The sequence below is a fragment of the Panicum hallii genome, chromosome 8 (assembly GCF_002211085.1).
Source record: "Panicum hallii strain FIL2 chromosome 8, PHallii_v3.1, whole genome shotgun sequence".
NCBI lineage: Eukaryota > Viridiplantae > Streptophyta > Magnoliopsida > Poales > Poaceae > Panicum > Panicum hallii.
In genome coordinates, this window is record NC_038049.1 from 6,994,965 (window position 1) to 7,138,652 (window position 143,688).

A 143,688-nucleotide genomic window follows, 5' to 3' on the forward strand; every position below is an offset into this window, starting at 1 on the left:
CCACATCGACCACCATCCCTCAAAGTCGACGGCCGAAGAAGTAAAGGAAAGATTGGTGGGAACAGACAAGGGAAGGTCTGTGAACAGACTGTAGCACCTCTGGGTGGTTAAGGCGTCAGGAAGGTCCACCCTGCTTGATGTCAACAAGTGAAGAAGGAAGTGGGGAGGCACCTGCGCAAGACCGAACTGCCGGGCTGCTACGACCGGCTGGTAAAACTCATAACCAGGCTTGAGGATCCGGTTGGAGGTGCTCATGCCAACTGGGAGGAGACAGGGCCGAACCATGATAGAGTAAAGGCGCCTGGTGTCGGCATCATAGGCAATGTCGGCCAGTCGGAAGGTAGCCGGGTTCTCAAAGAGCTCGGAATCGGCATAAGGAAGGAAGTTTGGGTTGTCAAGGCCTTTGTAGAAAATCCGGAACCATCGGGAAGCATCTAGAGGGTTCAGTTTCCCGCCAGGGAGACTATACAAGGCCTGCCCGAAACTAGTACACCTAATCTGTCTCCCACTCAGATCAGGGAAGGAATTGCCGACTAAGGAAGGAAAATCAGGGTCAGAACTTTGGAAATAAAGACGAGCCCACAACTGGATAAACCACCATGGGCCACCGGTCCTGATTTTCTTCTGAGAAAGAAGGCTAGAAGTCATCAAATGGAGATATCTGTAAAGTTCCCCGAGAAATAGCCTACCAAGGCCAACAGATTGACCCCTGGCCAGCTCATAAGCCAAGGAGAGGTAGTTCTTGGTTGGAGCAAGAGAAGGGCCACAGAAGAGGAAATGTTCGAGCCATAGGTTCAGAAAGGCTGTGTGCTCCTTCTCAGATACAGGGCCCTTGCTTTTCTGGTGTTGGCTCAAGTATGTGCTCCAGTTAGTGCACTCGGTTTTGGATGACAGTTTATAAGGGACCACAGGGAGGCTGTAAGCAGAGGGGCAAGTTGATGATATGTCCAAGCCGGTAATCATCATAACATCTAGCAATGTTGGTGCTAATGGGCTATGCCCGAAGAGAAAACAATTCAAGGCGTCAGACCAGAAATAGCCGATGGTCTTCAGAAGGTTCTCGTCTTTTTCAAGGGGAGAGAGAGACAGAGACAGAGCATCGGCTATCCCGATGGATTCCCATAAGGGCTGGTAAGCGCTCGCTACTCTGTTGTACCAAACTATCCAGTTTTCAGGTGGATTTGGCCAAGCGCGGAGGCTATCCGACCAAGATTCTAGGTCTATTTCCTGACTCACAAAGGGGATCCGATTGGCTTCACAAGAGATCAAGTCTATGGGTTTCTCATAGGAACGGGGTCCAAGGCAGAAAGAATTGGGGGAAGAAGGGTGCGGCAAGAAGATATCGGAAGCCTGAAAAAACCCCAAGAAAAACAAAGATTGCCGAAGGAGGAATTAATTAACCGCGCAGTAAAACTTGCAGATGTTGTGTTAAAATTAATGGGGGGTCGGAGTTCACCTTCAGACCAAAGACATCGGCGGCGGTACGCGAAGACTCCGCCATCGGGGATTTTGAATCGGGATCTTGGAGGGCGGATCTAGGTTTGGCGGCGCAAGATCGGATATGTGTCTCAAGGACCGGGGAGGACCTTGCGGCTAGGGTTTGTGAGAAAAGGGGATCGGAGTTGATCTGGATCCCAGAATCCTTGGAGATTTGTGTCAGGTAAAAGGCCAGCGGAAGGGTGAAGTAAATTGAAGGGCTATTTCAAATCCGGATCGGTTACTCTGAAGCCAATGCGTTGCCATCGGCTCTCGAAATAGACAATTACGCACAAAAAGAATTGCTGGTACAAAAGTAGACTTTATTCACAGCGGGATAGCAAATACAAAAGAGGAGTTAACTGCTCCTAAAGATGGCCTAATGGGGACACTACAGTCTACCACCAGTACACACCGGAAGTCTTGCGGCGCTTGGGCGACGGAGCAATGCTTGGGCCACTATCGTCGGTGTCGCTGCTGCTGTCGTCGTCGTCCCCGCCATCGTTGCTGGTGAAGCTATCGTCGCCTTCGGCTCCTGCGCTGCTGTCGGAAGAATCGTCCGATGACCTGCCAAGAAGGAAGGTACCTGCCATCGGATCTTCTTCGGAGGAGAAGGAATCGGCTCTTTCCTCCGAGGAAGAAAGGTCCTCCCCCCAAGACGTGTCGTCTTCATCTTCCTCCATCTCGGCTCCGAGGAGGAGTGCGAGATCCTCGCCATCAGTCAGAGATTCATCATCCTCTGACTGGTAACGGAAGTCCCACTCCTCTGTGTCCCAATGCAGGGGAGCACGGACCTCATAAGCAGCGATTGGGTCGTATTCCGGGGTTGGCTCTCGAGAGGACTCGGATTCATAAGAAATGGTGGAAGAGGCAGAGGAAGAAGAAGCCATGGTGGAAGAAGAGGGGCAGTATAATTGGTATGGCTGTAAGAAAAGATGACCGGGGAAGTCACGGTGGGTAAGTTTATAAAGGTAAAATAGGGAGAAAGGTGAATCGGCGTTGTGACAGTTCCCGAGGAGATTGGTACAGGGCAGTCATATCGGTTGGAAGTCGGAAAGGCATATACGGATCGGAAGCCGAAGGGTCGAGATAGTTTTAAAATAAATGATTTCGGAATTACCATTGCCGAAACCAGGGGGCATGTGTTATCGCCATATTCTGGACGGGCCAAAAGTGGGCCAAGGAGCAAAACGGGCCTAGGGAAAGGTGATGGTAGGATTACAGATCGGGTCCCGTACGGGTGTTTGGGGCCAGTAAAGCCGTGTAAACTCAGGCTTAGGCAGTTAGGATTCGTGTCGTTTTTGGTTAGGGTTAGTTAAGGAGAACAAGTCTACGGACTATAAATATGTACCATGAATAAACAAGAAGGGAGATTCATTCATCAACAACTCACGGCGCATCGCCTCCCCTGTTCCAGGGTTCTTCATCGGGTAAGTGCCATGTTGCCCCCTGATCACGCTTCGCGTGATCGGGGGCGCATTGCTCTTGCTTGCTGCTTTATGTGTTGCTCGTTCTGAAGCCTTGTAGATGGCGAGTAGCATTAGTTATCATAGCGCGCATAGAGTAATGTTTTTCTTATATCATGATCTTGCTCTGTTCGTTGTTCTTGCGTGCTTCGCGATCATTGCACCCGTTCATGGATGCAATGATCGCGTCTTGCTTTGTTTTTATTGATAGATCCAATCTGTTATGGCTAGTTCCTACTTGTTAGGGATTAGCTCGATATGTGCATGATTAGGCCTTGCAAACGAGTTGAAAGTTCCGGCGGTACGTTAGTATCGGATCTTAGTCTGCATAGAGGGTTCCTTAAGGGATCGGCTCCTTAGCTGTTCTTAGGGTCTCTGTTTGGGTGTTTGTTCTGATGCTTTGCGTATTCGTTAGGCTCAATTACGTGTAGGACGTTCCGATTGTGTAGTGAGGGCTTAGCTGTCGTAGATTGGATTAGATTAATATCTTTAAAGCAAGTTTTATCCCATTATTATATACATATGCTGTCTGACCCAAAGATCTGATCCGGTAATGATGCAATCGGCTCCTTATGGCCGATACCGGGGAGGAGTAATGAGCCGATCACGGCTCGGACTGATTTTTACAAGTGTCTGTGCTTATAGGAATTTCATGAATCACACCTTCCTGATCAGGTACAGGATCAGGTGGCACGCCTAGCAACTCCAAGCCAGGGTGTGCGCCAGATCGCTGGGCCGTTGACCGAGGGACCGGGGCCCACCAGCCGTCCCGGAAGCCTCCCGGCTCCTCGTGTTGCCTGTCGCTGCTCGCCGGTGGGTTTCGATCGACAACAGATTATCAGTTGGTCTATCTTGTAGGTAGGGTTGGCAATGGGTACGTGAAACCCGAAATCCGATGGGTTTTGCTCTATTAGGGCACGAGTTTGGGTCATTTTCTCGACTCGTGGGTTTGTTAATGGGCAAAAAGTTAGACCCATCGAGTTTGCGGGCATGGGTCTAGGAATGCAAAACCCGAATCCGTAAACCCCTAGATTTATTGTACCTGGACCAATAGTCAAATTGGCCCATACCTCACCCAAACTAACCCAGCCGGCCTAACACAATTAAAACTAGTATAAAGCCCGACAGCCAGCCCCCAAACCATAACCTAATCCATTCACAACAGCCACCGGTTGCCCCCAGCGGCTGCGCATCTAGGCGCTGCGCACCTGCCGCTCCGACTCCCGACTCCCGAGTTGCACCCACCTCCGTAGTGGTAGCTTTTGTGCTTGATTATGTATGCCACTAATGATCTACCGTGCGTATTGAACTGTTGAGCTGTTGTGCAATGCAGCAATGTCTGCTGTTAGCGGGCACAGGTGATCCATGGGTGCCCGTTAATCCGACAGACACGGGTTTGGGCAAGATATTGAACGGGTTTTTTAACGGGTGGGTTTTATATTTGCGAGCATGGGTTTGGGCAGTCAAAATCTAATAGGTTTGTTCTCATTGCCAACCCTAGTTGTAGGGTCAAACTAACTGGCACGCCTCAAACCAGCACTGGAATTAAGCAAATCTTCCAAGCTAGTATGGTGCGTGCGAGGGATCATCGCTGGTTGATTTTTTACGGCAACACCTGCCCAGCACACGGCTGTAGTCGATGCAGGAGGAGGAGGATTGCTGCCTCGGGCTGTCATCGATGCAGCCGAGGTTTGACCGGATCCATCCGAATCCGCGAGCCACAGCAGCGGAATTGCGTTGTGTCGAGCACCCACTGTGGTCGACAGCAACGCCAATGCTAAGCAGCCATCGGAGCTTGTTCAGACATTGCGTCGAACACCTTATGGGCGGGACTGTTATGAAGCCTCCTCGCCTCCTTAGCGGCAAAATTTGCGCGCATTTTACTTTGCGAAACTACGAGCTGTAAATAGCAGGGAATGAATGGGCTTGCTATCAGATAGAATTCGAACCAAACCTCTGCGGCTCTACCTGTTGGATCTGGTGACTGATTAAGCAATTCAGAAAAGCAAGAGGGCAAGAATCCGATGAACCATTACATAATAGAGTACGCAAATGAGTACCAGGTATCCGGCGGCAGAGCTTGGACGGGGCGCCGGCAGCAGGGCGTGGAAGGGGCGCCGGCCGCAGGGCGTGGAAGGGGCGCCGGCGGCAACCCGAGCCCCGAGCCCCGAGCCCGTATCTTCGATGGAGGCGGGAGGGCGTCGAGTGGAGGGGGCAGCCGCGCGTGAGGGTGCCGGAGTCCGGAGTCGGAGGCGCCGGCGGCAGGACGGGGCGGCGCTTGGACGGGGCGTCGACGAGAGGGCGTCAAGGGGCCGGCGGCGCCAACCCTAGCCACCCATGGAGGAGAGCCCGATACCCACACCCTGGCTCTTTGAAGGAGGCGTGAGGGTGCGCCGTGCGTGAGGGCGTCGGATGCCGGAGCTGGAGGTGCCGGCAGCAGGTCGTCGAGGGGGCGGCGGCAGCAACCCTAGCCGGCGTGGAGGAGAGCTATCGAGTGCGGGCTCTGTTCGTCGGGTGGGGAAAAGAGCAGAAGAAACGAAGCGTTACAACATAACGGATGGTATGGCGGGTAATTTACCGGCTCGAATCTGCGAAATCTGCCCTTCCTATTGCTGCGTCGTTGAACTGCACGAATCGGCCGATTCCGTGGAATCGCGTCGCGCCAGCGCGCCCTTTGGTTCCGTTAGCTGATTCCTGGAAGCGAATCTGGGTGCAAAATCGAAACAAAAAGGACCCTAAAGCAACCCACCCGAGGCTCGAGACTGACCTCCTCTCTCTCTCTCTCTCTCTCTCTCTCTCATCCCCAAAGTCGCAGGCCTTCCTTTCCTTCCTGTGCTCGCCACTGCGTTCATTTCCGCAGGTGGACTCATCCACCCCTGCCCCAACCTAAACGACAAAGCACCAGAACCTTCCGCTACCCCCTTCTCTCTCGTGTTGATGCGAGCAGGAGCAGCTTAGGTTTCCTTCCACCGTGCACCCGTGGGGTGCTTGGTGCGCCTGGAATTCGCATGATTGTTACCAGATCCCTGGGGGATTTTTTGTTGAGGGTTTGATTTAAGTGCCTAGGGTTCAAGAAATTGGCTTAGTGGAGTACAATTGGGTTGCTCGCCATTAGTGGTGTTCGGCTGCCAATTCAACATAGTAATTTGATCGTTTCTGTCGCTAGCTTGCTCAAATACAGTGACGATACAATATAGAGAGATAATGTTTCGATTAGTTTCCATTTATTATTTATCTATTAGGATACTACCAAGCTTGGATTTGGTTGGATGCTTACTTCTAGGTTGGTGCCACGCCTTAGTTGACTTGGAGATCGGGTGACCTGTCCTGTGTGATTGTGTCCACTGTAGGAAATGCAGGTGCTTATCTACCAATCAGGTTCTGAAATTCATTGTATCATAGGTTTAGAGTACATATAACAAGCCATCACAGGATTGAGTGCTTTTGCATCTCTAGCTGAATGCTCCACAAAAGAAACTGTGGAAGCACCAAAGATTTAGTGGTATGGTTCAAGATTTATAGACAATAATTGAGAGCAATAGACATTTTGCTTATGCTTGCCTCCAGTATGCGCCAATTGGAACTATTTGTGAATTGTGATGTATGTGTGGAAACTTAAGAATGTGAGCTTCTAGTAGCGTTCATGAGAGAACAGCATTGAGCTTCATCGATCTAGATATGTGTTGCTTGAATGCGGTTACCTGAACTGCCTGTTTTTTCTTTCTTGGAACAGAAATTTTCTTTATAATTCTAGGTATTGTGATGTTCATCCCTGGGTTCTACTACACACGAATCGCCTTCTATGCATTCAAAGGGTACAAGGCCTTCTCATTTTCAAACATCCTGCCAATCTGAAGCAGTGTCGCTGGCCTGGAGTTCAGATCAAAACTCGTCCAATGGCCCTGCTGATTGTGTAGTGGATCCACCCTTTTGTTTCATGTTTGTGTCAATTTTTTCTCAACCTTGTAGTGGAATGGACTGGTGGACTTGTACAGATAAATAGAGCTGCAAATTATGGTGTGGCCAGCCAGTGGAACGTTGAGTGATCATGTCAAAGTACTTCACTGATACTTTGCCATTGAACAAATTTTCGAAAGAGCTTCAGAGTGGCACCGCTGCTCCCACGCTGTTCCCGTTTTCATTTCAACAGTATTTTTTTCCAGATTACAGCATATTTAAGCTATCTCCGACATGGTTCATTTCACGGTACTTTGTTTTTTCGACATGGTTGTACGCTGCCTGGCATCACACGTGTTAAAACCATTAGAATAGTAATTTGCTATCCTTGCGTAGTGAGTGGTAACTGATTGACTTGCATTACTGTGGAGTGAGCGTGTGGTAATGCGCGTTGAAAAAATAATTGACCCCACATTTCACCCATGCTGTTCTATCTATTTAGCATTCCGTCAATCTTCACGGCTGAGTTTTATCAGCTAACCAATCCAGTCTACATAGGAAGAACATAGAAGAATGAATTCACCTCAAATAAAAAAAAATATTAGGGCTAAATCAAGAGCACAACAAACAAAGATCATAACCGGGTTGCCAACAAAGAGAGGGAAATCATAACAGCGCTGGCAACAAAAAAGAGGACAATGCACATGAAACTATAGCCAAATTCAATTTGGACGAGGCAATCGAAATTGCGACCCCATCCAATCGTGTATCGGCGTCTATCTGGGCACCTTGCAAAGGGCATTTCGTCCATGGAGAAAGAAGACGGCACCCGTTCGTCTAATAGTGCCATCCCCGTAACAAACCCGGCAGCCCAGCAAAATACCAGATCCAAATCTGGATAAGCGCAAGAAAACAAGTGGTTCTTGGAGAATAAAATCATAGATGATTTGGGCGAGCTTTTGTGTCGCGGTGTGGCCAGGTATTGTGGCTTGGAACTAAAAGAAGATGGATCTCCAAACAATCTTCTCCTGGCGGCGTCAATCTGGGCTCCATGCGGCAGTCAGGACGCCATCAAACGGCGCCTGCTGTTGACTCATAATATAGAGCCCGATCTCTCGTGTTCAAATCGTGGCGGAAAAGATCAGGAAGTTATGCATCTTCTTACCAAGAAACACATGCAAATTTCATAATCAACAAATCGAACGAGCCCTAATGCAATATAAAAAGAAACTAGATCCGAAAGACAGAGCAAGAGAAGGAGAATGATGAGAAATTCGCCTAGAGCAAGGCATAGCGGCAGCGGCGGCGGAGAAAGTAAGAACAGTGGGTCTAGGGTTCGTGGAGCCCTCTCTCTATCATATAGGCGGAAGACAGCGAAAACAACCTATCATTAAGCGACACGTGTCACGGGTCATGGATGGTGCCGACTCGATATGGTCCGCTCGTCACGAGCAGTTGGGCTCAAGTGAGGCCCAATAGCATAGCTCGGGCAGTGTCCTTCGGGCTGCAGCTATGTTTCCTAACATACAGACACAAGTGAGAAGTCTCTGACCTTCTGCGCTTAGGGTTCCGAGCGGCCCAAAATCAAAATCTACATGTGCACAAGGTCGGCTAATTTTGTGTTAGCCCTTGACGCACAGGAAAGAAAAAGGCAGTGGAATCTTATGGTTCAAGATTTATAGACAGTAATTGAGAGCAATAGACATTTTACTTATGCTTGCCTCCAGTATGCGCAAATATACAGTATGCGCCAATATAGATCTTGGGTTCATCCTAGAATCTGATGCACCACACTTCTGTAATCGGATCTTTTTGTGAATTGTGATGTATGCGTGGAAACTTGAGAATTTGTTGTTAAAGTACTGATCCGTTGCGAGTTTCCAGTAGCTTCCATGAGAGAACATTTTTAAGCTTCATCGATCTAGATATATTTTGCTTGAATGTGGTTACCTGAACTGCCTGTTTTTTCTTTCTTGGAACAGAAATTTCTTTATGATTCTAGATATTGTGATGTTCATCCCTAGAATCGCCTTCTATGCATACAAAGGTTCTCATTTTTCAAACATCCGTCAATCTCAAGCAGTGTCGCTGGCCTGGAGTTCAGATCAAAACTCGTCCAATGGCCCTGCTGATAGTGTAGTGTATCCACCCTTTTGTTGCATGTTTGTGTCAATTTCATCTCAACGTTGTTCTGGAATGAACTGGTGGACGTGTACAGGTAAATAGAGCTGCATATTATGGTGTGACCAGCCAGTGCAACGTTGAGTGATCATGTCAAATTACTTCACTAAATTACTTCACTGGTACTGTGCCATTGAACAAATTTTCAAAAGAGCTTCTGAGTGGAAAGAGCTTCAGAGTGGCACCGCTGCTCCCACGCTGTTCCCATTTTCATTTCAATAGTTTTTTTTTCAAATTAGAGTATATTTAAGCTATCTCAAACACGTTCATTTCACAGTACTTTGTTTTTTTCCGACATGGTTGTAAGCTGCCTAGCATCATATATGTTAAAACCATTAGAATAGTAATTTGCTATCCTTGCGTGGTGAGTGGTAACTGACTGACTTGCATTATCATGGAGTGAGCGTGTGGTAATACGCGGTGAAAAAAAGTAATACACCCCACATTTCGCCCATGCTTCACAGCTGTGTTCTATCTGTTTAGCATTCCGTCAGTCTTCACGGGTGAGTTTTATCTGCTAACCAATACAATACAGTCTACACATGAAGAACACAGAAGAATGAACACCTCAAATAAAAAAATACTGGGGCTAATCAAGAGCACAACAAAGGGGTTGCCAACAAAGAGAGGGAAATCATAACTGCGCCCTACCAACAAAAAAAAAGGACAATGCACATGAAACTATAGCCAAATTCAATTTGGACGAGGCAATCGAAATTGTGACCCCATCCAAAAATGTATCCGCGTCTATGTGGGCACCTTGCAAAGGGCGTTTCGTCCATGGAGAAAGAAGATGGCACCCGTTCGTCTAATAATGTCGTTCCCATAACAAACCCTGCAGCCCAGCAAAATACCAGATCCAAATCTGGATACTCTCACAAGCGCAAGAAAAGTAGTGGTTTTTGAAGAATAAAATCATAGATGATCTGGGCGAGTTTTTGTGTCGCGGTGTGGCCAGGTATTGTGGCTTGGAACTAAAAGAAGATGGATCTCCAAACAATCTTCTCCTGGCGTCAATCTGGGCTCCATGCGGCAGTCAGGATGCCATCAAACGGCGCCTGCTGTTGACTCATAATATAGAGCCCAATCTCTCGTGTTCAAATCGTGGCAGAAAAAATCAGGAAGTTATGAATCTTCCTACCAAGAAACACATGCAAATTTCATAACGAACAAATTGAACAAGCCCTAGAGCAATACAAACAAAACTAGATCCGAAAGAGAGAGCAACAGAAGGAGAATGAAGAGAAACTCGCCTGGGACGAGGCATCGCGGCGGCGGCGGTGGAAAAAATAAGAACGGTGGGTCTAGACTTTGTGGAGCCCTCTCTTTCTTATAGGCGACTGCCAGCAAAAATAGCGTATCATAAAGCGACACATGTCACGGGCCGTGGATGGTGCCGACTCAAACATGGTCCCCTTGTCACGAGCAGTTGGGCTCAAGTGAGGCCCAATAGCATGGCGTGAGCTATGTCCTTCGGGGTTTAACTAAAATGATCCCCTTGTTCATTGCGTAGCAAAATAATAATCTTTCGTTGCACTGTTGAATCTGAATATAGTTCGTTAATCTTTCTATTTTTAAAGGTTTGCTTGCCACTATGTTTATGACGTGGGTTGACTTATGCAAATGAGGCCTTAATGACCTTGCAGCCTAAGTGCATATGCCTACCTTAACAACTTCTTTTCTGCTTCTGACAATATGTATTAGTGGCTATGTTGATAGATAAACATTTTCCAGTTTACCCTTGCCACAATGAGCCTCATAATTAATCATAGTACATATTTAAGATTAGTTAAAATTAAAATTACCCCCTTGCATATTGGTTTCAAAAACAATATTCTCTTTGTTGCGCTTTTAAACATGAACACGGTTCCTCTTTTTTTAAGGTCAGATATCCACTGTAAGTTTATGACATGGGTTCTAGAATTTCATTGTCTATTAAGTAATCCACGTGAAGGCCTTGTTGTCTGGATGACCTTGCTGTAGCATTTGTATATGTCTACCTGATTAACTTCTTCCCATCATGGATATTAGCTAAATAGTTACCCAATGTTTTCACAATATATGAATGTTCTCCAAACATATATTTACTAATTACTGTTGCAGTAAATGACAACCTAAGGATTGCAAATTATAGTTACAGAGAACAGAAACAAAATAAAGCAAGAGGTTTGGCATGGACATATATTTTTGCCATCTAAAATTATACCCTTTGTTCTTATATAACTCCACATGGACTAATATGAGTTCCTCTAACAAATTCTGATGTTGGTTTAAATTATCAAATTCTGATGTTGGTTTAAATTATCAGGTTAAACATATTCTCCCCAACTATGGCAGCCTAACAAGGGGGTACTAAATGTGCTATAGATTTGTTTTTGTCTCTATGAGATATATGTTGGTACATAATATCAAATGGCTGCTGCTCAAGTATTTTGCCTGTATCAGGATGGCATATTTCACTTTCATTATAATAGGTGACTATCTTTCAGCCATAGACTTGAAGTGCTTATTCCTTCTGCTCACTGCTAAGTATAAACCAAATTTTTTCTATGGGCAAGCTTATTCTTCTGTGCCAGCCTAGTGGTTGTATTTTCTTATCATATCTTAATTTCCCTTGCTAAATTTGGTTGCTTGAACCAGAACTGAATGTACTATGTTATAGAGTTTTAGCTTTAAAGAAGTGTGGTATTGCAACCATATTGTAATAATATCTAGGTTTCCCGGTTTCTCTAAACTTAACTGATAAAAGGAAGAGCAAAGAAAAGTTCAGTCTTTTATATTTCTATACACACTCAATAATAAAATTCTTCTTTCAATCCAGTCCAACGACATCTTTGCTAATACATTTTTCAGACATACTTCTCTTATTTGATTACATCTAACAAAACATCGTACAAACATTTGTCATCTTTCTACAGTGAAGCAACTGACACCACAACGACAAGTACTCTTATGCCAACACTTACCTCCATGCCGTGAACACTACTGTTCTAATTAATGATGTTATGATCTACCTCTCCCTGTAAATTATGTATCCATACCAGGACTTAACTACCATCAAACTTAAAAAATCTTGTAAATTATATGCACATGTTCCTACTCAACTGCCATCGAACTTAGCAAGAGAAGTTATCTCGAACAACATCAATTCTCCAAATGTTATGTCATATATGACACATCAACAACTGTGTAGCAACAAGCGCATGGGCACGTGCCAACCACTAGTTGTTGATATAGATACTGGCCTCCAAATTTCTCGATCATATAGCATGTATATGACTTATGATGAGCTACTCTCAGCCTGGACGGTGAATTGGATAATAAAAATTATAGATATGAATTGCTTTTACCTTTAGCTGCTTAGCAACATCCTTTGCTGATGAACCAGAAACTTCAATCCATGTCTTTGAGAACAGTGCACAAGCTGACAGCATGAAGACCACATAAAACAGTGCATGGAATGGATTTGCAAGGCCATCAGCCAAACTGCATTATTCCAAAATCCATGGTTAGTCAGAAGAACAGCCAATCATGTGAAGAGTTGCAGAAACTGTAACCACAGACAAGGACAGATTTTCACCTTGATGGGGCAAGACCACCAACAGGAACAAAATGGCCAGAGTACCCAGACTCCTTCCATTTCCCAAGAAGGTTAACAAGGAAATTTCCACTGTACTTCCTGTAGAGAAGTTGTGGTAGCAATAAAATACATTAGCACTTGCACAAACGTGAAAGATTTAACTTACTACAGCACTGGAAATGAGGCGTCTACCTGGGATATGAAATAGAGGTTGGTAATCAGTGCAGAGTGCAGAATAATGGGCATATTTGAAGTGTAGAACAGCTTAATTGGATACGAGCCTTGCTGCCCATGAGCATTCTTTGATCTCACTGGAAGCACAACACAGAAGCCTTGGAAATAGATAACTATGAGGAAGACCAAGACGGTAGCAAGCAAATTGGTCACATTTGGAAGATTCTGGCAGTACAAAGCTTCACGAAGAGCACGGACTTTATCAGTACTTGTAATCAACAGATGGAACAATGCAATGACAGCCCCTTCAAATTCAGCGCCATGGCCACTGTTGATGGTTGTGGGGCTAAACGCCTTCCAGATGATATTCTCACTACATGACAGCAATCTTATTATAAGCCAAAGTGTAACAGAATAGCACATCAACAAAAGAAATGAATCCAACATGCTTACCAGATATTGGTAGCAATGAACAGAGAAATGCCAGATCCCAGACCATAACCTTTCTGAAGAAGTTCGTCCAGACATCGACAATGATGCCAGCAAAGAAAAGCTGAAGTATAATGAGAATAGCATTCCCTGTTCCAAGTTGGCTTACACTGCCATACATTCCAGACAGAACATATGCCACGGCTTCCCCAATAGTGATCAGGATACCAAGCAACTTTTGTGCACCATTCCTGAGTAAAGAAGTCACAATACAATTGATGGATATAAGAAGTATGAATAAGCAGGCTCCACAATTTCATATGGTAGTTCACTGGATAGAGGAAGGCTATATATGGAATGTGAACAAAACATCCACTAACATTTAGAACAATAAATTGAAGATTATGCTATTTTAGTAATAAGACGTAATACTTAGTACTTACAGCAGAGCACGATCCACCCTCACACTGTTGTCAACTTCAATGATCTTTGATCCCACAAGAAGTTGCATTACCATTCCAGATGTCACAATTGGAGTAATACCCAACTCTATGATGGTACCACTGTTTGATGCAAGGATAACACGCATCCAGTAGAAAGGATCAGCTGCAGTAGTCGAATGGAATGCCATAGAGTGGGAGCTGGCTGCACACCAGGAAAATGAAGAGAGAAATAACAGTGTAGATCACTTTTTCTCTGAAAGGTATTTTCCTATCAGCACTCTGCACCTCTGGCAAGAAAGCCAGAAAGGGCCTGATCAGATGCAGTACTCTAAAGCCGCCAGCCATCTTCCTGAGTTCAGAAACGAAAATCAGTTAACCTTTTGTATAATGCACACGAAAACCTCTGTGTGATAAAATGATGTAACACTATACAGTCTATTCTGATTAACAAGTTAGCAATCTTTAATACACAGATGCAGTAGGCACAAAATTCATAATAAAACAATGAACCACCACACATTTCATCATTGAAGGATATGCAGACAGGATCCTGTGTTCGATTAAATTGATTTCCAGTTCAACAACATAATGCTCAGTTTACATCAGAATTAAAAGAGCAACTCAAAATTCTCCTTCTACATCAATATTTAAGTTAACTGAAAGGGAGCAAGTGCTGGCTAGACCCAAGCCACAGGAACTCAAGTAGAATGGACATGATCTGCAAATATCTAATGTCATTTTCCTGCGATCTAACAACATGCAGAAGCGGATCAACATGCAGAACTGATTGCCTAGTTGGTTCTCATGTGTGGCATGACAAATACTCTCATCGTTAACCAATTAGCTCGGATCCCAAACAATTTAGCTGACTCTACTCTTTCCACATAGCATGAGCAACCACCGCACCTGTTCCATCCGTTTTGATCGATCCCCGAACCAAACCCCAGAAAAGGAATTTCCATCCCTAAAAAAAGCACAAATCTAGCACCAGAGTATCGACTCCATCACTCGCATCCATCAGAAACCGCGCGAATCGTAGCAATCTACGAACCACCCTTCCCTGAATCTGAAACTTCTCGAGAGCCGAGATCCACGCTGGAGGAGGGTCAGGAGCAGGCGCTGCAGGCTTTATTACCTGGCCGACGACGAACCGACGCCGGGGAGGGCTGTAGCTTCCGGCTTCGCCGCCGCAGCCGCTGACGACGGCGTGAACCCTAGGCGACAAGGTAAGGAGGGAAGAGAAGAGAGACAGAGAGAGAGAGAGGAGGAGGAGCTGGGAACGGAGGACGGGGACAAGGTCGCCTCTCGCTGCAGGTGGGGCCGCGTGGCCTCGGACGGCATCGCGGGCCGTACGATCTGGAGCGGGTGGCCGCGATGCGCTCCCGTGACGTGGAGCGGGTGCCGGGAAGCATGTGGTCGCGTCGACCACGAGGCACGGCTCACGAGCGTCGCCCACTCAAGACACGCTTCGCGGCCCGGGGATAAAAAGGGTTCGGTTTGCAGCTGCGGATGAGTCCGTAATGAATATTTTGGTGGTTTTCCAAGGTGATTAGACATTTATGTTCTTATTACTCTACTACTAGTCCACTTGGATGTTTCGGAGTTTTTCCGGATGGTTTTGTAGCGCAGTGTGGTTCGTATTGTTCTATATTAAGCTCAAATAAATCTGGCATGATATGGTTAAATGCTGCATCATGTCAGAAGCCGGAACTCTCTGACTCATCAATCTCTTTCGGAGAGAGAAAAACCGCAAACTGTGAAGGTCTGGCCGGGAGCTGCGGATATTTTTTTTCTTTCAAGCGTCGGAGTAAGGGAATGTTTATTTTAAGCTTCGTCATATCGGATATTTAATATTAATTAGAAGTACTAAATATAGATTAATGATAAAATAAATTCCATAACCTCTAGACTTTTTCGCGAGACAAATCTATTAAACCTAATTAGTCCATAATTAGCCCTATTAAACCTAATTAGTTCATGATTAGCCCATGTGATGCAACCGTAAATGTATGCTAATTATGGATTAATTATGCTTAATGAATTAATTATGCAGGTAGTTTTATAATTAACTTATATTTAGTCTTTTTCTAATTGGTATTGAAACATTTTCGAGACGATAGGCCTTAAAATAAACACAAGGAAACCGCTAAGTTGTCTTGGAACGGAAAAATTGAAAGATCCTGTTGTCCAACGCTGAGTAGCTCGTAAGATTTGACTCGTCGGAAATCAAAAGATTGTTGTAATTTTCATTCTTATGATTCATGGTTGTCATGAGAACATGAAAAAGCAGGGAGGTTAACATAGACACAATAGAGAGGAAGCGTATCAAAGTTGCTTCAGTCAGGTACTCGTGCTCATAAGGGCGAGGAGTCATGTCTCTCTATGTCGTCAGGGCTGTTGATCCAAGCCCATCGTTAATTCTGCTAGCACGTGCCCTGAAAAGGAAGGAAACGATCACCATGCGAATGAAGATAGGAAAGAAAACTGAGCCATATATCAATATTGCAGACTCAGGAAGTAGTAGATAGTGATGTCCATTTCAGTGCTAAGAGGCCTAAACGGTGACTACAGCTATGAGCAGAACATCAAAAGATGCAGAGGCCTAAAAAGATTCAGACTTTCAGAGGCATAACAACAACACGTAACAGATCATGGGATATATCTCCATAGGCTAAGGATCCAACACAACAGTGGAGACAACACAGTACCGTGATCGAACTTGTAAATGTAGAGCATGGTGTGCAGTTGCTCAGCTTTACATGACATGCACCAGCCATCTGGTTGAGCATCGATCAGCAGGGGAATGGAACTCTGATGAGTAGAACCAAGATCATGGGATACCTCATTTTTTGAATGGAAGGGCGGTAGCTCTGCACCATTCAAGTAAAAAATGAAAACGAGTGTATATCCGGACATTTAGACATTCAGACAACAGAGAACTAACATTCAGACAATGGAGAACATTATCATGCATAATTTCAGAAACACTCTGCATCTATGTGCATGTAGAATGGATTTGTGATTTCTAGGAAATGGAAATCCAAAATTGGCAAGCAAGCCCAAACAATGAGGTTTGGATCCATACAAGATATGCAGGCTAAGGCACACATACTGATCCATATAAGAAGACGACACAGGAAAACAGGGTAGATCTATCAGGCCATTTGTTTCTTTAGAATCAATGCAGCCCTCCTCTAACGAAGCATTTCAGCATTGATTTAATTTTGTGTCTTCCTTTCCTTCCCTTTTCCTAGACTGGCACTGAACACTGCTTTAACGTAAGTATGTAACACAACGATACACTTTTTTCCACCACAGATCTTTACCACCAAGTAGCAATGCAGTGAAGAATTAACATGAAGGAATTTATTTTGGAAAAAACTGGAAGAAAAATATATGCAGGAATTTGTTTTCTTACCAGCAAAAGATTGGACTCAATCCAAGCCCGTTCTTGATGGAGGGTGACTGATCTATGGAAGCTAAAAGAATAAAATAGAACTGTTCAAACTAAAAAAATAACAATACTCATATGGAACAACAGGTTAATTTCTGAAAAGGATTATAATTTTTAACATCTCTCTTGTTATGCTACTGATTTCAAGAGACATGGCTGAAGTTGCTGCCCAATGCTAAAAAGTCTGAAACCCTGTCCTGCTACAATCCCAATTTAATTAAGCAGCAGGCAAAGCCACCAAGGCACTATCATGATCTAACTTTGTTTCAGAAACATTTACAACATCTCTAGTCTGAATACGAAGCTATCATATTACTATATTTGCGGCCATGACACAGCATAAGTGATAATCAAAATCAGATGGAAATTTCAGAAATCGTCATAACCAACTTTGGATACAGTTCAGGCGATGTTTCATGGAGACATTCACTATCTGTACAGTTGAACAAGCACTAAGCATTCAAAAAAATCAATCATGATCAACACACATTGAACTGTCAACACGAGGTCTCCGGGAAAAGCACGTGCACCCAGATTCATCATTCAATATTCAGAGTTGAAATTTTAAAAATTTCCAAGACGACACTGACAGCCTCACATGTTTGCATCTGTAGATGGAAAGTCACAATTCTCTGAAACTTGACATTTGGTCTACTCAATCAGCAAACAAAAGCCTAGAAGCTGCACTCCAAAGGTTTAATTGAACCATGGTCACTGCCACCATGGTGTCTCGAAGTTCATTATGCTTCAGAGAGGTGTGAAGGACAGAAGAATGTCAGTAAGCATAGGCTGTAAAAACAGAGGCAAATCTCCTACCCAGTGGGGATTGGTGGAAGATTCAGCGGCGGAATCAGGTTGCCTCTGAATTGTGCAAGCGCAGCTGAGGCACGAGGAGAGGAGGCAATGTCACACGGAAGAGGTAACAGTTATACCATGTTCCTGAATCTGAACTAAGCAAAATAGGAAATCATTTGCCATGTTCCTAAGTAGTTATGCAAATTATATCACACGGAAGAGGTAAAATTATACCATCCAAAAATATCTACGGTGTCAGTCATTCTTTTCAAATAAAAAAAGCCAACAAATCAACATCGGAGTGACTTGCAAGGTCAGGAATCACTACAAATAGCTAAAGAAAAACCTCTCATTAATGTCACATACAGCTAATGGAATATTTTTTTCAACTAATTATCAGAGAGCAGTGGGACTAATCTGTACTGCTAACAAAAAGGAGACAGGGAAGAATGAATATCAACCATTCTCTCAAACTTTCACACATTGTGTTCCAAAAGGTAGGCACAAAGACATACTTTCTCAATCTGAATCACACATAGCTCAAATTTGATTTATTCCTAAGTATAGTCACAGTCCTTAGCAGTTAAGCACTTGCACTAATTTTGATTTGGTGCGCCTAGATGGAATTTTTTATTGTGCAATTGTTTTCGATGAATTAAACTCATGTGCCTATTCTTAGTACACAATGGCATAAGCAATCATTTTTTGAAGTCCTTTTTGGCGAACTTGATGGCTAGCAACTTTGGCATCTTCTTCTCCGCGCAAGTGCCGCTGCAGATCCAGTCTGACACCGGCCACTCAATCGTCTTCGGCGACTTCGCCGAGATAATGACTCCCATAGCTCATGAGTGGAAGACCCGGCTCCACTCATGTGCCCGGATAATAAACTCATGTGGTTGATTAAGTGAGATAAAGGATTAGTGGAAGATTCGGCTCTTTGTGAGCTCCTCAACGGAGACGTAGCTTCCTTAGTGGGAGTGAACTTCAGGAATAAATCTCTTGTGTTTTGTGCTTATTGAATTCATTTAGTTCTTGATAACCTAGAGTTTGTTTTGTACCGATCTACGTACTCGAGTTGTTGTGCTTGCAAAGATCACCTGCAAAAGTATCCTAGTATCATCGCGCAACTTTTGATTCAGCCAGGTTCTGCAGTTTCAAGTTTAATTTTGAATTTCGTATAAGAACTTTCCTTTTGTTAAAAATTCCGGTCTAGTGTCAGAAGTTCCGACAGATTTAATTGCTCCGAAGAATTTTTCAGGTTTTACAGTTACGCCTATTCATACCCCCTCTAGACATCATCAAGATCCTTTCAATTGGTATCAGAGCCGAATCTCTTGATTAAGTCTTAACCGCTAAGGGATATCAAGATGTCTATAGTTGGGTATGGTGCCGACGCCGCCGCAACCATTGCTGCTCAAGTCGATGCCAGTATCGGGTTAGATGGTGCAGGAAATCCCTTTGGGCAAAAAAGCCGTTCACCCTCCATTCATGACGCCGACTCAAGTTCAAGTGATGAAAGCGAGGGTGGGATATTGGAAGCAAGAAGAAGGAGAAAAGAGAAGATGAAGGCCAAAATTGAGAAGAAGGCTGAGAATTTGATGACGAAGCGAATCAAGGAAGAAAGAGAGAACCATCCTTTCTTCGGTTTAGATCAAGTTCCTCCTAACTATGCTTCATCTTAATATCCTACTTCTCAATTTCAATCGGTCCACTTGGGAAAATCTCTTTTTTTGATGGAACGGATTATTCTAAATGGTCTTATGACATGAAATGCATCTCTACGGGCTTCACCCCTCTATTTGAGAGGTTGTGGTTGTAGGTGTGACTCCTCCTACGAATGGTGTACCCACGGCCGAACAAGCTCAAGACTACTTCCGCAATGCAAAAGCTGTGAGGGTCATCACAAGTTCCCTTTGTGCTCAAGAATTCAACAAAGTCCGCAATGTTGAAGTAGCCAAGAAATTTTGGAACATACTGAGAGAAGCTCATGAGGGGACCAATGAAGTTAGAGAGGGCAAGATGAATTTGTTGTAAGGAGAGTGATGAGGACATCACACCTTCAGATACGACCATTGATTATAAGGTGAGCTCGTTCCCACTTTTGCATAGTGATTTTTGGTACAATTCACTTGTTTCCACATGTACATGTCATTATTTGCTTGTAGGTACAAATGTTTCTCAAAGTGCAAGTCCATCAAAGTTGAACTGTCAGTTCGTCGGCAGGCCAACATTGCTTCATTGGGAAGGTCATAACTCATCCACCTGGAGTGCGATTGAGGTCAATGAGCACTTGATGGAAAGCTTGCTTGATAAGCTTTCAAATAGATCTTGTCCCACTTCAATATCATGCCGGAAAGGTCTCCAAGTCATCAAGACTAGCTGTCGTTGTTTCTGCCAGGAGCTACGTCATCGCCATGGGCTTGTTATTCATCCTTGAGACCCTGGCCCAAGTTGGAGCATGCACCAAGGAGATGGGAAACACATCAAGGAATCCCTTGGACGTCCTTCCCCTTGGCCACCACCTTAGGAGGCCAGCAAGGGCGTCCAAGTCAAGTTGGAGGCCCAATTCATGTTAAGTTCTAGTCCATCTCGGACTCCAGAAGCAGTCTGTGGTAAAACCAAAGCTCAGGTCTCATACGGAGTCCAAATTTGACGTTCTACATATTATCGAAAGGTAAGGAGATAAGCTTTCCAAATCCACCGGTTCTACATCATTATCAGATCCGAGTCAACGGGAATAGTTAAAACAAGTGGACGTTCAGAATGTGTTAGGGTGCTGCACCACCATCTTTTGGGCCGTTGGCTTGTGTATCGTATTGGAGCCCATTAGAGGTGCGTCCAGGAGTCTTGCACACACCTAAACACTTTATATTCAGTACAGTCTCCCAAGTTAGGGTTTTGGTTTTGCTTATAATTATCTATCAAGAATAGTTTCGCCGTCATCATTTTGTGAAACCTCACATTCGAGTGCTTAATTCAAGGATTTCTGCAATTGAGTTGTGTTCTTTCTTGCTCTTGCTTGTGTTCTCCGATTCCCATGTAGGAGATAGCCTTTTTGGCGAGGTCAACCGGGCAGCGCACGGTTGATAACCAAGAGATGACGTAGTGCATCGATTGCGGGCTCAGGTCTTGTTGATCGGAAGCCGGATAGCTTGTGTCGGGTTGTCGACAAATCGATAGTTATCCTCCTGACGGAAGATCGGGTACCCTCACATTCCCATTAGGTGGTGGGGTGGGTGTGGGCATCGGGGAAGGGGAGGGGAGGAGGCGGGGGAGGTGGGAGGATTGTCATCTGAAAACCTTAACAAACAAGAGATTTTTGTCAAAAAAAATTGACAGATATGGACAACCAATATCTATCGACACATGACTAGATAGTCTTTTTGATGTGCTCTGTTTTTATGTGACTGCAATTCAATGTGATTTAGGTTTTGCCTTTCTTAATCTGTTGCAGCTTAGACCTGGATATAGCTACAACATTGGAGCAGCTGATCAAGCTGTGAAGCATATCAAGCCGCTCGTATTATTCTCCAGTGCCGAACTGATTCCTTGCCCCGACGAGATGAGACGAAAAAAGGCAGTGTAGCTGTTGAATTTCAGCTCAGGGAGCTAGAACCAAGGTCAGCAGGAGTAAATACACATTGGAGCATGGTGCATGGGGATCAAAGCGCGGCCAACTCTTGTAATGTACCACCGATTCACATCCTCTTGTTCTCTGCAGGATCTGTACTTAGAATGCAAACCAACCTTGCTGACATGGTCTCTTGGCAACTTTTTTTTTCTTAGGCATCCATTAAACCTGGAGGAACCGTGTCATTTGGGCACCACAACATCTCTGGTTTAAACATGTCCCTGGTTGGTTCTATTACATCCAGCAACCTACTCAGCCCTAAGGTGAGTTGCTAGTGAGCTCTGTTTTTAACTCCATTCTGAGATGGTTCTCTAGTTTAGTTTGGGCAGTTACAACACCTGTGATATATCCTCATAATCTTTCTAAATGTGCTTGCACTTACCCATGTCCTTTTTGGGGGGCATATAAGGATGATCTCTCCTTCAATTTTGAGTATGAGCATCTTATCTGGATGGCATGGAGAACCGCAGTAGAAACCGCACCTTCAAAACTAGTTTCTTCAACACCAGGAAATTCAGTCCTGCCTTTGTTGCTGATCCCAGCACGGAACCAGTTCCCGCCGCTATGGATTGACAGAGTTGGATTTAAAGCAAATATAACAGAGGTTTGCCCTGATTAAATTTTACAAATTTTGATTGTCATTAACAGCGGTTTCAAGATAGATTTGTGACATGTTGACACTGCATCTTTTATTTTTTTTTCAGAAATTCACAAAGCAGAGCAAATTCACATATGGCCTAGTGCTCGAAGAGATCACGGCACACGATAAAAATAACAATATACGTACACATGGTTCGTGAGTATTGCCTAGTGGCAGGCTGAGCATGGACGGGCCTCCCACAACATTCAGTGGTACTGGCGTAGATCTAGTGGCATTTCTACAAGCTAACATGACTCGAGACAACACAGAGTTTGCAAATGGTGCAACAATTGGCAACAGATGTATATTCCAGGTATACTACTTTTAAACCAAATAGGATTTAAGTACCTCTTTGTGTGAAGTGACTATGGCTTATATAATTGATTCCTTTTGTTTTAGAACTGTTCTTCATTTGAAGTTTGTGCGCAATGCATAAACCAAAAGAATGGGCACATTTTAGCGATTTTTGTGATTTTATATAATTTTGTATCAAAGTTTAGACACTTGTTTATGAAAGAGAGGAAAATGTGCTTTGATCATTTCTCTTGTATCTGTATTTGCTGATGTGCTTGCAATATTTGGACTGGTTTATTGACATCATGGGTTCAATAAACTTCTCCATGGCATGCTCTGAATGAAGTTACTGGTTTATTGACGCCATGGGTTCAATAAACTTCTCCATGGTATGCTCTGAATAAAGTTTTCTTATGTACTGCAGGTTGACCAAGGTCTGGGCATTGGCAGCAAAAACCCGTTCTTCAACCGTCATCAGTTCTCAGTGAAAAAGTTCATCAAATTGAATAACCAGAAGAAAGGTGCCGGCAAGTCACCTCCAGCTGTTTTGGCCCTTCATGGCCGTTACGCAGGTTGTGTAGGAGATCTGCCAAGCTATGATGCATTTGCGCTCGGAGGTCCATATTCGGTTAGGGGCTATGAGATGGGGGAACTGGGCGCAGCTAGGAATCTTCTTGAGGTGAGGAGTATTGATCCATTGGTCTATTTGAAGGGGTTTTTTTTCATAATTATGATGCATCAGTTTCATCAGCACATACTGTTTTTTCTTTTATTCTTACTTGTTTTGTTTTGGTTCTTCTTTATGCAGGTTGCCACCAAGCTACGCATTCCTGTCACTGTTATGAACAAACACGCACAGGTTTATGCATTTGCTGAGCATGGCAATTGGCACTAACCTTGGTAGCTCCAACGATGTAGAAGGGAACCCAACAGAGTTCTTCCAACGTGCCTGATGAGGACATCACCATGCTGGATACACTCGAGATTTGGTACTATTCACCATCAGTCCCTAGGCACCAACTCCGTCCGTCGACATCGTCGCCCGTACCCCTTCATCACCGGCGTACGACTACTTCCTACTACTTCAACAACTCGTACGACTACTTCTTGTGTGACCACAACAAGGTGCTGCATTACCAATGTTAGGCCAAGTCGGCCTTGTATCGTGTCGGGCCCTAAGCTCAAGTTGAGGACGCCCCCACCCGGTCGCCCTCAACCCTAGGACGTTCCCCCCTTCAGTATAAACTCAGTAGCAGCCGCCACAAGATCCGTGCTGAGAGCGGCGACCAGCTCCTGTGTAGTGTCCATGAGCAGACTTCCTTCCCCAGGGGGTGGAGCAGGAATCTGCGCACAAGTAGCTCCCCTCTTGCGCTGTGGAAACTGCTGAAACTCAGTGCCCTGGAGCTCTTCCTTGTAAGCGTAGCAAAGAAAGTAGAGTGCCCTCCTGGCAGCTTCACTAGTCCCTGCCTCCAAAGTCCTCCTGGGCACCTCGTCAATGTGCTTAGAGTATTCCACCCAACATCCAGGTCTCTCATCCGGAACGCAAATCAACACGGACACCAACCATTCTTCTTCCTACTGTGCATTCCTGAACAAGTGAGCCTCAAAATATGGCTTCCGCGGAAAGCCAATCCTCTGCATGGCCCTCCAGAGAAGCGCGGGGAATGGACCCTCGGCAGATTCCAAGTGAAGTATCTGCTTCTCGTAGCGAGGCTCAGGTGGTGGCGGGTTTGTGGCGACAGCTGGCTCCGGACCATCATCTGCATCGTCATCGTCATCTCCTGGCGCATCGGAGTCCGCAGCATCACCCTTATCCTTGTCTCCATCTGCGGCACCTGAATCACCTCCATCCCCTCCTGCAGGGTCCTCATTGCTGCCACTTGAGACCTCTAGATGGTCGTCTGGCAACTCCATGGGCTCCTCCTCAGTGTCGGTGTCCACCCATCCTCCATTGGAATGGTCGTAATGATGGTCATTCAGTGGGTCGGACACTTCCTGCGAGTGATGAATTGGATGCGGTGGTCCTCGGGTGCTCTTACGGGCAGTCTGCCTGATTCTGACCATCTGCAACAGAAGAGGACAACGCAAGATAGTGGACATTTTAAAAGAGTGCTATGAGTGACCTTAAAGCAAGATGGCATTTTTGTAAACATCAACATATTTGAGAGACAAGCATGAGTTTCGAGGAGAAAAAGATAGAAATAGTGATATAACCAAGAATTAAGCAGTTTTCAAAAACAGGCAGGCAGAAGCTTGGCTACTAAGCAAGATAAGACTTAAAATTTGACCATTACTAGCTAGGCTAACGTCCTACAGTCAACACGGCTTTGATACCACTTCTGTCACACCCGGTTTAGAAAAGGTAACCGAATGCATCCCGTATGTGCGCCAGGATCAAGTTCCGCACATACAGTAGACGTCACAAGCGATTATCCGAGCAATGCATTAATGAATAAGAGTATAGTATTACTTTATTACATGACCGACAGTCTTAAGCTTAAGCGAATTAACAAACATCGATAAAATAGCAGCGGACTTCAACTTCACAGGCAGTTGACTGGGAGACACTCGCCTAGAATTCTCCAATATCTTCGGAAAACTCCGGAAAGTGATCTTGTTCTGAGCAGCATTGGTTTTAATAAAGCAAGCGTGAGTACACTTATGGTTGGTACTCAGCAAGTGGAGTAAATTATATGACATGCAAGGCCAAATCAAGGATAAGCTGACATGGTTTGACTGCGATAAGCATTTTAGTTGGTCAAGTTTTATTTAGCAAGCATTAACTAAGTTTAAGTTTATACCAACCCTTATATAAAAACTGATTAAAATAAACATCATCAACCATAAAGAACAACAGCTTAAATCATCTTCAAGTTCAATTATCATGTGAGGGTCCAAGCCGCTCTTAACCGTGAGCACGGCTGATATATCAGTTTTCACTCTGCAGAGGTTGTACACTTTACCCACAACTCATGTTTCCCTTGATGCCCGGGTTTGCAAGGCCCTTAAACACTTCCGAGGTGAGTGGCAGGGATTTACTACGAGGCCTTTACAAAGATTCCCTAACTTATGACAATCCGCTAAGGTTTCAAGCTAAAGCGGTCATAACCCTCCCTATTGAGGAAAATACCTTAGCCAAGGTTCATATAGCTATGTGCCTCAAAAGGACCGAGCTATACCCCGTCAATGCAACCCCTCTTGCCCTTTCGGTAAGATCATCACAAGCTAAGGTTTCTAATTAATTAGCCAAGACCAGAGCCATGTAGTAATTGTGGTTGCACTTTTTTCCTGGGTGGTTCTCCATGTTCCAATTCATTCAATACTCTCATTTATTGCCATAACAATATTCCAAAAGGACATGAAAGATATAGGAGGTAACATGATTTCCAAACATCCAAGAACTATTAATAAGCAACTAGCGTAGCTATAACATAAATAAACAACCCAGGTTTAAACAAGGAAGTTAAATAGAATCTAGTCATATCCTTAATTGGGTTCCATCATATTCGAGACACATGCATGCATAAAAAGTAAAGGTGTAATTGTGATATTAATAGGATGGAAACATGATCAAGGACCACTTGCCTTCGTTAGCAAACTGCTGCTGCTCAGGAAATTCTTCAAAATCTTGACCCTGCGGATCCTCAAACTGCGCACCATCTAACGTCGCACACGAGCACATATAAACAAACAAACAAAATAAAATAAGAGCAGTACACCAATCAATGAAAACAGAACAAGTTAATATTTTAAAAACATTGTACAAGTCGTAAGGATCGCGTGAGCGCAAGAATCGATGAAATCGGAGTTAAAACGGAGAAGTTAGGGCTAAAACAGGGTTTCAGGGGCTTATCTGCGAAGATTTGGATCTAAAAGGACCTAAAACAGAGAAACCAGGGGCTAGATCGCAAATAAACCCTAGACGGAGGGGTTAGAACGCAAAACCGAGGGTTAAAGGACGGCGGGTTCTATTTTGGAAAACTACAGGGGCCTAAGTAGAAGAAAAAGGACTATTGTGCAAATACTTTTGAACTGAGACGGAGTGCGGGTTGATTTCGGAAAACTGAAAGGGCTAAACTGCAAAAGGGGGTACGGGTTGACCGGTATAGATCTGTTTGACCCACGGGTGGATTGGATCTGGGCCGTTGGATCTAGATCCAACGGCCAGGCGGCTCGGGTGGCGGCTGAGCCGCGGCGGAACGCCGGCGGCGAGGTGGAGGCGGCGGCGGCTCGCCGGGGAAATGCGAAATCGCGTCCCCGGCCTCGGTTTCGAGCGCGGCTTGGGCGGGGAAGTAGAGGGTGACGCGGGGAACCGATCTAGGGGGTAGAGAGGGAGAGGCGGCGGCCGGCGGCGAGGGGCGGCTCGGGGACTCCGGCGAGCTCGCGCGGGCACGGGAGCACGGGAGAGAAGAAGAGAGACGGCCCGGAAGCTTCCTCACCGCCTCGTGATGCTCCGGGGACGATCGGTCGACGGCGGGCGGCAGCGGAACGGCGGCGCGGCGGCGGGCCGGAGCTCGAGCGGCAATGGCGGCTCGGGTGCTAGGGTTTGAACGGGGCGGCGGCTGCGGCGTGGGGGAACGAGGCGTGGGGGTGCGGCGCTTAAATAGGAGCGGCCGCGGGCGCCTGGGCGTGCGGGCCCGAGGCGGAGGCGGCGCGGAGGAGCGGGTCGAGCTCGGACTCGAGCTCGAGTCCGACTCGGGCGCGGGGGAGGAGAAGGGCCTGACAGGCGGGCCCCGCCTGTCAGCGTGATAGGGAGAGAAGAGAGAGAGCGGAGGCGGGGGTGTGCGCGCGGGGCTAGGCCGGCGGGCGAGCTGCGGCCCAGAAAAAGAGAAAGAGCGCACGGGGAAAGGAAGAAAGGGGAGAAACGCGGGCCTTGGGCCGCGCGGGGTGGACCGGACCGAGCGGAGAGAAAAGAGAAGAGAGAAAAGGCCGGGCTGGGCTGCAAGAAGAGAAAAAGGAGAGGGGAGAGGGGCCGGCTGGGCTGGGCCCAAAGGGGAGAAAAGAGAGGGAGGGAAAAAGAAAAAGAAAGAGTAAATAGTTGCCGCAGGCGCCTTCGTGGATCTCCCGCAGTATGTCGTAACCATCTTCCTTTGTGACGCACTTCATGAGAACTCCTGACCGAGCGCCACGCCGATAGAGCTTGCCCTCGACTAGGATGAAGCCCTTGCTTCTTTGAAAGACGCGTGCTGCTTCTGCGCTCTTGGCGTCGATTCCCGCTGGTACCCGTTGATCTCGAATGAAGTCGATAAAAACCTCTCGCCAGTTCTCTCCCAGCACCATAACCTCTCGATCGGGTTGTTGGGGATTCACGTCGATGGTTACCTGCGGAGAGGACTTGATGGATGGCTGCTTGAGCTCCTGGACGAAGACTCCCGACGGGACCTGGGCACGCGTGGACCCCAGTTTGGACAGGATATCCGCGCCAACATTGTGCTCCCGCAATACATGATGAACCTCCAGGCCGGAGAAATTGCTTTCCAATTTGCGCACTTCCTGTACATAAGCATCCATTGTCTCCTTGTTGCAGTCCCATTCCTTGTTGACCTACTGAACAACGAGAAGAGAGTCGCCATATACAAGTAGTCGCTTGATCCCTAGTGATATCGCCAAACGAAGCCTGTGAAGCAAAGCTTCATACTCGGCTTCATTGTTTGATACCGTCCACAGGATCTGAAGGACATATTTCAACTGTTCACCTCGTGGAGAAATAAGCAGAACACCAGCGCCGCCGCCGTCGAGCTTGAGGGACCCATCAAAATACATGGTCCAGTGCTCTGGCTTGTCCACTGGGGTTGGGACTTGATTCTCCCTCCATTCATCCATGAAGTCGACTAGAGCCTGTGACTTGATTGCAGTGCGTGGCTTGAAGTCGATTGACAAAGCACCCAGCTCCACTGCCCACTTGGATATGCGCCCCGTGGCATCTTGATTGTGAAGAATATCCGCCAGCGGGAAGTCCGTGATCACAGTGATCTTGTACTCGTCGAAGTAATGGCGTAGCTTTCTTGATGTGATTAAGATTGTATACAAGAGCTTTTGAACAGCTGGATACCGTACCTTGGATTCGGAAAGGACCTCGCTGACGAAGTAGACAGGCCTCTGCACTCCAAACGCATGGCCTTCCTCGCCCCGCTCGACTACAATAGCACTGCTGACAACATGGGTTGTTGCCGCAATGTAAAGTAGTAGATCCTCCCCGGGCAACGGTGCCGAGAGGATCGGAGGTGACTGAAGATGATGTTTCAGATCCTGCAAGGCCCACTCGGCTTCCTCCGTCCAGTGGAATTTATCCTGACGTTTCAGGAGCTTGAAGAAGGGTAGTCCTCTCTCCCCGAGTCGGGAGATGAACCTGTTTAAGGCCGCCATACAACCTGTTAATTTCTGCACATCCTTGATTGTGGCCGGAGCCCCCATATCAGTGATGGCCATGATCTTTACAGGGTTGGCTTCGATGCCCCGGTTGCTGACAATGAACCCGAGCAAATTCCCCGAAGGTACTCCAAAAACGCACTTGGTAGGATTGAGTTTCCACCGAAATCTGCGTAGACTGTTAAATGTTTCCTCTAGATCTGCAATCAAGTCGCTGGACTCCCTGGTCTTGATGACCACGTCGTCCACATAAGCTTCAACGTTCCGGTGCAACTGATCTGCGAAGCACATCTGGATCGCACGCTGATAGGTCGCTCCTGCATTTTTTAACCCGAAAGACATGGTTTTGTAGGCATATGTCCCGTACGGGGTGATGAATGAAGTCTTGATTTGATCCTCCTCCTTTAGCGCGATCTGATGATAACCTGAGTAACAATCAAGAAAACAAAGAAGGATGCAACCGGCCGTCGAATCGACAACTTGGTCAATGCGCGGTAGCCCAAAATAATCCTTTGGGCAGTGCTTGTTAAGATCAGTGTAGTCGACACACATTCTCCATTCATTGTTCTTTTTTCTTACAAGAACGGGATTCGCTACCCACTCTGGATGGATTACTTCTTTAATGAATCCAGCCGCGAGAAGTTTAGCGATCTCCCGTTTGATGGCCTCACGCTTATCATGGGCAAACCTTCGCAGGCACTGCTTTTTAGGCATAGCCTTCGGGTCTACATTCAAAGCATGCTCGATCAACTCCCTGGGCACCCCTGGCATATCCGCAGGTTTTCACGCGAATATATCTCGGTTAGCCCGAAGGAAGCTGACAAACACGAGTTCCTATTTGTCACCTAAGCCCGCGCCGATCACAGCGGTCTTAGATGAATCTCCCTCCTGGAGCTAGATCGTCTTGAGGGCCACGTCATCAGTCAACTGGATGCTCGACTTGCTGGCCTTCTTGGAGGGAATCTCCAGCCCGGACTGGGAAAACTGCTGCACGGCCGCGAGTACTTCTCCCGAAGCATCTGGCACGCGTGTGGTCGAAGCATATTGGATCGCCTCCTGGTTACAGTCGTACGACTTCTTCAAGTCGCTGCGAAGGGTGAGTACTCCGCTGAGTCCTGGCATCTTAAGACGCAGATAAACATAATGCGGCACTGCCATGAACTTGACAAGAGCTGGACGACCCAATATAGCATGGTAAGAAGATTCGAAGGCAGCCACTTCGAACTTGATGAACTCAGTACGATAATTCTCCCGCGTGCCGAAGGTGACCGGGAGGACCACCGTACCAAGCGGGTGTGCCGCGTTACCTGGGACAATGCCATAAAAGGGGGACTTGCTGGGAACCAGCATGTCCTTAAAATCCAGACCCATTTTCTTCAAAGTGCCAACGAAGATGAGATTGAACCCACTCCCGCCGTCGATGAGGACCTTGGTGAGCTTGACCTCCGCCACCACAGGATCCAGGACTAGGGGGAACTTACCGGGCTCCGAAAAGCTTGTCCACTGGTCGTCGCGAGAAAACGAGATGGGGACCTCCGACCAACGAAGTGGTCATGGTACCGCCGACTCGACGGATAGGATCTCCCGAAGAAGCAGCTTCTGATCCCTCCTGGAACCAAAATCCTCATCGCCCCCGAAGATGACGTTGATGACCTTCGAAGCGTCTTGAAATTTCGGGTTGCGCCCGTGGTCCTCTTGATCATCATCCTCGGGTTCTTTATCCGCAGGCTTTTTATTCTTCTTTCCACCACCAGAGTTGCTGAACATCCTCCGAAGGTGGTAGCAGTCGATGGCGGCATGATTGGCACCTGGGTGCCACGGGCACCTCTTCTGCAGGAGCTTTTCAAACTCCTCCTGCATCGTCGATTTCTTGCCCCGCGAAGGACGATCGATAGCCGCGATGACATCATCTGGCTTTTATTTCCGGGGTGGACCCGAAAAATCCCGCTGGCCTTTGTCGTTGCGGTTGTCGTTTGGACGCCTCAGATTGCTATCTTGACGCCGCAGAAACCGCTCCCGCATCTTCTCCTCCTGTTCGGACCAATCGTGCATCATATCACGAAGGCCCGCAACAGTCTTTGGCCTGTTCCGCCCGAAATCCCTGTAGATGCCCGGGTCGGTGATGCCGTTGTAGAAACAATTGATGATGTCGTCCTCTGAGATGTTCGCGATGGTGGCGCGGACGTCGAAGAAGCGACGCGTGTAGGATCACAGAAGCTCGTTATGTTCCTATTTGCACTGGGCAAGATCATGTCGACTACCTGCACGGGCAATCGCTCCTTGGAAATTGTCGATAAAGACCTTCTTAAGTCGTTCTCAGGAGTCGATGGAGTTGCTGCCGAGGCCTTCCAGCCAAGTGAGCGACGCGGGATCCAAAGCCATCGGGAAGTAGACAACTTTGGTAATGTTTGAACCCCCTGCTACCTCGATGGCCGTGGAGTAACAACGGAGCTATTGTTGAGGAGCCTGCTTACCGACGTACTTGGTGATGCTGATGGGTTTGAAACCCTCTGGGTACTTGTAGCTGCTGAAACGTGCAGAGAAAGCAGGAAACCGATCGCTACAGTCAGTACCTTCATTTTCGACTTCTTCGCGGGTCTTGCGCCTGGAAGAGATCACGGTCCGCACGTCGCGGCCTTCATTGATGTGCTGGCGCAGATCCTCTGGAGGAAGTCGATGACTGGCTTGTTGCGGATGACCTCCTTGCGGTGGCTGCTGCCTCCCACCAGGGGCCTGGCTCCCGCGGGCGTTGTCGTTGCTGAGATGGTGTCGAGGGCGGCCGCCAGCCGTTCAGCTGTGAGCCTGACTTCGACTCTCACCCACACGCTCCTCTCTGATGGTGGACGCCGGGTTGTGTTGATCCAGCTGGATCCAAGCTCTCTGCGCGTAGAGAAGTGCTTGACGCACCTCCGGATCGTGGCTGCGCTCGAGAATGGCCGTCACCCTAGCGATGTTGGCCACCGGAGTCCTGAAACCCCGTTCGCTTATGGCAGTGAACTCAGGGTCAAGCTCGCGATGCATAGATCGCCTACGCTTGTTGGCTCTCCTCCGCCGGATTGCGCGGGCCCTGTTCCTGGCCCTCCGTGCCTCACGATCGGCGTTGTTCTCGTCGCCGGCATTGGCCGTGATCTCATCTTCGGAGATCGCTTCAAAGTTGTTGATGGGAAGGTCCCCATCGCCCTCGCCTTCTTCAGCCATCAGCACCTGGCGGGAGGAAAGCTCATGAGAACTTTCGTCGACTAGTTCAGTCGACCCCTCCGCCATGGTGGCCAATGGCCTGCCCTCTTGAAAAGGCAAGGGCTCAAGGTGGGCCACAAGTCGACAATCTGCTTCGAGTAGATCGGAGAGCCTCATGCCCCTCCAATGCACAACACGCCCCTCCGGCAAAGAGGTGATCACCAGATCACCTGGACGAGAACAACCCGAAGCCCCCCGACATACGGTGGCTTCAGGCTTTCCGTCCTGGAGCAACAAGTCCAGGTCCTTCTCTAGCGTGGAGCGGGACCCAGAGACGCCGACCTCCAGAAGATTAGTAGCCGGTTTGCATGAGCCGAGTTGCGATTGGCCATGCGGATCCCTAGATTGGAACACGTCCAAACCCGGGGAAGTTGTCGCAACACCAGAAGAAGTCGAGCCTGGAGCAGACTCCATCTCGATCTGTGCTGCGGAGGTATGGAGCGGCAAGTTGTCGAGCTCATCGACGAACTTGTCGAGGCCGCTGCGAGGATCCGTAGCGACGGTTTTCGGCCTCATGTCGACGAGGAATCGCTGAAAGTTGCCCACACCATCTGCGATGCAAACCCACGAGCCAAAAACGAATGTCGTGCCCTGAGAGGGAACTGACCTGATGAAATTGAAAGATGCCATCGAGCTCGCCGGTGGATCTTCGACGCACTCCCCTACTTGGCGCGCCAGCTGTCGGTGTTTAACCGGCTGCCCACCGAGGGATATACCCAAGGTGGTAAGTTTTGGGTGAGGAGACGCCGAGATCAGGAACTCGAAGGTGCAAGGAACATAAAGCTTAGACAGGTTCGGGCCGCAAGATGCGTAACACCCTACGTCCTGTATGGTGGTTTGTTTTTAGAGGGGTCCCTGATCTCCCTTATATATCCGAGAGGCCAGGGTTACAAAGATACCAACCAACACTAGCTAAGGAAACGTACCAGAACATATCTCGAGTAGATTCCTCCTGTATCGGTTAGCCTTATCTCCTATTTAAACGGAATAAATAAGAGATAAACAGAATGAATAAGAGATAAGACGAACTTAATCTCTTAGACCTCTTTAAACTACGTCATGTACCCAGTCCCGTGGCCCCGGGTCTGACAGATCAGTCAAGTCATGACTGTGTGTTGCTGTTTAGCACTTTGATTCTATTGCTTGAGTTGGTCTTCGTGCTAATTTGTTAACGAAAAGTGTTCCTATCTATTTCTGGTTGTACTAGTTTCTTTTGAATCAAGGAAGAAGAAATCATCATCTACGTGGAAAGATAGAGAGAAAAGACAAAGAAAAAGGCAAAGGTGCAGGAAAAAAGGAGAGGAAAAAAGCTGCACCAGTAAATGAAAGAAAGAAAAAAAGAATAAAAAATTCAGAAGTACTTGCTTCCTTTTGAGGTCTGATGGTGAGTTGTATTGTTGCTTGCTTGAATTAGGTCCAGAACGAGTTTAGGCTGGCGACATAGACTAGCTTGGGACTACTTTTCAGCGTTGCAATTCTAAATTGAATTTTTGATATTCCTTGCTACCATATTGTGCCTACCCAAAGCTCCACATATTACTTCTGATCAGTACAGGTTCACCTTGCAACTGTTACACTCAAGCTTACAACGGATTGTGCTGTCCTGTTTGGCTTTGGTTAGAACACTTGCAAGATAGTGGTAAGCCGCTTGAGATATTGCAGTCTACTATTCCACCTCCCAGTCTCAGTAGTTGCTAGTTGATAGGGATAATACTTTTATGCTATCATTTGCTATCTTCTAATAATGACAGGTTGTTCATATCCACCAACTTATGATGGCATAGGTGTTGGTGAGTACATTGAGTGGGAAATAGCCATAGATAAAATATTTGCTAATCGTTTTATGTGTGCATGGAGAAAAGTTAAGAATGCAACTAACATCTTGCGAGATTCTGCTTTAACTTGGTGGGAGACCTTAAGTCCATCAGATAAACCTCAAACTTGGGATGATATAAAATTTCTTATAAGAGAAACTTTTTATGGTATTCAGGTACTTAGGATGAAAACACACTAGATTCTAGTATGAGTTTGTGCATTTGATCTTTTGGTATGTGTGTTAAAAACTTTAATGTAAAGGGAAAAGGGTCTTTTTGTAATTCTGGAAAAATTTAGGTCCTTTGGTGCAAAATGTGTGAGAATGGTAGGTAAAATAAAAATATGTAAAGGGTTCTTTTGCAAGAAGCAAGTACTTACTTTTAAACCACAGATAGAAGTGAAACTACCCTAAGGATTCGATTGGAGTGTAGATTTTAAATAGGATTTCTCCGAAGTTTAAACTTTTGCCAAGTTTTAAAATATATTCAAATTCTTAACTCTTTTGAAACTAAACCTTAAAACAAAGTTGTAGATCTTGTTAAGCTCTACACTTTTTCTTTTGGGCACATTTTCACTTGAGCTATGGTTCGAAAGTTATTTTGTCTTTATAGTGAAGTCCCTGCATTTTTGGAAAATTCCAAACCAGTCCTCCTTCGTCTACCTCCAGCCCCCCCCTGCTCTGCTCGCGCCCGTGATCCTGCCGCCTTCACCGGCCGTTTCCTGAGCCCCAGCTGCCCCCGCGCCGCTCCTCTCCGCGCCACGTGCCCTCCAGCGCCCGCGCCCGCCGCTCATCACCCCGCGCTGGCCCTCTCCCCACCCCTCCACGTCGCGCCGCCGCCGCCCGAGCCGCCACGCACGCCCGTCGGCTTGCCAGCAGCTGCTTCACGCGCACAGTGCTTCTTCTGGTCTTAAAGCTTGCCCAAGAGTCCCTCTCGACTTCTTTTACCCATTCCCCACACCGCATTGCTTCTCCTTCCTTCCTCCGCTCGACTACCTTCGCCGGAGCTCCGCCGCTGCCTCGGCTTGTCGTCATTAGCCGCCTCCGCCACCCCACACCCGTGATCCAGTGCTCCAGTAGCACCGCTGCAACCCACTGAAGCTCACTGAGCAGTCCAATTTCACTTTCCCGTACTCGAGCAGCCCGGACCACAGCGCCGGTGAGCTCAAGCTCCGCCGCCGCTCGGTCTCGCCATCGTCCCGATGCTCCACCCCCTCTCAGCCCCTGCCAAGCACACCACCAGCACCACATCACCCGAGGAAGCTTTCTAGCCACTTCCCCACCATCCTCCGGCACTCCGGCCACCAGAACGTCGTCGCCGCCCCTCGAAGCCCCGCCGCCCGCCTCTGTTCACCATCGACTCGGCGCTTCAGCCCCTCTCTTCCTCAACACCGGCCACCCCCGTGACCGTCGTGAGCTCTTGAACCTTTTCCCCCACTTTCCCCTTGCCACCGGTGAGCCCCCTCACTGGAATTCGATCACCATCGATCGGCTTCTCTGTTTAACCTAGCCAAGAACCCAATTGCAAGGATTCAAATCTTTCCAGGGGCCTTTCTATGAAGAATCAGTACCCCCTCCCATTTTCAAATCAGCCAAATTTGAAAATTCATAGGAATTTGTAGAAAAATCCAAAAATTATCAAACTAGTTTTTTTGTACTCCAGAAGTCTGTCTCTACAACTTTTGTTACTGGAGTTCAGTTTGAAACAAAATGTTTTTAGAGTTATTTTAAAGTTTAGCAAAAGGGTATCTTGAGTATAACTTTTGCATACTAGCTCTATTGCTTGTGATTTTTAGTATGAAGCCTGGTTAAGTTAAAAGTAAGCTTGTGTAAACATTTCACCTACAGTACTGAACCCTAACTTAAACTAATTTAAACTTATGCAAATCAAGCTTGAAATGGTTTAAATTTATTCAAGCATGTTACTAAGGTTTTCATGCTTAGATCTTTTCACCATGTGATATTCTATAATTGAGTAATCCATAGTAAATCTTTCAAGAATTTATGGCACTATTTTGCCTAAGGTTTGAATTTAAACTTAAAATTTGAACTTAATTCAAATGCTTTAGTTTCTGTTTTCAGAAATTTATGAAAAATTCATAGTAAGCCCATCTGTTAGAAGTAAGCTTACCCATAAAAATTCAAGGCCATAGCCTTTGTGTATTTTAAAATAAAAATCAAACCTTTTAACTTAATTCAATTAGTCCCATTAATTATGATAATTAATTAAGATACAAATAGTAGGTTTGAATTCAAATCTCTTGTTTTATGAAGTTGTGTTTATCAATTTGTTAAATTGCAACTTTATTGTGAAGTAAATTCTTAACTTAAAAACCACCTAATACAAATCATTGCATCTTATGTAGAGTCAGCAACACTCGACGATGGAGTCTACGAGTTAATTCAAGAGCCCGAGCAAGGGTTTTCTGAAGACCAAGTGTACGTCACCGAGGATTTAATTGAAGCCCCGAACCAAGGTTCGGAAGCCTTTGACATCCCTGACCCCAGCCCCGCTCAAGAAGGCAAGCCCCGGTGCATAACCCAGTATTTCAAATTATTGCACTTATAAAGTTATATATATATAAATTGTGCAATAAAGTCTAGGAGTTGTAATAAAACTCTAGATGCATAAATCCTAGGAACCTATGTATTGTGCCTGAGTCCTTATCAAATAGATGCTCTGCTAATAGAACCGGCAGAAGTCGAGTGATTTCCTATCACTCGCGCGATATAGGAATTGATTGTTTACTATTCTGCAATCACTATAAGGACGATGGACGGGGTCGTGTGCAGTATCATGACTTGAAAGGTTACCCCGTCTGTGTTGATAAAAATGGATAAGGTCGCAGTGTGTGGTAGCTATGGTCAAGTGTTTGAAAGTACTAGCCAGATGCTGTAAATATGGTATGCGGTAAGCCTAATACCTGATTGGCCTGGCAAATGGACTTGTCTCCACCACTCGATTGATTGGTTTTTATTGCACACACGCACCGACGTGTGGGAATACGTCCCGTACAGCGGACAGGAGTACGGTCATACAGTCACGCTGTAGAGGTACGTCCCGCACATGATGTGCGTATGGTCCTTCAGTCGCTTGTGGTGGCCCTGATCCATAACCCGGAAGATGAAGGGAATCGGAAAGTTAAGTTTCCGAGCGTGTAAGTTAGGATCCCTTGCAAGTTTATGAAATTCGATTCAGAATCGTCCGTTTCTCGTGGAGATTGAGATTGTTTGCTCCTTCTGCCACATAGAGTAATAACTGCAACTGTTGTTGGAATAATCTTGAGAGATGATAATCTCTACCTTGTTTGACTAGTATAGGTGCTTACCTAGAATGGTTAAAGAAATTAGAATCTGGAAGCTAAAATATAAAAGTAGATCATACTCTTTGTTGCTTTTCAGCAAAAGAAAACCAGAGCCACTCAATCTTTCATGGTCTAGTTATTGGTTAAGTATACCCAATTTTTGGTTAAGCCTTGCTGAGTATTAGCATACTCAGTCTTGCTAGTCTGTCTTTCAGGTATGGCCTATGAGAACCAAACGGATAGTCCAGCCTGACCATTCTCTGTTCCGTTTGGCTGGTCCATGGAGTGGGATCCGTCCCCGGATGGCAATGACCCTCCGGAATGACGCCATGTTTCAGGCTGAGCGTGGTGTCAACTTTCGCGACGTGTGTAGTCGCATGTTAATTTCTTCCGCTGTGACTCTGAACAAGTTTGCATAGCTTGTAGTTTTAAACAATATTTGTATAAGTTTACTTTAAGGTTGAAATAGATTGTAATAATGTTTAATACTTCTGTGAATTAAAAGTTGGTGAGCTATGGTGTGATTGTAAACTCGCCTTCGTGCGAGGTAAACCTACCTCGATCCTGTGTAACCGTAGTTGAATCGGGCGGTGACCCGATAGATCAATGGGTTGTTCCGTTTGAAGTGAGTTGAGTTAGTATCACCCGTATAGTGATGACTAACGCACTTGAGCCAGAATAATTCAAGCGGATTGGTTCTGCCACACTTTTGCTAATCCATCTCATATAATTAATTCATATGATGAGGTGCATCAGTTAGAGGATCAGTCTATTGTTGTATCTCTTGCTATGCCTAACGTTTTGTAGGATTATGAACAAACACAAGAGGACAAGGATGATGCGAAAGAAAATAAGGAGCTCACAACCCCATGTGCAAATTCAGAACCATTGCTTCACAATGCACCTATCACTCCTGGCGAAACTGAGAACATAGGTAATGCCCATGGTGCTACACTCACGGAAGGTGAGAATTATCTTAATGTGTTGAATTTTTCAACAAATCATGCTATCACAGAGCAATTGTCAGTGGAATCTTCTCTTCGTTCATGTTTATCACAACATGACTCGCTTTCTATTCCTTATGATAAAGATAAATTTCGTGACAATGCTTATGCTGTACCAATAAATAATCTGTTTTGGAACCCAACACTTGTGCTGAAAGTAGACATGTTATTCATATTGCTAGTGATAAAGATGAGCTGCAGTTATTATCTTCTTTAAATATTTTGGGTTGATATATTGTGTAATCTAAGTTGTTTGGAGGAGAGACTTTTTGTATATGTTGATTTGTCATGGTTTTCTAGACACACATATTATGTTGTTGCCAAATATAATAACAACGGACAATACATGATACAACGCGTTTACATTAGTAGCAATATGGATTCTTCTTTTGTTGTGCAAGCTTGTAATCAACTAAATGGATCCAGTGTCGCTGCTAATATTCATATGCCATCTACTCCTATGTATAGCAAATTGCGAGCTGCTGTCACTAACCTTTTGCAGGAGTTTGATGGTGGGATGGAGTCGAGGACGACTCTAATTCAAGAAGGGGAGGATGATGAGGACATCATTATGCTGGATACTCCTGAGATTTGGTACTATTCACCATCAGTCCCTAAGCACCAACTCCGTCCGTTGACATAGTCGCCTGTACCTCTTCGTCTCGTCCGCGTACGACTACTTCCTACTACTTCAACAACTCGTCCAACTATTTCAACAACTCGTCCAACTACTTGTTGTGTGACCACGACAAGGTGCTGCGTCACCTATTTTAGGCCAAGTCGGCCTTGTATCGTGTCGGACATTAATCCTAGATTGAGTATGCCCCCACCTTGTCGCCCTCAACCCTAGGACGTTCCCCCCTTCGGTACAAACTCAGTAGCAGCCACCACATTAGGGTTTGGGTTTTGTTTAGTTCTAGTTCTCCATCAAGAAACAAATCTCTTTCATTGTAACTGTGACGTCGAGTCCTTTTGCTGTGAATCAGGGCCCCCGTTCTTGTTCTACACCACTGTGGCGATTAGTCCTTTTGTGATCAGAGCTTAAACCCCATCTTGTTCTTTGCTTCATATACATCTGCAATTTTAGATTACGAGTTTACCCTTTCTTGCTTGTATTTTTTGATTCACTTGCAGGGAAAGCCTTCTTGGCGGGGTCAATCAAGTTGTATTTGGTTGATAACCAACGGAGCAGTGGTGTAACGGTTGCAGAGGTTCGAATCGTGACTGATTAGAAACCCGGATCGCCAACATCGTGACTCCACCAATCGAATTTTTTATACCTATCGGAAGATCGGGCCAATGCTACATCAGCACCGGCCGTGGGTCCTCCTATAGCCTTGGCATCAAGTTTAGTGCCATAAGGGCGGAGTTCACCGTGGATCACAATATTGGTACTGGATCCTTCTCCTTGAGACTTGGCGAGAGATTTTGAATGATGAGTCTGGAAGTCCTTAAATTTTGAAGGCACAGTGATGATAAACTTAAATTTTGAAGGCATAATGGTGATAAATCTTGTAGCAAACAACGCCTTGCATGTTTGGTTAGTTGGGTAAAAGTAGAGAGTTGGAATTATCGCCATGTTTTTTTATTAGTATGCTTAGCCTCACAATAAAACGAGTTTCTCACTCGCTATCATCCTGGTTCTTGTGTATGTTAAACCTGTGCGAATGTGGTTTCTAAATGGTCTGGTTTTCTCTAAACCAAAATGAGTACATGAAACCTAATTTGAGTTGTTGGGCAGGGCTTGACTTTGCGTTGTTAACTATGAGCACAAGTATGCAGAGTCATGTGTGAAAACACATCTGGTAACGCCGCAGCATAGGAAGAGTGGTAGCATGTTTGGATAGGGGCCGACAGGTCCCTGCAGGTGCATCCCATGGCGACATACTACCCCGACTGGACAAAAAACAAGGAACAAGGTGTCAAGTCAACAGTCAGGCCAAATATCCTAGGTTAAATCACAAGTATGCATGCCTGCTGATCTACGTGGAGCCGACATGCCCGGTTAGTACAAAAAAGAGTACCAACTGTATCTAACCAGTACTGACAAAAAAGATTGTGACTCGTGAGGGATAGATAACGATAACAACGGCGGACAGGGACAAGGAGCAAGTCAAGTCAACTGTCAACCCAAGTACCCAAGCGCGCCTCCCTCCATGGCAGCTGTGTGGACCCTGCCTCGGCGACGGTGACGACCAAACGGCGTTGCACGCATGACGCACGTCGAACCACTGAAGCGGCCGAGAATGAGACGCCCGCCAGACTCGGCCGGTGGTGCCGGTCGTCGCCGTCTCGTCGTTGCGTCCTACTAGCTTACTCCGCTTACTATAATCCCGGCTGGTGCGAACTGCCGCCTGCCAGCCTGGGGCCGCCGGAACAGCATCTACTGCGTCGCGCTCGTCCCAGCTGCCGGTTGACGGAGTCGGAGCCTCTCGCGGGGGCACGTCATCGTGCTGATAAAGCGTGGCGAGCGCGGTCTCCCAGCCCGCATCGTTGCCCCCGTCTAGCCTGCTCGTCCTTCACGTCGTCGTCGTCGTCATTCAGCAGCGGAGGAGACGACGCGGATCGATCCACCCGCAATGGCCGACGCCGGTGGTGCCAACGTTCCCGGCGGTAAGTGTTGTGTCTCTCCCGGTCACAGGCTTCGCGCGCTGGCTCCGGGAACGCGCGCGAAGGTCAACGCCTTGGATCGGTAACGGCCAATCGAGGCATCGCCCAGGATCTTCTTGCTCCTTTGATCAGGTTTTGTTTCCTGTTCGTCCTGCACAGCGTACTTCATCGGACGGCCGGCGAACGCGGCGGAGCAGCAACCGCCGGCGGCCGCCGCCGCCGAACGCACGCCTGCCCACACACAAACACCCGGTGGTACGTCGTCATATGCTCCGTAGCATTCTCTAATCCAATTGATCTTTTGTTGGACTAACTTGGACCTCCTGACCCAAACAAGATTACTTCATCGGGACCCCGGAGAACCGCCGGCCGCAGGCGGTGGTGGCCGAACCGGCACAGCCTGCCGGCGACCTGAAGAGATCAAGGAGCTTCCTGGAATGGTATGGTCAACTGGTTCTGACTTCTGAGTCGCAGAGCTGGAACTATTTTCTTTTTAGAAATAAAACTAGTTTTGCTCAAAAAAATCAAGAAAACTACAATTTTGAAGGCAGCTTTAATAATTGAACACGCACTTCATGTCAGCTGCTTACTTTGCTCATACCCCATAGGTTCCCTTGTCTCCGCGGCGGACAAGTTGCAAACTAGAAGATCCAGCAGAAACTGCCCAAGATTATTACTTGCGAGATTCAGAGAAATGAATTTGGACCAGGGAATGAAGAAGCCTCGTCCTGTATCTGAGTTGCAGGTTTTCTTATCTGGATGACGTTCTGTTTTTTCCCTTAAATTTGGTACCTTTTGGTCACCCCAATCCACATGAATTTGGCTAAGGCCTGTCGTCCAGTCTATATTTGCATACTTTTTTGCTTGTGGAAGTGCTCTAATTCCTCATTGTAAATTCTTAAATATGTGTTTCTTCCTTTATGTAATGATGATGAAATGATGCTGATTGAATTTAAGATTTTACATTCATGTGTCATGTCCTACATGGTATATAAACAAATCCAAATTTGGAAGTTTTACCTTGCAAAACCGTGTTCTGCTTAAAAATAAATCCTAGAAAGCCAAGCGAAGGTCCAGATATTTAGGCCACCTTGTTAAAGGCCCTTAGGCTTATGGGAAGTTGCAGACACCTGATAAAGGTTTAAATTGGCCTAAGCCACGTAGCCATCGAAAGCCCGAAGCGACAAACCAAACAGCACAAAAGGAAAGAACATTTGTCAAATGCCGGAAATTAAACCCTATTTTTTCCTATGCAAATGGCTTAGCGTCAAACTTGCCACATGTGACATAACCCCTGTATATTTCATCTACCTAGATCCAAATCATGCAACTAGCACACAGATCAAAGTGCTGATCATGAACTCATGTATATCTTCGCTAACCAATCAGACATGAACAAGGATACATCATGCATTTTCCTCCCTTTTCCTTTCTTATTGGTTCATCATGGCTAATAGATGTGTGGATCCATGATGTAAACTATAGCAAGAGAAGGGACCAGTACCATCACATCATCTCCTCATTAAGCCATGGCATTTCAAAAGCACACTTGCGTAACCTGATACCATCATGGATATCATTTAATATGTACACATGTGCTTTTAACATGCTTAAGCCATGCACCTTCACCACTGCACAAGTATGCATCTTTTTCATCACTTCGTGTCAATTTGATTTTTTTTAGATAAAGGAAGCATAAATTCCAGTCTCTGCAGCAACTAAGGATGTATACAACAATGAAACTTAACAAGCATGTAACTAGGTGCACACCGGAATTTGAGCGACCTACAACTCCACACCAATGGTGCTTTTTCACATGTTAATTCCATGTAGGCAGATACAAAAGGGTTATTATTTTTCTCTCCACTCACAGGAACTAGCATGATTAGTAGATGAATGAACAAAATTGCTATTAGCATGTTTATGCTTTTTTTATCTGGCTACCGTTTGCAGGGCGCATGATTGTTCTTCCAAGTCAACTAGTATGGGGGAGGAGTTGCATGAGTGAGGCCTGTTTTTAGAATGCGTAGGCTCTTTCCTGATGCTTGCGAGTTGCAAGTATAGGGAACGTGACAAGGGGTGAATTAAGTGTTCTGAAAATTAAAAATTAAAGCTCCAAGCACATATGAAAATATATTTCAATTTCAATCTACATATGCGCTAGATTTTTCTATAAATTGCTATCTCTGCAGCACAAAAGTATTAGATCCTAGGTTTTAATCCTACAACCTACGCATAGCAATTCTAAGAAGGTAAATGTGGAAAGTTAAGTGCAATCTGTAGTGGAGAAGGTAAATGAGGCAGAGAATACAAATTCCCAGCCTACACATAGCAATTCTAACAAGGTAAAGGTGGAAAGTAAAGTGCAATATGTAGTGGAGAAGGTAAATGAGGTAGAGAATACAAACTTCCAGCATGATGACTTTTTATGGAATTATCGAAAAGCTATTCCTCCTTAGCGCCCCCAAGTAAAAATATCTACGCAAGGGTCAAGTTCTTGATCCAGTAACTTTGTGTAACTTTGTGGATGGTCATGTGACTTGCCCATGTGCAAGTGGGTCTCTACTCGTCCTCTTGGATGCTTCTTATCATCTTCACTAAGTAGAGATCCTGCAAACCACCACGGATCTCTCCTCCCTTTCACAACTACCAGCAACCAATTTACAAACTCGACTAGAAGGTCTCTAAGATTTACAGGTTCTAGATTTACAACTCTTGGTACGTCCAAGCAATGACAGTAAAGAGGTGCGCAAACCTCGCCTAACTATAAGCTAAACACTAAAGCAATATGCTAGGTGGCCCAAACTAGCACTAACAAAGTCCTAAGATTTGTGCTAACTGCCTTAATCTTCTCTTTATCACTTTGGTGGATAGAGCACTGATCAAATATGTGTGGCGGTGGCGGGCCCAAAGGGTAGTCTAGGTAAGCCCAGAAACACCCTAAATTCTGGCCCACAAATGTTTTACTACTTAGAATTTGTGATGTAAACTGAAAAATTGGCCCAACAAGCCAACCCAAACCCAACTCGAGCTCCTCCGCCCCCGCTCCTGACCGGCTGACCCCAAGCCCCAGTCACCCCTGCCCACTGCGCCTCAGCCCGTCACCCCATCCCGTCACCTCGACAGCCGAATCCGCATGTCGCCCGACCCTGACCGCTGCCTCCGCGGCGTGGGGCTGCGCCGGCAGCCGCCCTTCCCCTCCCCGGCTCCTCTCGGTCCCCAGCCCGGCAGCTCCACCCGGCAGCCGCCGCCCTTCACGCAGCGTGCCTACGCAGTCTTGCTTGCGCGGCCGGCGGCTCCAGGGCTCCACCCGCCGCCCTGTGCGGCTGCGGCCCAGGCTACCGTGTGCCGTCGAGCGCTGGCTCGCTGCCGCGCCGCTCGTCGCCTCCCACCAGACAATGGCCACTACAGCAGGGGCGCGGCAGGCTGCAGCCCGCAGCCGGGCAGGGACCAGCGTGCCCTGACCCCTCAGCTGGACCGCCCAACTGGCCGAGTCCCCAATGCCGACAGCCACCAGTTGAGAAAGCCTAAAGCAAAAGCTATAGACTATATTAGTATTGTAATCTTCTATTTATATAAAATTTTATTGTTGTTGCAACTCTTTACATTGTAATTTATTTGAGTTCCAAACTAATTTGTTGAATTAGACTTATTATGGAACCTTTTTAATTATTATTATAAATGTTATTATATATCGTATTTGTTGTCAGTCAAAACCCGCCGGCGAGCAGTGACAGGCAACACGAGGAGCCGGGAGGCTTCCGGGACTGCTGGTGGACCCCGGTCCCTCAGTCAACGCCCAATAATCCGGCACAAGCCCTGGCTTGGAGTCGTTAGGCGTGCCACCTGACTCTGTAACTGATCAGGAAGGTGTGATATATTAGATTCCTTCATGCACAGACACGTGTAAACATTAGTCCGAGCTGTGATCGGCTCATTGGATGTTTCCCGGTATCGGCTGTAAAGAGCCGATTGCACCAATACTGGATCGGATCTTCAAATAAAGCATGTATATACCCGATAACAACATAAATCCTGCTCCATAAATATTAACGTAATCCAATCTACGACAATTAAAATCTTTACTGTATTATCGGAATATCCTACGCGTGATTGAGCCTAACAAATACCAAAGATAACGAAATAACAACCTAAACAGAGACCTAAAAACCAACCGAAAAGCCGATTCCCGGAACAATCTCTTTTCAAGCTGCTGCCCGATACTAATCATACTGCCGGAACTTTCAACTCGTTTGCAAGGTCTAATCATGCATAAATTAAGCTAAATCTCTGGTGATCAGAAACTAATCATAATAGATTAGATCTACTAATAAGGATAAAGCAAGACGCAACCATCGCACCCGGGATCGGACACGATGACTACCAAACACTCATGAGTAACAAGCAAGGCACGATCAAAACATGAAGAAATTAACGTTACTCTATGTGCGTTAAGATAACTAGTGCTACTCGTCATCAACAATGCTTCAGAACGAGAAACACATAAAAGTAAACGAGCAAGGGCAATGCTACCCCGATCACGATCGGGGCTACACGGCACTTACCCGAGGAAACCCTAAAACAGGGAGACGATGCGCCGAGAGTTGTTGATGAATGATTCTATCTTTATTGTTTACTCATGATACATATTTATAGTCCGTAGACTTTCCTTTCTTAACTAACCCTAACTAAACACGACACGAATCTTTAACTATCTCTATCTAAATTATTTAAGCATATCTATCTAGATACACGGCCTCCCTAGGCCCAAAACATCTGCACAGGGTCCGATGCGCAAGCTTATTATAGTTATCCTCCAAACCCATCTTGCTCACGGCCCACTTCCGACCTGTCCAAATTATAACGATAACAGTATTATTATCAAAGTGCTATTAAATTATACCGAATTGCGCTTTAAATTTTTTTCTAGACCTATCCTAGTTCAAAATCCTAGGTCCGCCAATGATGCGTGGAGTACATGCCTATAGCTTTCTCAATCTCTAAAACACTTCAAATGACTGGACAATGGGGTATAAATAGCACCAGCTAAGAAACTGGTTGTTGCTTCAACGATAGTAACAAATATTCGCCCTTTACTCATTTAGCACGAATGATGATGGTAGTTCTTCATATTGCAAAATGCATGAAGGTATATAATAAAATCCAAATGTATCTGAGTTATTTGTATTTTCTTAATATAGGACCTTTGGGTCTCATTTGGTGTTTCGCACTAGGACGGTACGACCCTGCATTTTGCAGGATCATACGTGGCTGCTGCCGAGTGATGGTAATCATGGTATTGGCAGGTGCTTGGGAGAGGCGAATCCGGTGGGTGGTCCCAGTTTTAAATTTTCCTCCGGGTGCTCCCGAAAATTGTTTTCTGAATCAAGGTTGCTTTAATTTGCATGATTGTCTCGGTGCCCGCCGCCTGTCTCCTTCTTGGCCGGCTCGGCGTCCTCGGCAGCTAGCTCGCTGGCTGGTCGGCAGGAGAGATTACTCTGCTGTTGGTACGATTATGCTTGGGATATATGGAATGCGAGATAAAGAAATGGGCAAATGGCGACGAGTGGAGTCAACAACCCTTAGACTGACTCCAGCGTCCGGTACTCTATTAACGGAGGATACTGTAGCGCCTCATCGCTCCATCGGTGTGCTGTAACGCGTGCGGTAAAATAGAGGGTATGGCCTGCGTCCTGCACAGAGGCAGGGAGTACCGGCGTCCTCCATCGCGTGGGCCCTCCAGCGCATCTCCACGCGCGCGGGCGGCGGGCGGCGGCGCGCGGGGCGGCAGGGGCGGAGGCGCGCGGGAGGAGGGCGGCGGGCGGAGGCGCGCGGGCGGAGGGCGGCGGAGGGGCGGGCGAGGCGCGCGGCGGAGCGGTGGGCGGAGGGCGGCGGGAGGAGGGCGGCGGGCGGAGGCGCGCGGGAGGAGGGCGGCGGGCGGAGGCGCGCGGGCGGAGGGCGGCGGAGGGGCGGGCGAGGCGCGCGGCGGAGCGGTGGGCGGTGGGCGGCGGGAGGAGGGCGGCGGGCGGAGGGCGGCGGAGCGGCGGGCGGAGGGCGGCGGAGGGGCGGGCGGAGGGCGGCGGGCGGAGGGCGGCGGAGCGGCGGGCGGAGGGCGGCGGAGGGCGGGCGGAGGGCGGCGGAGCGGCGGGCGGAGGGGCGGGCGGAGGCGCGCGGCGGAGCGGCGGGCGAGGCGCGCGGGCGTTGCGGGGCGCGGCAGGCCGGTCGGCGGGGTGGCGGCCGGGCAGGGGCGGAGGCGCGCGGTAGGAGGGCGGCGGGCGGAGGCGCGCGGGCGGAGGACGGCGGAGGGGCGGGCGAGGCGCGCGGCGGAGCGGCGGGCGGAGGGCGGCGGAGGAGCGGTGGGCGGAGGGCGGCGGAGCGGAGGGCGGCGGAGGGGCGGGCGGAGGCGCGCGGCGGAGCGGCGGGCGAGGCGTGCGGGCGTTGCGGGGCGCGGCAGGCCGGCCGGCGGGGCGGCGGCGGGGCAGGGGCGGCGGCCGGCGGGGCGCGGGAGGGGCGTTGTGGGGCGCGTTAGGCCGGCCGGCGGGGCGGCGGCCGGGCAGGGGCGGCGCGGGGAGGGGAGCAGGGGCCGCACGGGGAGGGGAGCAGGGGCCGCGCGGGCGGCCGGGCAGGGGCGGCGCGGGGAGGGGAAACGGGGCCGCGCGGGGAGGGGAAACGGATGCGGGAAGAAATGATAGAAAATTAATATTGTGGGGTATAGAGGATGGAAATAGAGGATATTGTTGGAGTTAAATTTGGTATAGAGAATGAAGTTGATATGGAGGATGGATATAGCGAATAGGATTTGGAGGATATCGCTGGAGATAGCCTTAGAGCATGTACATTGCAGCACGTACAGCCTTAAGAATTCTTTTACAGTTTTCAAGCCAAAGAGACAAGTATTTATAGGGTTGTACACACTAGAGACTGGGTGTTGTCTCTTCCTCTTAAAAAGATGTGCAAGAGACCGTCTCCTAACGAGTGCCTGTCTCTTAAAATTTTATTCATTTACCTCTTAAGACCTCTCGAGAGATGGCTGTAACATGGTTCTGTACATGCGCTTAGCCCCGTTTGGAAGGCGCGACGGTCAAGGCGGCGGCGCAGCACGGTGGCACGCGGGGCGAGGCGGATCGGGCTGGGCACGGACGGATATGGATACTGGACATGGCCCATGTCAGCTCGTGGATCGTGGGAAAGGGCCTGCCCGTGGATTGTGAACACTAGGGCTCTGGCTCTTGGCTGAGGGAGCGAGGGCGCGGCGGCAGCGGTGCTCGTATCCAAGATCCACGGCTCCGCACTGTCGGTCCCCAGCTGGCCTCGAAGATCCAGTGAGGAGGGTGAAGGAGGCCATGCTCGGGTTCGTCTCCGGCAAGGGCGGCTTCCTAGGCGAGGCGGCTTCGACCCTGTCTACAAGGGCTTCATCGGCGATGGCTTCAAGAAGGGGCTCAAGCCGCAGGCCATCGCCGTCTTCCTCCACGGCCACGTCTTCTTGCTAGCAGCGTCGCCATCTCCTCTTCCTCTCTGCCCACACCAACTCATCGATTCAGAGCAAGTATGCAACAACGATGTTGGCCTTCTCCCTGTTGTTTCTTTGGATACTTGTGCTGCAATTTCGAGGAAATTTGTACAGTTTTGATTTCGTTTGTGATGGAAGGACTGCAACATTGAGTTGGTTTCTGTATGTTCGTTAGTAGGTCCTCGGTTGTTCTTTAGTTCTTAAAATTCAGTTCTTTAATTAGTATCTGAATCAAAGTGAAACCTGATGTGTAACCTAAATCTTGTTATTTTGTTCTTCAGTTGTGCTGTCTGCCATCTTACAACTAATTTGTGACATGATGGAAGTAATCCCTGTCCCTGCTGCTCATTCAGTTAGTGTCTTTCAGAGTCTGTTTCAGTTTTTAGAGTCTTTCAATTAAGTTTCAGGTGTTGCATCCTGTCTAGACCAACAAATAAGCAGTAGATTACAGTTAGTCATAGATAGCTTGCTAGTATCAAGAACATGAAAACAATGTAATTGACTGTTACATAGCTTATTTTGTTGAATAAGCATGTCCTGAACACTACATGTTGGTTTGTTGCAGGAGGCTCCAAGGTCAATACTCAATGCTGCTAGAAAGGCATAAGATCTTATTGGATTTATCATGCTATTTTATCCTGCATCTTCATAAGTTACCTACCTATTGGATTTTGAGAATAAGCCTTGTCAGTTTCGTTTATTTGTTGCTTTGAAAATCTTCCAAACAAGATTCAATAGGTCTCTTATGTAAAGACTTGCACCTGTGTATTTATTTTCAGTTTGTTTGAGAGTATACGGTGAAGATTCAAATATGTTTGTATGTTTATGTAATGAACATGCATGTGAATTCATACCAGTTCAAAAGTCAACATCACTGATGCGCAATGTTTGTTTTTGTTTCGGTGAACTTGTAAGGCGCAATGTTTGGTGCTGAAGTGGAGAAGGTTTTATTCCTGTGAAGCTGAAAAATAATTTTGAGGGAAAAGAATGATTCCTTGTCCAAAATTGAATCCAACAGGATTAAGTGACCTAACTTGTTTCACTTGATCCTTGGCCCGGAAGCATTTAGGGTGGGACTGATCCACCTGCTGCCGAACGAGACCTTACAGCAAGTACATTGCTACACGTTAGCGGTCTTATAGATTTTCTCATGCAGATCCATGTAGGATTTTTGATAATGTGAAGGAGAGAGGGGAAGGAGGGAGAATGAGGTTTTACTTCGTGAAACAACCGCAGAATTGTAAGATCGTTTGCTCGTCATTGTACGAGTTGTTTGCCATGCTACTCACAATATTTCTTTTATTCATTCCACAATCAATTATGCAGGTTATATATTCTGTCTACAGAGTCATCTCACGGTCACGTGTCATGGATCTCGCTGCATTCAACGGCGGCCTGTTTGTTTCACACCTGTGAGATCGATGATCCGAGCTGGAAGCTTGGACGCTCATCACCGGGATTTGCGAGACGACCAACTGGTCAATGCAATCATAATCGTTTTCCTGTCTGGCCAAGCATCTCCTCCCAGCTCTTCCCCACGTGGGCCTCCTAGTACTAAATTCAGCCCGGGCGGCGTCCTGTCTCCTCGGACCTCCCGGCGGTCGTCTGCTCGGCTCGTCGCCGCCGTCGGCAAACAGCGGTGGCACCTGGTGGCTGGTGGCCAACCGCCCGGTGATCCGCCATGAGCACCTACTTCGTAGGCCACCCAACGGCCTACACAGCGGCAGAGCCGGGGACGAGACAGGAGCCCCAGGTCAACGGCGGCGCTGAGAAGAAACCAGTGAGCACGCAAGCTCCTGGTCCGTACGTGATTCTTCTCCTCAATTATCAGTAATTCGCTTGAGTCCGATGAGCAGCACAACGACGCTGCCGACTTCTCTCGACGCGCCCCTGTTGTTAATTCGACATGGTTGTTTTGCAGGAACAGACGGCTACTTCGTCGGTCACCCGGTGACCCTTGAGGGGAAGCAGCCGGCACCAGCACCGCCACCGCCACCGCCGCCACCGCCTGCTAGAAACAATGGATCGGGCTTCCTGGCAAAATGGTACTCCGATTCATTGGCATATTAACAATTCACTAATTTGTTCTGTTTTTGGTACTCAACTGGTTGGTGATGAAATCTATTTCTTCTCTGTTTCTGGCTGCAGGACCTCTTGCCTCTTCGGTGATGGAGCTTCGGCAGAGCAATAATACCAAGAGTTGTGGCGACGGTGGAGCAGAGCATAGTGCAAGGTTGAGAACAGAGAAGGTTCAATCAAATTGGATGGAGGAGCTTCAATTGTACCTGAATTATTGCCACCAATATGTCCAATGGAGGAAGCTGCTCTTTGTTCTTCAACGGTCCTTTGTTGCTCGTTCCAGCAAATGCAGATGCAATAAAACTGCCAATTCCAATATGCCGGTGCCCATTTTTCGCAAGCGCTAGACGTTGACTTTTTCTCTCTAAATGATGGTTTAGTTGTCCTTTATCGCTCTCAAAAATATCAGTGATGCATCAGTTGACATGTTTTGTGACTTGAGTATGGATTTTCCCTATATGCTTAAAGTCTGAATATACAGACTTGTAAATTTGCCATCTAAAATCAACAGGCAAAACCACAGTTTCCTACTTTACATACAATTTTGAGAAATTTATATTCTGGACGTGGAGCAAAAACATTTTAGCCAAAATTAATACTCCCTCCGTTCTCTTTTATTTGATGTTGCTTAGCTCAAATTTGAGCTAACCAGTGTCATATAATGATACAAAACAGAACAGAGGGAGTAATGGTGAAGTTGCAAGCACATAGCCTATCAGCAGCAAGATTGTGTTGCCACTAGCTTTACTGTGGTTGTTGCCCGGATGAGATTTGACTGAAATCTAGAATATTTTTGAAATTTCACTAAAATGGTTCAAACCATGTCAGATCTCACCAATGCGATAAATACCTACTGATAAATGCTGCCACGAATAAAAAAAAGGTGGGGCGAACTTTAGCGACAAGTTAAATCAAAAGTAACACGCACCACATTCACATGTGCAATCGCCAAATTATAGCCAAAAGTGCCTGTAAAATAGTTACTACGTAATTAAAAGTGCTTGAAATGTTCTACTAAGGGTTGAATTGCTAAAACGTCCAATCAAAGATTAACAAAATTATACTATTTATTCGTGGGCACCGCAAATTAATTTTGGAATAAGACAAATTAACCGATTAACTTGCTGGGATTACTGTCACTTGGGACGAAGAGCCGAGTCCATTTTAGTTTTTCTGCTGTGTTCACCACCTAACGTTTGCAGCTGCCATAGAGTCTCTGTTGCACAATTGTTTTTTCGAACCAAGGTTGTTTCGGAAAATTGTCTCCGCCCCCCGGCGCTGAATCATTGCCAGTCTGGCGAGGCGAGAGCATCTCTCTCCTCTTGACTTCTCGCCTTCTTGGTCGTCTCTCCTCTTGCTATCTCCGGTCGAGGCTCGGGGGATCGGGAGAAGAGGTGGAGGCTAGCTGACCGACCGGCCGCCGGCGGATCCGCCATGAGCAACGGCCAGCAGGGCGACGTTCCTGGTAAGCACATCATCCGCGATCTTCCGGCCGCTTTTGCAAGAGATGAATTGGTGCTAGCTAGCTAGTGAAAGCTTGTTCATGGCGGTGAATCTTTATCAGGAGGCTACTTCGTTGGCCGTCCAACAAACCACGCGCTGGAAAGGACAGAAGAACCAGCCGCCGGCAGCGGCGGCGGCAGCGGCGAGCACACTCCTGGAGGTGCGTTCATTCTTTCATCCCCTTCTCGACTCAAACAGGATCGAGAAGCACAAAGCAGCTGATTTCCCTCGATTTCCTCTAGATTCTTGTTGAATTGAACTTGGATTCCTTGTTGTTTCTTGTCTGAAAAATGCATGTGAAGGTTACTTCGTCGGCCGTCCGGAGAACCATCGCAAGCAGGAGCAAGAACCAGCACAGAAGCCGGCCACAAAACAGAGCACGCCAGGCTTCTTGGCCAAATGGTACTTCGAATCTCCATTCTCCAATTAGTAATTTCAAATTTGCACAAGCAACTTGTTAAGGAATCATTATTTGAGTTCACATCGACGTTCTGAGTAAAGGAACTGATCATATAATGGTTCTGATCTGTTCCTTTCTTCTTCTTCTCTGTTTCGGGTCTGCAGCTGGCCATGCCTCCCCGGCGGTGGAGCTGCCGACTAGATCAGGAGCTCCTGCGAGGACTGCAGCAAATTTGGGAGGGGCTCTATCTGTGTCTGAGTTGCAACTTTGGAGCTGTGGAAGCTGCTCTTATTTCTTTTCCTCATTGTTTCACGTTTGATAATTCTTACACGTCCCTGTGCATCCGTACCACTACTACGAATTACAAATTTGATCCTTCCCAAACAACCAGCTGCAGTATTTTCTCTCTTTCCTGAAAAAGGATACTTTTATTTAAAAAATTTTAATTGTGTATTATTTATTTTGATTTCTTTCATTGCGAACCTTCTTTTTATTTTTGGCCGTGAGATGTCTTTCACGTGTTATAATACATGTATGTCACTTCAGATTTCAAAGTTCTTCCAGGTTACTGGGTCATGTACTGTACATATGATGTTGCTTTTGAACAATTGAGTTCCATTGATTAACCATTTAACTTAAGTAAAAAAACATAAATAAGTCATCAAAAAGGAGTTATCTAATATGTTCAAAAATGTGTTGATAGTATCCCCATGTCGAAAAAGTGCAAACCCCGTAGAGTTTAACTAGGAATACATGTTCTATAGTAATACTGAAGTTTTTAAGAGTTTACACAAAACAACAGCTATTTTGTACAAGTGAAAGCGAATAGTTTAACTTAAGATTTTTTTAGACCCACTAGATAAAGAAAACATAGAGAAGTATACACACGAGGTAATCCTAGACACAAATTATGATTTGTGTTCTTTATATTTGAAGAAAGATGAGCTTGAATATCAAGTAAAATTCATTGAAGAAGGAAATTAGCCATCTAAAACTGTTCTCGAACTCAATCAAGGCAGACAAGCTGCAGGTGAAATAGCCTCCCGTGCATCATCTGACCATTGACTTGTTCTTTTCCTGATGAGTTTTTTACAGCTACGTATGAATATGATGTGGAAATTCCTGATTTAGTCTGCCAGTTCCTTAATAATACTTCATAAAACGAAATATGCTAATCAGTGCATAGATGACATGACAACCTTTTTTTTCCAAAGTGTGTGTCCAGTTGGAATAAAAACCTAGCAATTCATAAATTGCTTACAAATAATATGACTGGTTGGTTAAGTGCTCCTTTTCTTTTTTTGCGATGACCAACAAGTGATCCTTTATAATTATCTTACCTCATGGACTTGTACCAATGCTCAACAACTAGAACTTGACATCGCAAGCAGTGTGTAAAGACGGCAGTTATAATTGGTTAGTTACTTTACTTCTAATTTTGTATGATTGTGCTCAAAACAAGTGGCTGTATATGTTAGAAGTTTAGAACCATTCAATGCAATAATATGCGGTCAATTGCTTTTGAAAGGAAACAATGGAACTCCTCTTGGGGCAAGAAAAGTTCCTTTCCTCCTGGTACATTGTGTTTAATTTTACATTTTTTTTAGTTAACTATGGCAAACATACAACAAATGATCCTGTTGGGAATGTGGCAAGAAATCATATTTCTATAGGAATTGAACCGATGTTCATTATGAAATTCAAGGAGGCCCTAACGATGCACACCATTTCTAAGGAATGCTGGATGTATGTGTTTTACCGGATTTGTTTGTAAATTAGCAACGCGCCAATGCAAAGATAAATGCATCTTGATATGGTTTCCTTTTACTAAGTGAACACAGACTTCTTCAGATTTATGTATGGCACCGTCCCTTGTCCGGGCACCAAGGATCCAGCTAGGCCGTTCCATGCATGGACATCAATTGACACACTCTAGTTCACTTTTTCTATAGTCAATGTACAAAATGAACAATCAAATAAAGAAAAATGCGCATCTAGTTGATCCAGTGGGTTTTAATGAACTACATGCATCATTTTTTTTTGTGAAACTTTTTATTGCGTGATAACAAGTTGTAAGTACACATACCACTACAAACATATGTTTTTGCACACCATGTCGCAAACCTAGAGACGTATGAAACATTTCGATTGATTCAGAAATAAACTTTCGACGTCCCGGCCGGGCAGTGCCTAAAAATAATTTCTCACAAACATATGAGTCATTTTTCATTTCTAAAGCAGAGATAAGAACAACCAAGTGGTTTTTTAAACTAGTATGCACATCCTAATCAAGGGTTGTTGGTGAAGGCGACAGTGGGCGAGGACCTGGCCCCAACCCCAAGGCATCCAATGATACCAAAGCTTATACGTTGGTCTGGGCCGTAGACTTTGCCAAGTTTTTCTAATCAATTCAGAATATTTAATCGGATAGTGAGGGTGTTGGGTGCAAAGACTTGACCAAGAAATGACGAATAAGAAAAAAAGGCAATATTCTACTATAGGTAAGTAGGTTGGTTTGTATGGATCTCTCGCATCTTTAAGTGCTGGTGTTCCCCTTGTCCTCCCTTACTAGTGAGCTCTCCAAGCCTGACAGGCCTCGCCCTTCGATTCAATCAACAGGTGCGTACACGCATGTTCTTGGCTGCAGGTCTGCAACTCATGAAGCTTAAGCATCCTGCATGCATACCCAATCTCAAATGATCCAGCCGTCTTAGGGCCAGTTTAGCCGGGCTTAAGGGGCTCCGGCTCCTCCCTCTGACGCGGCACTGTAGCATTGCACGCAGTGGTGTCAGAGGAGCCGAAGCCAGAGGAGCCACAAATTGTGAGAGGGAGAAAGGAGATGGGGAGAGAAAACAGACTCCCGTGAACGGTGATGCTACGATACCGTCTTAGGTGGGTGTTAGGAGGAGCCGGAACTGCTTTGAGCTGCACCAAACACGTCCTTAGTGATCTAATTGTCATGGATTGTTTCTCGTAGCTCTAGCGCCGAGTGCGCCGTTGTCAGTCCCTAGTGTAGAGTTCTATCTCTGCATCCGTTGGTTCATGGATTGTAAAGTCAAAACTCAAATGATTTTCATCGATTTTTGATTTCAAATGAAAGGATCAACTTCCGATTAGATTGCAAAGGGCTTGTTTTATATCGTTTGATTTGACTTGATGAAAAGCAACACACCTTGAGCGGTCGATTCTTCCTCCTTTCTCCTCTTCTATTACCATCGGCCTCCCAAAGGTCGAACAACTAAGATCCTGTGATCAAACAGCTGAACATGATTCCTAAGACTGTTTTTCTACACTAGAAAACTAATTGATAGATTGGCTCAATACCCACCTGCAGCCTTTAATTTTTACCGTAGGAATAAACCCAAGAAGCTTTTATCGTTTTCATCAGATTTGGTAAAATTTCAACTTAATCGGTGAATCAGGGCTGCTTTTCACACGGAAAGCGTACTTGAGACTCGAGATAAAGAGGGAGAGAGGGTATCGCAGTCAAAGTATGACGGCAGTGACACTCATGCTCTTGCTGGTCAGCCGGCGCTTCGAGCATCTCCAGCAGTCTTTTTTTCCTAATAAATAATATTAGAAAGAAAATATATTTAGCAATTCTCCTAAATCTCTCTATTTTTTCAATAATTATTAGGTTGTTTCAATATTTCACCCCAACTTTTCTCAGATGAAGGGAGAATTTTGGCTCTCCCAATTCCTAATATATTAGTTGTATTAGGATGGGGTTACTAATAATCTATAAAAGGATATCCTAATATTATTTTATTAATAAGAGATATTTATTGAGAAACCGCCGAGGACGCTGTTAGTGGCCGGGTCAGGCTCCTGTCCCCATCTGGTCAAACCACCCGACCATCCATCCCTATTCCCTCCCAGCGTCCTAAGCACCCGCGACGTGCTCGACGGAATGCGTCGGCGAGATGGATGGGCTACGGCAGCGCCCCGGCACGGCCGTGCGCGGCGGCGGCACGCGCGTAGATAGGCACACCGTTCACGAGAGCGGAGATGGGTTACCCACGTAGTTTTATCTGCGTTCTCATTTGCTCTTCTTCAATGCTGCAGGTTTGGTCGCACTGGTAGTTCGGTTCGGCGGCGGCCGGCGGGGCGCCGTCTCGCTCTGTGCAAGCCTCCAGGAGGTGAGCATTGGTTGGTTACAGGAAATGCCACTGCTAACTGCTTCGTATTTATTCTTCAATCAATAGCCTTGTTCTTTGGCGGAATGTAGATTCAAATGGGATAAATCTGATGGATAATTGGAACAATTTTTCCGAGCAATCCCACTGCTGTAGTTTCAGATTTTGCGTCTTGATTACTAGTTGATGGTTTAAGTGAGTTTGTTCCGGGGGGTAACCACTTTGATGAGTGCTGCCCTCGATTAGTACATGCTTCAGGGGGTAGTCCTTACTCCTTACTTTTGTTCCCAGGCCGATTTAGCCTCCTGAAAAGGACAAAAAAAAATCTTACTTCTGATGTCATTGAAAACATTGTGGGTAACAAATAGAGCTTTCTCCAGCCTAGATGCTCATTGCAGTTTTCTCATCTTCCTCTGTTTTCTTTATCGCAGGTCACTTGTGTGAAATTTTAATTTTTTGTTGGGGGAGTGGTGCTTCATACTTCCATATAAACTTGCAAAAAAATTATTTAGAGTCAACCCTACCTCTTAAAAACATAAGACAAACTCCTCTTATAATTTCCTAGTTCCGTCAGAGTCCCATTTAGGAAGTTTGATGAGGCAAAATTTCTCTCAAAATGGAAGAAAAATAGAATGAGAGGGGATCAAGGGAGGTAAATGCACTTAAATTGTTTCTCCGGAAATGTAATATGCTTTGTCTTTGTTGTTTCAGCACAAATGGCAGAAGCAGTACTCCTTGCTGTTACAAAGATTGGTTCTGTTTTGGCAGATGAAGCCTCTACAGCCATCGTAAATAAGTTGTCTGAAAAAGTTAATAATCTGAAGGAACTGCCAGGGAAGATCAAGCAGATAGGGATGCAACTTAAGATCATGAGCAATCTGGTATGGCAGATTGGGACAGTCTACCTCACAGACGAAGTTGTCAAGAGTTGGATTGGGGAGGTCCGTAATGTGGCTTACCACGTTGAGGATGTGATGGACAGATACTCATATCATGCTCTTCAACTGGAAGAAGAAGGGTTCCTGAAGAAGTTCTTCATCAAGGGAACCCATTATGTCAGTGTTTTCAGTTCAATTGCAGATGAGGTTTGAGATTGAGAAGGAGATTCAGCAAGTTATACAGATGAGAGATCAGTGGTTGCAACACGCCCAGCTTGTTCCTAACCAATTGGTGGAGATGGAAAGGAAGCAGTCCCAAGGTTGGTTTCTGGAATTTGTCAAAGATGAAGACCTAGTGGGAATTGAGGAAAACAAGAAATGGCTGACTGGATGGTTGTATTCTGAAGAACCGAACAGCACCGTGATAACAATTTCTGGTATGGGTGGGTTGGGAAAATCTACTCTGGTCACAAATGTTTATGAACCTGAAAAGGTCAACTTCCCTGCACATGCGTGGATTGTCGTGTCACAGATCTACTCTGTTGATGCTCTGTTGAGGAATCTACTTAGGAAGATTGATACAGTGAGACCACCAACACCAACAGGGATTGACAAAATGGATGAGCATGACTTGAAAGAAGAAATAAAGAAACAACTCCAAAATAGAAAATGTTTGATTGTATTGGATGATGTCTGGGAGCAACAGGTATACTTTCAAATACATGATGCTTTTCAGAATCTTCAAGCAAATAGAATTCTTATTACGACATGGAAGGACCATGTTGGGGCTCTTGCTTCTTCCACCCGTCACCTGGAACTTCAACCATTGGCTAGACATGATGCATTTGAACTCTTCTGCAGAAGGGCTTTTTACAACAAGAAGGGCCACGAGTGCCCCATGGAGTTCAAGGAAATGGCCACTTCTATAGTGGATAGGTGTCATGGCCTGCCTCTAGCAATTGTTACTATAGGCAGCTTGTTGTCATCAAGACCAAAAATGGAAACATGGAGACATACATACAATCAGCTTCAGAGTGAGTTATCAAAAAGTGATCATGTCCGGGCAATTTTAAACTTAAGCTACCATGACCTGTCAGGAGACCTTAGGAACTGCTTCTTATACTGCAGCTTGTTTCCTGAAGACTATGCCATGTCACGTGAAAGCCTTGTGCGGATGTGGGTTGCAGAAGGCTTTGTGCTTGGCAAAGGAAAGAACACACCAGAGGATGTGGCTGAGGGAAATCTCATGGAATTGATCCACCGTAATATGCTAGAAGCTTTTGAGTATGATGAGCTTGGCAGGGTCAACACCTGTAAGATGCATGATATTATGCGAGAATTGGCACTTTCTGTTGTCAAAGAAGAAAAGTTTGGTTCTGCAAATGATTATGGTGAAATGATACAGATGGATAAAGATGTTCGTCGCTTGTCATTATGTGGATGGAAAGCCAACACTATTATTGGGGTAAGATTCTTGATCTGCCACACACCATGTTGACATGTTGCTATCAGACAAAATCGATATGTTTTCTTGTAGTTCTCTGGGAATTGCTTTACAATTGTTCCACGCTATTAGAAGCATAATGTTTTGGACATCCCTCTAAAGTAATATGAAGTTGATGATCTTCTTTTGCTGACCGCAAACTTATGGCGTGTGTTATCCAACTGTATTTTGGAGTAACTTTGCCTTTTTTTCCCCTGATGATGGAACCTATAGCACGCAGTCTTGCCGAAGTTTATTGGGCTTATTAAGTGCAGTAACTGCTGCCACCAGCCCACCACAGTAGCAGTACACGCTGCCGTATCTACTAAGGCAATACGATGCTGATGCTCTGTTTCAGAACAACAATATTCACCACGTGGATATAGAAGGCCGGCTTGATCCCTTATCTGAAAAAAAGAGCACGGTTGCAGCCAACAATCCGTGCCATTTTTCTGCAGCGGCTCATGATCTTGGATCGGCTACTATGTAAAGCATATTTACGCCCCATGCTGATGGGCTTCTCCTCCCCGGCCCGCGATCCCACCAAATTGATTATTGCACTCGAGGCGTGGCCACTCCCTTGTCCCGAATCCCGATGATGGCCCCGCCGCCGCCGGCAGGAAATGCAGGCGCTTCGCGTCCTGATCCGCCGAGCCCGCCTGCTGGGGACCGCAACCCGCCGCCGCCGAGTCGCTGACCCTACGGTCGAAGAGCGCGATGTCGCGGGCGTACCTAGCTCGCCGGTGAAGTTGGATTGCCTTCCGAACTCAGGTGCTCACCCCCTTGAATCTCTCCAGTGGATATTCGTTTTGCGTGGTTCAAAGCAAACACTGTCGAAATTACAACCAATCCCTCAAATGAACCCAGAGAAAATCTCGTTATGAAACACCTGTTTTGCCCCCGGTAAACAACAATATATCCCGATGCATTACCCAACATTATGTTTTATACTGCAATGACTAATAAAAGCGTTGCAGGATGGACCTCTGCTGTTCCAATCGCATTTGCTAGAGTATGCCTCTTTAGGAACCCAATTATCAAACGGAATCATCTTCACTTCAGAAAAAGACAGATAGTACATGGAGTGGTGTTCAGTTATTCACTCGTGAGACTCCTAGTTCAGAAGCACATGATGCTACACTTGCAGATACATATCAAATTGGTACAGCTGAGACTCTGAATTTGGACATGACGAAATGGTAGAATAGTAAAGGGGTGGATTTTGAGTAAGAGGGAGTGACAATACAGATCTGAGTTCATATGATCAACAAAGGAAACTGATTTGATTTTAGCCTGCACAAATGAGCTGAAACTTGTTCCACATCTATAGGTACCCTCGTATAGTCCGGGTGAAACATAGTGACTCACCGATGAGGTTACACAAATGACTAGCTTCACCGTATACTGCAAAATCAAAATGCCCATCACAACACCATCACGGCTCATCTTTGGATAGAAGTACAATGGAAACACAATTTGTAGAGGTACTCGATAAGCAAAACGCAATTTTGTTTATCATGTCTTTTCAGTTTTCTTTGCAGTTGCAGTTGCAGTTGCGGTGTTGTGTTACAAAATTTAGGTTGCTACAAAAAAAAGTCATTACTAATCCTAGAGAAATTTTGTTATTTTAACTCCAAAAGAAATAGTCCCATCTACATGTTGCACCTATAGAGAATAAATAAATATATGGAATAACTAACATCCATCCCATTGCCAAACAGATTCCTGGTGTTTCAGAACATCTTGGTCTGTTCAATTTTATCTGAGAATGTCACATATACAATGGGGGCATCTCGCAGCACCATGGAGCAAATTTAGTTTAATTTATGAACATTCAAGTGAAACAGAACATTAATCGTGAATATGGGACTAAAAACTGGGTACTGAAAGTTCTTATCTTAGCTAGGCACAACAAATAATTCACCCCATAAAAGGTCAATGCATCTGAGTTCCATCCCATAATTAGTTCTAAAGAACTGGCCAATTACATTTAAGTATAAAAAATAATGGACAAAGTAGCGCATATTCTTTGACTAAATGAAATGTACTTAGATGTTTAAGATCTTCCAAGGACATATTATGAGTATCCTAGGAAACTAATCATGTCCCTTTTTATCCGAATGGATATGACTTATCGAAATGATAAGTGAGCAAGGGTCGGGTCGTCGCAGCCTCTGTGGCGTGCTACATCTGCGCCCGGGTGTAGTGAAAAATGAGCAAGGGTCTTCGCATTTCTCTCAACGGGTGCGAAGGGTAAGGAAGCTAGCCGAGCCAACTAGGATTCGTCTAGGTAGTTGGAACGTAGGGTCTCTAACAGGTAAGTTAAGAGAACTAGTCGATGTAGCAATTAGGAGGCGTGTAAATATTCTATGCGTGCAGGAGACTAAATGGAAGGGCCAGAAGGCGTAGGAGGTGGAGGGTTCTGGCTTCAAGTTTTGGTACACGGGGACAACTTCGGGTAGGAATGGTGTAGGCATCTTGATCGATAAGAGCCTTAAGGATGGAGTTGTAGATGTTAGGAGGCAAGGCGATTGGATTATCCTAGTGCGGTTGGTCATTGGAGATTTGGTTCTGAATGTGATCAGTGCTATGCCCCTCAGGTAGGTCTTAGTGAGAGCTCCAAGAGTCAGTTTTGGGAAAACCTTGATAGCATGGTTAGTACCGTACCTATCAGTGAGAAGCTCTTCATAGGAGGAGACCTCAATGGTCACGTGGGTGCGACTAATGTAGGATATGAGCGAGTACACAGGGGTTTCGGGTATGGTAGTAGGAACGAGGGGGGGGGGAGGGGAGGATGTTTTGAATTTTGCGTTGGTCTACGACCTGCTGTTAGCGAATACCCTCTTTAGAAAGAGAGAGTCCCATCTAGTGACCTTCTATAGTGGACAATACTCGAGGCAAATCGACTTTATCCTTGTTAGGAGAGAGGATAGACGTGCCTGCTTAGATTGTAAGGTGATACCTGGGGAGTGTGTTGTCCCCCAACACAAGCTTGTGGTGGCGGATTTTCGTTTTCGGGTACGTGCCCACCGGGACAAACGTGCCAAGATTGCGAGAACGAAGTGGTGGAAGCTTAGAGGGGAAGAGGCACAAACGTTTAAGGAGAGGATGCTAGGCGAGGGGCCTTGGGAAGAAGGAGCAGATGTAGATGATATGTGGCTAAAGATGGCGACATGTGTTCGGAAGGTGGCCTCAGAAGTGTTTGGTGTGAGTAGGGGAGGCAAGCAGGAAGTGAAAGAGACGTGGTGGTGGAATGACGAGGTGCAAAGGGATATTAAGGAGAAGGAGTGTTTCAAACGCCTTCACCTCGACAAGAGCGCAACCAACATCGAGGGCTATAGATTAGCGAAGAAGTCTGCAAAGCGAGCTGTAAGTGTAGCGAAAGGTCAGGCTTTTGATGACCTTTATCAACGGCTAGGTACGAAGGAAGGAGAGAAAGATATTTATGGGATCGCTAGGACCCGCGAGAGGAAGACAAGGGACATAAACCAAATCAAATGCATCAAGGATGGGACAGATCGACTTCTGGTGAAGGATGAGGAGATCAAGGACAGATGGCGAGAATACTTCGACAAGTTGTTTAATGGGGAAAATGAGGGTCCTACCTTCGAGTTGGACGACTCATTTGATGATACCAACAGACGCTTTGTGAGGAGGATTCAGGAGGCAGGGATCGGGGAGGCTTTGAAGAGGATGAAGGGAGGTAAAGCGATGGGTCCTGATGGCATCCCCATTGAGGTGTGGAGATGCCTGGGCGAGAGGGCGGTAGTATGGTTAACTAAGCTTTTTAACCTAATTTTCTGGTCAAACAAGATGCCAGAGGAATGGAGGATAAGTATATTAGTACCGATCTTCAAGAATAAGGGAGATGTTCAAAGTTGTACTAACTACCGGGGGATTAAGCTGATGAGCCATACGATGAAGTTTTGGGAGAGGGTTATCGAGCATCGCCTAAGAAGATTGACAAGGGTGACCCAAAACCAGTTTGGGTTCATGCCTGGGAGGTCGACCATGGAGGCGATTTTCTTAGTACGACAGTTGATGGGGAGATATAGAGAGGAGAAGAAGGACTTACACATGATCTTTATTGACCTAGAGAAGGCGTATGACAAAGTACCGAGAGACGTCATGTGGTGGGCCTTGGAAAAACACAAAGTCCCAACTAAGTATATTACCCTCATCAAGGATATGTACAAGAATGCGATGACTTGTGTTCGAACATGTGATGGCGATACCAGTGACTTTCCAATTAAAATAGGACTACATCAGGGGTCAGCATTGAACCCTTATCTATTTGCTTTGGTGATGGATGAGGTCACAAGGAACATACAGGGTGATATCCCTTGGTGTATGCTCTTTGCTGATGATGTGGTGCTAGTTGACGAGAGTAGGGCAGGGGTTAATATGAAGTTAGAGCTGTGGAGACACACGTTAGAGTCGAGGGGGTCAGACTGAGTAGGACCAAGACCGAGTATATGATGTGTGACTTTAGCCCGATTAGGCATGAGGATGGGGACGTTAGCCTCGAAGGTCAAGTGGTGGCCAAGAAGGATACTTTTCAGTATCTAGGATCAATGCTTCATAAAGATGGAGATATTGATGAAGATGTTAGGTATAGAATTTTAGCCGGTTGGTTGAAGTGGCGGCAGGCTTCTGGCGTCCTCTGTGACAAGAAGGTGCCACAGAGGCTAAAAGGTAAGTTCTATAGGACGGCGATTCGCCCGGTGATGCTATACGGTGCGGAATGTTGGCCTACATAAAGGCGACATGTCCAGCAACTGAGTGTAGCAGAGATGCGTATGCTGCGTTGGTTCTGCGGGCATACAAGAAGGGATAGAGTCCGGAACGAAGAGATTCGAGATAGGGTCGGGGTGACACCTATCGAGGAGAAGTTGATTCAACATCGGTTGAGATGGTTTGGACATGTACAACGGAGGCCTCTCGAGGCGCCGGTGCGTAGTGGAGTTTTAAAGCGGGGCGATAATGTAAAGAGAGGTTGAGGTAGACCTAGACTAACTTGGGACGAGACGGTTAAGAGAGATCTTAAGGAGTGGAATATCGCTAAGGAATTAGCTATGGATAGGAGCGCTTGGAGATTAGCAATTAACGTACCTGAACCGTGACCTTTGTTACTTTTTGTTTGACCCCTAACTCTTCCTTTGGCTTGTGCCCTTTTTATGTTTTTTATTCTTGTTTTCTATGGGTTTCATCTCTAGCCTACCCCAACTTGTTTGGGACAAAAGGCTAAGTTGTTGTTGTTGTTGTTGTTGGATAGAGACTAATCCCCACCCATGCAAAAAAAAAAGGAAAAGAAAAGCTAATTGCAGGAATAGCCTAGTATATAAAACTGAATTGTTAAGCACTATACAGTACCTAATCAGATTTCCTGAATCCATGAGCCACAGCCTACCTATTCACAATACATCACTTTGCAGAATAATACAAATAAAAGTTGTGAGAACATAAATGCGTACAGCATACAAGTTTGATACTTAATTTTTTGAACATATTTCTTACGCTTCTGGTATGAATAACATGTCTGGACAGGAGATGACATGCAGAGAGTGGTGGCATAACTTACCGTGATGCTGCTGCATCAAGGATCAGAATCCATGTCATATATATTCAGGCAATGGAGTCTATTGAGTCTATGGAGAAGTCGGTTAAAGATGCATTTGGTCCAGTAGGTAGAATCTGTGTGCCAGCCCCATTTTCAGTTGCTCCTGATGCAGCAGGATCTTCTCGAGGAACAACTTCGGCTGGACTTGGATCAGGTGCTTTGAGCAAAATAACTTTTGGCCGGTTGGGATGTTCTTTTGCTGCCCTTACCAAATTTTGTACTGTACCATTGGTGACTCCACCATCAAGAGTTATTTCCCTCAGCTGTTTGAAGCATTTAATTTGAATATTGGAAATGCCTTCCAGATCTTTACAGTAGAGTTGAAGTGATTCTAGAAATGGCAAAGCGCCTTCTTCAATATTCGGAAATGTTGGTCGTTGTAGCACAAAACAGAGGCAGAGCAGCCTTGGCAATGCCCTGTCCTTAATGGTGATCTCGTCAAGTTCATCCGCAATCAGCTTCAGGTACTGCAGATATTTCAAATTGGCCAAAGCTGTGAGAAGATCAGCTGTCAATTTAGTTGACTGAAGGCACAACTCCCTTAGTCGGCGCAGTGCCATGACAAACCCGGGAAGTTCTAGTAACCTGCCCTGTAATTTCAGTGACCTCAGATAGCAGGGAGCCTTCAAGTCTTTCAGAAAGTCTTCAGAGCATCCGTCAAAATGGAGTGACAAAGAACGAGGGTCATTGCTTGCATCCTTTTCATCATGAATGTACTCTTGTACGGCCTTCTGAAGAGTAGTCAATTTACTACTAGTCGCAGATGACAAACACCAGATCTTGACCTTTCGTAATTTTTTCATATAACCCATGAGTTCCGCAAATCCTTCGCTTTCATCTACGAGAAATCCTGCTAGTGTCTGCAACTTACATTTTCCTGAGACCAGAAACTTCTGCACTTCATCTTGCATGGCTTTATCGGGAAGCTTAAATTTTCCAAAGAGATGAATTAAATGGGGCAGCTGAATAACTTCTGTTGGAAGGATATTTACATTCGCTCTCCTTAGATCGAGGGTCTCCAAAAGTTTCAACTGTTTTATCTCTTTGGGAAGAGTGGTAACATTGCCCCCTAAGCTCAGAAATTTAAGAAGCAATAGGTTACATGCTTCTCTGAGATGACCATTTTGCAAGTCTGTACAGTCTTCAAGATCCAAGACTCTCAGAAGTTGGTACTTGTTGAAATTCAACATATCTTTACCTGCCTTCCCAAATACTATCAGAGAGCGGACAAGAGATAAATCAATGTTGAAACTGGTTCCATCTGTAATGCTGTTATTCTGGAGAGAAATGCGACGGACATGCTTAGGTTGGTGCTCCCATCCATCGAACAAAGTAATGAAGTTTTCACAGAGAGATTTGAGCGTAATGAACTCGTGCATCATGCCATATGTTTTGCATGTTTTCACCTTGGTGTTGTTGCTTATATTAACAGGTTGGATGATGTTCTGGTTAATGAGCTTCTCAAAATTTTCAGCTGCTGGATCACTGCATAAATTTGATGGCTGCAGAAATCCCTCAGCTAGCCATTGCCTCTTTAGCCTTTTTGCCCTGACTGGATGATCACTAGGGAACATAGCAAAATATAGAAAGCAAGCTTTGAGGGCATGGCTTGGAATGCTGGCGAAGTCATGAATCAACACCTGATGCATCCTGTCCAAGGCATCGTCACCGCTTTGCAGATCATAAAAATGTACCTGACTGCACACATCTTCACAGTCATGTCCTGTCGGCCAACTCTTTTTTCGCATAAAATGGCCAATGGTAGTCAGAGCAAGTGGTTGGCCATCACATTTCTTTAAGATTGCTGCTGAATCCGGCTGCAAGTAATCTGAATATTCCCCTGGACAGGCATTTTTCAGGAACAATTTCTTTGAGTGTTTCTCATCAAGTCTTCTCATTTTGTGTATGTAACCATTGGCAGAGCTGCAGGTATTAGCTACTGACTGGATTTTTGTTGTCACCACTATTCTACTGCTAACATCTCGAGGGAAGGCAGACTTTATAATTCTCCATTGATCTGACACCATGCCATCAATTATGATGAAATACCTGGAATATTTTGAATTGAGGATATAAAAATCATCTTAGAGCTATTCTGCAACCACAGTAACCAATGCGTGGAGGAGGAAAGAAGAACAGTTTTCTTGTTGGACTGCATTATGCATCGCATGTATAACATACAGTATATATGCTTTCTGTAGTCTAAATGAACAACATATATATGCTTTGAGTAGTGGACATATTCACATGTGCAGTATATAATATGTCCCAAATCAGCGAGAGATTTATGCAGTTCTTGTGAATCCGTGTAGTTTTTATAGCTATTTTAGAATTTTTCTGGCTTACCATGCACCCAAGAACATTATTTTTAGGGAGCAAATGATTTTACATGTTACTTCTCGAAGAGAGGTCACATTTTGTAGGTAGTTCAACTGAGTACTTAAATCTTTTCTGAATCCTCAAACATATTCTGTACTGAGAAACCGTCTGAATCTCACAGCCAATGTCTTTACTGGCTATCTACATTTGACATTTAGGGAAAGATTTCCATTTTGATGATAAAATTCAGTAATGCAGTTATAAATTAATCTAGACTACATTTTTTTTCTTTTTGCTAAAGAAAGATACAGTTTCTCACCTCTTGTTATTCAGGTAGTTGCAGAGATCAATACTAAGCTGGTCGGCATTGGAGGTAACCAGATCTGTCTTATGCAGTTGACAGAGTATATCACTTAAGAGCTTCCCTGGATTCCCATGTGCCCCTGAAACCCATGCCCTTTCCTCGAATTGCTTGCCAACCTCGCTGTTGTACAGCTCCCTGGCAAGGATGGTCTTCCCCAATCCACAGAACCCAACTATAGAGATCACCTTCAGCTGCTTTGGTTGGCCCTCCGCTTCCGCCAACTGCTCCAGAAGCTCCTCCAGGGCTGTATCGATGCCAATCAGATCATCACGAGGTACATGCTGATCCGAGGACGATTCTGCCAGCTGTGATGGGGATGAACGGGACACTGAATACCTCTGCTGCCGTTGGAGTGCTTCCTCCAGTCTGCACCTCAGTCGCTGCATCTCTTCGCCCAACTGGCAGCGTGATTTTCTCTTCCTCCCAGATTTAACATATTTGCAGTACCATGGCTGCTGATCCAAAGACGCATCATACATGATGTGGTCTATACAGTTCTCCATTTCATGAGCTATGTGGCGCAATTCATCAACCGTTAAACGCAGTATGTGATCGTCCTGTCCCAAGAGCTGCCCATCAATGGCACTAGTGATCATGGGAAGCTCTCTCATCAGGAAAGTAACATCTCCTTCAAAGCCCTTGTACAGATTGTATTTCTCCTCCACAAGACAGAACAATCTAGACACAAGATTGTCTATAAATGCACTCAACAGGCCGGGGTCCTCCATGGATCCCCTGTTCAGTTCTGATGGTTCCTAGTGAGCAGGTGAAGAGCTCCTTCCTTTACTGTGACAGTAAGTAGCATTTGTTAGCTTAATCTAATAAAGGTTCATGTACCACGTTTTGTATTGCACATATATATGTAGTCATATGTAAAATAGTTCCACTGTAGTTGAAGAGTCCACTACACAAAATAGTGCTGTTAGTTCTACTTTGTTAACTAAACTGTTGGAATACTTGTATATGACGTAAATACTCTTTCTTGAGCCATGACATCAATGAGCAATGAACCAGCCATTGCTGATTCACCCATCCCAACTCTAGACTCTCCTCTTGGATTGATTTCCTTCCCCTTTGAATATTTTTCTACTTGTGAGACAATTTTGTACCTCATGTCGTAGGCGTGAGAAAATAATGTTCCACAAGTATCCATCATTATAAAAAATGTTCCATTAGGGTTTATAGGGTCAGAGGGGGTGGATGCAAGGATAGCTAATCCATATCCAGGTAGAACATAACAGGAAACCCAGGTGGGTTATAAAGGCGCGCTTGATTGTGTAAGACTCTGTTCGCGTGAGTAGTTTGAGTCAACAAATGGACTTTCCAAAAAAACAAAAACAAAATGAGGTTGAGACATTTAATATAGTATCCCACTAACCCACGGGCATCCATGTTTTTACCGAACATGAATTTAGGGTGCCTTTGGTTGGCCTTTTGCACCTGCCTTTACTTTTACAAAAGTCAAAAGCCAACCAAAGGGCCAAAAGACCCTAGGTGCTTTTACCCAAAAGCAGCTTTCGCCGTAGTACAAATGCAAAAGCACCCCCTGCTTTCAGTGGCTTTTGGGGTAAAAAATTACCCACCTGCCACTGATTATGAAAAAAATGGTTCATTCTATCCACCTCTCGTCCCCATCATCCCGCCTCCGTTCCCATCCCGCACCCCCCGGCGCCGCCCCGCCCACCCCGGCCGCCGCGCCGCCCCCCCGGCGCCGGCCCACCCGGACCGCGCCGCCGCCCGCATCTGCTTATAGGAATGCCATTTCTGTTCATGATGCCTATTATTGGCATACATGATTTGCTTGGTTTGCTGCTCAAGCTTACAAATTGGTGCTGTTAGGTACCGCTAATATTTATGCCAACATTATATTACTGCTTCTCCAAGTGCATGTAGATGTTTTTCAACATTTGGCACATAGTTTCCGACAATGCACGCTTAACCCTCCAAGTGTCATGATGCATCCTTACGTTTATATGAGTATTTTGATTTATATACAGTCCCACAAATCATCAGCAGGTATTACAGGTATTTCACCTACAGCATACAGTTTTTCACAGCTCACAGCTACTCTAACCAAACGGTCTTCTACAACAGCTTTTCCACAGCCCACAACTCGCAACAGCTTTTCCAAAAGCCACAGCCCAACCAAATACACTCTTAGAGTAGTGCTGATATTCACAGTATAAGCCTTGAAAACATTGTATACCTCATAAATAAAGGGATAATGCAATAAGAAAATATCCAACAAAGGACGATCAATGGCTAGGATAGATGATCCAAAACAAGCTTTCCTGATAAAACTAATATAGTATTACTTCGCTACAGCCTACAAATGACTAGTAAAATCTGTAGTATTGGCTGGAAATCATTTGGCAATGGGGCAGGATTTGAGGAGCATGGCGAGGGGCAGCTGTGAACTTCTAACTATGATTTCTTTGGAACTTGATGTATGTTGTAACTAAGACGTACTATCAAGAGATATTACAAGATCTTTAAAAATCGATGGTGAACTGAATCATGTGAAAAACATGCAAGCCAAATCGAAGGGACGGCAATTTATTTCCTGGGTTCAAACGCTTGAACAAAACCAAAAATTCCAAGCGAACCTACATATAAACACCCATCAGAAAATCATGTGGTTGGAGATATAGATCTAGTTGAACAGCACAGGCATATGACTTCGGATTCAGAATTGGAGAAAAAAACTGCAGCTTATGAAGATTATGAGCACAGAATCAGACATGTGGAGAAAGAAACCAGCTTATGAAGGAATTCACCCAGAGTCGGCTAAGCGATTTTCAGCCAATTAAGCTTCACCGATTGCAACTAGCAAGCTGCAGCAATTACGCACCTGAGAGTTGCTATGCAGATGAAGCTCTCTGGTGAGGCCGTGAGGGAAGGCGGTAGGGAGACCTTGACAGGGATGGTGAGGATGGTGCGAGATGCACTCATTTGTGGTGGTACAGAGAACCAGCTACAAGCTAGCTAATTGTTTTGATTTACTTCCGAGTATTGATATACCTGCTTGCTAAATCTTACATTTAAGATTGGCAAAATAGGCATACTGGTCCCTCAACTTTGATCTGAGGGTCAACTTCATCCCTCAACTTTCAAATTGACCAATATATTTCCTCAACTTTTGTTTGTGGGTTATACTCCATAATAACATAATTATACTACATAATAATATGAGATTTATGGAAAAGTCCTTTTTACCCTTGGCTCCTTCCCCTTTAAATTCTGCAACAATTTATTTTTTAATAAACAATATTTAACCAATGCAAGTCACATGGTGTGGTAGCATCTATGCATTTAGAAGTTGAATAACACAAGTATTTAATTTGGAATATAGAAGTTTACTTACCTATGCATCGTATTTTATTGCGGACGCTTAGAGAGTAAAATTAGACTTACTTATTGGATAATTGTACCATCATATAAATTATTTATCCATGCATCGCATTGTATTGCGGACACATAGAGAGTAAAATTAGAAATATTGGAAAATGAGGAGGGGAAATGAGCCAAGGGTAAAATAGACTTTTTATATTTATATCATGTTATTATGAGTATAATATCAGCACAAGAATGAGTTTGACCTAAAATGAAAGTTGAGGGATTTAAAAGTTGAGGGAATGAAGTTGACCCTCAGAGACCAAAATGCCTATTTTACCTTAAGATTTATATTTAAGATGTGGCAAACAATTTATTTATCTTATATAATAGGTGGAATAAAATGCGGCAAGTGTAAAAGAAAATTAAACTCTTGTCAGGAAAACTAAACTTGTCCAAAAAAATTAGGCGTGGTATGCTTGTCAATAAAGTTAGGCGTAACACAATGTTTGACAAGGGAACATGACCAAAGCCTATAGGTGAGTCTCTTTCATTCTCTTCTACCTTTCATCTTTCTTTTCTTTATTTTTTGGGCTCAAGTTTTGCATCTTTGTCTTCTTGTTCCATAAAGATCCTGCCATTATTGTTTGGCAGCCTTGAAATATCTACATAGCCTTGAAATATCTACATGGTTGACACCGACTACCAGTTCACTAGTGGACTAGAGCTGGATAACGAGCCAGTAGCCGAACTAGCTCGTTATCCTAACGAACACAAAAGCACAAAAGTCTGCTCGGCTCGGCTCGGTCCAACTCGCGAGCTGGCTCGGGCAGCTCGCGAGCCAAACACTGGTATATTCTTGCAGGTGATATACCTCTGTACAGATCAAATAAAAAAATATTAGAATAACATATAGTTCCATTTCCATACTTTCAGGACCATATATAGGATTTCGTTTAGTTGACGCGAGTTGGGTCTACTGGGCTACAATTTTGGGGTTCTAAATACTGTAACATAAATAATAAATGCTGATTACATAGATAAGAAGCCTGTTGTATGCGCAGCTCGTTAGGCTCACGAGCAGCTCGTGAGTTGGCTTGAACTCGCTCGTTATACTAACGAGCACAAAGTCCTGCTCGGCTCGTTGGAAATTGGACTGAGCCGAGCTGAGCCAGCTGCGAGCCGAGCGAGCTAACGAGGCACGAGCAATTTTTCCATCCTACTAATGCTCCACTAGTTCTTTTCAGACCGGCTTAGTCGCTCATTTAACTGAATATTCCAGGCAATGTCCGTCTCATCCAACGTGTCCCTCCAACCAAATATGTTAAAAAACAGAATAGCACTTTCTGATCCTATCATATTCGATGAAACCTTAAGGATAAATAGGCTTGTTTGACAGAGCCCCTTCTGATGTGATTCTCTATGAATGAGAAAAGAATTTGGATAACCTAGTTTTCAGCTTCAAATATCTTAGTTCATTTAAAAACGAGATTGATTTCTTGCGAACAATCGTTTATCCTGGACTAATCTATATGACCTGCTCGGGAAGCTCACAGCTCTATCTGTAGATAATCTGATTAATAACACATCAATATTGCCACCATAATAAAAGGAGTTAATAATGGAATGGATACTATAGGTGGTATTATTAAGCTCTACCTGTATGACATCAATATTACCACTACAACAAAAGAAGCAAAGGGACTTCTATACAATAATTTGTAGTAGGGACTGGGGACGACCAACTTCTCATGGACTCATGGTTGTCGTTGCCTAGCAGCAACAATGCACTCGATATTTTGTAGTCAACAAAGGAGTTCCTGTGATATTGATGGTTTAACTCGCCCACAACTCTGTTAACAGAACCACAGTGTTGAAGGCTGAAGCAACCATTCCTCTCTTTCCTGGTTTCCCTTCCCCTCTCAGATTTGCATCTGCGGTGTCAGTCAGAGACTACATGGCGTGGAGTGGGTAGCTACGCCTCCTCTCAAAGCTTCAGTTTCTTCCCATGAGACATGGAGGTTCAGATGTCCAGTTCTTCGCTGGGCGCCATGGGTTCCCTTCTTGGGAAGCTCTGTTCATTGCTGGTCTCTCCAGAGGATCAGCTGCCAGAGCCACTGCAGCTTCAGAAGGACAAGCTCGAGCTCCTCAAACAAGATCTCGAAGAAATAAACAAGTTCCTTGTGAATCTGTCATGGATGGAGGATCCCAACATGATGGTGAAGCACTGGATGAACGAGGTGCGTGATCTGTCATATGATATTGAGGATTATATTGACAAGACGATGCATTCCGACCCCAATACCAATGAAGCGTCCAGCTCTTGGGTGGATGAATTAAGTAGTTTTGTGAAGAAGGCCAAGGACGCCCACGAACGACACAACAGGTATGATCTTGGGCGTTGGGCATCGGATCCTAGATTTGTGGTCGATGGGCAAGGCTGGATTCCAAGGCTCAACGGGGAGGCCACAGAACTTGTTGGTATTGGTGATTCCAAGGCCCAACTTATCAAGCAGCTTAACATCGATGTCGAGCGGAGGCTAGTGGTATCCATACATGGACCTGTGGGTGTTGGTAAGACTACTCTTGCCAAAGAAGTTTACTGTCAAATTGGAGGGCAGTTCCAGTGTCGAGCTTTTGTTCGAGCCTCAAAGATGCCTGATACCAGGAGGCTTCTCCGGAGCATGATCTTCCAAGTCCAGCGCCATCAACGACCCCCTCAAGGTCTCACTGTGCAAGATCTCATTGACCACCTAAGAAAACTTCTCCAACAGAAGAGGTATAGTATGTGTTAAACGGTGCTCCTTCCTATTTCAGAAGCAGGTAGCATGACTAGTTGCCCGTTTTGACCATTTATATGATGCAATGGCTAAGGGTCCCTGAAAATTGACATGAAAATTTCTGAAAATTAAATCTACATATAGTAGTTGCGTTACATATGTTAAGAATTTCCTGTTCAGATTTCTGTTTATGAGCAGCGAAGATGAGAAAATCTGGCAACTGATAAATGCAAGGAAGACGAAGATAATAAAGACAAGTTGATGAGGGACTTACCTTTTCTGTTTCTTATAACATAAGTTGATTTTTTTTTCTGCAACAAACTCTTATAACCTATGTTTCGGACCTTACTAATTCAAAAGCATGCAAAGTTTGTCAGGCCAAACAAGAGTAAAGCCATCAGAGAAACTGTGAAGCCAATGATACAAAGCAAATGCTTCTTATTTTCAATTTTAATCCACTGCTTCCGGGTTTCTGTAATTTCTATATATTGCAGCTAGCCTGGCACGACATATTCCTAACATTTTAAATAATTTTGCAGGTATCTCATTGTAATTGATGGTTTGTGGGAAACAACATCATGGGATATTGTTAGCAGTGCTTTCCCAGAGGACACACATTGTAGCAGAGTACTAGTAACAACAGATATTCAGGAGGTAGCTCTAGAGTGCTGTGATTATCAATCTGATGGTATTTTCACGATGGAGCCGCTAAGCACAAATGACACAAGAGAATTGCTATTCAACAGAGCCTTCGGCTCCAATCATGAATGCTCTGAACAACTGAAGGAAGTTTCAGAAGAAGTTATAAAAAAATGTTGTGGTTTCCCACTAGCAACACTTTGCATAGCTCAAGTTTTAGCAAGCGATCCGGACAACTCTGAGCTATGGCACCATATCAAGGAATCCTTATCTTGCGATATAAGAAATAACCTTACTTCAGAAGACATGCTGAGAGGAATAATAGGCCTGAGCTACAATAGTCTTCCACATCATTTGAAGACATGCCTACTATATTTTCATATGTATCCTGAGGGGTACATGTTCTTAAAGACTGACTTGGTGAAGCAATGGGCTGCAGAAGGTTTTATTGGTGCAGTAGCTGGAAAAAATACAAGCGAAATTGCAGAGTCTTATTTTGACGAGCTTGTCTGCAGGGGATTCATTCAGCCTAACTGTATCAATTTCTCAGATGGGGTGATGTTCTATACAGTGCACTATACTATCTTTGAAGTTATCAGATGCAAGTCCATGGAAGGGAATTTCAACACTGTGATAGACTACTCTGAAATCTCTACAAAGCTTTCTGCAAAGGTTCGTCGACTGTCTATCAGATTCAGTAATGCCAAATATGCAACAAAACCAGAAGGCATCACACTGTCCCCAGTGCGATCTCTAATCTTTTATGGACTTGTTGAGTGTCTACCATCCATTACAGAGTTTGAGTCACTTCGAGTTCTACACCTTGAATTTTGGGGTGCTCATGGAGATGTGTTGGACCTGAGTGGCATCGACAGATTGTTTCAGCTGAGGTACTTGTGGGTTTCAACTAATGTCACTGTAAAGCTACCGACCATGATGACAGCACTACAATATTTGGAAACACTGGAAATCTATGCAAAAGTAACTACTGTTCCAACAGATATTGTAAACCTCGCAACGTTGCAGCACCTTTGTCTTTATGGTGACATAAATTTGCCCGATGGTATTGCCCAAATGAGATCTCTACGTACACTTAAGTCCTTTGACCTTAGCGGTAATTCTGAGGACAATGTAAGAAGCCTTGGCGAGTTGAAAAACCTGCATCAGCTTCATCTCACCTGTTCTGTAGCCCCATCTGACCGTCTGAAGAGAAACTTGATAGCTTTGGTTTCTTCGCTTGGAAAACTTGGCAACCTAAATTCTCTTGTTCTAGCTCCTGGTGGTTCATGCACGAGCATTTACTCGGATTGCTCGAACAGTGTGTCTTCTGTGCCCGTTTCTCTTCAAATACTTGAGCTGTTGCCCCCCATTTGCATCTTTTCAAGACTTCCCGAATGGTTTGGACAACTCCATAACCTGCGCATTTTGAAAGTTGTCGTTACTGATCTGCTGAGGGATGATATTGATGTCATCATCGGACTACAGGAGCTCACTAATCTCTCGTTATATGTCAGGAAACGAACTAGAGAAAGCATTATCTTCAAATCAGCCACATTCCCAGTTCTCAAATATTTCAAATTTAGGTGTGGCGTTCTGCAACTTGCCTTTCAGGCAAAAGCAATGCCAAATCTTCAGAAGCTCAAGCTAGAATTCAATGCCCACAGGGGAGATCAGTATGGTGGTATGCTTTCTGGCATTGAGCACCTGTTAAACCTCCGAGAAGTTGCTGCACGAATTTTGGCTGGAGCTGGGGTCAAGGAATCCGACAGGATGGCTGCAGAATCTGCCTTCATTGACACCATTAGCAAGAAGTCAGGGCTTCCCATGATCAATATGCAATGGGTTGATTCGTTCGACGAAGAGTAAGCACCTTTATCTTCTTTTAAAATGCCTTGAAATCTTAAAAACATATGTATATCCACCGACTCCCAACTCTCCCTTCATTGTTTTAATTTGATATTTCAAAATTCAGTTGCCAATATATCTGAAATTTATGCTTCCAACCGTACAAACAACTATAGCAAAGGATTTGTTGATTAAGTAGCTTTGTGTTATGTAACTATCGCTGTAAGAACCGACACCCAGAAGAGAACATCCAAAAGCCAAGGGAAAATAAATTTAAAAATTGAAATCCAAAAAATTAAGATTCCAAATTTTCATTTCAGAATTATGATAACTGTTTGCCTCATGAAATTTATAAACCTATAATTTTATTACTATTTCTGTGGGCGAATTGGTCAATGGGTTCACAAATTCTATTATCCTATTGATCAATTTTATATGTCTAGGAGTTCCATTGAAGATTGCTTTTGTGTTTTTCAATCTTCTATTTACATTAGGGTGAACATCATTATAGTTTCAGTTTGCTAATCTACTTATATTTTGCCACTTTGGATCAATCTTTAATGCAAATATATGCTACTTTGGAAAAATCATACACCCATCCTCTTTTTTGTATCCTCTAATGAGTACAAAGTTAGGAGACAATACTTGTGGGGTTCTTTAATATATGATATTATTGTCCCCTGATCTGCCGACCTCTCTGCCTAGCTTAAGGAGGCATCACTATCCCTTCTCCCCTCATTGTTCTGGAACACTTGGGCAATGCCCAGCATCTCCAACTTCATGGCAAGATGAATCGAGAAGTTCAAGCTCACATCAACCTCTTCCTCTTATCCCAGGCTCTTCTTCCCATTATAGACAATGGGAGAAGGGGATGTTGCTAGGTAGTGGAACGCTTGGGCAAGTATACGAAGGATTCAACAGGTGCGTAGCATAATTTTGAAGCACTGTATTTTCCTCAAGTTCTTCACAAAATTTATGTTATACTGATTTATTATTCAAAACACATGTTATGTAGTGAAAACGGCCAAATTTGCGTAATTAAAGAGATTAAGGTCAGCACTGATGACTCTAACTCAAAAGAGTGCCTCAGGCAGCTAAATCAGGTAATGATATTATGAAAGTATTGGATATATCAGCATCAGTCTTGCAGAAGAATTTGTAGTTCTTTATGTTGAATAACTAAGCAATTACAGTATTAAATTTTGAATATAACATGACAGGAGAAGAAACTAGCATGCTTAAAGATAAACTCAGTAAACATGATTAAAGATACGATCAGAACACTACGTACATACCGGGTGTTTGCAAACGAGAAAGTAGTGGCTAGTGCAGGTGTGTTGACGATGAGTGAGCCTGTGGCAATGATGATGTTACTTCATGATGGTGGATGTCGTGGCAAGACAAGTCGTGGCGACAAATTTGAGCAGTCGCGTGGAGCAGTTTATAAAAATCTTATTTGCCTTATCCTAGTGTAGGATAATAAAGGAGAAGACTTCCGGATACCTCGTGTTCGCTGGTGCACACCGACGGCCGGGATTGAGTATGGTGCAGTAGCGTCGCGATCTTCAGATTAACCCTAAAAAATATAAAAAGAAGTCGCGCCCCCATGAGGCGAGGGACCGCCAAAATATTTCCGGAGTGAAAAAAACTCTAAAAGGAAGCCACTCCCTTGTAAGGCTGGCACTGAATTTCAATGAACCATCACGCAAGTGTCACGTGCCTGTGCCCTTTGCCCCATCTCATGCCCGGCAAGACAAGTGAGCGAGCCCGTATGAAACTTTCCTTCTCTCCTAACACAAATAAGGGCCTGTTTGGATCCAAGGGCAAATGGCAAAAGGGCAAATGGTAAAATTTTTGCTCCTGTCACATCAGATGTTTGGACGCTAATTAGAAGTATTAAATATAGTTTAATTAAAAAACTAATTACATAGATGAGGACTAAATGACGAGACGAATCTATTAAGCCTAATTAATCCATAATTAGCAAAATTACGGTAGCATTTGCCCTTTTGCACTTTGGGGTGTTTGGATCCAAAAGTGCAAAAAAAAAAAATGCAAAAGAGCAAAAGTTTTGCACTTTCTCTTTCTCTTTCCGTTGGATCCAAACAGGCCCTAACTTGGTGGAATGGACATAACCTTACTAATTAAGTTAGTCATCCTCTACCTCCACTACTTTACTAAATATGTGCACCACACTCCACCATCCTCTTGTACACACTGGCCTTTGAGATTTATTTGGAATTTCAGAATTATATGACCCAAGCCCATCTAAAATCCAACACTTTATCACAGTGATGCTAGCTTTTCATTTGAGTATACTGATACTAGCTTTGTGTACAGGAAATCGTTCTGCTTAGTCAGCTGTCACATCCAAACATTGTGCAGTACTATGGCAGTGTCCTGGTAATTACTGAACACTCATATAGCAGTACAACTAATGCCTTGAAATTAGGTATTGGTATAACGATTATATTAATATGTGTACTTTATACTGCAATGCAGTCTAATGAGACACTCTCGGTCTATCTGGAGTATGTTTCTGGGATATCTATCCATAAGATGCTTCAATTGGGTGGTCCACTTGGGGAGGCACTTCTTCGGAATTACACAGCGCAAATCCTCTCTGGCCTTGCATACTTGCATGGGCATAATACAGTACACAGGTATTGGAAAGTCATTTACAGCATCAATACATAAGAGACAGTTCTTTTTCTTGGAACTGCATACCACATATATAACTCTTACTTATCCATAAATATTTACCTTTTCTGGCAGCAATATCAAAGTGGCAAACATACTTGTCGATTTTAATGGTGATACTATCAAACTTGCCGATTTCGGAATGGCAAAGCTTGTAAGTCCCTGTCGATCATCTAACGGTTAAATTGTTCCCTATTCCTTATCTTGATATGGTTTTTATTAACCACTCTCTTGTTATGAAATTGTGAGTGGAGATATGGTGGACCCTTTCTACAAACTACACAAATATTAAAGCATACTTGATTAATTATTAAGCCCTTTTATTTTTCTTGGAACCGCCAAGGCCTGGCCCTGCTTAGGTCAGCCGAGCCCAGCCCACCCAACTCGGTCCTGTGTTTTTTGGCGGTTAAGGATGCAGGTGGATGAGCTCGCACGCCCAGCCGTGTAGGGGCATGGCGTCAGGCACACCAGCACCATCCACTCATCCAGTAGTGCATCCCGGCCTCCCTTGTTGTCTCTCATCTGCACATCAGTACATCACTAGTCACCAGTCACCACAACAAGAAGCCGATTACTGTGATCCAGATCCTCTGATTTGGTGATTTTCCTTCTGAACCAATTTCTGATCTAACGCCTGTGAATCTGTCTTTCCCACTAGCTCGTCTCCTTCAGCTCTTCATCTGGCAAGCTTTGTCAGCGGTGTTTGAGATTGATGACTGACTGCCAGCAGCTACACAGCTCAAGGGAAGCTCTATGGTCATCTCCAAACCTAGTCGCGTGTTGGATCGCTGGTCACCATAAAATCTGAGGATTAGCCATTGTAATTTAGTTTTGTTCTGGTTTGATTTGGGCAAGAAGAAACATCGATCGTATTCCCTTGCTTCTAGCAACCTTTGAATCATTGCTAGAGCAGCATGACTCTTACATCAAACCATCCTTTCAACTTGCCTTTGAACTCTTCAATGGAAACAGCAACTTCCTACTCACATTGCTGCTAATAATTGATCCACAAAATCATCATGACAAGAGATCAACAACAATAGCCACTGGCAGATATCGCGCTAATGAGGTGGCAAACGGAAGAGGGTGAAGGGATGACAGTGGCATCACAATAGACCGCAAGGAACGAAACCATGAACAAATGAACAAACAAGAAAGATCGTTGTTGACTCATAGTCCAGTTCAAATGGGTTGGGCTGGATTGGGCAGGGCTGGACTGGGCCTAGGCAGATACCAAGCGGAAAACGTATATTAACAATATGGCTTAGTTAGGAACGCTTTGGGATTCGTGCTGCTTTTACGGAAAGGTCTCCTGAACTTGTTACATTTGTTTATGCAGATATCACAGTACACATCTATGAAATCCTTCAAAGGGAGCCCTTCCTCGATGGCACCAGAGGTGAGGCTACTGAAGTTTAAATTTCTTATCTTTTCTTTTCTAGTGAACAGCCATCAACCGAATTCTTCAACTTTTTTCATGTCAAAACTTTTTCAGGTTATTTCAAATAGTAATGGCTACAAATTTTCAGTAGACCTTTGGAGCCTTGGCTGCACCATTCTTGAGATGGCAACAGGAAAACCTCCTTGGGGTCAGTACGAAGGGGTGAGTTGTTGACTTCTTGGATCTGACCTTTTACATGGTTAAGATGCCTGATATTCTATTGATTATCTGCTAAGCTTGGATTAATTCACAGGCGGCTTCAATATTTAAAATTTGTAACAGCCAAGACATTCCTGATATCCCAGATCATCTTTCTTCAGAGGCAAAAAGCTTCCTGAAACTCTGTTTGCAGCGTGATCCTGCTGCTCGCCCAACAGCTGCTCAGCTGATGGATCATCCGTTTGCCAAGGACCATCCTACATCCACCGATGGAAATAACATCAGGTATATTGTCTTTGTCCTTGCCTTACTTCATACCATGCTCTGCAGTTTCCAAAATATCTGCATCATTGCCCCCCTATTTTGATTAAAAACAAGGGCAATGATGTCAAACATTTGGAAAACAACACATAGGCAACGAGACATGGTAGAAAAAAATGAGGACAAACTTATGCCTCAAAATAAGGGCGACCATACAATTGTCTCAGCTAGTTGGTATATCAATCATTCTTGCATTGTAATAATCTGCATATTTCGTTTTATATAATATGTTTGGTTTGAGCAATAGTACATTTATAATGGCCTTAAACTTGAGTATCGTGAAGCACAATACCTAGGAAAGTACAAATATTAATGGTTGATTGGTTCTACAAATTTCTGACAAATGGAACAGTCATATTGATATATTAGCAGCTTGTATCAGGATATCCCACTTTTAGTAGCTACTTGTTCTAGTTTCTTCCAATTTTAATGGAATTAACATGTTCCTTGTATCAGGATATCCCAGTTTTCTGATGTACCAGCAAGCACTTCTCATCTAGGTAATTTTGTTTCGTTTCTCATCCAATCAATTATCAATTTCTTCTTTGATAAAATATATTTTTAGTTTTCGCCATAAATATGTTTCACATATCATTTTAATGGCTATGTGCATATATAGAGTCATAAGAAATTACCTATAGGTCCAATTTGACACTAAAGTTTATTCATGTATGACCAGAAGTCCATAGATAGAAATAAAATCTTGTATCCATTTCCAATACATGATATTGTATCCAAGGCTGCCATGTCATAGGAATGACAATAAATTGGTGTCTAGAGACAACACCTCCAATGGATATAGTATCATGTTGTTTTTTCTTAGAAGCTATTGAAACAATTAATTGTTGTCATGTTGTATATATGAATGTGGACCCATAATATAGTTTTTTTGGGCAAACATATAAAAGATATCGTGCTAGAACTTTATCCTGCACAAGATACTGCTTCCATACTTCTCATATGTAATCTTTTGGCGCATTAGAAAAATCCTATGTGGTGCCTACTTAATGCCCATGATACTATACATTGGGAGTTGCCGAATAAATAACATGAGACAACCACTTTAATTTTTCCCAAACATTAAATTAGGAGAAGAGAGTGGAAGTATCACAATAAATACACTTATGATATATTTAATAGACAAACATGTCTTACTGAGGTCATAAATAAAATGATTAAAGGGGTGTTTGGATCCAAATGCTAATGTGCAAAAGTGCTAAACTTTAGCACTAGCTCATCCGAACAGGAGTGCTATAATAGGGTGTGCTAAACTTTAACCACGACTCAAAAACTTTAGCATGAGGTATAAGTGCTAATAGATGCTAAAGTTTAGCACTCAATTTTAGTCCATCCAAATAGATCTTAAACATAGAGAGTATTAAGTAGAGCACACATGCAATGGGTCCTCGATACCCACAAGACAAGCCAATACGACCATCTGGGCAAGGCTGGGGTGATACAAGGATCAGAGTCGATATCTTGCGATACAAGTAAAGTATTAGATGGAGTACTACCTGATAATCGGGATCACCTAGGCAAGGCATTCCGTCCTCAATTCTTGAGATACTTAACTACCCTCGGCTATCAGACCAAAACTGGTACTTCAATCTGCATCGCCATAGGCTCTCACGAATAATTCTCAGCAACGGTTGGAATTTTATAGTACTAAAAAAATATTTTTAGGGGCGGATAAAACAATATTTGTAGGGTAGGTGCAATATCCGTTTCTGCTTTTCGCAGCTACAAATAGCTATTTGCAAAAGCGGGTAACATGCCCACCCCTATAAATGAATTTTTAGAAATATAGCAAAACAAATAAAACAGTGAAACTTCTATACTATGGTTATTGTGAACTATAGATACAGAAAAAATATGCCAAATATATTTGATTATATATAAAGGTTAAGATTGAGAAAATTTTAAAGTATGACTTGAGTTGTATGACATACTGGTAAGGGGAGTTGATGAGTTTATGGAGAATCTACATCGAACTATATGCATGATGATAAAAATTCATTTAAAATATGACGCCATGCCAATTTACGGAAGATTTAGACCTCTTTTATATAATTACACTATTCATATCCATAATACTGCTAGATTTTAAAATTAGATAACTTATAATAATTTTTTGGACTATTAAATTACCTTGAATGAAAAGATTATCAACTAAAAAATTTTAGATCTCATCAACCTCTACAATTTTGGTATAAAGTTTGACTTTATCTGAGATAATATTTGAAAAGTTATGAATTTATTTACGTGAGATCATTTGTATGGGCGGGTAATGGCATCACTCGCTCCGAAAATGGTGGCCATTTCTTGGGGTGGCTCGGAAGGTACGGTAACCCCGCTCGTTTTGTAGGAGCGGATTACATTTTGGGCCGTCCCTAGAAAAAATAAAATGCTCTTAAAAATTACTTTTTATAGTGCTAGTTGTGATAGCATTATTTAAATCTTGCTCCATATTGATAAATGGTTCACGAATGTTTTTCAGACAACCAAATCAATAAGCCTAATTTTGCAGATGGCATCGCCATTGATCCTGGTAAGACACTTGACGTGCTCCGCGAAGCGTCGCCAGATTCGAATCGGAATCCCACGGCTACAGTAGACATAACTGACCTGGTATGTGCAAGAATCCCCGTGACAGTACTACTCCCTCCAGTTTTTTTTCTTTGCCATCACTGACATCAACTTAACTCACCCTCACACCTTTCACCATTTATAACTAAAAGTATGATAATTTCAAAAAAAAATTGTGAGAAATCCTATTATATAATTTTTTATGCAATAATTTATAATACTACGAGTATACCAATACTAGTTGCCAGTATTTATTTACTGTGTGTGATAGGGAAGAGTTGGCATATCACTTATACTTCAACAACTTCTTAGCACCTAGCATAATTCTGAACTTTTGACCGAAATCAGCAGGGAAGGTCTCCACCTATTTTTTATATAAATTTTTTATTTAATTCAAGCCTGTTTGTAATTCGTTCCGATAAGGAGTCGAACCTAGGCCTGCTGGATGTTACTCGGGTGTGCTAAGCACTAGGCTAGAGGCTCTTTCGCATAGCATTCTGTCCCTATTAATTACTCTCTCTGTTCCAGAATATAACAACCTTTTGACTTGGTCAAAATCAAACTTTTTCATCTTTAACCAATAATATCTCCAAAAATAATTACTTTTAAATAGAAAAGTTACATATTACGATAGTTAGTTTTATTATGAATAAATTAATATCATTTTTATGTTATCAATCTTTATGTTTTTTTATCATTTATGGTTAAAGTTTAAAAGGTTTGATTTGGAGAAAAAAATCTAAAAATAGTTATATTCTGGGACGGAGGTAGTATATCTCTTCATAGGCAAAACTTTGAGGTGATTCTTTATATATAGCTAGCTAACTGACCTTGTTGAAGACGTTGTGAGGCTATAAGCCGGGGAACATACTTCCTCCTATCATAAATATAAATCCATAATCCATTATGTTTATTCTAAATCAAACTTTTTAACTTTGAATAGCAATATCTACAAAAATAAAGTATTTAAATGATACTGTAAAAAGTATGAAAGTATTTTTATGTGAATCTAATAATATTAATCTTGTGTTGCCAATCAATATAAAATACACTCACCTTTCCAAATTATAGGAGGCCGACTTCTCGTTGCGGATGGCAGGGGAGGGCGAGGACGAGGCCACGGGCACAACGACGACCTTCCACGTGCCGACGGCGGCGGTGGGCGAGGAGCTCAGCGCGGCGTTCCAGCCGATCCCGTCGGACGGCTACAGCTGGCTCAAGTACGGGCTGAAGCAGGCAAAGGGAAGCGAAAACCAGCGGAGCTACTACAAGTGCATCTTCCAGGGCTGCCTCGTCAAGAAGAAGGTGGAGAGATCGCTGCCGGACGGCCAGATCGTGGAAATCGTGTACAAGAACGCGCACAACCACGCCAAGCCACACGTTTGGGCGAGGAACTCCAGCGCGCCGGCGCAGCTACTGCAGGACGGCGGCGGCGGCGACGCGTCCGATCACACGTTTGGTGGAATGTCGGGCGTTACCGTCGCGACGCTCGAGAATCCCACGGTATCGGTTGGGAACGACGACGTGGTCAGGGTGAGGTCACCGCGTAGCACCGGATGCTCCGGATTGGACGAGCACGAGAAGGATCCGAAGAGAATGTAAGTGCTTTCTGGTCACAGGTTTTTCTGTCGCTTTTATGTCTTGGAACGCGGGGATTGAATTAACTATTTTTGTACCATCTATCCCTTTGCAGGAGGAAAGACATTGACGGCGAGGGGATCTCCATGGCCGGCAGCCGGACGGTGCGCGAGCCGAGAGTCGTCGTCCAAACCACGAGCGACGTCGACTTCATGGATGACGGCTTCAGGTGGAGGAAGTACGGAAAGAAGAGCCTGCGGCTGGGAAACCCAAACCCAAGGTAAAACCGTGCAAATAAATCGAAACTGGAACGAAGTACGCTTCCTGCAAGCCTGAGCTTGAAGCCTTGAACTCGTCGTGCAAATGTTGCCTTGTGGGTGGCTGCAGGAGCTACTACAGGTGCGCGATGGCCGGCTGCCCGATGCGCAAGCACGTGGAGCGCATGTCCCACGACCAGCGCGTCGTGGTCACCACGTACAAGGGCAAGCACAACCATGATGCGCCGGCCCGGGGGCCCAGCAGCCTGGATCGTCCACCGCCGGCGGTGGCCAACCAAAGCAGCGGCGGCGCTGTACAACAACAGTATGCCCGTGGATTCAGCGGCCAGGGCTCAGTTGGCGTTAGCAGCGCGTCGGCGCAGGGCGCCGATGCTGGCAGTAGCTTCGAGGTATCCACGCTCAAGGATTATGTTACCGGCGATGCAGCATTTATCAGTGAGCTTCGGTAACGATAATCGGTTGAAAATCGGTGAAAAGTCACCAAAATCGATTGGTAAAGAGACCTAAATTCAGAAAAATGAAAATCAACTATTTATCGTCGATAATCGATGCAAACTGAACGATTTATCGCTTCGCCTACTGAAAATATATTTTGGCAGTGGAAAAAAATAAAGGTTTGATAGCATTTAATTTTTTAGGTTATGTATTATATTATATTAGATAAATTACACATACATGCACAATTTTTGCATATAGAATTGCCTAAGAAATAAACATGCTTACATATTTTGCCCATAAAATTGCATAAAGCACATGAATTTGCACATATATACAAGCCACGAAGTGCATAGTTCATATAAACAAACGAGTGCATAGTCCATACAAACTTCATAGTTCAGAGAAATAAAAGAGTGCATAGTTCATACAAACCTCATAGTGCATAGAAACAAGAGTACATAGTCTATACAAGCCACATACAAACTAGCAAGCACATAGTCCATACATGAAGTCATTCGGCATATCAATTTAATCATTCTTCGGTCTCTTCTTGCTGGTACGTGTGATATCCATAATAATATTCCTAAATATTGAAATGAACTCAAATAAGAGGGGAACACATAATGATGAAATTGTAATATATGTACATACATACCTGTAATTCACCAATCTGACCACCAGTGCTCATGCCAAGATGTACCGGTAGTTGAATGAAGTGGCTTGGATATGGTGGTGGGTGTGAATATGGTTGTGGGTACGGATATGGGTATGGTTGTGGGTATGGATATGGGTAGGAGGGTGGACGTGGATAGCTGAAGGTTGAACTAACTGAGCTGGAGCTATCACCTTCTCGAGGATCAGATCGACGTTGGTTGCTTGTCGTCCTCTGTTGTGACATGGGTTGACCATGATCTTGATCTTGTGTGACATGGGTGAAATCTGTCTCCCTGGTAAATCTAGTAGGCGACATACTACGATCAGTTCTTCCACTAGCTTGACTAGATACATGATAACCACTCCCTCCATCATCATTGTCATCATCATCGTCATCGTCATCATCAGTGTTGCCTTCATCACCACCATCACTAGGCTCAGGTGTTGTCTCATTGCTCGCAAGCTCTTCCTCTGGAGGGCTCCTAATCATTTTTCCCTTCTTTTCTGGCCACCGAGGTCGGAGAACTTTGGTCTTCCTCTTGCCAAGATGTGTATCACCAATATTCTCACCTGCCCATTGCTCTAAATTTTCATTGTCCTCTGCTAAAGAAGTGAACATTGGATTAGGAAGAGGAATATCACTAATATCAGAGTCCTCATCCAATGTTGGAGGGGCATTGGATCTGCTGTGCTCCATCCAATCTTGAATCGCACTTCGTTGGCGATAGAATGAAAGATCCATCATTCCACTCACAGGATCAAAGTCACTAGGCTCAACTGTGCTTCCTGCTTACTGGATACGAAGTCGAAGGATGTAGTTCACAAAAACCAACTGATGCAACTTCTTGTGTCCCAACCGATTTCACAATTTTGTGTGGATGAAGGCAAAAGTACTCCAATTCCTCTCACATCCACTTGATGAGGCACATTGGGAGAGAAGCTTCATTGCAAGGCGTTGAAGTGTTGGAGTATCATTACCAAACATAGACCACCAACTAGCCGGTGAAGTAGCATGATCAGTGGCCATCCTCCTAGCTAGCTCTCCAGCAAAATCTCCTCGCTTTTGCTTAAAAAACACAGCTTCCTGAAGTGCAGCAGCCGTTGTGTTTGTATCACACATCCTTGCTAAACATTTGCGAAGATCTGTCATTAAGGAATCTATTGTCCCCATGGTATAATTCACCATCGGATTCAAAGCACAAGCACCTTGCACATAAGTCCCTAGCATGACAGTGGACATCCTCCTACTATTATCTCCATGATATGCTGAAAACGAGTCGGATTTTTCTGACTTAAGTTGGCAGCATATGTCTGCTTTGTATTTTGATACTGCACAACCACTTCACCTAAAGTTGGAACCTGATCTTGATCGGCAAACCGCAAGAAAACATACAATGGCTCCACATCTTCCAACACATACTGCATGTTTGCCCACCAATCTAAATTTGTGAGGTTTGCGTATGCATACCTTTCCTGTTCTGAATTGAAATGGCGAGAAGCCCGAAATTCTGGGGTCATCATCCACTGCATGAATTGATCTTTCTTCCTCATGAAGCTCTGAAGGAACATGTAATTTGTACCAAATCTTGTTGCATTCCACTTAACCAGTTCACCTCCAATGGCTAACTTCATCATATAGTGCAAGGAATTGGAGTTGTATAACCAACTGCATATCTTCTTAACACTCTCAATGATTGCTTCGTGGTCTGACCATTGTCCAATGTCCTTCAGCATAAGATTTATTGTGTGGGCAAGACATGGCTGCCAAACTATGTGTTGATACTCGGCATTGAGCAACTGACATGCCTTCTTGTAGTTGGATCCATTATCTGTCACTACTTGGACAACATGATCAGTGCCAACATCATTCGCAATCTTTTTGATGAGCTACATGTATTAACAAACCATTAGTGTGCATCTTGTGAATATTGTGTGAATAAAATCATACGATATCATGTGAATACAATGGATCCAAGTTCGACATACCTTAAGAATAGAATCAGCATTCTGTGAATATCCTGTGGCATCAAACGACTTCCAAAAGTACATAGTGCCATTGCAGTACAACAAAAAATTTATGACACTCATGCGGGTTGGACCAGTCCATGAATCACACATGATTGTTACACCATAAGTAGGCCATTCCTGCTTCCACTTGTCGATCTCTTTTATGATCTCTTTCTCATTCTCGTCTAAGTAAACTTCATCAACCTCCCTCCCAGTAGGTGCTTTCACTCCAGTACCTACATTGTCACACAAACATGTTAACACAAAATAAACATAGATGTAATAGTATGCAAACTAGCACATGCATACAATCTCACCATATTTTTGGGTCTCCATGAAAGCTGCCCTAAAGTAAGGGTCATCTAATTTCTTGCTAGGTATACCAGTCGCATGGCAAAATTTCACCCACACTCTCCCAATCTTGCTCTTGGCCCCTCTCTCCTTTTCCGTCCATGGGCCTGTATCAATTCGTGGTTGTCTTGGGCCAGAGGCAGAAGCAAGATTGTAGTCTCTCACACGGTCTGGCACTTGTGTCTTGCTCCTAGTGAGCATAGATGGGAGCGTACCTTTCACTTGCCCTGATCTGGAACCACCACCTCTCTCATATCGTTGACCAGCCCTCTCTCTATACTCATGCTCTTCTCTCGACTGTCGGAGAGCAGCTTCCAAATCATGGTCGTCATTCTCAGTCTCTAAGTCCACATATTCAGTTCTTGCTGCTTCATCTTCTCTTAGCTTTCGACGATATCTTGCTTTCGTTCTTTGCTTGTTATTGTCGATCTGAAGCCTGAAGTACTCCTTCACTTCTTTAGGAACATTGGGACAATACCTCACATTCTTCCCTTGGTGTGCCAAATGCTCCTTTAGCCGTGTTGCCCCTCCTCCACCCTTTTCAACACGACAATACTTGCACTTGAAGCCAATGCCAATCTTCTCTCCATGTTCCCAAACTAAATCCTGATTATTAGACATTCACCTACAAGAGAGAAATCGAACCATGTCTGTGTCAAAATTATGCTACGAATAAATGATACTCACTCTTAATTTATACCATTTAGGCATACAAAATAAAGTAAAGGCATGCACCTTATTTTCCTATTTAACATAGCATTTTGTACAACAATAAATTTTTCCCCATGACTAATATCTAAAGCTGCAGTCTACATTTTAAATATGTGATACAACCAACCATCCAAGGAATATTCTATACCACTGCAATGTATTTAGCCAAATCAGTGAGTACAGATAAATAAGAAGCTAAACTGAACTGAAAATCGTCCGATACAAATCGATAATCAACGATTTACCTCGATTATCGACGCCACGATCACAGCTCCCTCGCTCCCAGCTGCAGCATCATCGATAATCGCCATATATATTGATTATTGGCCTTAATCGCACGAAAATCGTTGAACGGAGCTGAAATCGCCCACTCTCTTGCTTTGTGCTTGCGCGCGTTTGAGGAAAGTGAGAGGCAGGTTGGGGAAAGTGAACTGGAATCTGAGGAAAGGGACAGGAGGTTGGACATGTGGTTGGAGAGAGAGTGACTGTGGTCCTCGTGAGGCCATAGTGTGGTGGAAGGGTTAACGGGTTAACGGGTTAGTGGATGGTAACGGGTAGTTAGATAAAAATATTTTTTTCGCTAAGCAAACAATTGTTGCTTTCCATATGTGACAACATTATAGAATCAAGAGAAGGTCTAGTTTTTTGTAAAAATAAGTTCTCTACTTTTTATAAATTTTTTTAAATTTTTAAATTTTCTATTGAAATCTAGCGAAATTCAAGTCGGTTTATGTTCTCAGCTAGCATCGGTAACGATAAATTTCATCGATAATCGTGATTATCGAGCGGTTTTGGGGCCGAATAACTCGAGCTTGTTGGAATTTATGGGCTTGGCCTATTTATTCATTTATAATAAAAGAATTAAAAGCCTACTAACAAAAGCTAATGAGTTACGTGTTCAATCTCGTTTGGATATTTGAGAAGGATCGTAACTGATTTAAATGGTGGATCATGAGTACACCGCTTGTGAAATCGGTACAATTGGCGAGCCATACGCTCACTCGCCGGGCCGAGGGCGTGGGCCTAGGCGCGGCTCAGTCGGTGCGGTGAGAAACATTTTATTATTGAATGCAATTATTAATGTTTTGTTGTTGAATACATTATTCTAAAACTTAAAACTTAATTGTTACTGGTGAATCATAGCAGCGAATTAACTTCATAGCACCAGTAATTGACTCTTATCAAAGCTATTAGAGAGCGGCCAGGTTCAGAACCTGATTCACCTCTGCGCCTATATAAAGCAGCCCCTCCTCTCATTTCAAATACACCTCAACTCTTAGGGACTCCTACTTGCACGGGATAGCAGGCAATCAGATTTTTAGGGAGGTCTTCACGTGACTGCTCTCTCCTGAACGACTACTTTCTGGTGGCCATCGTCTTCCTCCTGCTACGTCTGAACGACTACTTTATCTACTTCCTAGTAGCCGTAGCTATGTTCCCCAAGTGAACATCAACATCATCCCGACTACTTCTCAACGGCAATCTCACTGTAACAAATTAGTTCGGCTACATCAAACAGCCCTAACCGACACAATGTCCAGTCATGGAAATGGCGCACCCGGTGCCTCACCAGTGCCCGCCTTGGGCTACATTCTAAACCAACTCTGGTTTACTTTCTTGTTCGTGTTGTTTAGTGAAATTAATATGAACACGTGCACATACTATGCTTCACTCAATATAGTCATGAAAATATTGCTGAATATTATTTTTAGTTTTGGAATTAAAATGTGCCTAAAATTGCATAATTTATTTAACAATCGAAAAACCTGATGATGTTGATAGGATTTCGATCGCCAATTTTGCTGCATCAATTAAACCAAATATATTTGATGGTTCCAACTACAAACATTGGCGTGAGCGGCTTATATTGTGGTTGATAGCAATGAACCTTATGCATGTAACAAAGAGGAAGCCGAACAATTTACTCCAGAGAAAGGGAGTGCATTCGATGCTTCCGATAACCTTTTTCAAGCCTGGATTATTAGTGTTCTGCTGAAAACTTGTGGGTAAATTTATCCGGCTCACGAATGGCAAGGAAATTTGGGATGCTCTTGAGGCTCAATATGGAGTTTCTGATGCTGGCAGTGAGTTGTATGTAATGGAGCAGTTCCTTGACTATTGGATGGTTGAAGACCGTTCTATAGTAGAACAAGACCATGAGATACATATACTGGCAAAAGATTTCAAAAATTGTAGCAAAGATGCTCCATGTGTGTCACCCGATAAGTTTGTGGCCGGAGGTATTATCTCTAAGTTGCCACCTTCTTGGGGGACTTTCCTACCTCACTGAAGCACAACAGACAGGAGTTCACCATGGATGGACTTATTAAGACTCTTGATGTTGAAGAGAAGGTGAGAGCGAAAGATACACGTGGAAAAAGAGTTGTTGGAGCTTCTAACGCTAACTTTGTTTAAAAGAACAATAATTTTGTTCAAAAGAACAATTCCCAAAAGAACAAGAAGAAGCCACCGCGGAACCAAACAAAGAATAAGCAAACAACCACGTTCAAGAAGAAGAAGAAGAAGAAGAAGAAGAAGAAGAAGAAGAAGAAGAAGAAGAAGAAGAAGAAGAAGAAAAAGAAGGGAGTTTGCTATGTGTGCGTGGACCATTTTGCTTCTTAGTGTCCGAATCGCGAAGGCAAGAAATCTGGTAACATGGTTGTTAGCGAGGCGGTAGGAACATCGGGGTATGGTAATTTATTACCTACAATTCTTTCAGTATTTTGTTCACTCGGGTGGTGGGTTAACACTGAGGCTAATATTCATGTGTGTGCTGATGTTTGCTTATTTTCTTCTTACCAGGTCGGAGGGACATCCTCTTGTTGATGTGGAACGGATCACATGCGCGTGTTCTTGGTGTTGGTATGGTAAATCTAAAGCTTAATTCGAGGAAGGCCGTGTAGTTGAAGAACGTACATCATATCCCCACTGAAATGAACTGGATTCCCAAACCAAGGAATCCGACTCCCTGTATCATCGTGATAGTCCCTAGATCAAGTGCTATCACATACAGAACTCATTCCAGGCATAATATCATAGTGATACTCAGATTAAGATCAAACATGGGTTTAATTATTACATAAATCCATAGGATTTGTAGTACGGAAGTTATTACAAGCCTCTTAGCTAAAGCGGTTCAGACAGAAATCGTAACACGGTAACTAGTCTTCGGTCCGTCCTTCAGCTTCTGGACCTTCTCCACATGCGACTCGAGCATAGCACGGGCTTCAGTCGTACCAACCGTCATCGTTGGGGTCGAACTCCGGATCGGATCATGCATCGTACCAGGCTATCCCCAAGGAATGGGATAGGTTCACGTCACCATCTGAATGCAAGCTTTATCGTGGTCTATACTATGGATATAACAAAGCTCAAGAGGTTAAGCTGAGGTTTTCCTACGTATGCAATATATATATATATATATATATATATATATATATATATATAAGTAAACACATCTTCTTCCATTCCCGACTCGGGCCCTTCCGACATCCCGGACTCCCGGTCAACGCACACCTTCCAAACCACCAAGTCGATGCGAGAACTCTCTCTCCTCGCATCTCAATTGCCCCCTGGCAGGAAGTCATTCTAGAGGGAGGTAGAAGTCATGAGTAACACTAGCGGGCATCTTTGTCAAAAGCGTCTCCACCACGGTGGTCTGTGACTGCACCCTTAATGGGTGCCTCCAACACCTCAACCTCGTAACCAAAACTGTACCCGCCACAAGTACTCCGTAGGGTGTGCCAAGATACACACCCCAAGCCCTCGATCCACGATCGAGTTAGGTTGCCCACTCCCGGCTAAGACCCTAATCACCAACTCCTGAAGAGTACCACTTCACACACGCCAAGACTATCCATCCATTCCCACACATGCACATTCGAGGATTGACAAGGCATTTCATATAATAAATAAGTGAGATAGGATTGCAAGGAGTATGGGTACATAAAATAGGCCATGCAAGTTCATCTCGGTAAAATTACACACATAGCGACAGCAATTCTAATCAAGCAATGCCTAATAGGTATTCAAATCGTAGATGGGCGTGAACCTGGCATCTCTTCGAAGTCCTCCTGGGCCTCCGGGTAGTCCTGGCCGTCGGTCAACTCCTCGTGGTCGGATCCTATTCGTAAATATGAGCAAGAGTAGGGACCAAAGTGCAAAAGTGCACAAAAATCTTCAAAAAAGATCCAAATCACCACAAAACCTACTCTAACGGGTGGTTTATGTTTTTAGAATAATTATGGAACTGGTTTCATAATTTTCAGAGGTCCGGTCGATTTATTATTAATTTTCTAAGGAAAAACCTATTTCTGAAATTAATAAAAGAATTTTGGAAAAGAAAATCAATCAACAGTGACACGTGGCAGCACTAAGGCGTGCCACGTGGCATGCTGACATCAGCATGACGTCAGCAGGGGGGTCCGGGTCTGCTGACGTCAGCAGTGGGCCCTGCTGATATTAGCGTTGACCGATCAACATTGACCGGTCAACGGTAAACGGTCAAGGGGTCAATGGGTCCCACTGGTCAGCCTCAGCCCGAGGCTGACAGGTGGGTCCCTCGGGTCAGGTCGGGAAAAAGGAAAAAGGGATCGGAATAGGGGTCGGCTCGGGTTTTAGGCCAAAAGAGGTGATGGGCGGCTCGAGGCCCAACTAGGCTCGGCTTAGGCGTCATGGGTCGGCTCGGCCTGCGGCTCAGCAGGCCAGCCCGGGTCTATGACCTGGCTACAGGCTGTGGGCTGGCTCGGCTTAACAGGCCGGTCCATGGTCGGCTTCCCTCTCTCTCTCTCTGTCAACACGGGCCCAGGGGCCAGCGCCTCCCGCTTCCCCCGACAGGCGGGGCCCGTGTGTCGGTCACTCACCGGATCTGGTGTGGCCGCCAGATCCGGTGCAGCTCGGGCCAACATGGCCCCATGTGCGTGTGTGCTAGGGTGTGTGCGTGTGTGGACGCCCGAAGGGTGCTCGGGGAAAGGCCCCAAAGGCTTGGCCGCGACGCGAACGCGACGTTGCGGCCATGTCGCGGGTTCGCCGCGCACGGCAAGGCCGTGGCGGGGGCATGGCGAGGCTGGGGGCACAGCCGGGTCGCGCGGCACGGGTGCGCACGCACGCGCGCGGGTCCTGGCTTCCCAGAGCCACGGCGTGGCCGTGCCGTGCGCGAGGTACCGGCATCCCGGGCCCGCGGCACGACGCAACGGCGGTGAGGCGACAGCGGCAGCGGGGGAAGACGGCGGCGCGTCGGGCTCCTGCACAAGAAGTGGCGCAGAGGCCGGATGGGGAGAGGGAATACCCTAGGGCTGGCTACGGAAGGGTCATCGGCATTGCCGGCAGCACAAGGGAGAAGGGAGGCGGCTGTGGCAGAACCAACCTGAATTATACCGGCTCAAGTACGCGAGTCCACTCCCGAGGGCTCCAATGTGCTTCAAACGGTATAATCCCTTGGCCTGTCGGGTAACGTCCTGATAAACCACCGATACACAGGATCAAATAAGGTTACCTCACACGAAGGTGAGTCCAGAGATACAGTCACCATCATATTTTACATCACAGGAAATTACAATACAAGAGTTTCCAAAAGTAATAACAAGTTTCAAACTTAGAGAAAACATTACAAACTATTAAAGTTAAGGTTCTTAGCAGCGGAAAACATACGCGATGATTTACAATACGTCGTCAAGACGGATGTCATGCTAAGCCCGGGCATGACATCACTCTGTATCATCAGTGTTGGCCGGGGATGGATCCCATTCCACGGACTAATCATCTGGAAGAGCACAGGGCCAAGGCAGGGCAATAGTAGGATCTTCAAAGACTTTACCTGAAAAACATAAAACTAGCAAGGCTGAGTATACTAATACTCAGCAAGGCTTACCCGGAATTGGGTATACTTTAGCCCATAACTAGACTCATGAAAGCTTGAAATGGTTCTGGGTTTAATTTCAGCTGAAAAGCAATAAGAGTAGATTCTTAATTTCAACCTTTAGCTTTCAGGTTCTAGTTGATTATCCATTCTAGGTAGGCACTTATAGCTATTCAGGCATGGTAGAAAGTTTAGCCAAACATCATCTTTGATAACCATAACATTGCTCTTTTTACTCTATGTGGTAAAGGGATCAAGCAGTCTCAATCTTCGTGAGAAGCGGACGATTCTGAATCGAATTCAACCTTGCAAGGGTAAACCTAACATACACGCTTGGAACACCAAAGGGTCATTCCGAAGCAACCGTTTGCCTTTCATTCCGACTCGTGGATCAGAGCCACCACAAGCGATTGCAGGACCATACGCACTTCCAAAGTGCAGGACGTACATCTGTAGCGCGACTACAAAACCCGTACTCCTGGTTGCCCAGCAACACGTATTCCTACACGTCGAACCAAGTAACCAAAAGAACCAAATACATGTGGTGGGGGGTATGTCCACTCCTCGGGTTGATTGGTTACTAGGCTTACCGCTTACCATATTTCGCGGCATGTGGTTAGTACTTTCAAACGCTTAACCACCGCTACCACACACTGCGACCTTAACCAATTCAGCAACACAGACGGGGTATCATCTCAATCATGATACCTCAAAAACTCCCGTCCGTCATCCTTATAGTGACTGCAGGAATGTAAACAATACAACTCCTATAAAGCTCGCGAGTGTCAGGCAATCACTCGACTTCTACCGGTCCTATTAGCATAGCAGCTATACGAACTCAAGTTCTAGTGTTCAGTACATCGGTTCCTGGAATTATGCACCTAAGGTTTCAAGCAATTCCTAAGAACGTAATGCAAAGATAGATATAAATAATATAGGTTGCAGTGTAAATAAAGTAGGGTTTATGTCCGGGGCTTGCCTTTACTGGTGGGGCTGAAGTCAGGAATGTTAGTATTATTATCTTCCGAACTTTGGTTCGGGGTTTCAGATAATCCCTTGATGACATTCACTTGGTCTTCAGGAATATCCTCTGCAGACTCCGGGGAGATCTCGTAGGTAGCGTTGTAGAAGTAGTCGTATCTACATGCAATGCAACATTACATTCAAATGTGCACATAAAACTATCTCATTTCACAATGAAGTTGCAATCTAACACTCATTTAACATACTACTCACATAACAACCAGAAAGATCTGAACTAAACTTAGACAGAGCTTTAGGGGGACAACTAATTAGAATCGGCTACTTGTTGAAGATTACAACAGAGCCGATTGGAACAACAGGGGTTTTGCCGATAGAATTGGCAAAGGAGGGAACCATCTACACAGCATTAGAAAATCTGCTGATTTCTATTCGGAAGAGGATCAGCATGAGTAGTTTCTGGATATGAGCAGAAGAGATTAACCGGTTTGGTTTCAGCAAAGGTTAAAACGGCTGATAGAGATAGGAATATTAAAGGTACAGGGTTACAAGGATAGATCAAGGGAGGATCTGGCTGATTGGATTATCAGCATGTTTCTGGTCTATCTAATTGGTTGGTGCATTGGTCTTGGCCTTAACCGATGAGGATGCATCAGGTTTAGCCGATTAATGTGCTTTGGTCATGCCTAACAGAGGCGTGTCTACTGTGCTATCTTATTGATCTAGGGTTGTGTACTTTGGTCCGGGTAGCCGATTGATAGGTGTATCGGATTCCTAGTTGATCGATGAAAGCATCGATTACTTTAGCAGAGGGGTGTTTCCTAAAGCGGCTGTGTCGTAACTAAACTGTGCGAGCATCGGCATACTTAACTGATCGCGTGCATATCAGCATAGCTGATCCATGCTTTAGCAAAACTAGTCGATCGGTGATTTGGCCTTCTAGCCGATTTAGTGTATCGGCACATTCGCCGATTTATACATCGGGTAGAACTAGTCGAGTGATGTATCGGCATAGCTAGTTGACTAGTGCGAGTAACTAGCTGATGGTGTATTGGTAGACTAGTCGAACTATGTATCCGTACGATCTGTGTCTCAGCGTACTCAGCCGATTGGTGGATCAGCTGTGTAGCCGGTTTCCATCCTTAATGTTCTCCTATATCTACTGGGGCATATCAGCTGTGTAGCTAATTGTCCTACTCTGCACTGGCTGTGCCTAACTGAGATGTGCTTAAGTGTTATCCTAGGTAACTACATGTGGTTGCATCGGCTTGATTACGCCAGTACAACAATCAATTGACGTACAGCCGATGGGGTCATCTAAACCGAACTTGCTACAAGAACCAAGTGGAACAGAACACTAATATCGGACTAGGCTGATGAGACCACAAGCGCGGAATTGGACTGAAGAGTATGTGGTTGATAGGCTTGTGCCGGTAGATGTGCAGCTAAAGAAGGCATGTGGTGGGTGGGCGTATAGCCAATGGGTGTCCTACAGACCCGTAACCAAAAGGCATATGGTCGATAGGGTGTGTTCTATGGGTGTATAGCTGAGGGGTATGTGGCCAAAGAGGGATAACGAAGGAATTTGATATAGAAAAGGGTCCTAAAGGATTGCAAACTAGACAAGGACAAAGTCGTGATAGAAGAGCATGAGTCCTCGTGTGAAAGGGTTAACTAAACATCATACATATCTACCCCAAAATATAAGCTAAGACTATTAAACATATCAACAATGCAAAATGACAAACATTCTATTTACCAACATATTATTCACTCTTCTACTGGGCAGTCATTTATCGAGTATAGACTAACTTAATTAGCTTCACTAAACAACATGTTTAACTGCGAAAAACAACTAGGATTAGTTTTATTGTATCTTCATAATTAGGGTTTATGACTAACAACCACTAATCTACAGACAAGTTTGGCATCAAACTTATTATGCTATACTACATTAAATTAACTCCCTAAAATATTTTCGTCATTTTACATGATTAGAATCTAGCACAAATTAATTAACCTTAGGATTAAATTATAAATCCACAACTTAAGTTAGAAAGTACTATTGATTCTGAAAATTTTATCATAGATTATATTCTATAAGCAGAAACCACCGTAAAAGATTTAACCATAAACTCTAACAGAATCATCCTAGAATAAGTATTAGAACTTCAAGCAACATATCACAAAGGTATTTAAAATCCTTAGTTAGGGATCAGCACTAGATCTGCAAATTTTATATAAATCCCTACTTGAGACACAGATCCTATGATTCAAACTTCAACTGCAGCACATGCATATAACATGAAATATAAATAAAACACTCACTTTCTAATATTTGAACTAGATAACATTCCAAATCTATTCAGCTCAAGATCACAACATAAAACTTGTAAATTTTGACTTAAGGATTTCAACATAACTAGTTTAGTTTTGCATTTTTATGAATTTTCTACAATTCTCTAGGAATTTTCAAAGTTCACTGAAATGGATTTGAAGACTCAGACTAGTTTGCAGAAAGGACCCTGGAACTTTTTGAATCAAAGCAATGTAGTCCTTGACTGGAGGGGAACAAGAAACAGGGAGAAGGACGGCGGTGTTCCGGCGCAACGACTCACCAGCGGCGAGGTTATGTGTGGGGTCCAGACCGCCGTGAATTGGCTCGGCTCCAAGGGCAAGAAGATGATCATTGTGCAGGTCGAGCGGTAGGCGAAGGTCCAAAGTGTGAAGACCAGCAACATGCTGTTGGATGAATCGGTAAAGGCCTCGCTGATGCCGCCGTCATAAACCAGGAGGGAGGTCAGTGCGTGGCAATGGTCAGCTGCAAGGGGGAGAACACGGTCGGCAACAGCACGGCAAGTGCAAAGCTCCAGCGTGAGCAATCCAACGAGGCAATCCACGAAGGACGGCGACGCGGGCCCATCTCCAGTGCCGTCGCAGGCGCGCAGCTGCAGCCACCTGAGGCTCCCGCACCTGCCGCGCTCGCGCGCGTCGTGCACGCCTGGCCTGCCTCTGCGCTCGAGCCGAGCCACGCCTCCGCTCGCCCGCGCCACCTTGCTCCAGCGCCGCCCGCCTGGATCCTGCGCCTGGCCGAGCCGCACGCTCGCTCGCGCGCACGCGCCCGAGCCTCGCCTGCCCACACCTGCTCGCTCGCCGTCAGCCGCGCCGAGCCTGAGCCGCAGCCGCCGCCTGAAGCCACACCCCGCACCGGCTCGCCTACTGCCCGCGCGCTCCGCCCAGTCGCCGCCAGCTCGCGCTTGCGCGCCGCCTGCCACGCCGGCGCCCTTGGCCGCGCCGCTTGGGGCCCACGCCGGACTGCCCCCGTGCCTGTGCGCTGCGCCTGAAGCTGAGCAGAGGGAGAGAGGAAGGGAAAGAGCATTTGGATAGAGCTGCCGCTTGTGGGGAAAGAAAAAGGGCACAACAGATAAAGAAGAACAGAGGAGAAGGAGAAATGGAGTTCTCCCAAGGACTTATGCGCAATTTCAGAAAACTACAGGGACCTTTCTGTAAAGTATAAATTTCACATCAATCTAAAACCCTAATGAAGAAATGTCCAAAACGAAAGTTGGAGAGTTTTTCAAACTCTACAACATTGCTTTAGGGCCCAAGTTGAAAAACTCAAAACTTATAGCTTTACACGTGAATTTTTGAACAAAAGTTGGATTTGAATTACTTTTGTCCTAAAGAGCGTAACTTTATAAAATGCAGGACCTAAATGCAAGCATTTATGACATATCATGATGACAGGATAGACTTGTCATAATGATTGGATAGACATGTCATGATGACTTGCATCTTTTACACTTTAACCCTGAGTAACTTTGAAAATTACTTTTGTAAATCAAACACTTGCATAAAAGGACTTGTACTTTTATAAAATTACATAAACACCCTTATTTTTACCATTTTACCCAAAATTTTTACATATTTCAACACACACATTTCAAATGAAACTTTTGGATAAATATATATTTTTTACAAGGGATAAAATAAGAAAAACATGTTTACAAATCCACCTTTCACTTATTTTGAAATTACCCTAATCAAATACATTTTGCAAAAACAACCCTAGTTTTTCCATAATTACAAAAATACCCTTTTTACTTGCACTTTAAATTTTCAAAAGCTTCACATAAACAGACACAAGCTTTACACTAACAAACACATACTTCACACTAACAATTTAGGTGCCTAGTTTACAAGTACATGAACTGTCACAGCGGCGGCGGTCCTCACCGGCGGGGCTGAAGTAGGGGGCGCTCGGGGCAGCGGAGAGGTGAGGCCGGCGGGTCGATGCTGTGCAGGGTGCGCATCGGCATCGGTGTCGTCGTACGGGCGCAGGCGCGGTGATGCTCGGGGGAGTGGCGTCGTCCTCCTCCTCGCTCTCCTCATCCGGTACGGCGACGGCAGCAGTGGAGAAGACGGGGCGGCTAGGGCTTGTGGCTGTGGCTGCGGGTCTAGGCGGTGGCCTCGGGGTACTTATGGGGCGGCTCGAGGATTGCGGCGCGAGCCCGGACGCTGAGGGCGGCGATGCCCGGCGTCCGTGCTGTGGCCACGCGGCGCGCATCCGGCGACTGCGGCGAGGGGCTAGGGTTTGCGGCGCGGGCGACCGGGGCGCGGGGGAAAAGGGAGCGCGCGCGGGCGGTTACACCGGGTTGTCGCGGAGCGGGGCGGCGCGCGGGGCGAGCGGATGACGCGAGCGAGCGGGGTCACGGCGGAAGGGAAAGGGGAAAAGGAGGGCGCGGCGGTTACGGCCCCCTGTCGCGGAGCTATGACACTCAGGTAATTAGCATGGTCACACTCTAGATTTTCAGTGTGTTATTATGTACAAAATGTGGTAAAAGCGTAATTAGGAATATCAGTCTTAAGGGAAAAGGGTTACTTATATAATTATATTTTACTAAAGGTCCCTTTGTGCTAAAGGGGTGAGTATGGAGGATAACATTCAAAAGTATGAGGGTGGTTTTGCAAAAGTTACAAACTTGCGTTTAAATCGGAAATGTATGTAAAACTACACTTAGGATGTAGATGTAGTGTAGTTTTTATATAGGATTTATATAAAATTTGAAAACTTTGCTAAGTTTTATTTTAATTTCAAAACTGCCACTCTTCTGTAGATAAACCCTAAAGCAAAGTTGTAGATCTTGAAAAACCATACAGTTTTGCTTTTGGGCCCATCTCCATTTGAGCAGTGGTTTAAAAGTTATTGATGTATTACAGTGAAGTCCCTGCTTTTCTCTGAAATTACATTTCAGTCCCCTTCGTCTACCCCTCTCTCTCCCTCCTCTGTTTCTCCTCTGCGCTGCCCTGATCCGAGCCACGTGCCCCCTCCCCACTCGCCTCGCCGCTCACCGGCCTCGCGTTGGCTTCCCCTCGCCTCGCCACGCCGCCCGCCACCTGCCCGTGTGCTCCCTGCCGCCGGTGCAGCGCACCTCGCCGTCGCTGCCGTGCAGGCCACCACTGTGCAGTCCTGCGCCGCTCCCCTCGCCCACGCGTCACCCTGCCACTCCTCCCACCGCCCGTGCCGCCTCCGCTGTCCTCTTCTTGCCCTGCCACGTCGGGCCGTCGGAGCTGAGTGGCTGCCACGCACCCGAGGGCACGCCGGCGCCGCCTGCCGTCTTGAGCTCCGCCCGTGACCACCCCCCTCTCTCTCTCCCTCTCCCTCTCTTCTACTGGCCGTGCGGTGCTACAAAACCCGACCGGACCCCCTCTCCCCGGCCGCTTTGCCTCTTCTTCCTCCTCGTGACACCGAGCCGCCGCCGCTTCTCCTCGCCGGAATTCTCCTCAACCGCGCTACCCTGCCCAAATTCCCTCGGCCAACCGCTTCCCCACCTTCTCCCCTAGCTCCCCGACCTGATCCGATCCAGCCCCCAGCCTTCCTTCGCTGGAATTGCTTCCACCTCGAGCCACCTCTCACCGGAGCCGCCTGTGCTTGACCTCACCGTCGACAGCTCCCTCCACTTGATCTCCAGCTCATCCAGGTACTCAAGTCGAATCCCCGTAGCTCACTGGTGCTCGTGCGCGCCTCCCTTGCTCGTGTTCACCGGTCCTTCGCCGAGAACGCCGGTCACCGCACCTCCCCGTCGCCAGCCGTGTTCCACCGCCGCCCGTCGAGCACACTCCCTCCCAAACCACTCTCTAGATCCCGTGGGTCATGATCGGTCAGCCCCTCCCCACCGGAAAGCTCGCCGCCGGTGAGAACGTGCTTAAGCCGAGTGGCCGGTCACCGTTGAGGTCGTGCGGGGGCACATCTGCAAATAGGAATCTTGTTCCAGGGACCCCAACGCAAAAATACCGAGACCCCCCCCTAAGTCTGCTGTTATTTCATGTGATTGATTTGCTGTCTTGTAAAATTCAAAGAAAACTGTAGAAAAATCCAAAAATTACCAAACTAATTTTGTTGGAAACTAGATTTCAAACCCTACAACTTTTATTAATAAAGTTTAGTTTGAAACCAAATACTTTTGAACCTATTTTAAATCTAAGGTTAAGGGATGTTTTGTGTATAACCTCTGCATGTTAGCTTTGTTTATTGTGATTTTTGGTAGATAACTTCTATAGCCCATGTATGAGCTGGTGTAAAAGTTTCAAACTTAGCTTTGTTTTATATTTAAGTTCTTTTGAATTTGGACAATTCAAATTTGAAATGTTTTGAAATTAATTAAGTATGTTCCTTAGGCTTAATTAATTGGATCTTGTTGTCATAATCTAATGTGTTGATAATTAGTCTATAATTGCAATTTCAAGGCTAAACCCCCTTGTTTCATGAGTTCATGTGTGTTAATTAGTGGATTGCAACTTTATCGTGAAATAAAGTTTTTAACTCAAGCACCTTCTCAATTAAATTGTTGCATAATCATGTAGAACCAACGACGCTCGACGACGGAGATTACGAGTTGGTCTTGGGACAAGACCAAGGGTTTTCTGAAGACCCGATAAACGTCACCGAGGATCTAACTGAAGCCCCGAACCAAAGTTCGGAAGTCTCTGACACTCCTGCCCCCAACCCTACTCAAGAAGGCAAGCCCCGGACATATTCCACTACTTTCTTTACACTGCAATCTATGCCTATTTATCTATACTTATGCATTAAGTCTAGGAATTGTAATAAAACCCTAGATGCATAGACACTTGGAATCCAATGTATTGTACCTGAGTCCTTATCGAATAGATACTCCGCTAACAGGACCGGTAGAAGTCGGGTGATTTCCTGTCACTCGCGATATAGGAGTTGAATGTTTACCATTTCGAAATCACTATAAGGATCATGGACGGGGTCATGTACAATGACATGACCTGGAAGTTTACCCCATCTGTGTTGATGAAAGTTGATAAGGTCGCAGTGTGTGGTAGTGGTGGCTAAGCATTTGAAAGTACTAGCCACATGCCGCGAAATATGGTAAAGCGGTAAGCCTAGTACCCAATCGGCCCGGCAAGTGGACATACCTCCCACCACTCGTAATTTGGTTTTTCTCAGGCACCGACGTGTGGGAGTACATTCTGCAAGGCAGACAGGAATACGGGATCATGTAGTCGCGCTATAGATGTATGTCCTGCATAATTGGTGTGCGTACGGTCCTACAGTCGCTTGTGGTGGCCTGTTCCACGACCCGGAATGAAAGGCAAACAGTTGCTTCGGAACAATCATTGGATGTTCCAAGCGTGTGAGTTAGGTTTATCCTTGCAAGGTTGAAATTTGATTCAGAATCGTCCGTTTCTCGCGGAGATTGAGACTGCTTATTCCTTCTGCCACATAGAGTAAGAAGTGTAACTATTGATGGAATAATCCGGATGAATGATAATCTCTACCTTGCTTGCTTAGTGTAGGTGCTAACCTAGAATGGATAATCAACTAGAATATGAAAGCTAAAACTTGAAAATAGTCCATACCCTTTGTTGCTTTTCAGCTAAAAACAAACCCAAAGCCTTTACAATGCCATCATGAGTCTAGTTACAGGCTAAAGTATACCCAATTCCGGGTAAGCCTTGCTGAGTATTAGAATGCTCAGCCTTGCTAGTATCTGTTTCAGGTATAACCTTCGAGAACCCCACGGACAACCCTACATGACCAACATCTGTTCCTTTTGGCTGGTCCGTGGAGTGGGATCCGTCCCCGGCTGGCAGTGACCCTCCGGAGTGACGCCAGGCTTTGGGCTAAGCATGGTGTCAACCTTTGCGATGAAAGTAGTCGCGTGTTTATTCTCCTTCAGCTGTGAACATGGACAAGCTATTTAGCTTGTCGGTTTAAACACTGTTTGTATAAGTTTTACTCTGAGTTTGAACAAGGTTTGTAATAAGAATTGCATATCTGTAAATTAAAAGTTAATGAGCTGTACTGTGATTGTAAACTCACCTTCGCGCGAGGCTTAGATCCTGTTGAACTGTGGTTGTATCGGGCGGAGACCCGACAGACCAATGGGTTACACCGTTTGAAGTACGTTGGAGCCCCGGAGAGAGGACTTGCATATTTGAGCCGGTGTAATTCAGGTGGTTCTACCACAGCTGGTATCAGAGCTGTAGATTTACCTTTACAACTACAGTAGTTCTTAAAAAGTGTTTTCAGGATAAAATTTGCCAACAAATGAATTTACAACGTACGTTGGATTCGTTAAGGTTGGTGTTAGAATGTAAAGCCCTAGGGATGTATATGGGAAATATCAGGTGGCAATTAGTATATGTATATATGTATAGATAGCTCTGACTTGCAGCACTACTTTCTGTCCAAACTTAAATTTATGCACAACCCAACCTTATTTCCTGTAACGACACCTGCGATCGTGAGGTAAGAAGGTAAGGATCCTCAGCTAACTGGGGAGTTAGCCTTCCCGTCGGTGATGCGAACCGAACGCTGTTTCTCAAGCAGTGGCCTACTTGAGATGCTGCCAATATATCAACTTAGGTTGATTATATTGGGAGTATATGGTTCGACGCAGGGTATGGCGATCGCTGTTCATACCCCCGCATTTTGCGGTACCCCCATGAATACGTTGTTTCGATGACGTATGTTAACATTGTCTGTACGGCGGTAATTGTACAGATGCTGTTTCTATAGTGAACAGTACTATTTGGGGACGCTTTCATGTCGTGCTGCCATGAAAGGTTCATGATATATATATATGTGTTCTTCTGCAGGTACACTAACCACGATTAAGAGGTTAAGATGGATAGGATTTATCGACTAGCTATTAGGGAGTGTCGTATGAGTATGCCACCGAAATTAACTACGTGAGTCCGAAGATATTCGGCAGATGTTTTGGTTGTGAGGACGAATAGTACGTGCATGCATTATCAAACAAACGAATGCAATGTATGTTTAATTCTGTTAAGGAGGAATAGTGTGTTGTTCATCTTTAGAATGGGTTGATAGGATTCTCATGGTAGTTCTAAGTTGAGTATCTTAAGTACCTTAGGTATCCATCTGATTTCCAGCCTTTGCTGTTATCAGACTTGATTATCTTGTTCCAATTATCTTGTGATTTCTCAGCAAGGTAAAAAGTCTCACCATTTGCATTCTTGTTGCAGATGGCAGCCCCTCCTAACGTCTTTTGGGATCCGGCAGGGCATCTCCATACAAATGCCTTGCACTGGGAGGGTTTTCCTCGTTTACTTTGGGAATCCTTAAGGTCATTTGATTATACGGAGCCTCCACAATATGATGCAGTAGAATATCAGGAAGAAGGCATTCATCGAGCTTGAGTCAGAATAACTATTCCTCAACATCCTTTTCGTTCCCAATGGCAGCCCATTGAAGTTATTGTGATAGGCTATCGTATAGTGGACACTATTGAAGGGGCAGCCCTGGAAGCCATTTACCTTTTCTGTAATCAGCATCCCAGGGAAGTCGTAGGATAGCCTATTGGTTTATTCTCTACAACAGATCCCAAAGAGTCAGAATGGAATCTCGGGGTAATCCCTGAGAGTCATAGATTGGAAGGTCCAACGGAAGAAGCACTCCGAGGTATGATGCGGTTTATGAATGTGCAGTATCACTATCAGCTGTTACTACGTCGCGAAATGGGACAGTTAATCCATACCGCACAAAGTCATTTTAGGGAAGCTGATAGACAAATCACCCAAGTTGACCAACTTCGAGCCTTGGTAATTGAGAAAGATGGGATCATCGTCGCCCGGAACGAGACTATTCATCACCGAGAAGATCAAATCAATGAGAGTGATGCGATAATCACCCAACGCAACACGATCATTGAATTTCTTCAAGAACAGATCCAGGATCTTATTCTCGAAGTTGATGATGCCCATGCACAAATAAATGAACTTCAATAGCAGCCTGTACCTGCTGTGGTACCAGCACCCGAAGGCGACGAAGAGGAAGATCCTGAAGAAATCGAAGGAGTCTCCGAGATCGACTCTGAGCACGGCGATCCTGTTATCAGTCCTCATCATTCTTCTTCTGGCAGTCAGTCATCAGTGGGCAACTTTGATGACTTTTAGTTTTAAGTTGGGTGGGTAACAGTCTAGTTGTAATTAGTGTAGAAAAGTGTGACATAGGTAGTGGGTAGTTTACCTAGATCTAGAGCCACTTGTTGTATATGTGGCATGTGTACTTAGGTAATGGTTTGTAGTGGTTTAAGTGTGCGGATGTAAGATGTAAGGATTACCAGTGTTTATATAGTAATCCAAACCCTGTGTTTTACCATCCTACTTTATCTTCTTGCATCTGAAATGAGTGGATTGAATGGAGCATAAGAATTACATTCCTGTTTGGTAATTGTATCTTATCTGGAATTGGAGTAAGGGTATGGTTGATAATGGATATCTCCTTTATTTCAGATGGTTGGAGCTACTCACGGAACCCCGAAAGAATTCCAGGCAGATCAGGCCAGCGGTTCTCAGCAACCACCACCGCCACCTCCAAATATGGCCGAGGTTATGGCCCGACAGACGGAACTCCTTAACCAGCTTGTGCAGGCTTAGATGGGCTAGCTCCATCATCAGTCCCGAGGCCGAGATGAACCTCCAGCGGCGAGTTATCAAGATTTCCTCAGTACCCAACCTCCATTATTTCATAAGGCAGATGAACCCCTCGATGCCGATGCTTGGCTCCGCACAATTGAGTCCAAGTTTGCCTTATTGCTAGCCCCATGTTCTAATGAGAACAAGGTGCTCTTTGCAGCTCAGCAGCTCCATGGCACAGCTCGTTTGTGGTGGGATCATTTTCACGCCATGCAACCTGCTGATCATGTCGTCACCTGGGACGAGTTTCGGACTGCGTTTCAAGCGCACCACATACCCGAAGGACTCATTGAGCGAAAGCTCAATGAATTTCTGAATCTGACTCAGGGAACCCGCACCGTTATGCAATATGCACAAGTTTTCAACCACTTGTTCCAGTACGCGGGATACCATGCGGACAATGATGCCCGTAAAAGAGATCGCTTTCGCCGAGGCCTGAATACCAAACTTAAAGAACGACTGAATTTGGTAAGGGCCGATAGTTTCATTGAGCTGGTCAACATGGCCATTACTCAGGAAGACTGCATCTCAGCCCACAGAGCGGAAAAGAAAAGGAAGACACCAACAGGGCCTACAACTTCACAACCGTCAAGGTATCGGTTGGTCCCAAGCACTGCTCCTCGAGCCCCGCCTCGAAGTAATTTGCCTGGTAGATGGGTAGCCAGACCACCCCAACAGGCACGATTCAACCAACCACCGACACCTCAACCTCAGCAGCAACAACAACAAGGTCTGCGGCCGAGCTTTCCGCCAGCCAATCAAGGCAACTATCGTTGTTTCAACTGCGGAAGCCCATCCCACTTCATCAAGGATTGCCCTCAACCTAGGAAATCTTTCTAAGGGCAAATATCCAGTCCAACCAGCAAGGGCAAGGGCAAGAGGCAAGTGGTCCAGGTCCGCCAAGGAAGGGTGAACCTCACCACACTCTCCGAACTCCCCGAAGGGACACCGATAATGACGGGTACATTTTCTATCAACCATCACTCGGTTATTGTTCTTTTTGATACTGGTGCCACCCATAGTTTTATTAGTATGGACTGTGGAACTAAAGTGGGCCGGGATATCTATTCTATAAATGAAGCCTATAAGATCATAACTCCTGGCGGTAAGATTTTGTCCAATCAAATCTGTAGAATGGTACCAATTCAGCTGGGTAATCATCTAATCAAAACAGATCTGCTAGTATTAGACCTAAAGGGAATGGATGTCCTTTTAGGTATGAATTGGATGACCCAGCATCATGTGTCCTTAGATATCTCTTCCCGAATTGTAGAGATAGACTCATCTGAGTATGAGCCTACTATTCTCTATCTTCCCCAACAGCAGTACCTTAACCCTTGCACTTATGCTGCAACTGGGATCAAGCTAAAGGATATCCCTATCGTCTGTGAATATCCAGATGTCTTTCCAGACGATTTGCCTGGAATGCCCCCAGATAGAGATATCAAGTTTATCATAGAACTCCAACCTGGCACAGCCCCTATTTCTAAGAGATCTTACCGTATGCCTCCTAATGAGTTGGCCGAGTTGAAAATCCAACTCCAAGACCTCTTAGACAAAGGTTTCTGTGGTAGAACCAACCTGAATTACACCGGCTCAAATACGCAAGTCCGCTCTCAAGGGCTCCAATGTACTTCAAACGGTGTAACCCCTTGGCCTGTCGGGTAGAGTCCCGATGAAACCACCTAACTTCCGGGATCGAATAAGGTTACCTCACACGAAGGTGAGTCCAGAGATACAGTCACCATCATATTTTACATCACAGGGAATTACATTACAAGAGTTTCCAAAAGTAGTACTAAGTTCCATATTTAGTAAAATTATTACAAACCGTTAAACTTAAGGTTCTTGGCAGCGGTAAACAAACGTGACGATTTACAACACGTCGTCAAGACGGATGTCATGGTAAGCCCGGGCATGACATCACTCGGTATCATCAGTATTGGCCGGGGATGGATCCCATTCCACGGATCAACCATTAGGCAAAGCATAGGGCCAAGGCATGGGAAGAGTAGGGTCTTCAGAGACATTACCTGAAACAAAAATCATATTGCAAGGCTGAGTACTCTAATACTCAGCAAGGCTTACCCGGGATTAGGGTATACTTAGCCCATAACTAGACCATGAAGGCTTTAAAAGGGTTTTGGGTCTTGTCTCAGCTTAAAAGCAACAAAAAGTAGATCCTTAATTTCATATTTTAGCTTTCAGTTTCTAGTTCCTTTAATCATTCTAGGTAAGCACCTACAACTACTCAAGCAAGGTATAGCTTCTTTAAAACATATCTCAGTATTACTCCTCATAAGGTTTCTCTTGTTACTCTATGTGGCAAAAGAGTTAAGCAGTCTCAATCTTCATGAGAAACAGACGATTCTGAATCGAATTTCAACCCTTGCAAGGTAAATCTAACTCACACGCTTGGAACACCAACAGGTCATTCCGAAGCAACCGTTTGCCTTTCATTCCAGGTCGTGGAACAAAGCCACCACAAGCGACTGCTGGACCGTATGCACATCCAATATGCAGGACATACGTCTGTAGCGCGACTACATGACCGTATTCCCATCTGCTTTACAGAACATACTCCCACAGTCGGTGCGTGTAAACTTAAAATAAAAGTCGAGTGGTGGGGGACGAGTCCACTTGCCGGGCCGATTGGTTACTAGGCTTACCGCTTACCATATTTCGCGGCATGTGGCTAGTACTTTCAAACGCTTAACTGCCACTACCACACACTGCGACCTTAACCAAATTCATCAACACAGATGGGGTATTCTTTCTGTCCAAGATGCTACTTATAACCCCATCCGTCATCCTTATAGTGATTGCAGAATTGTAATCAATCAATTCCTATATCGCGCGGGTGACAGGAAATCACTCGACTTCTACCGGTCCTATTAGCATAGCACTAGTCGGACTCAGTTTCTAATATTCAGTACATTGGTTCCTAGGGAGATGCATCTATGGTTTCCAGACAACTCCTAAGAACTTAATGCACAATTATATATATAAAGGTAAATTGCAGTGTAAATAAGATAGTGGGTTTATGTCCGGGGCTTGCCTTTACTGGTGGGGCTGGAGTCAGGGATGTTAGTATTATTATCTTCTGAACTTTGGTTTGGGGCTTCAGATAATCCCTTGGTGATGTTCATTTGGTCTTCAGAAATATCCTCTGTAGACTTCTGGGAGATCTTGTAGGTATTGTTTGCGGAAGTAGTCGTATCTACATGCAATGCAACATTACATTCAAAGTGTGTACATAAAACTATCTTAATTCATGATAAAGTTGCAATCCAACACTCATTTAACATATTACTTATATAATAACCAAAAATATCAGAAACTAACTTGGGTAGAGCTTTGATTGGACAACTGATTAAAATCGGCTATTTGTTGAAGGTTACAATAGAGCCGATCGAAAACAACAGGTTTCAGCCAATAGAATTGGCAAAGGAGGGAGCTATCTGCACAGCATTAGGAAATCTGCTGATTTCTATTTAGAAGAGAAATTGGCATGAGTAGTTTCTGGATATGAGCAGAAGAGATTAGCCCATTTGAGTTCACCTGGGGTCAAATTGGTTGATATGGATAGGAATGTTAAAGGTATTGTCGGAGGAATTCTCCAGCCGGGTGGCGGAAAGCACCCGCCTAATCCTAGTTAAGGATGGGTTTGGAGGAGACTTAGGAGCGCTCGATCGGTGGACAGATGAACGCAGGAAGGACACGAAGATTTAGAGTGGTTCGGGCCGCCGGAGCGTAATACCCTACGTCCACTTTGGTGTTGTATTGGCTGCGTGAGCCTGAATGGAAAGCAGCATAAGCTTGTGTGTGTGCAACCTGGAACTTGTCTTCTAACGAGTGCTCTCTCCCTTTTATAGTCCTAAGGGGAGCGCTTACACTGAGCGGGGCCCCGACAGGTGGGCCCGGCCAACAGGAGCTGTTCTATGAGAGATATGGAGATCTTCATCTCCAGCTCCTCTCCGTAGTCCTCTCGATCGGGAAGTTGCTGTGCGTATCTACAGCCAGGATATGACCGTGTACAGACTTGTCTTGTACAGTATCCGGCATCAGCGTTGTCCAACAGTGTAGCCGTGCTATCTCTGTTGGGATGGGACCTCCCGTCAGGTGGTGAAGCGGTGCTGACCCGTTGCGCGTGCACTGTTACAGCGCACGCCTTGGCTTTGCCTATTACAGACCATCATCACGCGCGCAGCGCCGTGACGGGACTGTACACAGTCCGCGCACTGTGCGCGGTGATACGACGCGCCACCTTCAGATCAGGCAGGCTTACCGTGGTGTCAGCTTACCTGCCCCGTGTGTCAGTGGCAGGCCGCTCTTTTTGACTTGGGCGCGCCTGGCCCAGCTACCGCATTAAATGCTGGTAGGTGGGTTGGAGACCCGCGAAGGGCCTTCAGCCGCAGGCACGTGGCAGGGCCAGCCCCGCTCCCACCTCATGACGGCACGTGGCGGTGCCGGACCCCCTCCCGGGGGGAGGGGGGTCCGGGCCCCCGAGGCCGGTCGGAGCGGTCTGGCCTGTGATGGCCCGGCCATCACACGTGGCGGCCCCGGACCTCCCTGGGGAGACCGGGTCCACGGGGGCCACCCGAGGGCCCTCCAGCCTCCCAGGGCACGTGGAGGCCCCGAGCCTGATGGTGCACGGGGAGGGTCCGGAGACCATGGTCCCAGCCGTCAGGCCCTGGCCATGCGCCACGTTATCCAGAAGGCGAGGGAGAGGTTGTGATTTTTGAGACGCCAAGGGCCTGGACACCCTAGCAAGGGGTACCCCTGTTTGCATGTACCGACAGCGGCCCCCGGGCCCACCTAGGGAGAGGGACGAACCCGCAGGTGGGGCCAAATCCCAACATCGCGCCGGGTGGATAGCTCGTTCCCGCCGGGCAAGGGCATTGATGTCCTTTCGCCTGTAGCGGGATCCCCGAGGGGCCCGTCCTCCGCGCGCACCGTGCGCGTCAGACGGTTCAGATTCTTGTCTTATTCGAGCCCGTCGCGCGGCATGGGCGGTTCGGATTCCGCCCTTCCCCCTATCATCCAGCACCCTCGCGGATGACTGGTGAGCCTGGGCCCACCGGCCATAGAGTGTGAGAGGAGGGGGAGCTGGCGCTGGCAACCGTTCGACTTCTCCTCGGTCGCCGCGGGAGGCAAGAGGGGAGCAGCTTTTTGCATAAAAGGTAGGCGCCGAAGGGATCAGCTACCCTTTTGCCCTTGCCAACAACAGACACCGTAGCGCCCCTTCGTCCCCGCATCCCTTTTTGCGATCGGCCGCCTTGCGATCGGCTTCCTTCTCTTCCCTGCTCCTTTGCAATCTACACCCAGCAATCACCATGGCTTCGCTTCCTTTCCCGCGCCGCTTCCAGAGCCAGGATCAGTTGGACGCGGTGCGGCGCCTTCTGGGGTGGACCGCGCCGCGTACGCCGGGAAGGTCAGGGCCGGCAAGATTCCCCTCCGCGACCTTGCCGCGGGGGAGTTCGTCCTTTTCAATTCGTACATTATGTGCGGGTTGGTTCCTCCGATCTTCTCCTTCTTCCTCCTGCTCCTGGAGGAGTTCGGCCTCCAACTTCATCATCTCACCCCCCACTCCGTCCTCCTCGTGGCGGTCTTCGCCCACCTTATGGAGATGTTTGTGGGGGTGCGCCCCTGCACCACCATCTTCAAACATTTCTACTCCCTGGTTGGGACCGGGAAGAAGCGCGGCGAGATTGGCGCTTATTACTTCCAGCTCCGGCACGGGATGGCGGGCTCCTACATCGCCGTCTTCTCCAGCTCCAAGTGGGAGGACTGGCGCGAAGGCTGGGTCATCGTGGTGACCGACCCCCACGACCGCCTGGAACTGCCGGCAGAGGGCCCCCAGAGCGACCGGAGCACCTAGAAGACCAGGCCAACAATACCGGCGGAGCTCGACCCGGTATTGTACCGGATCAAGAAGCTGGCAAGGAGCGGCCTGACTTCTATGATGGTGCTGGGCGACTTCTTGAAGCGGCGAATCGCCCCCCTGCAGCAGCGGTCCCGGATGGCCTACGTGTACACGGGGCTAAATGACTGCTGCAGGATCGCGCGCGGGCCCGGTGGCGACTTCACCAGGGCAGAGCTGGAGGCGGCGATCCGGGCGATGACCGGCGAGGCGTTCGTTCCAGAGTCCCTGGTCCTCCCGATCGGGGTGAAGGCCCTGTGCGAGGACCAGGCACTGCGGTCATCGGTCCTGGCGTCGATGCCGACCCTGGACGAGGGCGGCCTGGCGGTCCGGCAGCTGGGGGGCGACCCCAACCGCGGGCTCCAGATCCCTGGCGCCGGTTCAGACCACCAGCAACGCTCCAACGAGGGTCCGGGGGAGCCAGGACCCAGAGGTCCGGCACCCAGCGGAAAAGGGAAGGAGAAAGTGCCGGTGCCAGCGCACCGGCAGAAGGACAATGCGGGTGTTGGCCCGGCCCAAAGGAGCAACGAGGCTCAGGGGGCAGCACCCGCACGAAGCAGCCATGCCGAAGGGAGCAAATCCCGGAGGCTCCAGCGAGGCGACGGCTCCTTGGTCGGGGAGCCGGCGCCCAAGCGCCAGAAGACGGCGGGGATGGAGGAGCAGAGCGGAGCTCCACCACCCCCGCCACAACACCGGCGGATGGAGAGGAGACCGGAAGAAGCGCGACGGCCTCCTCCGAGACAACAGACTCCTCCGCCGCCACCACCAGGACGGCGTCCGGTGACGCCACCACCACCGCCCGAGGCCAAGTCACAGTCCCCATCGCCGCCACCAGAAGCTCCGATGGCTGGGGACACCCATCAAAGGTCCGGGGGGTCCTCGGCAGGGAGGAAAGTCCCCCCAGCCGCCCGGGGCAGATGGGAGTGGTGCGACTACGCGTAAGCATCCTTCTCATAGTTTTTCATTATCTCTCCTGGCTTCTGGTCCTTAACCATACAGGTGATACGATAGGCCGCAGTCTTCAGATGCCCCGACTGGGGTATCCGGCCCCCAGCCAGCATCGGGACCCTCGGCGCCGCCACCAGCGGGACCCCCGCCTGGAGCAGCTCCAGAAGCCCCCCGGACCCATGGGCCCGGAGCCGGAGGCCACCATACCGCCACGACCCGAAGCTGCCCCCAAGAGGGGGGCACCAGACCCGCAGCGACGACCGAGGCATCGGCAACAGAGCCGGGTGTCGAGGTCGGGCCCTCCCCAGCTGAGCTAGCAGCAGAGGGGGCCGCTGCCACGGCGGAGGCTGCAGCGCCAGAGGCAGCGGAGGTGGCTGCACAGGAGGCGACAGAGGCGACGGCTCCAGAGCCAGCAGAGGCAGCGGCACCGGAGGTCGCCGAAGTTGCCAGCAGCGCCGCCCCACCAGCAGAGGAGGAGGAACCGGAGGTGGTGCTGGGAAGGCACCTCCTCCCGAGCACAGCGGAGGTCCCGCTCTCCCGGCTCATAGCCAAATGCCAGCAAGCTCAACAGGAGCTAGAGGCTGGCATGCGCCGGGAGTGGGAGAAGCTGGAGGCGGAGCGCCAGCGGCTCTCCGACTGGGAGGTCCGCCTGGGGGACCGCATCAACACTGTCTCCGCCCGCTACGTCGAGGAGCGCGCCAAGCTCGTACTGGGGCGCGAGCTCCTGCGGGAGGAGCTGGAGCAGGCACGCGACCGGGAGGCAGCGGCACTCCATCGGGAGAAGGCAGCCACGCGGCGGGAAGCGGAGGCCCTCCAGGGGCTGATCGCCGTGGAGAAGTTGAAGCAGGCGGCGGCGGACAAGGAACGGGTCGCACGGGAGCTGGCGGCTGTGGCCAAGAAGGCGTTAGAAGAGGTTGAGGCGGAAAAGTCCGCCCTCGCAGATTTGGCGGTGGCGGCAGCAAAGAAAGAAGAATGGCTGGCCGCCCGCGAAGCAGAAGAGGTGGCCCGGCTCCAGGAGCTCCAGAAGCAGGAAGAGGCCATGGAGGAGGAGCTGGCAGCTGGGTACCGGAGGCTTCAGGAACGCGAGGCAGCGCTCCAGGAGAGGGAGGCCAAGGTGGAGGGGCTCCTGGCAGAGCAGCGCGCCGGCATCAACCGATTAACAAGATGGGTTGGTACAGTGAACCCTCTGCTAGAAGCGCTCGGGGCCAACCCCATCTGGGTACCGGAGGCTCCTTCACCATATGGCGCTGCACTCCAGCTGCTGGACTCCACCGCCAGGCGGCTATGGGACGTGGAGGCCGGCATACAGGACCTCCTGGAGACAGAGGGGCGGGCAGTTGCCCGGGGGATGGCGGAGTACATCCTCACCAGCTTCCGGAGCCATGATCCTGCCGTTCAGCTGACTCCCGTCCTGGTCGGGCCCCTCCGGGCAACGGCAGCCGCTGCGCGGGAAGGAGTCCAGGAGGCAGTGGACCTGGTCGCGGCACGCATCCAAAACGTCGCCCGAAACCTGCACAGAGCGAGGGTGCTTCCGGGACCTCCTGGAGACAGAGGGGCAGGACGTGTAGGCTTAGGGTACAGGACCAGGCTAAGCGGCTACACGGCCTTGGACCCCAGCAGAGAACGAGCACGTTTCCCTGAAACCAGTTCCCGGGTGATCGGTTCCTCTTCTTCCACGAGACAGGGGTCCCAGGCAGAGACGTAGTGTAGCGGCTTTGGTAGTGCCTTCGAACGGCACAGACGCGAAAAACCACGTGGGGGGTTAGCGCAACGGGAAACAAGGAATAAACAGGACTGCATTGATGTGAAGGACACATTGAGAAACAATTTTTTCCTTAACAAATTGGCACAGAAAAGTTGTGCAATGTACGCCAGGGGCCGGGTTCACGAGGACGGACCTCCACCGCCCTGGTCCGCACGTTGGGGCTACCAATTACAAAGGAAAAATTTCCTCTCAACTAGGTCCTAGGGGTAGAACTTATGGAGGTGCTCAATGTTCCATGGATTGGGTAGCTGCATTCCATCCTCCGCTGCCAGACGAACAGATCCGGGTCGGCACACCCTTGTCACCTTGAAGGGCCCCTCCCAGCTGGGGGAGAGCTTGTGCATACCCTCTCTGTTCAAGATTCGCCTTAGGACTAGGTCCCCGACCCGGAGCTCCCTACTTCGCACGAACCGTTGGTGGTAGCGCCGGAGCGCTTGGTTGTACCGTGCGTTTCGGACTGCTGCTCGCCACCTATGCTCGTCGACGAGGTCCACATCTTGGCGACGCTCCTGCTCCTGCATTTCCTCATCAAAAGACCGGACTCGCGGAGAGCCCATGGTGATCTCCGGGGGAAGGCACGCTTCGGCCCCGTAAACCAGGAAAAAAGGGGTTTCCCCTGTTGCGCGGCTGGGTGTGGTCCGGTTCCCCCATAACACACTCGGAAGATCTTCAATCCACCTTGCGCCATGCCTCTCAAGATCACAGTAGGTCCGGATTTTGAGCCCTCTGAGGATCTCAGCGTTGGCCCGCTCAACTTGGCCATTGCTCCTGGGGTGCGCCACTGAGGCGAAACAGAGCTGAATGCCCATATCCTCACAGTACTCCTGGAAGTACTGGCTCGTGAACTGGGTCCCATTGTCAGTGATGACCCGGTTCGGGACCCCGAACCGGCACACAATTGACCTGAGAAAAGCAGTTGCTGACGCCTTGGTGATGTTGACCACTGGGGTTGCCTCCGGCCACTTAGTGAATTTGTCAATGGCAACATAGAGGTACCGGTACCCGCCGACGGCTCTAGGGAAAGGTCCCAAGATATCCAATCCCCATACCGCAAAGGGCCAAGAGGGAGGAATCATCTACAGTGCCTGAGCTGGAGTGTGTATCTGCTTTGCATGGAACTGGCACGCTTTACAGGTCCTTACCAACTCAGCTGCATCCTGGAGTGCTGTCAGCCAGTAAAAACCATGCCGGAAAGCTTTACCGACCAGCGTGCGGGATGAAGAATGACTTCCGCACTCACCTCCATGGATATCCGCAAGCAAGTCGCGGCCCTCTTCCTGGGTGATGCACCACATGAGGACGCCGTTGGCGCCACGGCGGTAGAGATCCCCTTCTACCACTGTGTATCGCTTAGCCATCCGGACAATGCGCTCAGCAGATGCTTGATCTTCAGGAAGGTAATTATCCTTCAGGTAGTCCCGGACCTTAGAGATCCATGCATCGGGACCTTCCTGAGGAACTGGGTGTGGCTCCCTGAGGCCCTCGGAACCCTCAAGGGAGCACACGACCCTTGGCGGGCACCACGGATGGATTGCCGCCGGGACCGCTAGCTTCGAGGTGCTAGTCCGACCCCCTTCGCCCAGGTCGGCAGGCTGGGCGGAAGGCTTCAGCAGACGTCTCTGGAAGACGCCCTCAGGCACGGGTGCCTGGGTCGATGCGCTCGCGGAGAGTGCATCAGCTGCTGTGTTGCCTTCGCGTGGAACATGTTGCAGTTCCAGCACATCGAAGTCCTTCTCGAGCCTCTTCACATGAATGAGGTAGGCTGCGAGCTGGGGGTTGTTGCAGCAACACTCCCCCCGGACTTGCCTGATGATGAGTTGGGAGTCCCCTTTGACCAGGAGCTCCCGGATCCCCAGGGACAGAGCCGCCGTGAGCCCAAAGATTAAGGCCTCATACTCCACCATGTTGTTGGTGGCCTCAAAATTGAGGTGCACCATGTACTTTAACTGCTCACCACGTGGGTCGATGAGGACCACGCCCGCCCCAGCCCTCTTGCTGCGGGCGGACCCGTCAAAGAAGAGGGTCCAGTGAGGTCCGGTAAAGTCTGGAGCCTTGACCTCTGGACGTGGGGGGTCCGTCCCTTGGTCCGGACCCCCGGAGGCGCTTGGTGTCGGCGTCCATTCCGCGATGAAGTCAGCAAGGATCTGGCTCTTGATGGCGTGACGCGGCTGGAAGTCGAGCTGGAACCCAGCGAGCTCTGCTGCCCATTTGGCGATGTTGCCAGTGGCGTTGGAGTTGTGGAGAATGGCCCTCAGTGGGTAGGCAGTCACCACCACAACCTTGTGGGCCTGAAAGTAGTGGCGGAGCTTCCTGGATGCAACAAGTATAGCATAAAGGAGCTTATGCGTCTCAGGATACCTGGTCTTTGCCTCATGAAGGACCTCACTGACGTAGTAGACCGGCTTTTGTACAGTCCTGACCCTGCCAAGTGGACTGGATCCTTCAGCTTGACCTGGGGACCCGTTGGCCTCCAGGTTGCTTAGCGTTTCTCCGGGTCGGGACCCAACCGGACCCTCCGAAGTAGGGCCGGTTACTGGAGTAGTGGAGGTCGGACCTCCCTCTCCTGCAGGAGGGTCCACGGAGGCCCCCTGCGGGAGAAGCTCGGACCTCTCGGTGACCAGCACCATGCTGATCACTTCGGTCGTTGCTGCAAGATAAAGAAACAATGTCTCACCTGGGTCCGGTGCGACCAGGACCGGCAAGGAGGTAAGGTACTGCTTCATCTCTTGGAAGGCACGTTCTGCCTCTTCGGTCCATACGAATGGGCTGGGCCCCCTCATCAACTTGAAGAAGGGAAGTGCCCTCTCCGCCAGCCTCGAAATGAAGCGGCTGAGGGCAGCAAGGGACCCCGTCAACCTCTGTACATCTTTGAGGCGCGCAGGGGGTCTCATTGCCTCGATCGCCCGGACCTTATCCGGGTTGGCTTCGATCCCCCGGTGGGAGACAGGAAACCAAGGAGCTTTCCCGCCGATACACCGAAGACGCACTTCTCGGGGTTAAGCTTGGTGGAGGTCGCCCGTAACTTGCCGAAGACTTGAGCTAAATTTTCCAATAGGGAATTCTACTCTCTAGTCTTGACAACAATGTCATCAACATACACCTCGACTATATCTCTAACCAGATCACCTAGAGTGATATTCATTGCTCGAGCAAAGGTGGGTAGAGCATTGAGCAATCCATAAGGCATCACTATATAACAATAAAGACCATCCACTGTTACAAAAGCTGTATGCTTCCTATCATCTCTAGCCATTCTGATTTGATGAAAACCAGAATAGGCATCTATGAAGGATAGTAAATCACACCCGGAGGTGGAGTCTACAATCTGATCTATACGCGGGAGTGGATAAGGGTCTTTTGGACATGCCTTGTTAAGATTGGTGTAGTCGATGCACATCCGAAGCTTCCCGTTGGCCTTTGGGACCACGACCGGGTTGGCCAACCATACTGGGTGGTAGACCTCCTCGATGAATCCAGCCTGCAGCAGCTTGCGGACCTCTTCACGGATGAAGTTTTGCCGCTCGCTGGACTGCTTGCGTGGCTTCTGCCGGACCGGCCTGGCGTCAGGGTGGATCTTCAGATGATGCTCAATCACCTCCCTAGGGATCCCGGGCATCTGTGACGGTTCCCAGGCGAACACGTCGACATTTGCCTGGAGGAAGGCGACGAGCGCGCTTTCCTATTTCTCTCCCAGGTTGCCACCGATGCGGGTGGTCTGGGAGGTCTCCGCTCCAACCTGGACGGTCTTCACGGGAACATCGTCCGTGTCGGACGGACGGACCTTTGGTGCCTTGGCCAGCGCCTTGGCACGTGAGGTCAAGGGGTCGGACCCCTGGGCGCCAGCTGCAGGGGTAAGACCTGTGGCCAGCGCATGGAGCTTTTTGACCGCCACAACAGCAGCGGCCCGATCTCTCTGGACGGTGAGAACGCCTGCCGGAGAGGGCATCTTCAGGACCAGGTACCCGTAGTGGGCGACGGCCATGAACTGGTACAGGGCCGGTCTGCCGATGATGGCGTTGAAGGGGAGGTTAACTTCCGCAACCTCGAACTGCACGTTCTCGGTACGGAAATTGTCCTCCATCCCGAATGTAACCGGTAAGGTGATGGTCCCCACCGGGTACACGGGATCCGGGCCCACTCCTGAGAATGGGCGTGATGGAGCCAGCCTGGACTCCGGGATCTGCAGGTGCTTGAACGCTGCATAGCTGATGACGCTGAGGCCGGCGCCTCCGTCGATCAGCACATGGTGAAGGCGAACATTGGCGATGGTGGGTGCCGTGATGAGCGGCAGCACTCCTGCGCCCGCCATGTTCTCTGGGCAATCGGATGGCCCGAAGGAGATGGTGGTGCCCTTCCACCGCTGGTGGGGCGCCGCCCTCGGCACCCCTGGTTTCACCGAGAGGACCTCCCGGCGAAGGGCCTTGACGTCTCGTCGGGAGACGAGCTCCGAACTACCACCGTACATAACGTACAGCTTTTTGCGGCGCTCGTCCCCGCCGGACTCGGAATCGGACTGCTGGAAAAGTCCCTTGAGGTCTTTATTGGGGGTTTGATACCCCAACTCCCTCTCAGTCGCAGCTGCGTCGGCATCAGAGGCTTTCTCCTTGCCGGACCACCGCGGAGGGGAGGAGCCTTCCTTGGAGGCTTGGTCACGCCTCTTGCTGAGGCGTTCCGCGAGCTTTTGGATCTCGCGGCACTCAGTAGCGCTGTGGCGAGCCCCAGGATGGACAGGACACGACCCGGGGTCGGTGCGCTGCTGTCGTGGGCGCTTGCCACGGGAGTTCTGGCCCCCAGTCGTTGCAGCCGCAACGGCCGGGCCCCCGATTCGTGACTTGTCGAAGCCACGGTTCTTCTTGTTCTTCTTTTTGCCGCCGCCTGGTGCAGCGACACTAGGCCCACTCGTTTGAGCAGGTCCTGCCTGGGTTGCAGAGTGCCATGCACGGCCTTCTGCAGCTCGGGCGCACTTGTCCGCCAGAGCGAACAGGGTGGTGACGGCTTCCACCTGGTGGGTCGCCAGCTTCTCTAGCATCTTCTCATCTCGGACCCCCTGTCGGAAGGCCGTGATAATAGATGCATCGGAGATACGTGGGATGGTTCCACGTACCTTGGTGAAGCGGGAAATGAAGGCCCGGAGGGTTTCCCCAGGTTGTTGCCTCACGGCGTGGAGGTGGGCCTCCACGCCATGCTGCTGGTACGCGCTGGCGAAGTTCGCCGTGAACTGTGCACAGAGCTCTCCCCAGGACTGGACGGATCCCGGGGTAAGGTTCATGAGCCAGGTCCGGGCTAGCCCGGTCAAGGCTACATGAAAGTAACTTGCCATGACGGCTTCGTTACCTCCAGCCGCCGTGATGGCGGTGATGTAGACCTACAGGAACTCTGACGGGTTGGAGGACCCGTCATATTTTTCCGGTAGGTGAGGCCGAAACTTGGACGGCCAGGCGACCGCGCGAAGGTGGTCTGCGAGCGCTGCGCAGCCCACGCCCGACACCGGCGCCTGGGTGAGTCCTTGCGGCCTGGCCGCAGCCGCATCGAGCTCAGGCGCAAGGTCCCGACCCTCCATGTTGAGCCGTCGGTTACGTGCTCGCTCGATGGAGATCCTGGCATCCTCTCCCGCATGCCTGCGGTTGAGCTCCGCCCGGAGATCCTCGGTCCGTGCACTCCTCACTGATGGTGAGTGCACAGAACCGGATGCACCGCCCTGGCGACGGTGCTGCCTGGATACAGACCCCCCCGCTGAGCCTGGGGAAGCCTGTGCCAGGTTGAGGAGACGGTCGACGTCGTCACGCCATTGTCTGTGCGCGTCTGGTGACGCCGCCTCACCCGAGGGGTTGCGGAGCAACTCCCTGGCTGCCATGAGGGGCCCGCTCGGTGGGAGCACCGATTGGGCCACTGAGGCCCGCTCCACCGCACATGGTGGAGCAGCACGCGGAGCCACTCTGGAGGCGGGATGGCGCGAGGCGTGTGGCGCCGTCGACGCCACTTCTTCACCGATCAGGAGGTCATGGTGACCATTTTCCTGCGCCATTGAGGTCGTGAAGGTCGACCGAGCGCAAACCAAACCTAAGCCCCCTACCTGGCGCGCCAAATGTCGGAGGAATTCTCCAGCCGGGTGGCGGAAAGCACCCGACTAATCCTAGTTAAGGATGGGTTTGGAGGAGACTCAGGAGCGCTCGATCGGTGGACAGATGAACGCAGGAAGGACACGAAGATTTAGAGTGGTTCGGGCCGCCGGAGCGTAATACCCTACGTCCACTTTGGTGTTGTATTGGCTGCGTGAGCCTGAATGGAAAGCAGCATAAGCTTGTGTGTGTGCAACCTGGAACTTGTCTTCTAACGAGTGCCCTCTCCCTTTTATAGTCCTAAGGGGAGCGCTTACACTGAGCGGGGCCCCGACAGGTGGGCCCGGCCAACAGGAGCTGTTCTATGAGAGATATGGAGATCTTCATCTCCAGCTCCTCTCCGTAGTCCTCTCGATCGGGAAGTTGCTGTGCGTATCTACAGCCAGGATATGGCCGTGTACAGGCTTGTCTTGTACAGTATCCGGCGTCAGCGTTGTCCAACAGTGTAGCCGTGCTGTCTCTGTTGGGATGGGACCTCCCGTTAGGTGGTGAAGCGGTGCTGACCCGTTGCGCGTGCATTGTTACAGCGCACGCCTTGGCTTTGCCTATTACAGACCATCATCACGCGCGCAGCGCCGTGACGGGACTGTACACAGTCCGCGCACTGTGCGCAGTGATACGACGCGCCGCCTTCAGATCTGGCAGGCTTACCGTGGTGTCAGCTTACCTGCCCCGTGTGTCAGTGGCAGGCCGCTCTTCTTGACTTGGGCGCGCCTGGCCCAGCTACCGCATTAAATGCTGGTAGGTGGGTTGGAGACCCGCGAAGGGCCTTCAGCCACAGGCACGTGGCAGGGCCAGCCCCGCTCCCACCTCATGACGGCACGTGGCGGTGCTGGACCCCCTCCCGGGGGGAGGGGGGTCCGGGCCCCCGAGGCCGGTCGGAGCGGTCTGGCCTGTGATGGCCCGGCCATCACACGTGGCGGCCTCGGACCTCCCTGGGGAGACCGGGTCCGCGGGGGCCACCCGAGGGCCCTCCAGCCTCCCAGGGCACGTGGAGGCCCCGGGCCTGATGGTGCACGGGGAGGGTCCGGAGACCATGGTCCCAGCCGTCAGGCCCTGGCCATGCGCCACGTTATCCAGAAGGCGAGGGAGAGGTTGTGATTTGTGAGACGCCAAGGGCCTGGACACCCTAGCAAGGGGTACCCCTGTTTGCATGTACCGAAAGGTATGGTGCTTCAAGGATAGATCAAGGAAGGATCTTGCCGATTGGATTATCAGCATGTTTCTGGTTTGTCGAAAAGGTTGGTGCATTGGCCTTGGCCTTAGCTGATTCATGTGCATCAGGTCTAGCCGATTGATGTGCTTTGGTCGTTCCTAACAAAGGTGTGTCTATTGTGTTATCTTACTGATCTAGGGCTATGTACTTTTGGCTTGTGTAGTCGATGGATAGGTGCATCGACTTCCTAATTGACCGATGAAGGTATCGGTTAGATTAGCAGAGGGGTGTTTCATAAAGCAGCTGTGTCTTAACTAATCTGTGTGAGTATCGGCGTACCTAGCTGATTAGGGTATGTATCTATTCAAAATTGGAAGTGGTCGACTGTGCAACAATTACTCGACTCGTGTAGCATGTAACTATTTAATTGCGCATTGGTAAACTTGTCGAGAGTGTGAACATTGGCCGAGCTGATATGTGCGTATGTACTAGATTTGTGAATCGATACAAGTAGTCGATCAGTGCATTTGCAAACTAGTTGATTAGTGAACATCGGCTGAGCCGATTTGTGTACGTGTACTAGTCGATCGGTGATTTGGCCTACTAGCCGATTTAGTGCATCGGCACATTAGCCGATTTACATATCGGGTAGAACTAGTCGAGTGATGTATCGGCATAGCTAGTTGACTAATGCGAGTAACTAGCCGATGGTGTATTGGTAGACTAGTCGAACTATGTATCCATACGGTCTGTGTCTCGGCGTATTCAGCCGATTAGTGGGTCAGCTGTGTAGCCGGTTTTCATCTTTAATGTTCTCCTATATCTACTGGGGCATATTAGCCGTGTAACTGATTGTCCTACTTTGCACTGACTGTGCCTAACTGAGATGTGCTTAAGTGTTATCCTAGGTAACTAGGTGTGGTTGCATCGGCTTGATTACATGAGTACAACAATTGAGTGACGTACACCCGATGGGGTTATCTAAGTCAGACCTGTTACAAGAACTAGGTGGAACAGAACACTAATATCGGACTAGGCTGGTGAGACCACAAGTGTGGAATTAGACTGAAGAGGATGTGGCTAATGGGCTTGTGCCGATGAGGATATGTTTTACAAATGTGCAGCCGATTGGAGTGTGGTTGAGGGTATGTGACCGATAGGTATATAGTCGATTTCCTAGCTGATAAATCGGCTGATAGAAGTGCGCTGATAGAGAGGGGTAACTAAACATCACAAAAGTCTGCCATAGGGGCAGCAAGCACATGAGGCATGGTGCACAATTTAACTTCAGTCAATTTATTGCAAGGACTTTGGCTACCAAGAGCTAAGAGCTAATCAAGTTTAGCGTCACACAACCAGCTGGTTAAATATAAATCAACTGTTTCACTTTCAGATTAGACATCTCATATGTTTTAGAGTTGCACAACAAGTCTAATTAAGATTCAAACAAGTGGCACAAGAAACATATTGCAACAACATGCATACATGACTAAATATAGCTTTAAGTGGACTAAATATAGCTTTAAGTGGTTCATAAATTATTTCAAGTCATACATCATGACACAAGTGTCACAAGGTCTCAGGTATGTTAGCTAAGTTGTATTGGGGTTACGAGCTAGTTTTAACAAGCATACAAACAATACCATGCTTAAGCAATCAACTTTAAAGCACATGCTCAGAATCTAAGCAGCCGCACCGAGACACTTGTTGTAACCATAACTCATGTTATAAGTATCCAACAAGGGTAACATAACTTACTCAGGAACAAGAATTAGCTACTGAAATTAACAGGTAGGAAAGCACCTCTTAGTAACACTCAACAAGAAAACTATATCTAGAAACCAAATAAATGCAACAACTTGACATGCAGCAAGGATCCGGTAGCACAGATTAAGTTGCATGATAACACACTGATAAAGAGTGTAAAAACAATTTACTAGCATTTATTGCCAATCTAAAGTATTTATTTTAGCCTCAACAAGACGAACTGAACAAAAATAGATTTACAAATATGCACATAGTTTCTAGGCACGAAATTTTTATAGTGAACTAAACATGTTGAAACAAAGCTAAGGTAAAATTTTCAGCTTTAAAACTGAAGGAATGCATCTAGAATTAAATTATGAAATTTCTATCAACATACAACAAATGTACTCGAATTTCTAATTAAATGAGCAGTAAAGCACTCGAAATTTTTACACAAAGCTACTCATCGGACATACAACCTAGATTCCAAAATTCAGCCACAACACATGCATATAACATGAGATACAAATAAAACACTCATTTCCTAATATTTAATCTACATCAGAAACTATACACCTACAGCTCAAACTTCCTACATAAAAGTAGTCGAGTATAACTTAAGGATTCTAGCAAAACTAGTTTGGCATTTTTCTGATTTTTCTATGGTCTACTACGATTTTTCAAAGTTTCAGCCAAAGATTTCAAAAAGGTCCAGCACGACACTATTCATCTGAGTCATGGTCTGTGCAGATAGGCCCCTGGAATTATTCCTATTGTTGTATGGGGTCCCTGGTCGCGATTTTTGGAACAGAGAAAGCTCAGGGAGCTTGATTCCAGCGATGGGGTGCTTCCCGGAGGCGAGGGATAGGTGGGGGAGCATGAGGGACACGATGGCTACCTTTGGATGGGCTCGGGTGACGCCGGGGTGGCCGGAGGAGGGCTGACGACGGTGACAGTAACTTGCCAATGGTGGCAGTGGTGCTCTGGCGAGCTCCGGCGGGCGGGGTTGATGGGGAACAGGTGGATGAGCTTCAAGGGGCTAGGGGCAAGCGATTTTGGGGGTCAGCTCGAGGGAAGAGAGGCCGGAGGGGCGAGCTCGGCGTGGGATGGTTGAGCAGCAACAATGGAGGGCGATGGTGGTTTCTGGTAGTGCGACCGTGAGCTAGAACTGACCTTTTATAGGCCGTAGAGATAGAGGAGAGTGGAAAGGGCGCAATGCCGCGGCCCTGGGTGGCTGCGTTGATGCGGTGGGCGGCGAGCAGAAGTGCCGGCGAGACTGGGTGGTGCTGGCAGTGCCACAGGCAACGTGGCACTCGACGAGGGGGCCAGCAAGAAGAGCTAGGGCGGTAGCTGGGCTAAGGACCGACGCGTGGAGGAGCTAGGCCGCAGAGAATGACAAGGGGGTGGCCGGATTCAATGGCGGCAGTGCAGCAGAGGCAGCAAACAGCGGTGAGCGGCGGAGCAGAGAAAAACAGAGGGGAAGAAGAAAGGGAACTTTCCTAAGGACCCGTGCTCAAATTCAGAAAATACAGGGACCTAGGTGAAAAGAAGAATTGAACCACTGTTCTAGAGCTCAAAATAAAAAGTGTTTAAAATGAAAGTTGTAAAACTTTTCAAGCTCTACAACTTTGTTTTAGGGTTTGAACTCAAAAACTCAAAGTATGAAGCTTTATTTTAAGACTTTGGACTAAATTTGAACTTTATAAAGTTTTTGTCCTTGTTAGTGTAAATTACTTATCACCTTGGGCCTATTTGCAAGTTTCTATGTAAGTCATGATTACTTGCATTATTACCCTTTGGCCCCTAGTAATTTTGAAAGTTACTTTTGTAAATCACCTATTTTGCATAAAAGGACTTATGTTTTTTGTAAAATTGCACATTAGCCCTTTTTCTTTACAAAAACACGCAATTCAACACATCCATTTCCACACAACCATTGCAAATGAAATCTTTGAGTAAATACATTTTTATCTTATAAGTATTAAAGTAAGAAAAATATATTTTGCAAAACAACCCTTTACCTATTTTGAAATTACTTTCCATCCAATCCATTTGCGAGAACAACCCAAGTTTTTCCGTAATTATAAAAATATCCCTTTTACTTGCATTTTAAATTTTCAAAAGCTTCACATAAACACATACAAGCTTTAAACTAACAAGCACATACTTCACAGTAAATAATGTGCCTAACTTACTAGTACATGAACTGTCACAGCTTCATTCGTCCAAGTGCATCACCATGGGGTTGTCCAGCCTTATTTGTTAAAAAGAAAGATAATAGCTTAAGGCTATGCGTGGACTATCGTCCTCTCAATGCAGTGACTATCAAAAATAAATATCCCCTACCCCGCATTGATATTCTCTTCAATCAATTGGCCGGAGCTAAGGTATTTTCCAAGATTGATCTTCATTCCGGCTATCATCAAATTAAGATCCGGCCCAGTGACATTCCAAAAATGGCCTTTTCTACTCGATATGGTCTATACGAGTATCTGGTCATGTCGTTTGGTCTTACCAATGCTCCAGCATATTTCATGTATCTCATGAATTCTGTCTTCATGCAAGAACTCGACAAATTTGTCGTAGTCTTCATTGATGACATTCTGATCTATTCCAAAAACCTAGAAGATCATGCCAAACATCTTCATATCATTCTTCAACGATTGAGAGACCACCACTTATACGCCAAATTCTCCAAATGCGAGTTCTGGTTAGATACCGTGAAATTTCTGGGCCATACTATTTCTGGTAACGGTATATCCGTTGACCCCAGCAAAGTACAAGAAGTGATGGATTGGAAACCTCCCACGTCAGTCCATCAGATCCGTAGTTTTCTTGGTCTAGCTGGCTATTATCGTTGCTTTATTCCTGACTTCTCTAGAATAGCCAAACCTATGACCGCACTACTAAAGAAAGGTGTGAAATTCTCATGGGATCAAAAATGTGAAGATGCATTCCATACTCTCAGAGATCGTCTTACGACTGCTCCAGTCTTAGCTCAACCAGATGTGTCAAAACCCTTTGACATCTATTGTGATGCTTTAGGAAACGGACTGGGTTGTGTACTTATGCAAAACAACCGAGTAATTGCGTATGCATCACGAGCACTTAGGGTTCATGAACAGAACTACCCTACTCATGATCTCGAACTTGCAGTTGTCATTCATGCCCTAAAGATCTGGAGACACCATCTAATGGGTACGAAGTGTCATATCTACACCGACCACAAAAGCCTCAAGTATATCTTCACACAAGCAGATCTAAATATGAGGCAAAGGCGTTGGCTGGAACTTATCAAAGATTATGACTTGGAAGTGCATTATCATCCAGGCAAGGCCAATGTCGTTGCGGATGCACTCAGTCGCAAGGCATATTGTTCTTGTCTATCTATAGAAGCTTTCAACGAGACTCTTTGCTGGGAAATGAGAAAGCTCAACCTAGAAATCATTCCCCAAGGTGACTTAAACCATCTTTTGGTTGAAGCCACACTTAAGGATAGCATTGTTCTAGCACAACAACATAATAAAAGGGTCAGAATCATTAAGCAGAAGCTAAAACAAGGAGAAGGGAAGTATAAGTGCTTCCGAGTAGATTCAGAAGGAGTTTTGTGGTTCAATGAACGTATCGTTGTACCCAAGGACCATAAGCTCCGTAAACAGATATTGGACGAGCCCACCTATCCAAATTCTCTATGCACCCTGGCAGTACGAAGACGTACCAAGATCTAAAACAAAACTTTTGGTGGACTCGTATGAAACGAGAAATTGCCAAGTATGTCTCAGAATGTGATGTCTGCCAAAGAGTCAAAGCCAGTCATCTGAAGACTGCTGGTATCCTTCAGCCTCTACCCATTCCCTCTTGGAAGTGGGAGGATATCAGTAGGGATTTTATTGTTGGTTTACCTAATACTTCTCTGAGACATGACTCTATTTGGGTAATCATTGATCGATTAACCAAGACTACACATTTCCTTCCCGTACATACTACATATAATGCCAAGAAGTATGCCGAAATTTACTTGGATCAAATTGTTCGTCTTCATGGAATACCTAAGACGATCATTTCTGATCGTGGAGCGCAATTTATTGCTCGATTCTGGGAGCAACTTCAACACGCTCTCGGAACTAAGCTAATTCGAAGCTCCGCGTATCACCCTCAAATAGACGGACAGACTAAAAGAGTAAATCAGATTTTGGAAGATATGCTTAGAGCTTTTGTACTTCAATATGACAAAAATTGGGACAAATATTTATCGCTAGTAGAATTTTCCTACAACAATAGTTATCAGACAAGCATTAAGATGGCCCCGTTCGAAGCATTATACGGTCGCCGGTGCCGAACTCCTTTGAGTTGGTCACAAACCGGCGAGCGTAAAATCTTTGGACCCGACCTAGTTATTGAAGCAGAGTATAAGGTAAAGATTATCCAGAACAATCTAAAGGCAGCCCAGTCTCGGCAGAAAAGCTACGCTGATATACGAAGAAGACCATTACATTTTCATGTTGGAGACTTCATATATCTTCGAGTATCTCCTACTAGAGGTATTCAAAGGTTCGGCGTAAAAGGAAAACTTGCTCCTCGATACATCGGACCTTTTGAAATCCTTGAAATTTGTGGACCCGTAGCCTACCGGCTTCAACTTCCTTCGCTATTAACGGCCATCCATAACATCTTCCATGTATCTCAGCTTCAGAAGTGTGTTAAAGTTCCTACAAAAATCATCGATTCCCAAGCTATCGAAATCGAGCCCGATCTGACCTATACAGAACATCCTCTCAAAGTGCTAGACACTAAAGAAAGAAGCACTAGAAGAGAAACCATCAGAATGTACAAGATTCAATGGAACCATCACACAGAAGAAGAAGCAACATGGGAAACCAAATCTTATCTTTAGAAGTTCTATCCATATGTGTTCTGATCGCCAATTCATATTAGATATACTAAATCCAGTAGCGGTCAATTGAAATTGAGAGAATAAGCTAAATGATTTTTACTTTACTTTTTTTATTCTGAAATAGCCTTCAGTAGCTAGTACTCCTGTGAAATAATTGGTTAGATACATTGACTTTCTATTCAAAAAGAATTCAATAGATGTAGTGTAGTTTTTATATAGGATTTATATAAAATTTGAAAACTTTGCTAAGTTTTATTTTAATTTCAAAACTGTTGCTCTTCTGCAGATGAACCCTAAAGCAAAGTTGTAGATCTTGAAGAATCATACACTTTTGCTTTTGGGCCCATCTCCATTTGAGCACTGATTTAAAAGTTATTGATGCATTACCGTGAAGTCCCTGCTTTTCTCCGAAATTACATTTCAGTCCCCCTTCGTCTACCCCTCTCTCTCCCTCCTCTGTTTCTCCTCTGCCGCACGCCGCCGCCGCTGGCCAGCCCTGTGCGCTGCCCTGCTGCCTCTGCGTTGCCCTAATCCGAGCCACGTGCCGCCTCCCCACTCGCCTCGCCGCTCACCGGCCTCGCGTTGGCTTCCCCTCGCCTCGCCACGCCGCTCGCCGCCTCCCGTGTGCTCCCTGCCGCCGGTGCAGTGCACCTCGCTGTCGCTACCGCGCAGGCCACCGCTGTGCAGTCCTGCGCCGCTCCCCTCGCCCACGCGTCGCCTTGCCACTCCTCCCACCGCCCGTGCCGCCTCCGCTGTCCTCTTCTTGCCCTGCCACGTCGGGCCGCCGGAGCCGAGCGGCTGCCACGCACCCAAGGGCACGCCGGCGCCGCCCGCCGTCTTGAGCTCCGCCCGTGACCACCCCCTCTCTCTCTCTCCCTCTCCCTCTCTTCTACTGGCTGTGCGCTGCTACAAAACCCGACCGGACCCCCTCTCCCCGGCCGCTTTGCCTCTTCTTCCTCCTCGTGACACCGAGCCACCGCCGCTTCTCCTCGCTGGAATTCTCCTCAACCGCGCTACCCCGCCCAAATTCCCTCAGCCAACCGCTTCCCCACCTTCTCCCCTAGCTCCCTGACCTGATCCGATCCAGCCCCCGGCCTTCCTTCAACGGAATTGCTTCCACCTCGAGCCGCCTCTTACTGGAGCCGCCCGTGCTCGACCTCACCGTCGACAGCTCCCTCCACTTGATCTCCAGCTCATCCAGGTACTCAAGTCGAATCCCCGTAGCTCACTGGTGCTCGTGCGCGCTTCCCTTGCTCGTGTTCACCGGTCCTTCACCGGGAACGCCGGTGACCTGACGCGGCCGCCGCACCTCCCTGTCGCCGGCCGTGTTCCACCGCCGCCCGTCGAGCACACTCCCTCCCAAACAACTCTCTAGATCCCGTGGGTCATGATCGGTCAGCCCCTCCCCACCGGAAAGCTCGCCGCTGGTGAGAACATGCTTAAGCCGAGCGGCCAGTCGCCGTCGAGGTCGTGCAGGGGCACATCTGCAAATAGGAATCTTGTTCCAGGGACCCCAACGCAAAAATACCGAGACCCCCCCCTAAGTCTGCTCTTATTTCATGTGATTGATGTGCTGTATTGTAAAATTCGTAGAAAACTGTAGAAAAATCCAAAAATTACCAAACTAATTTTTTGGAAACTAGATTTCAAACCCTACAACTTTTATTAATAAAGTTTAGTTTGAAACCGAATACTTTTGAACCTATTTTAAATCTAAGGTTAAGGGATGTTTTGTGTATAACCTCTGCATGTTAGCTTTGTTTATTATGATTTTTGGTAGATAACTTCTATAGCCCATATATGAGCTGGTGTAAAAGTTTCAAACTTAGCTTTGTTTTATATTTAAGTTCTTTTGAATTTAGACAATTCAAATTTGAAATGTTTTGAAATTAATTAAGTATGTTCCTTAGGCTTAATTAAATAGATCTTGTTGTCATAATCTAATGTGTTGATAATTAGTCTATAATTGCAATTTCAAGGCTAAATCCTCTTGTTTCATGAGTTCATGTGTGTTAATTAGTGGATTGCAACTTTATCATGAAATAAAGTTTTTAACTCAAGCACCTTCTCAATTAAATTGTTGCATATCATGTAGAACCAACGATGCTCGACGACGGAGATTACGAGTTGGTCTTGGGACAAGACCAAGGGTTTTCTGAAGACCCGATAAACATCACCGAGGATCTAACTGAAGCCCCGAACCAAAGTTCGGAAGTCTTTGACACTCCTGCCCCCAACCCCACTCAAGAAGGCAAGCCCCGGACATATTCCACTACTTTCTTTACACTGCAATCTATGCCTATTTATCTATACTTATGCATTAAGTCTAGGAATTGTAATGAAACAATAGATGCATGGACACTAGGAATCCAATGTATTGTACCTGAGTCCTTATCGAATAGATGCTCCGCTAACAGGACTGGTAGAAGTCGGGTGATTTCCTGTCACTCGCGCGATATAGGAGTTCAATGTTTACCATTTCGCAATCACTATAAGGATCATGGACGGGGTCATGTACAATGACATGACCTGGAAGTTTACCCCGTCTGTGTTGATGAAAGTTGATAAGGTCGCAGTGTGTGGTAGTGGTGGCTAAGCGTTTGAAAGTACTAGCCACATGCCGCGAAATATGGTAAAGCGGTAAGCCTAGTACGCAATCGGCCCGGCAAGTGGACATACCTCCCACCACTCGTAATTTGGTTTTTCTCACGCACCGACGTGTGGGAGTACGTTTTGCAAGGCGGACAGGAATACGGGATCATGTAGTCGCGCTACAGACGTATGTACTGCATAATTGGTGTGCGTACGGTCCTACAGTCGCTTGTGGTGGCCTGTTCCACGACCCAGAATGAAAGGCAAACGGTTGCTTCGCAACAATCATTGTATGTTCCAAGCGTGTGAGTTAGATTTATCCTTGCAAGGTTGAAATTTGATTCAGAATCGTCCGTTTCTCGCGGAGATTGAGACTGCTTATTCCTTCTGCCACATAGAGTAAGAAGTGTAACTATTGATGGAATAATCCGGATGAATGATAATCTCTACCTTGCTTGCTTAGTGTAGGTGCTAACCTAGAATGGATAATCAACTAGAATATGAAAGCTAAAACTTGAAAATAGTCCATACCCTTTGTTGCTTTTCAGCTAAAAACAAACCCAGAGCCTTTACAATGCCATCATGAGTCTAGTTACGGGCTAAAGTATACCCAATTCCGGGTAAGCCTTGCTGAGTATTAGAATGCTCAGCCTTGCTAGTATCTGTTTTAGGTATAACCTTCGAGAACCCCACGGACAACCCTACATGGCCAACATCTGTTCCTTTTGGCTAGTCCGTGGAGTGGGATCCGTCCCCGGCTGGCAGTGACCCTCCGGAGTGACGCCAGGCTTTGGGCTAAGCATGGTGTCAACCTTTGCGACGAAAGTAGTCGCGTGTTTATTCTCCTTCCGCTGTGAACATGGACAAGCTGTTTAGCTTGTCCGTTTAAACACTGTTTGTGTAAGTTTTATTCTGAGTTTGAACAAGGTTTGTAATAAGAATTGCATATCTGTAAATTAAAAGTTAATGAGCTGTACTGTGATTGTAAACTCGCTTTTGCGCGAGGTAAACCTGCTTCGATCCTGTTGAACCGTGGTTGTATCAGGCGGAGACCCGACTGACCAATGGGTTACACCGTTTGAAGTACGTTGGAGCCCCGGAGAGAGGACTTGCGTATTTGAGCCGGTGTAATTCAGGCGGTTCTGCCACAGGAGCGGGGTGGCGGGCAGAGCGAGTCGGAGGCCGGTCGCGGGCGACTGCTGGAGGAAGGGGAAAGCTAACGGGCGGGTCCCGCTCGTCAGCTGCCCGAGTGGGAAGGTGAAGGGGCGCGTGAGCGGGTGAGGCTGGGCTGCGCGGTCCGTGTCGTGCGGGGGAGAAGGAAAGAAGGCAGGGCCACGGTGGCGCTGGGCCGTGTGGGCCGCGTGCGTTTCGCGGGGAAAGGAGAAAAGATGCTGGGCTGGACCGTGCTCGTGTTGGGTTGTGCTGGGCCGCGCACATGGGTTTCGGCCCATGAGGTTTAAGGGAGTAGTGTTTGGATTTGAATTTGAATGGCCTAACAAATTCAAATCCCACCCATTTGAGTCAAGAAATTCGAACTCCAAGCAAGTAAAATGCCAACAACAGATTCAAACGAAGATATTTCGCAAAAAGTTTTTGAAATTCTTGATTTTTGTTATCTAAATCCTTTAGGTACAAACATGGAATGTTACAGACTCCCCCCTCACAAGAATCTCGTCCCCGAGATTAAAGGTTTACCTGGTCCTCGAAAAGGTGTGGATACTTCTTCTTTAGATCGGTCTCTTTCTCCCACGTGGCTTCCCGTTCTGTGTGATTACTCCAAAGAACCTTGTAGTAGGGAATGGTGGTCCTCTTGGTCTCTTTATCTGCCCGGGCCAGTATCTTCACGAGATACTCCACATACTCAAGCGTTTCTTGCAAGTCCACTGCCTCTGGAGGTATTGTCTCATCTGGCACTTGCAAGCATTTGCATAGTTGAGATACGTGGAAAACTGGATGTATCCTAGCAAGTTCTTCTGGTAGCTTTAGCTTGTAAGCCAATTCACCGATCCTTTGGATGATTGGGTACGGTCCAACGAACCTCGGAGCTAACTTCCCATTAACATGGAACCTCTTGGTGCCTCGGAGTGGCGACACCTTCGGGTACACGTGATCTCCGACTTCAAACGAAAGGTCTCTCCTCCTCTGGTCGGCATAGCTCTTCTATCTGCTCTGTGCTATCTTCAGGTTTTTCCTGATCTTGGCGACATTCTCTTCCGCTTCTACGATTGAGTCAGGACCAAAATACGACCTCTCCCCGGTTTCTAACAACATCAGTGGTGTTCTGCATTTTCTGCCATAAAGTGCCTCGAAGGGTGACATCCGCAAACTGGCCTGATGGCTGTTGTTGTACGTGAACTCAGCATAGGACAAACTCTTTTCCCAATCACTTCCGTATGCTAACACACATGCCCTCAGCAAGTCCTCGAGTATTTGATTCACTCTCTCGGTCTGCCCATCTGTTTGGGGATGAAAGGCGGTGCTGTAGTTTAGCTGAGTCCCTAGGGACTTGTGCAGGATCTACCAGAATTTCACGGTGAATTGAGGGCCTCGATCTGATACAATGCTTCGTGGTGCCCCGTGGAGTTTCAGAATATTCTCCGCATACAATTTAGACAGTCGACTCACGGTGTAGGTGGTCTTGACAGGGATGAAGTGTGCCACTTTGGTTAAGCGATCAACGATTACCCAAATAGAGTCATTGCCCTTCTGAGTCCGGGGCAATCCTGATATGAAGTCCATACAAATGTCATCCCACTTCCATACGGGAATATCTAGTGGTTTCACCAGACCTGCAGGGCGCTGATGTTCAGCCTTGATCCTTCTACAAATGTCGCACTTGGCCACAAATTCGGCTATGTCCGTTCTCATGTCGTTCCACTAGAAACGGTCCTTCAGGTCCTGGTACATCTTCGTGCACCCTGGGTGTATGGCGTACTTGGAGTTATGCGCTTCATCTAGAATCTCGGTACGGATCCCTTGATCCTGGGGTACACATATGCGATCCTTCAGCCATATGGTCCCTTGGTCGTAGACTCTGTAGTCAGTCGCTTTTCCGTCCCGCATTGCTCGCTTGAGATTCTGGAGTTCTGGGCATTGTCGCTGAGCTAGCCTGATACAATCCTCCAGATTGTACTTGACTGTCATTGTGTGCAGGTGTCCTTGCTCTACTATTTCTAATTTCAGCCTCTTGAGTTCATCGCACAGTTTGGGTTGCTTGTCACGAACCATCAGATTGTTGCAATAGTGCTTTCTGCTTAAGGCGTCTGCTATGACGTTAGCCTTGCCGGGATGGTATTGAATGTTCAGGTCGTAGTCCTTGATCAGCTCTAACTATCTCCTCTGCCTCATATTCAGCTCTGCTTGAGTGAAGAAATACTTCAGACTCTTGTGATCGGTATAGATATCGCACTTGTTGCCAATTAGGTAGTGCCTCCAAATCTTCAAGGCGTGTACTACGGCTGCGAGTTCAAGGTCGTGGGTAGGGTAGTTTTCTTTACTTTTCCTCAATTGCCGGGAGGCATACGCAATAACTTTGCCGTCTTGCATCAGCACACAACCCAGGCCTTGACGAGAAGCATCACAGTAGACTACGAAGTCCTTCCAGATGTCCGGAAGAGTGAGGACTGGGGTAGTAGTGAGTCGGGATTTGAGCTCTTGAAAACTGGCTTCACACTTGGGTGACCAAACGAACGGTACATTGTTCTTGAGTAGCTCGGTCATAAGCTTGGCAATCTTGGAGAAATTCTCAATGAATCGCCGGTAATAACCTGCCAAACCCAGGAAGCTTCGGATATCGGTAACACTCTTCGGCTGCTGCCACTCTGACACTGCTTTGATCTTCTCGGGATCTACGGCAACACCGTCAGCAATCAACACATGGCCTAGGAAGGTAACCTTCTCTAGCCAAAACTCGCATTTACTAAACTTGGCATACAGCTGGTTCTGCCTCAACCTCTCGAGCACCACCCTCAGGTGCTCAGCATGTCTCGGAGTAGACCAAGATGTCGTCTATGAAAACTACAATGAACTTGTCCAACTCTTCCATGAACACCTTGTTCATCATGTTCATAAAGTAGGCGGGTGCATTGGTGAGTCCGAAAGATACTACGGTGAACTCGTACTGGCCATATCTGGTCACGAACGCTGTCTTCGGGATGTCACTCTCCCGGATCTTCATCTGATGGTACCCGGATCTCAGATCAATCTTGCTGAAGAACATGGCCTTTCTCAACTGGTCAAGCAAATCATCGATTCTGGGCAACGGATACTTGTTCTTGATGGTCACGGTGTTCAGTGATCGGTAGTCGATGCATAACCTCATGGTTCCATCCTTCTTCCTTACGAACAATACAGGTGATCCCCATGGCGATGCACTAGGCCTGATGTACTGTTTATCTACACTACAAGAATTATGATTTTTTTATGACAAAAGTCCTCATGACGAGGACAAATATCGTCATATATTGTAACATTATATGATGACAAAATCTATGTCGTCATAAATTCATGAGCCCTTGAACTATTTATGACAACTCTCTTCTTTTGGTCACATAAAGATGCCGGGTGTCATCACAAAATGTCAACCAGAGTAGCCGATCGTCTGTTATGGTTTTAATGATGATATGAATTGGTTTTTTGTGACCTATTTTCTACATCACTATTTGTTAATTATAACATGATCCCCGAACAGAAGAACTTGGCCATTTCGAATCGTTCCCCAAAATTCCCCAGTCCATCACAGCGGCGGGCGGTGTTCGGGCGGCGGGCGGGTAGCGTCCGGGTGAGCGGACCGCGGCTACCGAGCGCGGCTGCCGGCGGTGGGTGGGTCGGTGTAGCGTTGCGGGCGGGTAGGCCGAGCTTGGCGGGCGGCCTGGTGGAGCGCGGCGGGTGGTGGATCTCGGTGGGACGCCAGGGCGGGCGGCGGATCTGGAGGTGCGGGCGGGCGGAGCAGGTGGCCTCTGGTGTGAGGCCAGGGCGTGCGGGTGGGCGGACCTGGGCGTGAGGCCCGTGCGTGCGGGCAGGCAGAGCAGGGCGGTCTGAGCTCGGCGTGTGGGTGGCCTCTGGGCGAGTGTCGGTTGGGGTGGTAGAGCATGGCCGCCGTCGTGCTGCCTCTGGAGGGAGCCGGCTCCCCCTCTCCCCAGCTGACGGCGCTGGACGGTTCCAGGAGACTGCTCCGGCGGCGACGGCGACGACGGCGCCATGTCCAATTGGTGTAGCTCGGCTACTCAATCGAGGGGCAGTGGAGCGTCCAGGATGGTTGAGCGCCATCTGGAGCCAAGCTCGATGTGGGAGCTGCAGCCGTATCCTCTTGGTAAGGAGACTGGACTCCCCTTGATCCCATGCCCTGACTGTGGGATGGTGAGGGTGATAGAGAGGCGGTCAGGGAAGGACACAACCGAGAACTACCTGCATGTGTTCTTCAAATGTCCACGGAACTCAGTGAGCATCCACTCGTATGATTTGAGCTGAGAAGTTCTTCATCCCTGTTTATCCAGCTATGGTTAACGAAATTGTTTTGTTATTGTTGTAGTTTCCTAAGCTTTGCGGGTTCTATAATTTCCAAAGGCAGTATTTGGATAAGCTGGAGGAGCTTGGCATTGTCGCAATCCATAAATTCCCCCTGGCAGTGGACATTGGCGATGAAGCTGAAGAGGTAGCAGATGCATCATCTGGGAGAATGGTCATGAATATGCGGGCTGGTGAACTACAGATTGAGGCCAAGGTGGACAATCTGATGTGCAAGTTCAACCTTTTGATGTCTGTTTTAGTAGTTGGTTTTGGCTGTGTGTTGATGTATGTTGCAGGCAGGCAGTGAAGTCAAGTTCATTGCAAATGTATTTTGGTCTTTGTAGGTGATGGTTGCAGTGTAGTATGAACAATGCAATCTGGTGCAGTTGGTCTTCGCTTTTGTAATGTAAGAACAATGTGGTGCATTTTCAAGCATTGCAATCTGGTCGATGGTCAAGCAATGCAAGCTGGTTCTTTTTTCAAGCAATGCATTTTATTCATGTGTGAAACATTATGTGCCAATATTGGATGGGCTTGCATTCAGGCAAGCAAGAAATGAAAAGGAAGGAAATGGAATAGTGTATTTAGCAAATTAGTGCGTGATGAAATATTGGCAGAATGTATGTTACTTCCGGCCAATACATTTTGTGACAAATTATGTACATTCCATGACATGGCCTTGGGGTCATAAAAACCCAGAAATCCATTTTAGGACAGATTCTGGGCATGACACATGAAGTCTCCATATATATACACACACATCATGTGAATGAAATCTGGACACTACTGTAACTTGCATCACACATGAAGTATACACTAAAAACAGAAACATTGCATATAAGGTCTTACAATCTCATAATTCAGATACAAATGTAGTAGCATAATTGAAATACAACAAAGTCAATAACAGAAAAGTTCATGCATGGTTCACATATGTCTAGAAATGCAAAGGTCAATCAACATCACTGTCTTCTCCTGAAGTATTGCCTTCTTCTGGACTATGGTACTCAAGGTAGGTTTCATCTTCATCTTCGCGGTCTGCTTTGTCACCTTGAGCAATATGTTTTTGTCGACGGATGCTCTCGACGAGGTCTCTACTAATAGGGCTGCCTGGTTCATTATCCATGTGCAACAAATCCATATCTAGAGGAATGTCTCTCACTGCACCATCTCTAGATGAAATATGCTCCTCTTGGTATGCCTCTTGAGATCTCATTTGTACTTGTTCATGGATTGGTTGGTTTGTGTCGGACTCTTCGACATCAAATATATGTCGGTGGCCAAATTCTTGTAGCACTCGCCAACATGGCCCTAATTTTGTATCTTCCAAGAAAAATACTTGTGTAGCATCTGTGGCCATAATGAAAGGATCATCCTTATACCATCGGCCTGTGATGTTTATGCTCTTGAAGTAACCATCATCTTTCATGCGGTATGTCCTTCCCCCAAGATGGTACCATTCACATCGTAATAAGATAACAGTTCTACTCCCTTTGCTGGTGTTACTGTAACTCAACTCAATAATGTCTATGATTGTCCCATAGAAGTCCATTGTGTCATCACCGTGAGTACCTGGGCACTTGATGGTGGAGTTCTGTGTCTTCCTATGTTCATCACGAGCCGTAGTGTGGTACCGTACACCATTGATTATACAGGCTGTGTACGAACGCACTCGCGGATCTGGCCCACATGCTAGCGAGTACAAGTCTTCGTCAACAAGTGTTGTGCCTTCATATTTCAATTTGGTAATCTGCCGGTAAAAAACATACAGAATTATTGATTTTGAAAATGTATTGGATCATAAATGATGAAGTCATGCTGTAGAAAGTAGAACACACATGATTCTCGAACCATGCAGCGAATTGTGTTGACATCTTTTTTTCAACATTGTTGACCTCTTCTTGTTCTAATTGTGCCCTATACATGCTGCAAAGGAAGAAGGTAATTAGCTATTTTGTGACACTAGTATTGAATAAAGATGGCTGCAATAGCAGGAATTACTCACTCTTTGTATTCGTCAACTTCTTCGCAGTTATTTAGAACAAACCAAACCATGGAGTCTATGTCTTTGTCTTGGTAATGAAGATTTGAAGCACCCAACAGGTTAATACCATGACCAAAAATAGAGTAACCATTGGGTGAGATGTTCTCTTGTCCATCTAAGTTTCTTTCAGGCCTAGTGAACCTACTAATGATGTCACTGAAATATGTTGAGCACTGGGTCATACACTCATAGGCAGTGTATGCCTCTGCAATAGATCCTTCTGGTCTTGCTTGATTGCGAACGAAACGCTTAAAGGTGCCCAACCTTCTCTCAATGGGATACATCCATCCATACTGCACCGGTCCCCTAAGGAGTGCCTCATCAGGTAAGTGTACTGCTAGGTGAACCATAACATCGAAGAATGCTGGAGGATAGATTTTCTCTAGCTTGCAAATGATAAGCACAATATCTTCCTTCATCTGGTGTAGTGATCAACCTTTATAGTTTTGGAGCAAAGTTGTCTAAAAAACCTACCCAATTCAGCAATTACTTCATATACGTCTTTGCGCACCAAACCACGAAGGCCTGCTGGTAAAATATGCTGCAGCATTATATGACAGTCATGTGTTTTCAGCCCATGGATTGATCCTCCTCCCTCCATATTGACACATCTTGATATATTGGAGGCATAGCCATCTGGAAACTTAACATTGCTCACAAATTGCAAGAACTTCTTCTTGTCTTCTGGTTTTAGAACGTAACAAGCTCTTGGCTTTGATGATGAACTACCACTGTCATCTAGCAAATGAAGCTCTTTTCTTATACCTCTATCCTCCAAATCTAGTCTAGAAGCGATGGTGTCCTTTGTCTTATTTGGGATATTAAGCAGAGTTGACAAAATGGCTTCACATATGTTTTTCTCTATGTGCATAACATCAAGGTTGTGCTGTAGCTTCAATTTTGACCAGTATGGTAAATCATACAAGCTAACCTTCAGATGCCATACTGGTTCATCTACATTACGGCATCGTTTTCTTGGTTTTGGCTTATCTGGATTCTTGCCTGGAACATAGCAAACTTCATCCAACCTTGCCATAACCTCATCTGCATTAAATTTCCTTGGCTGCTCTCTTTTTTCATGCTTGCCATTGAAAGATTTGTTTGTCCTCCAAGCATGGTCGTTAGGGAGGAAACGTCTATGGTTTATGAAACCAATTTTGTTTCTAAGACATTCGGAGCATGGATTCTCATCACAGTATACACATGCAAAGTAACCCTTAGTGGTTCTACCTGACATGGTGCCTAATGCAGGGTAGTCATGGATTCCAAACAGAATCGCTGCACGCAGGCTAAAGTCTTTGCCTTCAACTGCATCATAAGTTTTTACACCCTTCCAAAGCTCTATCAGGTCTGCTATCAAAGACTGCATAAACACATGGAAATCTTTGCCTGGTGATTTTTTTCCTGGAATTAGTAAAGCGAGCATATAATTGGATTGGTCCATGCACATCCATGGTGGAAAATTGTATGGTACCACTAACACTGGCCATATGCTATATGAATTGCTCATCTGACCAAATGGGTTAAATCCATCAGTAGCAATGGCTAACCTCAAATTGCGGGGATCATCTACAAAAGACTTGAAAGTCTCATCAAAATCTTTCCAAGCTTCCCCATCAGCAGGATGTCTCATTTCATTTTCAACGGGTACCCTCTTTTCCTTATGCCATCTTGCATATTGTGCCCGCTGCTTTGACATGAAAAGCCTTTGAAGGCGTGGAATTATTGGAAAGTAACGGAGGACCTTGTGAGGAACTTTCTTTCTGCCCTCTTTGTTCACTTTCCATCTTGTGAAGCCACAAACTGGGCAATGATCATCGCCTTCATGGTCCTTCCAAAACAAGGCACAATCATACTTGCATGCATCAATAGAAACATAACCAAAACCAAGCTTCCGAAGCACAGCTTTCATCTCATTATATGACTTAGGAATTCCGGGCACATTCTTCAAAGTTGAAGAAAGCAACTCAAGGAATGCATCGAACCCAGATGTTGTTATCCGATTGTACACTTTTACATGCAGCAGTTTAATCATGAAAGATAGCCTAGTCTCCTCGGTGCAACCTGGATAAAGTTCACGCTTTGCCTCTTCCATGAGTTGTTTATATAAGTTACCACCGAGGCCATGGCTTGCTGCATCGCGCAAATCTTGAATGGTGCCTGGCCTTCCTCATCAAGTGGTGCCTGGCCTTGGTCAGTTCCATCACATGACATATCTTCAGGTACAACAGCGAGTTCTCCATCATCATCTTGTCCAACATCATCTTCTTCCTCTCCATGATGAGCCCACCTAATATAGCACCTAGACATACCATTGAGCTCGATATCCTCATGTACATCATCTAGGCTTTTCTCTTTCTGATTCAGGCATTTTCGGCATGGGCACTTGATTTTCTCATCTGCACTACTATATCTACCTCTGACATATTCCATGAATTGTTGAACACCAGACAAAAAGGCCGGCGAAAATGGTGCACTTGTATAAATCCAACTTCTATCCATCTCGACCTGGATAAATTAGGTGCAAAGAGTAACAAATCCATCTTAAATCCCTCGACTAAAGTTAAAACACTACAAGAAAAAATCTAAATTGACAGAGGTACACATCACTGACCTCACCTTGTTGGGGTGGTTGCCGCGCGTGGATGCTGGTGGGCGGTGGAGCAGCTCGTTTTGCTGGTGAAGATCCACCGTGGGATGGACCCCTGGGCTCCACGTACCACAGTGCAGGTGAGGGGAGGGGCGGCGGCTACTGGAGGTGAGGGGAGGGGCGGCGGCTGCTGGAGGTGAGGGGCTGGGCGCGAGATGCAGGTGAGGGGAGGGGCGGCGGCTGCTGGAGGTGAGGGGCTGGGCGCGAGATGCAGGTGAGGGGAGGGGCGACGGCTGCTAGAGGTGAGGGGTTGGGCGCGAGATGCAGGTGAGGGTAGGGGCGCCGTGGCAGGTGAGTGCAGGTCGGCGGCAAGCCTGCAGGTGAGGGGAGGGGCGCCGTGGCAGGTGAGTGCAGGTCGGCGGCAAGCCTGCAGGTGAGGGGAGGGGTGGCGAGGCAGGTGAGTGCAGGTCGGCGGCAACCCTGCAGGTGCTGGTCGCCGGCAAGGCAGCAGGTTGGGGCGGCCTGGTGCCTACAGGCAGTGGCCAAGCGGGCACACAGTGAGCTCCGTAGCTCAAGCTTTGTTAAAAAAATAGAAGCCTGTGAAGTACCCCTACTATCAATGACATGTGGACCCAGATGCTATTTAAGCTTGAGTGCCAGGTGGTCCAGCGTATCAATGACATGTGGGCCCAGATGTTCATTAGCCTCTCTTGCGCCCTGTCAATTGCTCCGGCGACGCGCTGCCGCGGAAACCAATCTCCGGCGAACCCCCCCCCCCCCTCCCCCGCCGGCGGCCGCGTTCTTTTCAGATCGGACCCTCCAAACCAGATCAGACAGTCCAGAAGATACCCCTTCGGCTGGCATTTTTGTTAAAGAGCCCCTAAGTTTCTTTGAAATCAACCCGCAGTCCACCCCTATTCAAAATAATTCCATTTAAGTCCCGTTTTTAGCACCGGAGGCCCCTGAGCTTTCTAGATTTTGGGTCCGCAGTCCAGCTCCTGTGTTTCCGCGTGTTAGGCCCTAGATCTACCCTTTAATTACATCTGGGTACCTAATTTTCATGCAGAACCCCCTGGAACTTCTATTTTCTTACAGAAAGGTCCCTAGATACTATCTCGAAATCTGATGCTTTTTTCTAAAAATTTCTAAAATCATGATCTTTCAAATTTTTATGTTGATTTTGATCATATTTTCATGTTATAAAGTTTGAACGATTCACAAGTCGAGGGAACAATCTCTCCTATAGTTCCATGAACTATTAGTGAGATATGTAATTTTTATGAACAAACTTACTGCCACTTTGTCGAATGAACTAACTACCAAAACAAAAAGTGTTCATTTTGATGAGATGTGCAATCTTTGTGTTCATCACTTTTTATTTTGAAAGTATTTAGTACATCAATTTTTAGTCCATAGCCCATCAAATTTGAAATTCAAATTTGAAACTGTCAAAAAAAGTTCAAACAAAAAAATAGCCAAAAAGCAAAAATGTAGATCTGGATGATTAGAACATTTTTGTTTTATACATTAATTTCATTTTCAATCATTTACTAGGCTTAAAAATCCGTTTAAAATCCTAATAGAACTCAAAGGGTCACTGACAAGTGGACCAGCTGCATTAGAACCAATTTTGCCCCAGCCCAAGACCGGCCACCGACAATCCGGGCCCACCCGCCAGGG

At 46.5% G+C, this 143,688-nt stretch overlaps 5 protein-coding genes, 1 long non-coding RNA gene and 3 pseudogenes across 11 annotated transcripts; 7 read left to right on the top strand and 2 right to left on the bottom strand.

The window, feature by feature from the left end:
• Window positions 1-7,102: 7,102 nt before the first annotated feature.
• LOC112902444 lies at window positions 7,103-15,101 on the bottom strand (annotated as a pseudogene).
• A 3,523-nt stretch (window positions 15,102-18,624) lies between these two features.
• Window positions 18,625-39,620, top strand: LOC112903590 (annotated as a pseudogene).
• An 8,342-nt stretch (window positions 39,621-47,962) lies between these two features.
• Window positions 47,963-49,177, top strand: LOC112903024. Its single transcript, XR_003230713.1, has 2 exons — window positions 47,963-48,344; window positions 48,874-49,177. It is a non-coding gene; the product is annotated as an uncharacterized LOC112903024 (long non-coding RNA).
• A 420-nt stretch (window positions 49,178-49,597) lies between these two features.
• Window positions 49,598-50,922, top strand: LOC112902821 (large proline-rich protein BAG6-like). Of its 2 annotated transcripts, none has more exons than XR_003230672.1 (3): window positions 49,598-50,111; window positions 50,230-50,353; window positions 50,457-50,922. XR_003230672.1 is itself a non-coding variant. In XM_025971999.1 (3 exons), the coding sequence occupies exons 1-3, from the start codon at window positions 49,990-49,992 to the stop codon at window positions 50,497-50,499; spliced, it is 285 nt and encodes a 94-aa protein (XP_025827784.1). In that variant the 5' UTR covers window positions 49,599-49,989; the 3' UTR covers window positions 50,500-50,922. The 2 variants fall into 2 exon arrangements, 1 of the variants encoding a protein (XP_025827784.1); XM_025971999.1 differs by having other exon boundaries at window positions 49,599-50,107.
• Window positions 50,923-51,606: 684 nt separating this feature from the next.
• LOC112902965 lies at window positions 51,607-52,866 on the top strand. The gene is made up of 4 exons (XM_025972167.1): window positions 51,607-51,852; window positions 51,952-52,050; window positions 52,193-52,292; window positions 52,455-52,866. The coding sequence occupies exons 1-4, from the start codon at window positions 51,822-51,824 to the stop codon at window positions 52,489-52,491; spliced, it is 267 nt and encodes an 88-aa protein (XP_025827952.1). The 5' UTR covers window positions 51,607-51,821; the 3' UTR covers window positions 52,492-52,866.
• A 3,257-nt stretch (window positions 52,867-56,123) lies between these two features.
• Window positions 56,124-64,471, top strand: LOC112901972 (annotated as a pseudogene).
• On the bottom strand, window positions 59,822-70,109 carry LOC112901971 (putative disease resistance RPP13-like protein 3). 4 transcript variants are annotated; one of them, XM_025970850.1, is made up of 4 exons: window positions 69,942-70,109; window positions 67,046-67,876; window positions 64,369-66,456; window positions 59,822-60,191 (listed from the first exon to the last, which is right to left on the bottom strand). In XM_025970850.1, the coding sequence occupies exons 2-3, from the start codon at window positions 67,816-67,818 to the stop codon at window positions 64,413-64,415; spliced, it is 2,817 nt and encodes a 938-aa protein (XP_025826635.1). In that variant the 5' UTR covers window positions 67,819-67,876; window positions 69,942-70,109; the 3' UTR covers window positions 59,822-60,191; window positions 64,369-64,412. The 4 variants fall into 4 exon arrangements, with proteins under 4 accessions (XP_025826635.1, XP_025826636.1, XP_025826638.1 ...); XM_025970851.1 differs by lacking the exon at window positions 69,942-70,109 and adding an exon at window positions 69,848-69,932; XM_025970853.1 differs by lacking the exon at window positions 69,942-70,109 and adding an exon at window positions 69,868-69,890.
• Window positions 70,110-72,189: 2,080 nt separating this feature from the next.
• On the top strand, window positions 72,190-85,387 carry LOC112902452. Of its 2 annotated transcripts, none has more exons than XM_025971543.1 (15): window positions 72,190-73,202; window positions 73,743-75,704; window positions 76,393-76,608; window positions 76,703-76,790; window positions 78,028-78,090; window positions 78,190-78,350; window positions 78,463-78,541; window positions 79,727-79,786; window positions 79,920-79,990; window positions 80,111-80,272; window positions 80,765-80,808; window positions 82,836-82,936; window positions 83,966-84,492; window positions 84,588-84,752; window positions 84,860-85,387. In XM_025971543.1, the coding sequence occupies exons 1-15, from the start codon at window positions 72,439-72,441 to the stop codon at window positions 85,197-85,199; spliced, it is 4,803 nt and encodes a 1,600-aa protein (XP_025827328.1). In that variant the 5' UTR covers window positions 72,190-72,438; the 3' UTR covers window positions 85,200-85,387. The 2 variants fall into 2 exon arrangements, with proteins under 2 accessions (XP_025827328.1, XP_025827327.1); XM_025971542.1 differs by having other exon boundaries at window positions 72,192-73,202; window positions 79,883-79,990; window positions 80,082-80,272.
• Window positions 85,388-98,562: 13,175 nt separating this feature from the next.
• LOC112903591 (DNA translocase FtsK 1-like) lies at window positions 98,563-99,093 on the top strand. Its single transcript, XM_025972838.1, has one exon. The coding sequence runs from the start codon at window positions 98,563-98,565 to the stop codon at window positions 99,091-99,093; it is 531 nt and encodes a 176-aa protein (XP_025828623.1).
• The last annotated feature ends 44,595 nt before the right edge of the window (window positions 99,094-143,688 follow it).

Bases quoted from the DNA above. Each gene is read 5' to 3' on its own strand.
- LOC112902821 (XM_025971999.1), top strand. From the start codon at position 49,990: ATGAGCACCTACTTCGTAGGCCACCCAACGGCCTACACAGCGGCAGAG. The intron at 50,108-50,229 runs GTCCGTACGTGA...GTTGTTTTGCAG, and splicing joins AGTGAGCACGCAAGCTCCTG to GAACAGACGGCTACTTCGTC. The intron at 50,354-50,456 runs GTACTCCGATTC...TTCTGGCTGCAG, and splicing joins TCGGGCTTCCTGGCAAAATG to GACCTCTTGCCTCTTCGGTG.
- LOC112902965 (XM_025972167.1), top strand. From the start codon at position 51,822: ATGAGCAACGGCCAGCAGGGCGACGTTCCTG. The intron at 51,853-51,951 runs GTAAGCACATCA...AATCTTTATCAG, and splicing joins CCAGCAGGGCGACGTTCCTG to GAGGCTACTTCGTTGGCCGT. The intron at 52,051-52,192 runs GTGCGTTCATTC...ATGCATGTGAAG, and splicing joins CGGCGAGCACACTCCTGGAG to GTTACTTCGTCGGCCGTCCG.
- LOC112901971 (XM_025970850.1), bottom strand. From the start codon at position 67,818: ATGGAGGACCCCGGCCTGTTGAGTGCATTTATAGACAATCTTGTGTCT. The intron at 66,457-67,045 runs GTGAGAAACTGT...AAAATATTCCAG, and splicing joins AACTACCTGAATAACAAGAG to GTATTTCATCATAATTGATG.
- LOC112902452 (XM_025971542.1), top strand. From the start codon at position 72,439: ATGGAGGTTCAGATGTCCAGTTCTTCGCTGGGCGCCATGGGTTCCCTT. The intron at 82,937-83,965 runs GTATGTGCAAGA...TCCAAATTATAG, and splicing joins CAGTAGACATAACTGACCTG to GAGGCCGACTTCTCGTTGCG. The intron at 84,493-84,587 runs GTAAGTGCTTTC...ATCCCTTTGCAG, and splicing joins GAGAAGGATCCGAAGAGAAT to GAGGAAAGACATTGACGGCG.
- LOC112903591 (XM_025972838.1), top strand. From the start codon at position 98,563: ATGGTCAGCTGCAAGGGGGAGAACACGGTCGGCAACAGCACGGCAAGT.